Here is a 139,988-nt window from a genome sequence, read left to right on the forward strand (position 1 = left end):
CCTGCAAGTGACATGTATTTTATCACAATAAAATGTTTAAAAAAGGTAGCTGATCTCCAGCCTGGGGCAGGCCTCGCTCAACCACTCCGCCCCACTGGCTGCCGTGACTCATTTTGGTTTTCTTGTAAATGAGAAAACACATCTCTGCGTCCTAAACGCAGCTAGTTTGCAATTGTTCACCACGTGGACTCCACGGGGAGGTGGATAATAGGAGGCATCCTTCCTGGGGAGACCGAGTCTCAGAACTCGCGCCTCCTGTGTGCACGAGCTGTTCTCCAGCCACCTCCGCGTTCACGTTCACTCACCAGCACCTGGGACCCAGCGTGCCTCTGGGGGGAGGCTCTGTGACCGGCCCTGAAGCAGGCGAGAGCAGGTGCTGGAGTTGCCATAGCAACCCCCATCTGGTCGGGATGCAGGAACCGGCTTCTGTCTCTAACTATGGTGATTTGGAAGAGCCTCCTCTCCACCCATTCAACAGATATGAAAAGCAGCATCCAGCGGGGACCCACTCAGATGCTTCCAGGACCCAGTGACCCAGCAGAAGGACGGAGTCAGCTCAGTGGATCCCTGGGGCACCCCATCTGTTCAGGCAGCCATAACTCAGGCCTGGCCTCGGGGTACTCTGCGGGAACATAAGGTCTTCACATTTGCCACATAGACACCAAAAAGAGTGGAGAGCTGGATTTTTATGTGAAAACTTTCCATTTTTAAACATCTAGAACCAATTCAAAATTTGAGGTGGGGCCTCCGGGCACAGCTCCACAGGTTGCACCCTGCAGTACTTCGGGACACCAGTTTCGTGTCAGTTGTCCTGCATGACGCTGTGCAGCTCACCTGTACCGTCCTGACTCCGTTCCTGCCTGGCTTTTGGCTGACTCTTTGGCCATCTGTGCTTTCTTTCTTTCTTTCTTTCTTTTTTTTTTTTTTTTTTTTTTTTTGTGCTGGAGATTGGACCCCAGGGCGCTCTATCCCTAACATCTCCAGCCCTTTTTATTTTGAGACGTGGTTTCATGACGTCCAGGGACAGCCCTGGACTCCTGTGCCAGCAGTCCTCCTGCCTCAGCCTCCGCCTCCTGGGTAGGGTGCCTCCACGCCCAGCAGAACAGGTGCACCTGACACCAGGTTCCCATCCCAGGTGAGCAACGGGACGTGCCTCCCTCTGGTTGCTGGGAGTTTGTTTAAAAAAGCACCTCGACACCTGAGTTCCTCACGACGGGAAAACAGGAGGAAACCCAGCAAACTCCCTCCCCCGACATCACGACGCCAGGAATCCACCGCACGTGCCCCTGTTGGCTCCTTTACACACGAGCGAAGCCCGACAGGCTCAAGCAGAGCCCCCACCCCCAGGCAGGACCCTCGCTGCCTCTGCAGCCTCCCAGGAGGCACAGCGGGCCTCCACTGTCTGTGCTCAGATGCACACGTTCAGCCACCTGCTCAGGGAGCCGCCTTCATGCTTCAGGTTTACAGAGGAATCACTGCCTCTCGCCTGAGTGCCCCACAGGTGGCTTGGTACCCTCGGGGTGACATCAGACGTGGGAACTGCTGGGGACGCACCAAGGAGCAAAGAAAGACACATAGTGTCTGCCCGAGTTACCATAAAGGGCCCCTCTCCTCCCTGCCCACCCCGCAGGGCAGCTCTCCTGGACCGTCCTTGGCGGGGCAGAAGGAACAGCTCCCTTCGGGCTCCTGACCCGACCTGCCCTGGGGAGAGCCTGCTCCAGCCCAGCCCTGGAGCCCAGCCGCCCCTCCACAGCCCTCCCAAGGTATCTCCAGACTCCTCAGAGACCATATGGGGGCCGGGGGTGGAGGAGCGGGGCAGGTGCACAGGACAGTGGCCACTCAGGGCGGGGCGGGGGCTGGTCACCCTCCAAGCCCAATTCCAGGATGAACTTTAACCTATTATGTCAGCAAAGACCCATTTCAAGGCCGTGCGGACCTGACCCGGCCCGAGCAGGCCCAGGGTCTGTGTGGCTGGGGGAGCTGGGTGGGGCCTGCTGGTCCCTGCAGGTGGGACCTCCAGGGAGACCCGCCCCAGCCTTTTGCTGGAGCTTCTGCCTCGGGCGAGGCCCAGCCCAGGGACGGGGCGAGATGGGAGCCTCTTTGCCAAAACCCGACCCATCTTGGACCCTCTTCTGGGGTGTCCTCAAGAGCCTGGAAGCTCCGGGGAGAGGCCGCTGCCTCCAGGGACCTCCTTGGGCCCCTCACGGTGGCAGGAAGGTGACACCACCCTGCAGGGGCGTAGGCAGGGGGGGGAGCCACTGGAGGGGCGAGGGGTGAGTTCCGGTCCGTGGCCACAGTGCACGGCCACAGCTGTGCCCCCGACATGTCAGATCATCCTGTGCCTGGCCCGGGGACAGGGCCTGACCTGGCACCGCAGGCCCCGCCCCCTCTGAGCCCTGGGGTGGCGCCTGCCGGCCTTCCCAGCTCTGGACGCTCCAGGGTCCCCCTCCACGCGGCTCTCCCTTTTCTCTCGTGGGTCTCCAGATCCCCTCTCATTCCTGCCGTGGGACTGAGGCCCAGCCCGCGTCCAGGATGAACTTTGACTTATTAGAGCAGCAAGATCCATTTCAAGGTCACAATGCAGGGGCCCTGGGGCCCCAGTCGGCAACTTTGCTGGGTGGGGATGATCTTCTAGAAGAAGCAGGTAGAACGGAGCTCTGAGCCACTTTTCAAAAGGCCACTCTGGGGTGGGGTCCCCTCCTGCCTTGAACCTGGGGACACAGGACCACTGTCCCAGGGGAGGGGGGAGTACAGTAGGGATGGGGCCACACAGCCTCCACCTGTCCTCTTGGCACACTCTGGGGGACCCTGGGCCATGTCAGAAGTCCCCAGCCCTCAGGCCCGAGCCAGAGGGGCCACAGGTGGGCTCTGACCCACAGCCCCTCCCCTCAGCCCGTGGACACCAGCTGGCTGCAGCCCCCAGCCCCAGAGGGGGCCTGGACGTGTGGGCGGGTGGTCTGCCCACCTCTCTCCCTGTCCCTCTCTCCCTGTCCCCAAACCAAGGGCAAAATCAACGCTTGCTGTGACACAGGGCGGTGTTTGGGGGGTGTTGTTCCACCCAGCAGGGGACAGCCAGGTCCCAGCTCAGCACCTGCCAAGTGACCAAGAGCAAAGAGCGCTGGGGGCTCTGCCCTCACACGGACCCAGGCTCCACGGGGCCAGAGACCCTACGCCGCAGGAGCAGGTGGGCAGCTCCAGGCACCCGTGAGAGGCACCGGGGACAAGACCAGGGGCACCCCTCTGGCTCTGAGGAGCCCCCGACCCCATCAGCAAGGCCCGTCAGCAAGGCCCATGCTGTAGCTTCCTGGACACGGGGTCCAGCGGCTGCAGACTGGCCACCCGGCGCTCACCTCTGCAAACCGTCCAGGGGCCAGTGTCCACCCCGCCACCACCCGGCCCCCCCAGGTGCCCAGCCCAGGTGGCCCCTACACAGGGAGGCTCTCCTGACCTCCGGCCCCAAGGACCAGCCTTCTCCAGAGGGGACTTCTCCATGGAGGGGACAGCGGCCTGCGGGGCTCGGCCTCCCTGAGGGCAGCCACTGTGTGCACTTGTGGCTGGCCGCCCTCCGGCCAGGGCGGACACGGAGCGGGTGTTCCAGAACCTCTGTGCGCCACCTCTGGTCCTGCCCACAGGAGGAGGCCGCTGGAGGCAGACCAGCCCCTCCTGCTCGGCCTGCCCGGACCCCAGCCCCCTCCACAACCCCCAAAGAGGTGGCAGAAGCAGGTGCCTGAGCCTGGGCCCTTGTCCCCTGGTGGGACAGAGGCCTCCCATGGGCTTCCGAATCCCCCAGGGACCCTCACCCACCGCCAGGGACACACCCAGTCCGTGCCCATGCCCTGGTCATTTGGCAGCACCCATTTCTATGCTTGTTGAGAATTAAATAAGCTGCTAAACTCGGACGTGTCCAGCCTCAGTAGATCCCTGGATGCCGATTAAATCCCGATGACAACGTCAGCTTCGGGTCCCCACATCCTTCACGGTACATTGTAGCTGCACACAGGGGGCAGCTGCCACATGTCCACCACGCACACGGGCAGCAGTTTGGCTGATATCACCCTGCGGTGCTCCCTCTCCCCCTCCTCCTCCCCCCAGCCCTTAGTCCCCCTCCTTCACTCCACTGACCTCCCCCCACCCCCACCTTCCTATTCCTTTTCCTCTCGAGCTTCCACAGACGAGAGGAAACATACGACTCTCGACCCTCTGAGTTTGTCTTATTTCACATGATGCTCTCGAGTTCCACCCATTTTCCTGCAAATGACTTAATTTCATTTTTCTTTATGGCTGGTGAGACTCCATTGTGTGTTTGTACCACGTTTTCGGTATCCGTTCGCCCACTGATGGCCGCCCACCCACTGACGGCCACCGGGGCTGGCTGCACAGCCTGGCTGTTGTGAGTGTGTAAGCACGGCTGTGCACGTGTCGCTATCCTACGCTGACTCCACTTCTTTGGGATAAAGGCCGAGGTCGCCCTGGTTTTCACCGTAAAGAGACGTGAGACAAATCGGAAAACGGAACTCTTTTTGAAAAACACAACGCATTTATTTCTGTAAACTGAGTGCCGGGGGCGTCTTCAAACCCCAGTCCAGTACAGTTTTCTTCCCCAAAACGAAAGGAGCAAGGAAAAAAGGAAAAGGAGCTACGGTATAAAATGTGCTCATGAAGAACCAAGCCAATCTCGTCTTTCCTCAAAGCAGAGCCATCCTGGATCTGCAGGGTGGACCTAGGACACCAACCGCCTTCCTGGAGGCGGGCGGGCGGCCGGGCGGGCCCTGGGCGGCACCCCAGCCAGGCTGCAGGGCAGGCTGTCCCGGGTCCCGTGCTGCACTCCCGGCCTCTCTCCCTGAGTCCTGGTCACTCTGGGAGCCCCGAAGAGCTCCCTCCCTGGACTCAGACCTTTCCCGTGCCGTGAAGGCATTTTAGTCAAAAGAGTGGGACCAGGTCGGGTCAGACCACCTGGCCAAGCCACCGCCAGGCAAGTTTTAAGGCAAATTCTATCACTTCTAGTTGGGTCCGAGCCAGACCTCAACTCCTCACCGTGGAGCAGCGCAGTCTCCGTGAGGCTCTGGATGGTGGTGGGATGGGGGCCAGCGCACGTCCCGGGAGGCCTGAGCCTGCGGATGGCGAAGGTGTGTGCTCGCGAAGGCTGCGGTCGGCCCAGGCACGGCGGCCAGCTGGGTGGCAAGCAGGAGCCACCAAGGCAAACCAAGACGGTGCCCGCCAGGGAGCGGGGGAGGGACACCAGGGAGGGGGCCACCGCGGGCACTCCTCAGGTCTGATGACCTGCGTGACCTTTCTCAAAATGGTCTTTCTTTAGAAGGAGAAAGAGGGGAGACAAGAAAAAGAGAATCGAAGACGGAATGATCCATGAGCTCCAAGAGGACACAGGGCGGGCGGGCGGGCGGGGGCTCGGCAGGCGGGGCGGCGGGCGGGGCCTCGCATCCTTCTCCTCTGCTGGCGGGCGGTGGGGGGTGAGGCCGCCGTCCCCTCCCCGGCAGCAGGCGGGTGGCTCTGGCAGGGGCGCGGCGGGCAGGGCTACTCGGCCTGGGCGTCGTAGTTGGCGCCCCCCGCCTTCTTCAGCTCGCCCTTGATGAAATCTTCCTCCAGCTCCTTCCGATCGCTGATCACAAACTCTTTTGCAAAATTCTGCAGAGACAGATGAAAACACAGAGCTCGGGTCAGGTGCCGAGCGGGAAGTTTGCCCCCAGGTGGCTCACGGGGGACCAGAGAGGGACGCTGAGGCAGAATCCTGCGCCGGAGGTCAGAGAAGGGTAAGTAGGGGTGCTGCGTCCCCCGGACCACGGAGCTGGGCCACACGGGGTGACTTCAGGCTCTGTCACTCCTGGCTGTGTCCCCCTGGGCAAGTCGCTGCAATCTGCGAGTGCCCTTCCTCATCTACACAGACCCAGCTGCTGAGGGGTGATGGGTGAGGCGGGCAAGGCGGGCGGCGCTGCCGACGGCCAGCACCAGGCTCCCCAAGAGAAGGAAGGGACGAAGAAGAGGAAAGGGGGCGTGCTGGTCTGTGGCTGCCGCCCCTCTCCTTGAGTCAGTGCCCACTCGGTGACAGCAGCATCATGTTGCCTCGTACCGGGCGGGGAAGAGGCAGCACGGCTGGCTCTCGAAAGCTGGCTTTGGCCCCTGTGAGTCACGGTGACACAGGGGCTGGTGGTCCCAGGCTGGATGTCCACCTGGGAGTGCCCTGGCCCTGCAGCCACACGCAGTTCCTTGAGGGCAGCGGCTTTGTTTGCATTCATTCAACAAACACAAGGCCAGGCCACAGGGCCTGGGGACAAAGGGTAAGTCACCCTGGCCCCTGGCCTGGCACATGTGAAGCACTCAGAGATGCTCCTGATGTGCACAGGTGAAGCCAGGATTCCATCCTACAGGTAACCCCGAGCCCTGCAGACACACAGCTTGTTCCATATGTGGATGCTAAGACTTCAGTGACCAAAGGAAACCTCAGGACACTGATCGAGGACTACAGAGAAAGCCACCAAAAACACAAGTAAGTCCACAGAAAATCACCAGATAAAACTGTTTGCAAGGAATGGAGGTAGTTAGGTGTGGTGGCCCTTGAGATTCGAGAGACTCAGGAGGCTGAGGCAGGAGGACTGCAAGTTCAAGAAGAGCGTCAGCCACTTAGCAAGGCCCTAACAGAATTAGTGAGACCCTGTCTCAAAATAAAGAAAGAAAGAACGTAAACAGTGGCCAGGAGCATTACTAGGCGCTGTGTGTGGCGGGCTGTGCGGAGGCCGAGGTCGACCCTCACCACCAATGCGATTCTCAAACCCCGACGCAACCCAGCAGAGGGGCCCTGGAGCCCTGTCCTGGAGAAGCGAAAGCGCACGGCCGCAGGAACACTCATACCCAGGCGTGCACAGCCCGGGAGTGGACAACCGGGTGCCTGCAGAAGATGCAAAACATGCCTGTCCACATGGAGGAGCGTCACTCGGCCACAGAATGGAACAAAGCCCAGCCCATCGCCAGGCAGCTGAGCCTAGAACACGCAGTGTCACCCAGTGACACACCAGGTGGGCGAGGTTCCCTTCACGTGCCCTGTCCAAAACAGGCAAGTCCACGGAGACAGAAAGCAGTTGGTGGTGACCAGGGGCTGGAGGTGGGGACAGGAAATGACAGAAATGTTCTAAAACTGGATGGAGCCGCACAACTCTGCGATTCTCTGAGTCACTGAATTACACAAAAGCACGTGCTGATTTGGTGATACGTAAATTAAGTGTTTTAAAGGGATGATCGATATGATCAATGCCATTTTAAAAAATATCCTTTGCAGGCTGGGGATGTGGCTCAAGCGGTAGCACGCTCGCCTGGCATGTGTGCGGCCCGGGTTCGATCCTCAGCACCACATACCAACAAAGATGTTGTGTCCGCCAATAACTAAAACATAAATATTAAAAATTCTCTCTCTCTCTCTCTCTCTCTCTCTCTCTCTCTCTCTCTCTCTCACTCTCTCTCTCCTCTCTCACTCTCTCTTTAAAAAAAAAAAACATATCCTTTGCAGGGATCAATATTGTTTCCATTTAAAGGCCGAAAACCAAGGCTGAAGGCTGCACCCCTTGCTGGGGTCACAGAGCCGGAGGGTCTGCTGGGTGCCGAGCGGCCAGCTCCTCTGGGTGGTGCAGGCAGCTGGGAACAGGACGGGGCGGCACGTTTCAAAACGGTTAATTTTATGATAAGTGAATCTCATGTCAATTAAAAAACGAAACACTGCTATCCCAAGAAGACCAGCCAGGAGAACCCCCAAGTTTTACAGCTTACAGACCAACTACGTGCCCAGCAGAGCCTCAGCGCCCACAGAGAGGGAGGGGCGGTCAGTGTGTGCCGACAGGTGCCAGCCACAACCCCACACCTCCGCCACCTGACCTCCCTGTTAGCCTTTTACGGTTTTAAGATAAGGGTCAGGGGCTGAGCCAAGACTCACCCTACCCACAGAACTTCCTGTACACCTTTTCCTCTCCCTCCCACCAAAAGGCTGCTACGTGTGCATCTGTGACCAGCAGGAGAGAAGGCAAGGGGGCCTGCGGGCCAGGAAGGACCCTGAGTCTCTTCCCCACCAGCCCGGCTCAGGGAGGGCAGCCACCCCCTCCAGCCACGGCCACGGAGGTTCAAAGTTCCCCTCCTGGAGACAGCCAGATATCTCCAGACTGGGAGCGCTGGGTGTTTGCGGCAGTTAACTATTAAGAGACTTAGATGAGGGAGGAAGAAGGTCTAAGAAACCTATAAAGTGAAACGGGCTTGGAGCTGTGCACGGCTTCCCCTGAAACCCCAGCGCAGGGAAACCAGGTCACGACCACAGTGAGCAGCAAACAGCAGCGGAGTCTAGAAGAACTGCATAACAATAAGTGTAAAGGAACAAAATTCCCTTTCAAAAAACACCAAGTCCCCAAACGACAACACGAAAAGCAACCCAGGCCCCGTAGCCAGAAAAACAGGTTTAAATATAAAAGATTAAAAAAAAAAAAAAACCAGGTTCCAAGTTACACAAGCAAAAGGGCGCAGGAAGCAACCCTGGGCTCTGAAAGTCCTGGGGCCACGCTGTCCTCTCCACAGAGAACAGAGGACGATTCGCCTGAGGAAGACACGTGTCTATTGCCACCGCCACAGAGGCAGAGCAGATCCCCCAGGGCCCAGACCAAGGGTCCCAGCGCCCCCTGCTCTGGGGTCTCCATTATCCTAGGGAAACACCAGAGCGAGGCCATGGGAGAGAGTCCAGCCAGGGACGGTGACGGTGACGGTCTGTAATCCCAGCAGCTTGGGAGGCTGAGGCAGGAGGACTGCAGGTTCAGGACCAGCCTGGTAATTTGGCAAGATGCTGTCTCAAAATAAAAAGGATTGGGGCTGGGGCTCGGAGGCTGAGTACCCCAGTTTCAGTCCCCAGTACAAAAAATATAAATAAATAGATAGAAAGACAGTGGGTGGCCTTGCTCTGCTGAGCGTTTTCTAAAGACCACGGCGGGCATTTAGACGCCTCTGAGGCAAGGGCTGTGTCCATCCAAGGTCCCAGGGAAGCAGAATTCTCTTGGGGAGTCCTGCAGCCCTGCCTCAGGGGAGGCCTGCCAACCCTGCTCACACCGGAGCCGGTCAGCACAGCAGCCCAGCTGGGCTGACGCATCTGGGCCTGCGCCCCTGTCACGGGGCAGGACCCAGGGCCCACTGCAGCCCATACTGGGTCCAGGGAAGGTGCCTGCAGCTGACCAGAGAGGGATCGCTTCCTCCACATCCCCCCGTCTCAACAGCAGCACAGACAGCAGGGCAGGAAGGTCCTGGAGGCCTCTTCTGTCCCCCTCCATGCACAGAAGGGGACCGGGGCTCCGCGTGGCACTCCCAGGGGGCTGGTGAACGGCCCCGTCCGCCTCCCCTCCTTCCCCCTGAGTCCACTCCCCTCCCGCACCCTCCAGCCGCCCCCCCCCCGTCTCTGTGAACTGCCCACCCCTTCCCACCCTTTGTACCCCAGAGTGACCTCAGCACCTTTCAACCAAGGTGTCTCCATCTTGATCCACCACCCTCAGGACTGGCTCCCACTGTCACCTAGTGCACGGTCCAGCCACACACAGGGACAAGCAGGCCAGAGGCCCCCTTGAGGAACAGCGTTTGGCTCCCCACACGGCCTAGGAGCCAGGCCCAGATGTGGCGCCCACTCTTCTTCCTCCCACGGGGCGCAGGCCTCTCCTGCCCAGGAGGCTCACGGCCCCGAGGTGGACAAGGCAGACTCAGTGCTTCCCGCTCAAGGGTGGCTCTGGACATTGTCCCCAATGTGCCTGATGGAGGCACCGACCTCAGAACCCCTCAGAACGGCCCTTCCCTCCACCTCCGCTCCCACCAGCCGCTCTGCCGCGCCTGGACGAGGACTCAGAGAGGGGTGGCCAGCGCCCGGGGAGTGGGCTGACCAGTGCGTTTCCAAAATGAAGCAGAAGCTGAGAGGCGACAGCGCAGGGCGGACAAGCCTCACGGAGACCAGAGGAGCCTGATAGAGACCAGAGGGGCCTCACGGAGACCAGAGGGGCCTCACGGAGACCAGAGGGGCCTCACGGAGACCAGAGGGGCCTGATGGAGACCAGAGGGGCCTCACGGAGACCAGAGGGGCCTCACGGAGACCAGAGGAGCCTGATAGAGACCAGAGGGGCCTGATGGAGACCAGAGGAGCCTCACGGAGACCAGAGGGGCCTCACGGAGACCAGAGGGGCCTCACGGAGACCAGAGGGGCCTGATAGAGACCAGAGGGGCCTGATGGAGACCAGAGGGGCCTGACGGAGACCAGAGGGGCCTGCAGGGAGCCTCGGGCCTGTGCCTTGGCCGGAAACCACAGAGGACGTGTCTGGCAACACGGCCACCTCTGGCCACGCTCACACCTGCTCACACATGGCCACTGTCCCCGGCACCCTCCACCTGCCACCAACAGCTGTGGGGCCAGAGGCAGGGGGCGAGAAGCAGAACGAGTCCTTATTCAGAAGGACGTGGGGGTCTAGAGCATCGAAGGCACACAGGGGACTTAAATGTCCTGGCGGCCACCACATTGAAAGACGTGGAAAAGAAACAGGGGGCACTGAGTTTAATGGCATTGTATCTGACCCGGTGCAGCCAAAATGTCCTCATTTCAACACGTGACCAATGGGTGACATCACCGATCCTGACAGCCAGGTGCAGGCAGGACAGAGGAGCGGGAGGCACAGCAGCGCGGGGAAGGGCCTCTCACCCCTGAGCGTGGAGCTGGCGGGACTGGGCAGGCAGGGGCTGGCGGGTGAGGGCCCCGGGGGCTGGGAGGGCAGCTCTTCACAAGAGAAATTAGAAATATGCAAATCCGCGGAGCCTCGCACCTGCGGTGTGTGCAGTTTCCCCTCAGTAAATGCTCGTTGGTCAACGGGAAGAGAGAGGGAGCCCAAGACACAGCAACTGCCCGGCAGGGGCCTGGGCACGAGGCCCAGGAGCCAGGCTGTTCTCTCCTCTGCCACCCACTGCCCCTCTCCTGCCCACAGCATGCCGCAGGGCGGCCCACAGGACCTGTCTGGCGCACTGCCTCTGTGGCCCGGGAGGACTGTCCTGGTTTGGCCCAGGAACCCTGTGACCCTCTCCTGCAGTTTCTAGTCTTTTTACCACAGGGACTTTTCCAGGGAGGAAGCCCCTCTGGCTAAGCATGACTCACCAGCTTAGGCCTCCATCAAAACGGTTCCGAAGCGCGGACTACCGCACCGGGGCAAGTTTGTCCCCACGGGGGACATGTATGTCCACACCTCAGAGTGACAAAACAGACCTGAGGCTCCTTTCCTGCGGAAGGAAGGTGACTCTGGCAGAGGACCGGGTTAGGCAGCAGGGCTCCGTGCCACGCCGAGCATCTATCTGCAAGACTGTTTGAAACACGGCACGAATATTTTCCTCTGCTGGGTTTTAAATCTTCCCTTTGTTCAAGGGCTCCCAAATGCTGGGTTCAAACCCAGCCTTAGTCCCAAAGTGTGCTGAGCTGGGGCTTTGGACCAATACAAACAGGGACAGCTGTCCCTGCAGCCTGGCCCTCCCCAGGGACTTGACCTTCCCAGTCCTCAGTCTCCTCGTCTGTAAATGGGGACAGTGATGCGCTTGCCCCCCAGGGCTGTGTGAGGGCCTGAGGAGTGTGCCCAGGACTGCGCACAGGACTGCGCACTGGTCAAGTGTGGAGAACACAGCAGGTGTCCATGAGGCCTGACGGAAACCAGGAGCAAGGGCTCGGTGCTCTGAAGGAAGCCTTCGGTGGCCGTGGGCCCCGTGTCCAGATGAAAGGGCCGGCCAGCCTTTCCCCAGGCCCCTGGACATGTGGACAAGTGTCCACCAGGGACACCAGGATCCGGGGGGCAGTGGGGGACTGAGGTGGGACCGTCAGCTCCGGGGTCAGAGCACTGCGCTGGAGCTAAGGCTGTGAGTGGCCGCACCCATCCCCCGCAGAGGAAGTGCAGGAAAGGACTCTCCCGCAGAGCGCGACGGGGCAGCAGGCACAGAGGCTGCCCACCGCTCACGCCTTCTCCCCCAGCGGGGAAGACGAATGACTGCCGAGGCCCTGGCATGCCCAAGAAAGGCCGTGGGTCCCTGGTGTCCACCTCCTGCCAGGGAAAGGCCGACCTCCCAGGAGCAGAGCCCAGAAAGTGCACAGTGTCCCAGCCCCCGGGCCCCACGCCACCCACTTCCCTCTTCTGCAGTGCCCTGGTGAGTGGCTGAGGCCTTTAGTCCCGACCAGCACGGTGGCATTCACTGAGAAAGAGCAGGTTCTTGAACAGCATGCGTCACCACAGATGAGGGGGAAACCGATCAGAATGGCACGGACCAGCACGGACAGATCTGGGGACAAAGGCACCCGCGTGGCCCTGATGGCTCAGAGGGACATGCCCCTGCTGCACTAGGGAGGGAGAAAAACAGAACAAGGTACAGGGTCACACTTTGAGGACACAGGGCAAGATCCAGCGAAGGGCGGCAGGCAGGCAGGTGTGACACCCCCTGAGCAGGGCACTCCTGGACCCAGCCCTCGGCTTTCCTGAAGCCAGATGTCCACAAAGGCTGGACTCCACCTGGCACGCGGACGGCAGAAGGGCCAGAAGCAGGCTCCACTCCCTCCTCCTGTGCCCACGGCGGGGAGCACAGATCAGACCTGCCACGTGACCCACAGGGTCCAGACCTGGCCTCAGGACCCTTCCTTTGGAGCTCCAAAGAGCCCCCCCCTGCTGCTCAGTTGATGACCCGGAGACTAAGTCCGGTTTGGTCTCCGACTCCTGCCCAGTACCGCTTCTTCTTCCTTGGCCACACCCACATCTGGGAATTTCTCCCAGATCACTGAACAGAATTTTTTAAAATGTCAACACAGATCCTCAAAGATGCTCACCGTCTGCCAGTGAATGCCAGGCTGTTTCCCATGTGAACACAACCTGAGCGGACAGGTGACCATCCTCGTACACACCAGGCACGTGCCACCCGAGTCTCACGGTCCCCGGGCAGAGTCACATCCCACTACTGAGACGGGAGACGGGGGCAGAGCATCGGCACCACCCAGGCCAAGGTCCTCACGGGGAGGAGCGACCCACCCTCACGGGGCCCTGGGTGGGTGCTGCGCTGCGTCCACTCACACGACCCGGGTGGCCACCAAGACCAGGCACTGAGCACGTGCGCAGCATCGGGTAAGGGAGGGACAGCCTCTGCCGTGACAAGGACGACCCGTGGCCGGGGCCCCACAGCAACGGGCAGAGACCCTGGGGGGTCCTTTAGTGCGTCCGTTTGTCTGAGCGTTTCTAAAACCCAGAGTCCCCCCAGTTCTGCAAAATACACACAGATATGAAGCCCAGAGTCCTGGGAGAGGAGCAGCACAGGAGGCCTGGAGGCCCGGGCTGTTCCGGAAGGGAGGTGCAGGGACAGCCGATGACCAGAGGGGGACCCAAGTGTGCGCCGGGAAGGGGACGAGGAAGAGGGGGGAAAGCCCCACGGAGGACTGAGGACCAAGGACGGAGGACGGAGGACGGAGGCTTTGCCATGGGGCACTGCACCTCACACTTGGGCTCTGCTCCCGTGCTCCTCAAGAGGTGTGCGCCGCTGGACGGTATCAGGAGGCCAGCTGCTGCTGTGTGACACGGCCAGCCCCACTTCAGGTGGGCATCCCGGGGGTTGCAGTGGGCAAGGGGCGGCCTGGCCGCAGCCCCCAGGCAGCACTCTGCTGTCTGAAGCCACGGGATGTGCGCTTGGGGTCCACCTGGGCCTCCCACTGTCCTCCCAACAAGCCCTGTTCCCCGCCGTCCAGCCGTCCTGGACACTCCCCTGGCCCCAGAGCTGGTCCTCTCCCAGCTCCCGTTTTTATCGGTGCCCTGGGGGGACTGCCAGCACCGAGCCCCCAGTGACAAGGCCAGCACCGGGCCCTCCGTTGGGGGCTGCCCGCGCTCCCTGCCTCCAGTCAGCCAGTTTGTGTGTGAAGACAACCTACGGGGCAAGGAGACACCCTGCCTGCACCCAGGCCCCAGGAGAGGCCCACAAAGGACTTTCCAGGGACCGGCCTGAGGGAGCACAACAGCCCGGGTGACAACAAACAGCTGAGCCCTGCGGGAGCAGAGAGCCCACGTCCCAGGAGCCGGCAGCCCTGGTGCAGTAGGAGCGGGCAGCCCTGGGGCCCTGCGCGGAGCAGCTGCCGGGGTGGCGGAGGGCCTGGGCACCCGCTGCCCTGCAGCTCGACCTCCGCTTCCCGAAACGAAAGCAGAGCCTCGGGAAACTCCAGCCAGAAAGAGCAACTCAGCAAAAAGAGGAGCCGCTGAGCTTCTCTGCTTCTGTGAGAGAGGCACGGAGAGGCCACGGGAGCAGACTCAGGGCGCTCAGATGCTGTGGGATAAAGCAGCCAGGGCTCCTGCCCCGGGGGTCACTGTCCAGTCAGGCACTTGATTAGAATCCCTGGAATCCTAACCACAATAGACACAGTCCAGGACGGTCAGTTCTGTACCAGTCAAGGTGGCGGAGGAGCAGGGCAAGAGTCAGGGTTTTAAGGGATGAATAGGAGTTCACCAGGCCCCAAAAATGGAGAGACTCTTGTCACAGCCACTCTCTTCCTTTAACCCCTCCACCAACTCCATGAAAATTCACATTCTCTGTTCCTAAGTGAGAACACAGAGAGGCCAGAGGTAGGATTACTCAAACAAGGGTCCTGAGGCCACAGGTCAGTCAATGGAGCTAAAATATCAAAAAGGTTAAACAGTGAGCCACCAAGTTCAATTTCCAGTTTTAAAATGTCTCACTTTTACAAAAGATCAAGAACTTGTCGGCCTGAAATCAGACGTCAAAGGTTTGTTCTACAGGACTTCTCAGAGCCTGGAACCTGCCTGTGAGACACAGTTCCTGCAGCGCACGCCCTTGGCCTTGGAAGGCTCTTCTTGGTGCAGGAGCGTGGTGGGGACTGGCGCTGAGATGACGCTGCTGGACTGTGCTGGGGCAAGGCGGTCTGGGTCCTGGCACTGGGACTGGAGTCCTTACTCCACCTCCTGGGCCTCGAGTTCCTCACCTGCGAGACGGGAAGACGGAGCCTGCCTTGTGCAGGACGAGCGACAAGTAGGCGGAAAGGCTCAGAGTGGAGGCCACAGGACGTGATAAGCCACTGTTGCTAATGTTATCGCCACGCTGGGACTCGGGAGGCCTGGAGGGGAGGCTGGGTCATCTGGCCACAGGTGAGTGGGAGGATCCTGGACAAAGCCCGTCCTGCGCAGGATCAGAAGCAGCAGAGCAGACCCTGGCCTGCAGCTCGCACCCCGGCCCCACGGCCCAGCCCTCCTGCTCTCCCTGCCGCCTGCACCCCTGGGGTGGGGGAAGCGGCCACCGTCCTCCGCAAGCCGACCTCACCCAGGGAGACTGGGCTCAGGAATGAGCATGTGTTCAAAATAAATAAAAGGCGCCCGTGCCAGGCCGGCTGGCCAGACAGGCACAGTCACCGCGAGCAGGCGGCTCAGCTCTCACGGCCCGGCAGGCAGCGGGCAGGCCCCACCAGTGGCCACTGCATGGTCCCAGGGTCTGGCAGCCCCAGAACAATGGGGCGGGAGTGTTGTCCTGGGCACCGCTGGGCCCTTGTTTGCAGCGGACGGCACTGGAAGCAGCCATGCATGCTGTCCAGCCAGCCGTTCCCAGGACTCGCGCCCAGCGTCCCTGGCCGGCCCAGCTCTCCCACAGACTCTGCTCCCGTGGCCTTGGGGAGCTGCCTGGCTGGTCCCGTCTTCCCGGCTGTAGGTGTGTCTCGGCCAGCGGCCCGGGCGGGACTCTGGAATTCTAATCCGGCCCCCGCTCTGCCGAGTGTCCAGTGTCGCCTGGGTCTGGGGAGGTCCCACCACTGCTCTGGGCCTTGGTTTCCCAGGTGCTGATGTCACTGTGTGGTGGCCACAGAGGGAGGAGGGCCTGCCTGGAGTCGGCACTGCTGGGTGGGGCAGGGCCAGGCCCTGCCTGTGTCACTGAGGCAAGACCCCGGGCAGTATGGGTGACAAATAGGACACCCAGCCCGGAGCTCAACACACGCAGCCACCTCTCCTGCGGGGACGGCCCCGGTGCAGAATCACCTCCTGCCCAGCCCCCTCCCTGTGGGGTCTGAACAGGAAAACCCAGAATAAGAGCTGCTGCTCCAGGTGTCCAGCCCCGTCCAGAGCGCTGACCCCCATCTGCCTGTTTAACCCCCACTGTGACCCCAAGAGGCAGCTACCATCTCACGCCTGCTTCCCACTAAGTGACTGAGGCTCAGAGAGGGCAAGCCACGTGTCCAAGGCCACACTGTAAGTGATGAGGCCCAAACATGAACCCAGGCCATCGGGCTTGAAGTTCTCCCCAGGGCCACTGCACCACACTGCCTCTCCGCCACCGCGAAGCCAGGTTCCGGTAGAGGGAAAGTGCCTCTGAAAACAGATCAGCACGTTGGAGAAAGAAAATCCTCGGAGTGATTCAGAGTAGACCGAGCACAGCAAGTCGACCCATGCGGCTCCTCCATTTACCAACGGGGACCTGAGGCGTGGGCAGGAGGGACAGCCACAGCCAGACAGGCCGTGGCCCAGAGACCTGCCCTCGCTCGACTCCAGCCACCCCACCAGGGCCCAGCTTCGCACGCAGCACAGCGGTGTGTCGTCAGGCTCGGCTGCAGTCACGGTGCGCCACCATCTTGCGCCACAGGGGAGAGACCCGCCCCAGACCCGGATCCATCCGGAAGGACCCTCAGAGAGCATCCGAGTCCCCGTGAAATTAGCAGAGGGGCGTGGGACACCAGCCAGTCCCGCACGAGTTTACTAAGTGTGGAAAGAACCGTTACAGCCACCCAGGGTCCCCGCGATGACTGGAGCTGAAGCCTGCCACAGCTCCTCCGGGAGACAGGGCCTGGCCCTGGTGCCCAGGGTGGCCTTGGACCTTCCACCCTCCTCCGGGCAGCTGGGTTCCAGGCACAGCCCCGGAGCCTCGCCTCAGATAACTGACATTTGAAAATGCGGAACTGAGACGTGCAGTGACGGCGGCCTCCTGGCTGCTCCGAGCCCTCACCCCTACCTGGGCCGTCACCCTGCCTCTCCTGCTGCCTGCATCCCTGGGAACAGCAGGATCACACGGGGATGCCTGTCACGAGCCCCTCTCCCCGCCCCACAGGCTGCACTGACTGGCGCTCCGGGAGGAGCCCCCATCCTGCCCTGGAAGGGCGGCCACCGCGGGATGGTTCTCTGCTAGGCCCAGCCTGCTGGCCAAACCCAGAGGACACCAGACCTAAGAGAGACAGGAAACACGGGGCTCCTGCCACACCCCCGCCGAGCCCTGCCCACCCACCACCCCCCCCCCCCGTCCTGGACCCAGGCAGCTCCCCTTTCTGCTTCCACTTCTTTGAGGTCACGAATACAAGAATGATCACTCCTGGCCCACGGGAAGGTCCCCACCAGAGACGCAAGCCCCGAGATCAACCTGGGTCGCTGGCCACTTCAACAAGGGACAGGAGCCTGGGTTCAGCGGAGGCTCCGCAGAGGCTCAAGGGGCACGGGGTTTCTTGGCTGGGGATGGAAAGGGCCGGGTCCTGCAGGGCCCAGGGCCAGTGCGAACCAGAAGGCTGATCAGTGAAACGACTGAGCAGTCCTCTGTCCCAGGCAGGGGGCCCCCGACAACCACAGTGGGCACAGGGACGCGCTCCAGAGTCCCTCCTGGGGCCGCGTTCTGATCCACCCACAGGAGGGAGACAGTGCTGTGTGTCCTAAAGCGCTGGTCAGAACTTTAGGTAGAAAAATAAGAATTGGAAACCACCCAGAGCCAAGAGAGGGGAGCCTCCAGTACCTCACAGCCCACTCGGGCAGTGGGTCAGCCGGCTACCAGAAAAACGTGGGTTACGAAGACCACGCAGCCACGTGACTGATGGGTTCTGTGACCTAAGAGAGGCTGCAGACTCGCGGTGACCTGCAGGCTGTCACAGCAGGGATGCAGGTGCACAGGGCAGGGGAGCTGGCGGGGAGAGCACAGTGCGCAACGGAGGCAACGGGAATGTGCTGCTGCTGCTTTCCTTTTTTTCTAAATCAGAGTTTTATTTTGGAAGAGCTCTACGTAGATGTACAGAAAAGTTGCAAACCACAGTATAGACTCACTGAAGGAGGAGAGGAGTCCTTGGCTCAGGTTTCGAGGGATCCTTCTGTGCCTGAGAGCCTCTGGGAAGCAGTGCTCTCGCCCCCCTGTCCATGCCTTGGGTCACCTTCTTGGAACCACCTCCCTTTCTCAGGCTGCCCCACACCCTCACTCCAAGGAGAGACCCTGGGGGCTGCAACAGCGTCGGTTTTCTTTAATGGACAGGATGAAACAGACCTAAGACCCAGAACCTGACAAAGAGAGCTCTCGGGGCTCGGGCACAGGCCAAGGGTGCACCACTATCAGGGACCGCCCCCGGTCTCCTGAGCCAGCCCAGTAACAGCACAGGCGGAGACTGCCAGGTCCGGCCCCGTCTGATCCAGGAACCCACCCGCACCCCCCGGCCCCAAGGAACCCAGGTCGGTTACCTGGACCACCTCCTTCACCAGCGTCTTGTCTGTGCCCGTCTTGGCGCGCTGCAGCCCGCTGACGTTCTCGCCGATCCACGTGATGAGGGCGAACTTGGACCTCTTGCTCAGGGTGTCCCCGGTGGTGAAGCGCACAAAGGCGAACAGCCGGACGTCATCTGCGCCAACGCAAAGAGAGCGGGTGCCGGGTTAGACGCCAGACAGGGCCGGGCATGGGCAAAGGGTTAGCCGCCAGATAGGGCCGGGCATGGGTGCCGGGTTAGACACCAGACAGGGCCAGGCATGGGTGCCGGGTTAGACGCCAGACATGGCCGGGTATGGGCACCGGGTTAGACGTCAGACAGGGCCGGGGCACGGGTGCCGGGTTAGCCGCCAGACAGGGCTGGGGCATGGGTGCCAGGTTAGACGTCAGACAGGGCCGGGTATGGGCGCAGGGTTAGACACCAGACAGGGCCGGGAGCAGCGGGGGAGCAGGAGCAGATGGAGGCCTGCAGCGGAGGCGGAGGCAGAGGGGACCTCACCACTGGCCTGGGCCACGCCCTCCTCTAACCCCACCACCCACTTCACACATCAGTGTGGGTTCATGGTGGGGAGGGAGGCGCACAGCGGTCACATGACACCCCCGCGGTCCCTCGGGCTGCAATCTCCACAGCCTCCTCAGGGTCAAGGTCAAATTATGGATCTGATTTGGGGAACAGAAATTCACCCGCACTTCTTCCCTCAACCTTTAAGGTCCCCGCTAGAACAGGGAAGACCCTGCGGAGTCAGGAAGCCAGCGGCACCGGCTGCAGTGGGGCCGCAGAGCCTCGGCCTGGGCCTGGGCCAGGCCTGGGTCCCCTGGAGACCAGCAGGCCCTGGCGGCTCCTGAGCTTCTCCGCTGGGTGTTACGCGGGTCACACACTGGTCCTTATTAGATGACCCGGGGGTGTCCCGGTGGACTGCATTAGGTCCTGACCCAATGAGCCACACTCCTCTCATTAGAGTCGCTCGGAAACCCCTTCCACCACCCACTAAGTCCCCCGTCCACTGCCAAAATGTCACTCCATGTTCTCGAGTGTTTGAAGAGGGCATGTGCGGGCACGTGTGTGTGTGTGTGTGTGTGTGTGTGGGCATCTCGGTGCCAGGGCCATCCTGTGTCCTGCAGCATCCCTGGCTCCACCCAAATGCCTGATGAGCCCTGGAGGCAGAAGCATCCCTGCTGGAGCCTCTGGACTAGACTTGCGCGTCCCTGAATCCGTGGGACCCTCGGGCTTCCCCCACAATGGGCTTCCCTGAGGAGCCGCACACCTCGCTCGGCTCAGTCCAGCGTACCGCAGCTGCCCACCTGCCCGGGGCCGAGATCCTCCCACAGCTCCTCACTAGAGGGTGCCGCGTGTGCACGGCTGCTGGTTGGGGTCAGCTGTCCTGGGTCAGCCACTTGAGGTGGCTGTAGGACTCCCAGGCCGCTGGTGCCTCCGCTGGTCCACGCCTCGGGCCAGAGGGGCTGCCATCTGTCTGCCATCACGCCGTTCTTCTTGGAGTCTTTGAGGGCCTTCCTGCCGAGTCCCACCCCAGTACACGAGTCACCTCCAAGACCCCAGCCAGCAGCCTCCGGGCAAAGGAGGACCCCCCTCACCGACTTGCTAACGCAAGGGACCGTAACCACCCCTCACGCGGGGACAGCCCCGTGGCTTACAGAACACCCTGACTCATCATCTCATGGGGCTGTCACCACACGCCCACGTCACCCTTGGACAGGTCACACCAGAGCCCGGGGGCCATGTGAGGTGTTAGAGGAAGCCCAGGGCCTGGACGTGCTGGGTCCCAAAGCCCCCCCTCGCCTCCCTCAGACCCTCCAGGTCTATCCTGGCAGCACCGGGCCTAGCCATCAACTGTCACCCTGTTCTTGGTGGAGAACCACGAGAGTCGCCCAGTGAAACCCGAGTCCCGGGGACCCAGCGCGGCCGAGGCATAAGACAGATGCAAGTCACAGCCCTGCCCCCAAGGGCACTGGGAACCTTCCAGAACCACAGGCTGATGTCATGTAAATGATGGCAGGGACCTGGCTTACCGCCTGACTGTGGGGGCTTATCTGACAATGGCCGGTGGACAAGGCTGCTGACGGGCACATTTTTGAGCAGCCATTGTCACACGGTGCTTGCCATCGCCACCGCTCAGCTCCACTGGGACAGGCGGCCGGGGCATCCCTGGGCCTGTCTCCCCCCACCCTGCAGGGGCTTCACCGCCCATCGGGACCATCCATCGGGACCGCCCAGGGCAGCCAGGGAAGAGCCACCACCCCTTGTCTTCTCTGAATAGACAGCAGCCTGGTCACTGCGCTGGGAAGGGGGTCACTGTCCAGCACCGGTGTGGACAGAGAAATGTGGGACGGCAGCCACAAAGCACAGCTGAACTTCCGTGTGCGTGTGTGCGCGTACACACGTGTGCACACGCGTGGACAGAACTGGTCGGGAGGCTCGGCCCTGGCTGTCTGTCGGTCCCCGAGGCCGAGTGATGAGCCACCAGCAGCCCTTCCCTGGGGCACTGGTCAAGTCTAAAACAGCGGCTCCCGAGGGGATCCACCAAAAATCCCATGGGAAAAAGTGAACTCGCAGGGGCACCCAGACCTACAGACTCAGAAACCGGGGATGGGGACTGGAAATCATGTGGGAACAAGCCCCCTGGGTGACCCCGATGCCACCAAAGCTGGAGAGCCCCTGGGTTAGAGAAGGAGGAAGGGGAGGATGGGAGGGGCCAGCGGTGAGAACCACCCTCCAGGGCTGGCGGGGGAGGAGCCAGGACCAGGGGACAAGGAGCTGCCCAGGGTGCAGCCCTCCACCACCCCTTCCCCTGGGGGGAGTGAGCGGGCAGGGGCTCCGGGTCAGCCTCTCAGCACCGTGGCCCAGGGAACAGCAGACACAGCGGCCCCTGAGCATGACACCTTTGAGGACCACGGGGCCACCCGCCCACTGACTCCCACACCCAAGACCCACAGGAGACAGAGCTGCTGAGCAGGGCTCCCCGCGTCCGGTGCCTCTCGCCCACCTCCCTGGCGGGAAGCCACCCTGCAGGGTTGGCAGGAAGGGCTCCGTAGGCATCTGGACCCTCGGCTGGTCTACGAAGCCTCAGCCGGGGCCAGCAAGGGGCTACCTTGGTGACACGGCTCCTGGGCCACCCCGACCCCACCAAGTTTACAGCACCCAGGACATGACAAGGGAAGGCCAGGAGGCAAAGGAGAGGAGGCCAGGCAGGACCCAGCTGAGCCCAGCAAGAAAAGGGGACAGGAGAAGGGGGAGGACCACCAAGGAGGGGGGGAGGGGGGTCAGGGTTCCTGGAACTCCAGAGCCAACTGCCAGGATGCGCTACACAAACCCCCCCAAGACAACCACCAAGCTCCCGAGGACCCCCAGCCCCCAAACTAGTTGTCGCGGGAGTGGTGAACTTCCGGCCAGTCCCACTCAGCACTTGCATCCAGTCCACCTGACCATGGGCGCTGTCTTCTTGCAAAAGAGATTCTAGTCTCTGCTGCTGTCCCCACAGCCAGTCCCATCAGAGGGACGCAATCCTGAGACTGAGAACCTGCCGTGCACAACTTTCTCAGGCTTTTGCAAATGCTTTGAGTGATTTTCCTCATTCCGCACAAAGCACACACCGGGCGGAAAATAATTCGAAATAAGCAAAAGCAGGGGTCCCACCGCCTGAGTACCCCACGAACTTTGGCATGAGTCTTTTGTTATCTTCTTAGCTACTCTTTTTGCGATGTCCCTTTCCCTGCTCTGCCCGGTTTGCGGTGGTGGACACCCAGTAGACACCTTACAAATTTTCTGGGGCCCACAGAAAGAAAAGAGAGAGTAGTTTCATAATTTCCACCCACCACTGAGCTTCAGAGCAAGACAAAGGAAAGAGGAAGGGCCCAGGAGGAAATTGCTCCAGAGCAGACAAGATTGCAGCCGGCTCCCGAGCTGACCTTGCTCTTGCAGCCTCTAAGAGTCTGCAAACAAGCTCAGGAAAGGGAACGGCACACGCACCACAAAGCCTGCCTCTGTCCACCCAGCTCTCCCCGCAGCGAGCAGGAAAGAAAATGGGAAGAATTCTGACTTCCTGCCACCAGGGCAAGGCGGCGGCTGGACAGTGGTCATGCAGTGGCCGGCTCCTGGACGGCTGCCCAGGGGGCTGTGGGGCAAGGGCACTGCCCTGCAAAGGAGAAGGGGAAGAGGCTCTCTCCCCTCCCCCCAGAGGAAGCAGGGCTGGGTGGGCACCGGTCCGGCTCCCCAGGGTGGACGCACATGAGCCAAAAGGCCTCCGATCGCCCCTCTCCCTGTTCAGTCCCTTAGTTTCCCCGATGGACAAAATCCAGAATGAAACAGAACACACCCTCCAAGTGTTGAGAGAATCTTGAGAAATGTAAAAAATAAAGAAAACCCACTGGTGAAGAGATAGAAGCTCTGTTTTCACCCAGCTCTGCTCCTTGCAGAGGTGAAGGGAGACTGTTCCCGCCCTCTGTCCTGCACGTGCATACGTGGTCACCCCTGGGCTGCGCCTTGGCGCCCTGTACCTGCAGCCCGCCACTGTGTCCTGCCACCCCAGCAGCAGCCTTGCCAGTGACCCCACTAACTGAGTTCTCATCACACGCCCGTGACCCAGCTTTGCAAGTCTGACAGAGAGCGCGAGGAGGGGGGTGCAGGAGAGCCAGAGGACAGGAAGGCAGGCCTCCAGCAAGGCCCGGGGGAGCCGGCTGATCTGGATACCCAGATTACACCGGAACTGCAGGCTTCCCCCGACAACCCAGGCTGGCTCGTAGAAGACGATTAGCTCTTACTGCCTAATATGGAAGTCAGCGTGTTCTACGGCTCCAGCTTCTCACTGAGGCGCACAGGGGCTCAAACCCCTCCCTGGGGACTCTGAGTACGACATCGAAACACCCACAGCGAGACGCTCAGGGCCACCCGCGCGGGCGTCGGGGTGACTGTGGGGGCGACTGTGGTCTAGTGTCAGCGAATCCTCTGACAAACACTTACTGACAATCTGTGACCCGGGGACTTTGCCTAATAAGACAAGCCTCACTCTCAGGAAGCAGAGGAGCAGGCCAAAAAACGCCATAAGGGAAGAGAGGCTACTGCTGGGACCGCGGTCACCGGGCACTGGGGGGACAGCCAAGACAGCAGGAAATCAGCTGCCTGGGCCCGGGGGTGGCTCTGAGGGCACGGGCCCGCAGGGCAAGGGCCAAGTGGCTCCTGTTGCTGCAGGTGGGCGTGGGGAGGATGGACAGAACCCAGGCCAGCCGGCTCCCGCAGGCAGGCTGGGGCGGCCCCACCAGCTCTGCCTCTCGTTCTGACCTGCCACGGGCCAGCGGGCACAGTCAGGTAGGTACAGGGCGTCCCAGAGGCTCCGAAGGACCCCCTGAGGACAGGGATCTCGCTCGCCGCACCTCCTGGGCTCCCAGACATGCCCACCCCGCACATGCTCAGTTAGCAATTCTGAGTCAACAGACAGCCCTCGCGCAGCGTCTCTGGCTTCTCTGGGGCTTTCCAGGCCCAGTTCCCGGCTCCGTTTCAGTTCAGTGGGAGGTGACATTTCATCAGAACCAAACCGTTCCCCTCCTGGAGGTTGTAAGGGTGACTTCCACCCCCAGGAGCAGGGGCAAACAGGCTGCAGAAATGGCCCAGTGTGGACAGAGCAAATGGCAGGCCTTCCCAGACTGCCCCTTAACAGAAGGCAGGCCAGGCTGGGCAGCACAACCAGCAGGAGCAGGGCCCACACGACGGTCCCTCAGGCACAGCCGCTCCCAGCCTGAAGAGCGTGAAGCCAGGAGCCCAGTGCACGTCCAGCTCCTCTCTCCGGCTGTGCAAAATGGCCCAGTGGCATCCCTCTCTGATGCCCAATTCTCTAGGCAAGGGCAGGCCTCTCCATCTCTGTCTCGGAGCCCCGCACGGTGGGGACAGAATATGCCAAGGGCTTTCCTCCCGTGGTGTCCACGACACACTGGCCCCGGAGCTGGCCGCCCCAGCACGCACATTCCCAGGTGACTCATCTGGCTCTTACGGTCCCCACATCCACTAACGCACACGGACGTCTGCACGGGAACCTCCACTCTCCTTGAGGTTCTGCGGTTCCGCAACGAGGTATCTATTCGCTCGGTGAGGCCCAGACGTCAACCCAGGGCGGAGCAGCAGCATCTGCGTCTCCATCCTCATCCTGGGGGGACACGCAAGGGCTGAAAGGCAACGCCAGTTGACAGAGTAAAGCCCTCGGGATGGGCCTGGGACACAGCATGCCTTGAAAGTGGTTAGACAGGAAGAGGAACAGGAGAAGGACAAGGAGACCAGCCACATGGAGGCCTCTGTGGTGGGGCCAGTGGAGGCAGCGTGAGGCAGACTGGGTGCAGAGAGGGACGTCTGCGGCCCGAGGCTGGTGAGTGGCCATGGGGAAGGCAGGTCTGAGAAGAGGCAGAGCTCCCCTGGGCATCAGCCACCAGGGGGTGTAGAACAAAGGCCAGAGGAAGAGGAGACCAGCCCCTCATCGAGGGCCACGCCCCACACTGGGCCCTGCTCCGAGTCATCTTCTGGCCCCTCAGTCACCTTCGCCTTATTTCCTTTACAGACGTGAAACTGAGGGGCCTTCCACACGCCATGAACCTCGCCCTCGCCGGGCCAGGACTCAGTGGGTTCTGGCACCTCCACAAGGTCACGCTCTGTGACGCACTCACCAATCCCGGCCTGGATGGAGCGCACGGTGTCCCTGGCTGTGGCCAGAGGGTCTCCTGTGCACACACTTGTTGGGAAATGCGTGGAGACGGCCCAGAGGGGGCGGCACCCCCGGGGTGGTGCAGGGCGGCCAGGCTTGGCCGAACCTAGAACAGACCGGGCAGCGCCCCAGGTCAGGCCATGAGAGCCCCGTGGTCGGCACAGGCCCCCCTCTGTCCCCTGCTGAGAGGACCCAGAGGGTCTGGGACTGCAGGGCCAACCAGGGGTCCCCCCAAGGCTGCCCAGCCTGAAGCCACGTTCCTTCCCCGCTCCCCAGAAGCCCCAGTGCCCGGCCTGCCCTGGGCAGCGGCTTCTTTTATTTGCCATTCAGGAATAATGAGCCCCGTTTTATGAGCAGGGTGCAATTACAGCCAGAAAAGGGGAGACCCTGACTTCCAGGTCAGCTCGGATGACAAGGGGCTCCCTGCAGGCCTGAGTGGGGCAGCCAGAAGTCAAGCCCAGGAGCGGCAGGGCGTCGAGCAGCAGCACTGCCCCAGGACCTCGCGGGTCTTCCGCTTCACCAAGGACCAGACACTGACACCAAAACACAAAAGTGAAAAAGTGCCGCCCTCACCCCACCAGGGGCGCAGGCACAGGCCTGTCCCTCGGGGTTCAAGGAGAGAGCCTCATGCTCTGGCTCGGCTCTCGTGGGCTGCGTCTGCAACAGCAGCGTCAGGAGCCCAGCTCTGTGCTGTCCAGAAAGCGCCTGCCCATCTCTGAGCTCAGTGTCCTCGTCTCCGAAACAGAGGCGACAGCAGGGCCTCCCACTGGCCTAGGTGTAGGTTGAATGAAACCGCGAGGAGACATGTGGGGCGGGCAAGTGACATCCATGTCCCCTGGAGCTGTGAACGTGACCTCACTCAGCAGAAGGCGCTTTGCGGATGTGGTTGAGTCAAGGATCTTGAGATGGGGAGACCGTCCTGGATTATCTGTGGGCCCAGGGTCATCACGAGGTCCTCAAGTGAGGAAGAGGGAGGCAGAGAGTCAGGACCTGGAGGTGGCATCGCGAGGACGGGCAGCCACTGGCCAGGCCAAGGCACACGGTGGCCTCTGGGAACTGGCAAAGTCCCTGAGCAGATCCTGCCCTGGGGCCTCCAGAGGAGCTGGCCAAGCCCAGACCAGAGAGATTCCTGGCCTCCAGAACCGCGAGGTGGTCACTCTGTGTCGTTTCAGGTCACTAGGCTTGGGGTCTGTGTCACAGCAGAGTAGGACCCCGATGCGAAGGCCTGGCTCCTGGCCCGGGGAGGCTGGCGGGGCCGCCCTGTGATCCCTGGCAGGTTAATTACTGGGGAGGAAGCCCACACGGCACACAAGGCCAAACAAGAACAAGTGCCCGGGGGAAGGGAGATGGCTGCACTCGGTGCGGAACTGAGAACGGGATCTGTGGCAGGTCGCTTTCAAGCTGCACCGATGACATGAAACTTTAAATGGCAAGATAAACCCCGGCTTTCAGAAGCAGGCCTCTGGGGCCCCGCTGCTGCCCAGCTGCAGAGCTGGACAGGGAGGCTAAACGCATAAAATTAAGCAGAAAGAAGAACAGCGAAACGGGCTCTCGGGGAGACCTGGGCCAGGCCCAAGGCAGCCACGTGGCCGGGTGGCAGCCAGGAGGCACACGCTGCAGTCACTGCACAGGAACAGGATGCCCGGCCTTCTGGCGCAACCCAGCTCTCAAACACTTCAGGGGACTGTCACTCCTTATCTCTTGTGCAGACTGCAGGGCTGTTCCAGGTGCAGAAGAACAAAACAGCCCAGGTTCCAGCCCAGAGAGCCCAGGCCCCCGGGCGCCAGCGTGCACCTGTGACCTGGGTGCTGCAGAGTGCTGCAAGTGGACCCCCCCTGACCCTGGGCCCCCGGGCACAGCCCTCCCCTGGCTTCAGAGCAGCTGGGCACACAAGGCCTGGGCCTCGGCGGGCTCTCTGCCCTGCTGTGGGCCCCGCAGACACACCTGGAGCCGTGCAGACCTGCAGCCCTGAGGGAGCCCCTGGGCCAGTGGGGGACACGAGTGGATGGCCGTGGTGCCATCCTCCTGTGGGTCCTCCCAGGCACACACACCCTACCCCACCCACCCCCAGTTGCCAACTTACACAGGGCCCTCCCTGCACCCTGCCTCCTGCTTTTGGGTTCACCTCCCAAATGCCCCACTGACACCCAAGTCCTGGCCTTGGATTCAGCTGTGGGGGCCCCCTACCTAAAGCCAATGCAGGTGAGAAGGGCAGGACAGGTGGGCAGAGGGTGGCCAGGGTTCGAGAAGAGCCTTGCTGCCAGAGCTGTCTACAGGGACCCTGAGGCACGAGGCTGGAAGACTAGCCCCAGGTCCCACAGCTCACCTGTAGTCCCACCGAGAGTGGACCTGGGCAGCACGGGTCTCTTCCCAAGACACAGACATAAGATGGCATGCCAGCCCTTGCTGGGAAAGCCCCTTGCCAGGCTACGGCCCCTGACTCAGGCCCCTCAAAGGGACAACAAACACATCCCTGGGGGAAGGAACCTGGGAGCTCGCTGACCAAGAGGTCAGGGACTCTCCACCAAGGGCACCCCGCCAGGAGGCCCAGGTTCCCCGCAGCACCTCCCCACGGAGGGAGGAACACGCACAGCAACGGCACATGCGGTCAACACCATGAAGGTACAGAGGGCTTCAGTGCAGTGGGGAGGGTGACACGGTGGCCACCTCTCACCCCAGTGGCCACCTGTCACCCCAGCAGCTGAGGCAGGAAGACCACAAGGTCCAGGGCCACCTGAGTAACTTAGCAAGACTCCAAAATTTCACCCAAAAAAAAAAAAAAAAAACCAACCTGTAACGAGCTGAGGATGTGGCTCAGAGGCGGCGCAGGGCCAGGTCCATGCCCAGCACTTGCGCACGCACAGAGATGAGGGCTTCTGAGCAGGGGACCTTCACCCTGGGCCTTGACGGGTGTCTAGAAGCCCTCGGGGAAAGCGAGGTGGAGGAAGCCCTCAGGCAGAGACGGGACCCCAGCAGAGGACAGGAGGGGGAGAGGAGGGCGGCTCAGAGCCGCAGGCCAGGTCTGGGTGCAAAGTCCGCCTTCTCCTAACTGCAGTCTCCAGCAAGGGCTTGGGCTCTCCAGGGACACGGGGTCCCCTCAGTGAGGTGGAGAGAACACCTGCTCCCCGTGTCCGGGCCTCGTTATTCCCTTACAGATGGGAACCCGATGAGCACAGGCGAGGCACCCACGCGGTGCCTGGATTTGGGCACCGTGGGGTCAGAGCTGTGTGTGCTGGGGACACACATGGGAGGGCCAGCTGGCCGGCGCCGGCACCCCGCGTCGTGTCTAAGCACTTGGACCCGAGGGGGTAAGCCACAGAATGCTTCTGGGGGCTGGGCACACACTGGCGTGAAGCTCTGAGAGCCGCCTCTGGCCTGGACTCCCGTTCACGGGCCAAGACGGGGCTGGGCAGCGGGGATGCTCAGGGCAGAAGTCCTGGAAGAGACACCGTGGTCCAGGGTGGAGCCCAGGAAACAGAGGCTGCAGACGTTCAGCCCAGGGAGGGGAAGGAGAACCGACAGGAGGAAGTGAGAGGAGAGGCAAGAAAAGAGAAGCGAGCAGACGCCACAGGGGCAGGGCGGGGGCGGCATCTCCTCAACAGACCACGGTCACCCACGGGGCCGGAGGGAGGGAAGTGGAAGAAAGACAAAGAGCCGCTGGACTTGGCCATGAGAAGATGGCCACAGCTGGGCACGGGGCGCCATGCTCCGGGGGGCCCCAGGGCACGGCAGGTAGAGAGGGGCGGGCAGGTGGAGGGGTGGCGGTGGGGCCTCTGCGGCACCTGTGAAGTCCACACAGCACCTTCCCACGACGCCTGAGAAGCTTCCAGAAGCCAAGACTCAATTCAGCTCATCTTTATGGGACTCCTTTTCTGGCAAGGAGCACTGTACTTATCAGAAGAGGGACACCTACCAGCCACGTCACGTCACAGGAGACGTGGCCACAAACACAGACCAGGAGCGGGCACAAAGCCCCCACAGTCTGTGACACAACAAGATGCGCAGCGGGGCTCAGGGCTTCCCGGAGACAGGTGAGTGGGGAAGAGGACAGAGACCAAATCCTGCCCCAGACCGCAAAGGCCAGGACCCAGCAGCCCTTCACGGCTCCACTGAATGATGATAATCCAACATCACTTCTGGACGAAGCAGGGGCTCAGTGAACATGTGCCGACAGACACCACGAAGGGCCTGCGCTCCACAATGTCCCAAGCACGGCCACAGACTCCCAGCGCCCTTAGGCCCTGAGCCAACTCCCTCCTCCCTTTTCACCTAAATTCCTGAAATCCACATGCTCAGAGGGAAAAAAATATTCAAGTGGGAGGCCACACAACAGAGATCGCCACCTGTATACGCGCTGTACTGCTGTGTGCGCAAAGTGTGTCCTTCACGTTCCTGGCCCTTCTAGGCTGTCCTCGGGGTCCACCCCACCACTCTGGGGCCTTCTCATCCAGATAGGGCTGACCCCACCTCCAAGGGACGTCACCCAGGCCTGTGCTCATATACATGGTGTCCCTCCTCCCAGGCCACAGAGAGCAGGGCATGGGGCTAGGGCACAGTGCAGGAGCAAGCCCTTCCCACGGCCATGCCAGGTGGCGGCTAGGCAGCCTCTCTCGACATGCCTCCTGCCCCAGGGGACTCACCCCTTGTCTGAGGTCTTCCGATCCAATTTGTGACTGTTCATCCCCAGATCCTCTTAAAATCTGTGCCTGACATTTCTGCTGTTTGACTCTTGACCACGCAGGGCCAGGGTGGAGGTGGCACGCCAAGGACAGCCCCTCAAGTACCTGAGGACAGTACTCACGTCTCCCGAGGCCTCCCTCCTCCAGCTAAAACACCCCCAGCTCCCTCCGCCAGTGCTCACACGAGGGGTCTCTAACTCCTTGCTCCTCCGGGATCCCCCCCTCTCTGAGTCTATGCCCAGCTGTCTCACCTGGAAACTATGGGCGGGGAATAACAGAGAACCCACCCGAGCTGGATGATTTAAAATAAAAATAATCATTGGCTGATGAAAGTGAACAGTCTACTTCAGGTAGAGTTCAGAAAGAGCTTCAGGTGTGGCTGAATCCAGGGGTGTCACCGTGTCATCTGGTCTCCGTCTGCAACCTTTGGCTCTGTGTGTCCCGAGTTGCCAGTTTCTCTATACAGATGGGCCCTGTGAGCTCCAAGCCTTCATTATGCTCACCAGTTTATATCCCAGAGAAAGATAAAGTCCCGTACAAAGTCCCAGGACCGAACACAATCCCCTTGCCTGGAATCAGTTGAGCCCGACCTTGAACTACAGCTAGCCGAGCTGTGGCTTGCTGATTGGTCAGGTCTAGGTCACATGCTCCCCCAGGAGAGGAGCAGCCTCAGCCCCCTGGAACGACTTTGGCTGAGCAGGATAGCTTTGACAAGAAGGAAGGCTCCCCCCTCCCCCACCAAAGGACAGGATGCTGCGTGAACAAAGCTCTCAATCCCTCCACCCCCACAAGGGATGCTCTGGGCTGAATGAACACTCCTGGCTGAACAGAGCATCTTGGGAACATCACCTGCACCCAGATATCACCCAGTCGCCACAGGACACCTGCCCAGATGGAGCTTCACTGATGACAAGACCCACGATGGATGCACCTTTTCCAGCTCACTGCAGCCCACCCACTGATGATGCCACGTTCACTCAAAGCCACATTTATGGAGCCTTTGAGCCAGGAGGAGCTCCACAAGCTTCCTCCGTATGACGTCACTTCTCCCTCTGACAGATGCCGAAACAGAATCAGGAGACCTGGCCAAGGTCACCCAGCACAGCCAAGCTACAGTTCCGGGAAGACACTCTGGCCCCATCACTGATGCTCTTCACCAACCAGCTCTAAAATCTACACCAAAAAACTGGACTCCTTCCCAGATGCCTGGCTTCTTTCCAAAACAAAACTGCTTGCAACAAAGGCTTCCGGGGCCCCTCATCAGAGGACTGGTTAAACAATGTTGCCCTGATCGGAGAACGTTTTGTAGCCATTGTAAAGGGCTCGGAGGAAGAGCACAGGAAGACAGGAGGGATCGGGAGTGAGGGTTAACAGGGGAGGGAAACTGGTCCAGACCCTAGGTCCATGATCCTGTTTTGTAACAGAAAATGCAGGTAGAAAAATATATCAAGACTATAGATAAAAATGGGACCCACGGTTCCGTCAGCTTCCTGAGGACAGGGTCTTCTGGGCTCCTGTCTATACCCTGGAGGCCTAGAGGGGTCCCCCTCCCAGCAGCCACCGATGCACACTGAATGGATCCTGGAGCAAGGGAACAAGCCCGCAAATACCTGAGAGGCAAAACCGTAGCTGGGCCGATCTTGGTGTTGTTCTCTTCTTTGTGTGCAGTCTTCACCCTGAGCATTCTACAGGGACATGCACTAGACAGTGCGGAGACAGAGCCCGAGCCGAGCCTCGCCACCAGGCATGACCTGGGAGCCCTTCCCAGGACAGTCTGACAGAGCCGACGTCCAGCCAGCCCAGCTCAGCCCACACCTGGCCCTGCCCTCACCCCCTGCCTGCTGACAGCAGGGACCCCCAGCCCCGCCCAGCACCTCCTCGCCTCCCTGCTTCTGGGTTCCGCTGACCCTGTGCTCTACTCCACATCACAGAAAGTCCACAAATACGATGACAACCACAGTAGGTGACACTTGTGGAGTGGACCTGCTGCCTCCATCCTCCTGCTGAACCCCAGTGCTGAAGGTAAACAAGTCACCTGTTCCAGGGTACCGGGTGCAGTGGAACCGCCCGCAAACTGCTCCCCCAGAGCCTGCACAGCCCCAGGCTGAGGGTCCAAGCTTGTCCACATGGGGCCAAAGGCCTATGGCATGCAGCCTCCTGTGCGCTGAGGGGGGCACCGGCCAAAACTCTCAGGATGGAAAGCACAACGCATCACAGAGTAAAACACTTCTAGGAAGCAGCAGTAAGGACAACTGACACAGGGCACAGGACAGTTACAAGTCCCCCTCAGGGTCCCCATTTCACTCACAAACCCTGAGGCACAGGGAAGGATGCACCTGCCCAAGGCCACACAGCAAGGGAGAGGCAGAGCCAACCTGGGTCGCCATTGGCCATAAAAAAGGCGTGGCCTCCACAAGGGGGCGGGGCTAAATCCATGGGCTGGGAGGGCAAAGGAGTTCCACCCAGAGGAGCCCCCCTGATCCAAGGCAGCCAGGCTGGGGTCCCGAGCCCAGGTGCAAGTGCACAGGGCGGGTGCCGCGCTGTGGGCAGGAGGTGCTGCTGGGGACGGGGCAGAAGGCTGGAGGGCAGAAGGGGGTCTCGGGGTCTAGGACCGAGTGAGCTGACGGGGATGTGCTGGGGGATGTGCTGTCGGGAGATTCACTCCAGCGATGGGGGGATGGGGTGGAGGAGCTGCAAGTCGAGGAAGGTCAAGGGTTCAGAGCTGCAGGAAAGAGGAAGAAGGGGGAGGGCCGGCCCAGGCGCCTGCTGGGGTTTGCCGCTCTTGCCTTTGAAGCCACCACCCACTGTCCCCTGGTTTGGGTGAGGCTGCTCCTCCCAGGGGTGGGCTTGTGATGCAAGTGGCCACTTGCTGTCCCAGGGAGTGGGTTGGGATGCCACGACCTCAGCCAGGCCAAGGACAGGCCCTCCGGAACCCTGAACTCAGGCAAGGGCTCGCTAATGCTCCACCACAATGGCTCTGCCCGAGGGGCGGAGGCTGGAGCAGCTGGTGGCCATCTGTGTCACCACTCGAGGAGAACCCACCCCAGTGGCCCCCAGGAAGGGGGACAAAGAAAGAGGACTGCAGGGATGGAGGAGGCAGGCTCACCGAGGCGGCTTGTGCCCGGCAGCTCCCAGCACTAAAGCTACAGCTGGGCGTCCTGCCGCGCTCCTCTGCCAGGCTCCTACTGCCCTGGCAAGGCTTCCAGTGGCTCCCGGGCACTGGGCTGGAGCACAGAGCTATGGCAGAGGAGGTGAGAGCACAGAAGGAGGGGCCAGGCCAGCCCTGGACCAGGGTCAAGGCGGCAGGGCAAAAGGCCCCTAGCCCTGCTACGGGAAGAAACGGGAGGGCGAGGGCAGGGCGCTGGCTTCCAAGGCCAAAAAAGAGCCTGAGAGCCCCCGCCCAGTTCAAGCAGGGAGAAGCCAGGTGCTGCTTCTGAGCCTCCAGCCACTGCACACTTGGGGAGAGATGTTGGGAAACAGGAGCCTGTGCCAGGAGGGACACTTCTTCTCAGGTCTGCCAGACACCTGGCAGGGATGTGGGGCTCCCCATGAATCACAAGGGAGCAAATGTGTCCTTCGTAAATCACAGTCTCTCAAGAGGTGAGAACCTCAGCCTCTTCCCTAGAGGCTAAGAGCATGGGTTCCAGAGCCAGCCCAGCTGGATTCAAGTCCAAACCCTGCCACTTTCTAGCTGTGTGATCTCAGTTCCTGCATCTGGAGAAGGAGAACTATGGTAGTACCGGCCACACAGAGCCGATCTGAGGCATAACCAAGATAAGGTAGTTAAGTGCAGTGGCTGGCATGTAGCAAGGGCCAGGGAGGTTACTAGCTGGAGTTCTAAGTCCACAGTCAGTGGGTCATGAGGATGTGGCAGGGGAAGGAACGTGCTTTTTCAAGAGGAACAAAAGTAGACAGGACAACCAGGACTTGCCTATGTTGTGTCCAACAGATGGCTGGGGAGTGAGCAGACTCCAGCTGAAGCAGATGAGCCTTCAGATCCTGCAGCCCATTCACAAGGATCAACAAGCAGCAGGAAAAGCATTTTTAGCTCCCAGACAGACACTCCCCACTCCCATCCCTGCAGAGTGTGAGCAGAGGGCTCAGTGGAAAGCCACAGGCAGCTGGAGGAAGGAAGTGTCCTTGACCACCAGAGTAAGCCGGGTGCCCAGCGGCCAGGAGCGGCTGCGGGGGACCCACGGGCAGGATGAGGTGCTTTCTTCCTCAATCACCTTCTCCCTCTCAGTGGAGAAAACAGTATCCTCAGAGGCAGAACTCCGATGGCAGAGGGGACGGTGGGTGTGCAGCTGGAGGAAAGCCAGTGGATTTAGGACGAGGCCAGCAAAACGCAGCCTCAGAGCGGGCAAGGCCAGAACAGTTGCTGACAGTGCACAGTGCAGAGGAGAAGGAGTTCGCCCTTAGTCCACTTTAGAAAGCATTCACCAAGGAGACAGGAGAGAGTCAAAAGCCTGCCTTGGTCCTGCTCCACCCTCTCTCCAAGGGAGTTGTAGCACTTTGTGCTTCGAATATTTTAAGCAAATTATTTATAAAAGCAATGAATGAATGTCTAGAGACAACGCTCAAGGAGAAATTTTAGAAAACAGTACATTTAGTTACACACACACACACACACACACACACACACACACTCTTAGTAAAGCCCTGTCCATAGTAGACACTTCATAAATACCCTTTGAATTGGAGTAAATGCAAAATATTTCAATTAGGAAAGCAGCTAAGGAAAGAAGAAGCCACATTTGGCACCATTTGCTACTTTCCTCTATTTCCCAACTGACCCTACAGTTTTGCAGAGGCACCATCCTGAGCATCTCACACACACTGACTCCATCTGGATGACAATCCCATGACAGATAAGGAAACCCAGGTCCCCAGAGGTCACGTACCCTGCCTAACCTACACAGCTAGGAAGTAGCGGCGGCTCTGGGATTCAAACCCACGCCCCGAGGTCCAGAGCTCATGCCCCAACCTCCAGGCCCTAACCAACCTCCAGGCTGGGCTGCCTTTGTCTGAAGCCTGTTTCCAACCTTAAGACCAATGACTGGGAGGGAATCACATCCCCCAGCTCCTTCAGGATCCTATTACCAGTGAGGCTGAGCCTCTCGCCTCTACTGAGGGGCTTATGGCAAGCCACACCACCTCTTCTTTGCTTTCCCGGTTCACACAGGGAGCACATGGCACCCACAAATCTTAAGTATACGATTTAATGATCGTTCACTTAAGTATACACCTGGGTAACCCCCTCCAGATCAAATTATAAGACATTTCCAGCTCCCAGCACCTCCTCCATGCCACTCCCTGCCCCATTCAGTAGCTCTGCACCCTAAAGGTAATGGCTATTTGGATTCTTCCCACTGTGGGTTAAATTTACCTCTTCTAGAATTTTACATAAATGGAAGCAAATAGGGTACATTCTTTCCTATGTGGCTTTATATTCTTCAAGTTAAGAAGCTCATACATAACCAGGACACATGGTTGTAGGAGAAAGGACAATGTAGCTTTTCTCTCTCCCGCATGAAACCCCAGGAAGGCTTCGTTTGGATCACTAACCCTACAAAGAGGATGGTGGGTTGGGTTGGACACTGGAGTTTGGAACTGTGTGAGCTGACCCTGGAAAACCAGTGAACCACAGGGGGCAAAGGAGCTGCTCCAGAGGAGAGGAGCTGCCTGGAGAGGGTGCTGCCGAGTCAGGATATCTAGCAGGTCACTCATACCACTGCGGGGTCCAAAGAGGGAGAGGCTTTATGAGGCTTTAGAAAGCTCAGATCCGGTGCCTCCAACAGATCCCCGGAGGCGCCCAGGACCCCCACCTGCTCCTCCCAGTTGGGCCTTGGCGGATCCTCCCCCAGGAACTGACAATCTCCCCAAAGATCGCGAATCGCTTCCCTACCTGTGCACTGTTGGATGAAGTGCTGGTACTCGGCTCCCTGCTCCCCGGGGACGATGGTTGAGCCTTCATATTTAAAAGTCACCCTTTGGGTTGGGAGAAGAAAAAAACACACACATCAGCGCTGGCGGTTGCAGGGTGCAGCGCTTCCAGCAGGCCAATCTAAGAGATGCTCTGGCCAAGGGGCCAGCGCTGGCTTTCCACGCTGTCCTGGAATAAGGATGCAGAAGACAGCAAGGGATGACCCTTAATCCGTCCCGTTTGGAAAACGGTTCGACGCACCAGGCCCCTCGAGAGCTCGGGGAGCGGGGCTTGGAGATCAATGAAAAGTTCCTCACCAGATGACTGCCGAGTTGTCGTCGCGCACCAGATTATACGCCGCCCGGCAAGCCTCCTTGTCGATCTTGGTGGCCATCGCAGCGGGGCTGCAACCGGAACACTGCCCGGAGCGACCGAGCGCGCCCCGGGCCCGCGGCAGGGATCGGAGCGAGGCGGGAACGCGCCGAGGGCGGGCTGGCGGGATGCAGCGGCGACGGCTACAGCAGCGCAGCGCCAGCGAGCTCCGAGCACTGAGGCGGCTCCGACTGCCTACCGAGAGCGCGCTGGCAGCGCAGGCCGCGGTCGCCCCGCCCCTCCCTCGCTATTGGCCCCTCGGGCGGCGGCTCGCCCCGCCCCTTGTCTCCATTGGTCTTACGGCCGAGGGGCGGGGCGCCTTCAGCCTTCAGCGGCCAATCCCAGCCACGGTGGGTGGCGCAACCCCGCGGCGGGGTGGAGCAGGGGCCTCTCGACGGCCGGTCCTCCCCCACCCGCTCTCCTCTGCCCTCCCGCGGCTCTTCCCCTCCCCTGCGCCACTCTCCTCCTTTCCTCCTTTCCTCCCAACCACTCCTCGAAGCTCCCTCTCCCTCGACTCCTTTTCCTCCCCATTTCCGACTCCCAACCTCTCGGCCTCCCTCACCCTTCTCTTCTCCCTCCTCCTGCCTTCTCTCTCCTCCTACTCCCTCCCCGGCTCTCCTCCACCCGTTTGCTCCCCCTCCCCTCCTTCCTCCCTTCCCTTCTCCCCCGCAGCCCCTCCTCGCTTGTTCTCCGCCTTCCTCTCCTAGCTCATCCCACCCTACGCCCCTCACCTCCCTCCTCCCCAGCCCTCTCCTCCCTCCCCCTCCTCTTCTTCCTCCTTCTCTCCCCTCCTTTCATCTCCCTCCTCCTCACCCCTCTACTACCTCCTCCCCCTCACTCCTCCCTCCCTCTCCCCACCCCCTGCCCCCAAGGCTGCAGGGCCTTAGAGCGCCCCCCCCCAACACCTCCAAGTGGATGACATAATGCCGCAAACCAGAGGAGACAGGCTGGCCGCTGCCCCCACCCCAGTGTTTGGTGCTGTGGATTCTGGGTGGGGAGGAATTGGAAAGAACTGAGCATTTTAAATAGGAGGGGGGAGAAAGTGGACTGCTTCCAAAATGCTGGTGGGATCACTGTTGACTTTGTCTTCTGGTCATTTGCATTCATGACTTACCTCCCCGTGGGATCAAGAGCTGACTCATCCTCTCTTGCTGTTCCTTCATCCAGCCCTTCCATGAAGTCCACTCACAGCCTGCAGGCAGGTAAAAGGCTGGACCTGGAGCCCAGGCTCTTGGACTGCTCTGGTGCTGCCACTTTCCCGCTCTGGCCACTGGGCCAGCTTGAGACCTCTGAGGACCTTCATGGAACAGGGAAAAGAGCAGACCACTGTCACTGGTGAGTCTTAGGGTTAGGTGGAGTGACACAGGGAGAATATATATTATCATTCATTTAAAAATCATTGTTACTAAGTAATTAAAATAAATCCCAAACAGAAACCCAGAAGGTTAGGGACAACATGCAAATTAATATTGGAATTGTTAGGACTGGAGGTGTAGCCCAGGAGTGGATCACCTGCCTACCCAACACCACCTACCCAACACAGAAGAGAGGGAGGGAGGGAGACAAAGCAGCAAAATGCTCACCACTATTGGTCTTTTATCATCTAGAGAGATCAACCTAAAGAAGGAAAATGAGCACCAGATGTGACCAGGCAGATCCAACAACTCTTGAAACACATGAAAAGATACTCAGCTTCATCCCTGATAAGAGAAATAAAAAGTCAGCAAGACTGAGATACCTGGAAGATAATTCTAGGGCTGGGGGTGCAGCTCAGTGGAGAGCACTTGCCTTCTGGGGATTTGGCTCCGTTGGTAGAGTGCTTGCCCCACATGCACAAGGCCCTGGATTCAATCCCCAGCACCAAAAAAAAAAAAAAAGTTCCAAGCCCTTGCCTTCCATGTGTGAGGCCCTGAACTCCAGCCCCAGTTATAAAAATAATAATCAATCGTACGAAGGCTGGCAAAAACCAGACTCTGGCTAGTCTCATTGGCAGGAGATGAAGACCCAGCCCTGGTGGACCCTGCTGGTAGGAGCCTGAGTTGACAAAACTCCACCCCCTCAAACCTCCTCCCGCGGAGGCCATTTGGCCATATCTGGTACATCTTTAAATCTCTATGGCCTTGGGGGGTCAGGCTACCCAGCCCTGGCTGGACACTGGGATCCCCAGGATGCTTTGGTCTCCCTCTCAGAGCTTCTGACGATGGGTGGTGGAACTTCTGAAAACCCCAAGGGTGATTCTCACACACACTTGAAGCACAGAGTCCTGCTACAGATACCTTTGGACGCATGTAAAATATATTCAAGGGCTGGAGTTGTGGCTCAGAGGTAGCGTGCTCAGCTAGCACGTCCGAAGCCCTGGATTTGATCCTCAGCACCGCATGAAAACAAATAAAATAAAAAAGTGTTTGTGTCTAACTACAACTAAAAAATAAATATTTTAAAAAATATATACTCAAGGTTTTGTATTGGTTCATTTCTAACAGCAGAAGGACAGGAATAGCCCAACTGCCCATCAGTGGTGGACGGGCGAGTGGATGGTGAGACTGGTGCAACACGAGGAGTACGCAGCTGTGAAAGAAAAACAAGGACCCTCTCCGTATGCCAATATGGAATGTTCCACAAGATCTGGCACATAAACCATGCCAGGTACAGAACAGCGTGTTCAGAACACTGCTGCTTTGGGGTAAAATGGAGCACGGGTAAATAGACATTCATACCTGTTGATATGTGCATTAAACCTTCTCAAAAAGCACTCAAGAGAACAATCACAATGGCACTTGCTGAGGAGGCAAAGCAAAAAGCCCACGGAGGGGGCGGAAATGTTACTATTTATCTTTTAATTTTATTTGGAACCTTGTGAATGCATTATCTATTAAGAATATTAAGTTGCCACCAAAAAGAAGGGGCTGGCATCATGAATTTGACACCCCCTGTATCTGGGCAGGTCAGCTTCCCTGGAAGAGCCCTGTGACCAGTGGACAACTGGGAAGCCTGCTCCTGCCCCACCGTCCCTTGTTCTTTCTACTCGTTGTTGTGGGCGCCCTCTACTGGACTCAAGATGTAAAAGCATCAATTTTTTGTTTGGGAGGAAGGGTCCTGGGGATGGAACCCAGGGGTGTTTTCCCACTGAGCTATATCCTCAGCCCTTTTTATTTTATTTTACTTTTTTAATTTTTGAGACAGGGTCTTGCTTAGGGCCTCACTAAGTTGTCAATGCTGGCCTCAAACTCGTGATCCTCCTGCCTCAGCCTCTCAAGTCTCGCAGAAGCATTGACTTTAAAGGGAACCCTGCTCTGGAGCACCTTGCTGTCCATTTGCCCAGCTAAGGCAGAAGAGAAAGAGAAGAGAGAGAGAAGGAGGGCGGGAGGGGACGAGAGAGGGAGGGAGGGAGGGAGGAAGTCAGGAAAGAACTGCACACTAGCAATAAATACTGTGGCTGCGCGTGGCGGCGCTTGCCTGTAACCCCAGCTACTCGGGAGGCTGAGGCAGGAGGAGGATCGCAAGTTCAAGTCCAGCCTCCACTTAGCAAGACCCTTTCAAAATTTAGAAAAGTTTTAAAGGTCTGGGGCAGAGCACTTCCCATATTCAACCCCTAGTACCTCAGAAAGAGAGAGAATTAATAGGCAGCACACTCATCTGTGGAGTCAGTCCTTCATTTCTGTGTTCCTGGCACTGGGCCTGTGATGGCCCAGGACACCTCACAGGCTCACCCGCCTGTAGGGACAGGCATGTAAGTAAATGAACCCGCCACACAGGCTCTAAGAAAGATTTTCCTGGAAAAAGTGGTCCTCTCTGTTCTGCCTTCCTCGTGGGTCAGTTCCTCTTCAGAGCAGCGTCCACACCCAAAGGGGGACCCTGATTCAGTTCCGTCTTGGCTGCTGTGCACAATAGCACCAAGCCTTCCAGTGGTTTACGAAAAGCAAAAGAGGTGGTCCTCTTAAAATGTGACCTACAAGAGCTGAGTGCAGGCAAAGTTGAGCCAGACAATTATTCCCCAACCTTCACGCAGCTTATGGTCTAATGTGTGCTTCAGTGTGGACAGAAAAGTCAATTCTAACCCAAGGAATAAAAAGTCCAAGGTGGAATTCAGGCACAGTTTAATCAAGGCTGTGGCTTGACAGTTCTGCATGCCTCTGTTTGCCCTCCTTAGTGGATCAGTTTCATCTTCAGCCATATTCTGCCCCTCTGCTTGGCACACCTTACCCCCAAATCTGTGTGGCTGACTTCCCCTTCTCAAATGTTAGCTCCTCAGAGTGGCCTTCCCCGGCACTCCGCTGTGGAAGAAGACCCCCTGTACTTCTCCACCAGCCCCTCTCTGCCACATAGTGTCTTGTCTTCCCGCACCCACTAACCACTACCTGAAATCGCCTCTTAGTACGCGTCTGCTCTGCACTTTGCCTATCCATTCCTGGAAGAACATCAGGTCCACGGGGACAGAGACAGTGTCCCTCTTGATCTCCACGGCTCCGTGAGCCACACAAGCCCCACACAGACCCAGTTCTCTGTTATGGAGCAGCTGGATGCAGCACGAGGAGGAAGAGTCAAGGAGGTGAACTTGGAAAAGCAGAGAGCAACAGGTGGAGCCCAAGGTAGATCCCCACATTTATGATCAGTTGGTCTTCAACAGAGAGGTGCCGAGACAGTGCAGTGGACGAGAATCGTCACAAATGTTGATAAGAAAAACGAATGTCACAAGGGAAGGAGGAGGGCGGACTCCCTCCCTCTCACCACAGACCAGTGAATCCAGACGGGTCACGGGCCCCGGCTCGGATGTGGGGGTGACTCTTCTGTGGACACACTGGCGTGAATCTTCCCCACGGTGGACTGAGAAAGGATTCAGATTCTACCCCCAAACTGAAGTGGCCAGAGAATCAGAGGCTCTGAGCTCCATCAGCGTTAAAAAGGTGTGTGATCCGAAGGGCACCGCAAGAAGGTCAAAAGGCCACTCAGACCGGGAACCGAGTGGGCAGATCCTGTGTCTGACCAGCGTCACTGTCCAGATCCACGCAGAGCCCCACCAGGAAGGCGCAGGCAACCTGTTTACAAACGGGAAGGGGCCTGGGTCCGATCCCCAGGAGAGAGAGGAAAGACAGAGAGGAAACAGACTGATGGTTTCTCAGCACAGTAAACCTCAGAGCCGCCCCGTGCCTCGTGAGTTCCCAGGCTTGTTCCCGAGAAAAGCAGAAACACATCCACTAAGGTCTCACGTGTAAATATTCATAGTGACACTGCTCATAAGAGTCCCCAGGGGAAGCTCCAGTGCCATCGGCTAAGAGCAGGTAGGCCAAACGGGACGCACCCACCCAGGGGAGTATTATGGGGCCACAAAGGAAAGACGTGCAGACGGGCTGCGGCCCGCCCGAGGAACTTGAAAACCTAAAGCCAGACACAGAGACCACGGTGTGCGCCTGTTGATCTGAACGCCCAAAACCACTGCCTGGAGAAGGTTCAGAGTGACTTGTGATGAGTGTGGAGCTTCCCCGGGTCCATGCGGACCTCCTGCGGTTAGAGGAGGTGCTGGTTGGTGACCTGGTGAACATGCTCTGGAAAACGAATGTTCAACCTAAAAAGAAAAAAATCAAGGCACGCTCCCGGGTGGGGGCCGGAACTCCTGGTGAGTGGGAGGGAGGCGAGGCGGAGAGTGAACAGGTGGCATTTGAGCCTGGAAGTGGCCCTGTCCAGCAGCCCTGCAGGTTGAGACCCAGGACAGAGACTGTGCCCAGGGACCGAGTTGGAGGCCAGGGTCTGCAGTGGGACCAGGCTGTGGGCACAGCTGAGAGGCTGCGGGGTGAGGGAGGGGGAGGGAGGAGGGAACCCAGGAGGGCCCTGCTTTGTCCGAACATGGTTTGCCCCCCTCAAGGCTGGTGCTGAAATGTGGCCCCCAGCATAATGGTGCCGGGTGGCCGCTGGGTCTCTAAGAGGTGATTAGGTCACTAAGAGGATTAAGGCCTTGCTGGCAAGAGGAGGCTCCTTCCCCTGGGACAGGATTAGTTCTCACCAGGGCGGCCACAATAAGGTAAGGCCGCCCCTAGTGTCCCGCCTCTTCCCGGCCAGCCCACTGCCCTCTGCTCGCCACCAGAAGCCCTGGCGGAAGCTGAGCAGGTGCTGGACTTCCTGGCCCCCAGCTCCGTTATGTGAACCTCTTTCCTTTGTAAACCGCCCAGTCTCAGGTATTTGTTGTTATAGCAACAGAAAGTGGACAAGCCGGAAAGCCATCAGCATTGGTCAAATGTGACCCAGACCTGCAATGGTAGGAGCGGAGGAGGAGGGGCTGGGGAGGGCCTGGGGGGTGAAAGATGGTGCCTACATGTGTGTGTGAGTGAGTGTGTGTGTGAGAGTGTGTGAGAGAGAGACAGACACAGAGATGGTGGTGAGGAACCCAGGCCCTGTGGATGCGAGGCACACTGTACCGCAGAGCTACACCCCAGCCCCCCAGGATTTTTAGACCTGCTGTGGAGCCAGGAAGGGAAGAGTGAGCAGGGACCGGGACGGCAGCTTGCAGGAGCCCCTCATGCCCTCCTCCTCGGAGCCCCCGTGGCCCCTGTGGACAAGGCACACCACCCGGCACGAAGAGCAGCCGCCTGTTCTACTCGCGTGGGTCACGCAGCAACCTTGTCATCGAGCAAGGCCTCGTCACTCTGCACAGCACTGCCACCAACGCTCGCATCGGCCCGGCAGCCTGCACCTGACCACACAGACCAGGGAGCTGAGGCAGGGGGCTGGACGCCTTGGAGATGCCATTGAGCCCAGCTGGCCCACCTCAGGGGTTTGGCCTGGCTCCTGGCTTTTCCTTGCAGCTACAAATTAAAAACAAAACAAAATCCCAGCTCAGCTATAAACAGAGATCGGATAAACATAACCTGAAACTCGCTTTCTCAGCCAGGTGGCTGTCACGGGAGCAGGTGTCCCTGCGGAGTGGGTATTTATAGAAACTCTGATGTGGAATCAGAGCCCACCTCCGAGGAGACTCCTTGAAAGACAAAGCTGTGGGCACTGGACCCGGGCGGGGAAGGGCTGCAGGACGGCGCTCCCTGGCACCTGACCCGGGACCCAGCTGCCAGGAGGGGCCGCACGGGCAGCGAGGTCCAGGGCCCGGCAGGCTCTCGCCCAGCCCTGGCTCGCTGTGCCTTCCTGAGCTTGTCCCCTGCTCTGAACGGCACGCCCACGGAGAGCGCGTTCAGGATCGCCTGTGGAGACCGCGTGGCAGTTACACAGGCAACTGGTATTTTAAAAGCCCAGACCCCCAACTCCGCACGTCTGCGCACAACCTGAGACCGCGCTGCTAGATGTGGCGCCCAGCGTGAGCTGCACACGGCAAAGCGAGCTACTGATAGGCCTTCGGGTGCACAGATGCAGAGCACTGGCCGCCCGGGTGGGAGGGTGAGGAGCAGAGCAGCTCGATGAAAGCTGCCCCCACATGGACCACAGCACAGAGATCAGCCACCAGCGCCCTGCTGGGAGGAAAGAGGAGGGGACACCACAGTCCAGGGCTGGGTCACCTGAGGAAGCTTGGGCACAGAGGTGTGGCGGATGGAGGTTGACTCCAGAAAAGGGTAGAGACCCGGCCTTTCCGTCCTCCTTCCCACCAGTCTCCACCAGGGGCTCCCATTGAGGGGAGCCCCGGAATGCAGCCTGCAGGGGCCAGGCCTTTCCCCCAGCCCCCTCCCCACCCACCCCCCACAATTCCGAGTAGGCACAGCAAGGGGAGGGACAGCTCTAGCAGGTTCCAGGGGACCGTCACCCAGAACAAGGGAATAAAGAGTATGTTCTTACCTGGAGAACGGGGAGCTCCACCGTCCAGAGGAAACCAGGAGGGGACAGGAAGCCCTGGGCCCAGCCACGCTCAGGACAGAGGCTTCAGGGGGACCTGAGTCAGGGGAACTTCTGCTCCACTCCAGAGGGAGCCGTCTTGCAGCAGCAGATGGTGATCCTACCAGGGCCTCCACAGATGGTGGCAGCTACTAGCCATGTGCTGGGCTCAGTACAAAGTTCTCCCAAGTGACCAGAGCATGGGCTCCACTGGGAGGCAGCAAGCTCTCCGCCTCAGCCAGGGGCTCGGCGGAGTCCATTCTTGACCTAGAGTCTGCTGCCATTCTGAACCAGCTTCTGCTTTGGTAGTGACAAAGAAGGTCCAGGAACACAAAGGGTTTTGTGTCACCCGTTGTACTTCTACCCTTAACAGGCTGCGAATTCCTCACAGGCAGAAACATGTTGGTGTATCTGCCTGAATTTAAGCAAATAATCTATGAAAATCTGGGTTTTTATTTTTTTTATCAAAACCAAATAAAAAGCAACAACAAACAATTCCCCCCCCCAAAAAAAAAGAAAAGCAAAAAACCAAAACCTATTGCAGAAGTCCTTTAAGCAGTAATTTTCTCTAGAACATTTTAAATATGATTTCAGACACGTACAATTTTCTCTGAAATGTTTATTATCTAGTAGAGAAGGGAAAGAAATCAATGCGGACGATATGCAAATAAAGAGCCACGCCCACCTGCCACCTTAGCTCCAGTGAACGACCCCAGGGCTTTAAGCGGCTTGTGACAGCAGCACACAGTAGATAAAGGAATATCCTCAATTGAAAGACACCCCCGCCCGGTTCATCCAATGACTATAATAAGGCTTAAGTCTGTGGCTGCATATGGCGACTCTGCTCCACAGGTTACCTGTTCCCTTTCCCTGATGTGCCCGAGGGTCCACTGAAACAGGCTTTCTAGCTTTCTTCTCCAAGAGATCACACCCACCACCCTCTGCCTCTCTTTTCCTGGGCTTTACAGTAGCTGGACAAGTGAAGGAAGCCGGAATCTTCCCAGGATTCTCGAGCCCCGCCTCGCACCCCGAATGCCCCTGTTCCCACCTAGTCCCCGGTTGGCGTGCCTGGGAAACATCTTTAAGCCCTCTCGTTCCCTCCGAGCCTCATAAAGACAACGTTCTCTCTTGGCAACCTCATGTTACACAATGTATGTGCCGTTAATTAAGTCAGTGAATGGCAGTGATAAGCCCAGTGGCCACAAATGGCACCGGGAGTAAACAAGTCTAGGTACACGTGCAGCTGTGTGCAGAAGAGGGCTCGGCTGGCTGGAGTCGCACACAAGACCCGACCCATCTGCTAACCTAGCCGACCAATGAAAGGGAGGTCCATTTAAAGGGCACTGAAGAAAGAGGTGCCTCAAGATTAAAACGCGCTTAGACAGAAGTCAGGGAGCTCCTTCAGGTATCCCCTGATTGCATCCAGTTGTCCGCTCACTCTCTCATTCAGCCACGTCATCATTAGACACAGTGCACACACGGGTTGATTGGCAGGGCCAGTATCATGTGCCCACTTTATGAATGGAGAGTCCAAGGCTCAGCCAGGTGTCCACTGGGAAGCGAGAGAGCCAGGCCTCAGCCCAGATCCCCGGACGGCAGACCCTACCTGCCCTCTACTGCGCAGCGCTCTGGGGTTGGGACTGGTGGCTCCTGGGGGGCAGGCTCTCCAGTGCAGGGCGGGGTGCAGAGCAGCAGCTGGCGGGCAGACGGGAGAAGGACAGACACATGGAGTGGAAGTCTGAGTGGGGGCACTGACAGCACAGAGGAGGCACATCAGGGGGACTCTGAAGGGAACTGAGATAAGGGCTAAGTTAGAGGGATGAGCTGGGAAGTCACCACTGACCACCCAACCCCCAGGGGCTAGCGAGGGTGGGAACCGGTAGACGCCAGGCCTGAGGAGGCAGGAGGCCACTGGAGCCTCATCAGGGTCTCCTCCCCAGGCCAGAGGGCACTCAGGCCCCTGAGCCTTCCTCTTGACCTCCGCCCCTGGCCGGGCTTCCGCCTGCTGGGGCAGCTTTATTTAGCAGAGGATCCTGGGAAGGCCACCTTGAGTCCCACCCTTGGCCTCGCCTCCTAGTAACTTCCCATCCAGGGAGCCCCCTCTGGGCCTGCGGCTATAAAGCCCCCTCTGGTCTGCTGCTTGGAGCTGAGCTCAGCCTCTCTGCTCTACTGCCTTGTCTTGAGTGAAGGGTCAGCTCTATTCTCTAACTAGAGAATGATTTCTGTGTTACAGGTCGGCCCAGCAGGAGCTGTGGCCAGGGAAGGACCTGCATGACCCGGCCCCTGGAGAACCTCAGCCCAAGGCAGGGAGAGGGGAATACAGTGGGCAATGCCACGCCCCCATCTGCTGATGGTGCCCCCATTGGCTGAAACCAACAGGCCCCACCTCCTGCAGTTTCCTCCCCCTGGCACTAGTCCTCGGATCATGGACCACTGGATGGATTAATCCAGTCACTTCCCCCAATTCCCCTGAACACTGCTGCACTGGGGACCCACCTTCGACACATGAGCCTTGGGGGGCACTCCAGATTCAGGATCTCATAGTGAGAATTATTTTTTACTTTAAAATGTGAAGAACTCATGGAGGTGGGGTGTCGCTGGGTTGCAGGGCGCCTGCTGAGCACGCACAGGCCCTGGGGTCAGTTTCTAACAGGAAGAAAGAAAAGAGAAAGAAATGAATCTGAGACTGACCCGGGAGGGTGTGCTTGGGCAGGGAGAGGGCATGGCAGGGCGGTACTGGTGCCAGCCTGCCAAGATGATCCGAAGGACAGGGAAGGGTCAGGGAGCCCATTCCCAGGCCAGGGCAGGCCAGCTCTCTCACTGTCCAGAAGGTGACATCTAGGCCAGAAGAGGGACGGCTCTCCAGGGATCCAGGTTCGAGGCAGTGCCTATGTGGTGGGACTGTGGTCTTCAGTCCGCTCCGGCGGTGGCTTGGTGAAGGGCACCAGACTCCGGGATGTGCCCTCTAGGGACCCACCCTCTGCACAGCCCAGAGGATGGCAGTGTGGGGTAACGCCCACAGGCCACGCTTGACCGGCGGAGGGGTGGGAGCCACTACCAGACGTGCCCCCTTCCGTTCAGGTGGGCATCTTCATTGGCAGAAGCTCTGGAAGGGCGCTGGGGAGGAAGCGCTCCCAGGGCCAGGGCCTCTGGACCTGGGGTGCTCAACCCTGTGAACTGTGGGCCTGAGGGCTTCTCCCCAGACCCACAGAAGTCGGCTCCAGGGCTGGACGTCCAGGCTAATTAACCCTGAGAGCGGCTGATTAACCCCCGACAGGTTCGCAGCTCGGTACCCCAACTCTCCCAGCCTGGCGTGGGGTGCTCTGAGGTGTAGGCCCCCCTGCCTCTCAGACTTGCCTGTGGGAGGAAGTGCTTCCGGCACTTTCCAAATTGACTTCTTGAACTTGAATCCCAGCCTCAGGATCCGCTTTGGGGGTAACACGGACTAAGGAAAGAAGGCTTGGTGGGGGCAGGGGTCACTGCAGGCCAAGACCACCGCGGTCAGCCACGGTCCTCCCGTTCACTTCCTTGCTCCCATAGAGCCTTGGACGTCAGGGTCCAAGCCCTAGGGTCTGAGATGGGGACCCCGCACCGTGGTGTATTCAGGGAGGACCCTCAGGGGACCCTGTAAGGAGAGGAGGGGACAGCAGGGCCGGGAGAGCCGCTGGGTCCAGCTCAGCCTCATCTCATCGCTGCAGCTTACGGGAAGGGGCTGGAAAGCGCTAGCAACCCTCGAGGCCCATAGCGTCACATGGAGGGTGAGGGTTGGGAGCTCGGAGCTTCACCTTCACCAAGGATTTCCTTGTGGAATTCAAAATGTCGCTGCTTCCACCACCCGACACCAGATACCCAGCCAGGGAAGGGATCTGCTCGCGGAGTCCTCGGTCTCCCCCACCCCCTCCCCGCTGTTCCCTGGGGCACCCCGCGTTCCAGCCAGCCCGGCTCTGCCTGAACTCCGAAGCCGTCCTCCTCCCGCCCCTGGACACGCCGTTCTGCCTACCCAGGTCTCCTCTCCTCCCTCCCCTGCCTGGCAGGCTCCCACTCATCCTTCCAGATGCCTCTCCCTCTAGTTGTGTGTCAGGAGCAAATATGCTTTATCCCGGGGCCAAGGCACTTGAAAAGAAAAAGTGCTTGGAATTTGCCGCACCCACGGAGTAGAAGTAAAACCTCTGGGGAGGCAGAAACGTGTGTGAAGCTGATGGCAGCTGTAAGCCTCTGTCAGGTGCCCCGCTCCCTCTAAGGGTGGCTCCACTGTGACCTTCCTTTCACGGAGAGGAAAGGGAGGCACAGAGAGGATATGTAAGTTACACAAAGTTGCACAGCTGATAAGTGACAGAAGCAAGAGTTGCACTCAGACTGTTCTTGCAGCGAGCATTGTCTCAGCGCACTGTGCTGAAGGATCGATGGAACCAAACAAGCAAAACCCAGTTGATTCAAGATGCAGAGAGGACACCTCTGCGCCAGTCCCTCCGTGGGGGTGGTCAGGGGCTAGGACAGGCAGTTCAAAGGGTCTGGCTGTGGGTGGCAGGGACCCTGGTCCAGGACGGACACCTCCCTGGGAAGCAGACTCCCAGGACCCTGTGTTCCTTCCTCCCTTGGGTTCCCACGCTGGAGGCCAGCCTCTGCCCCCTCTTTATCTGACTATATTGCAATCACGGGCTCAGAGTATGTCTCTCCCACTTCAGACCAGGGGCTGGGCTCCACTCAGACCTTTTGGGCCAAAGCTGTCTGCCCAGCCTAGAAACAACCTGTTTTTCCTGAATAAAAGAGGAGGACAGGACTCGCCAGGCAGCAGGAGCCCTGGTGAGAACCCGGCCAGAGTCCCCTTCGGAGGCAGCCAAGCCAGAAGCCACTTCCTGCAGGAGCAGCTGCTCAGCCGTGGCAGGTACTGAGCACGCTCTGGCAGGAGTCTAAGCTGCACCCCAGACAGGCTCTAAGGTCCTGCCTCTGGGATCATGCAGGACGCAGCTCGTCAGGGACAGGGGAGGTGAGGCTGAGAAGCGTGACGGAGCTCTGAGAGTACATGTCTGTCTGTCTGTCGGTGCTGCTGGCCCACGCTGCTGTGATCCGACCTTAGAACGCTATAGTGACTCTGAGCTCAGGGGGAGCGTGCAGTGGCCAATTAGCAATCTCCGCCAGGGTCCAGGATGAAAGTGGCAGCACGCATGTTAGGTGTTTTCCGTCTTCAGGAACAGGGCAGAGGAGCTGTCGCCATAGCAGCTGCTCCTTATTGAGCACTTGGAATGTGCCAGGCGTGGTGAATGCCTTTCTCGCTCCGTCTCACTCAGTCCCGGAAAGCACCCTCAGAGGTCGATGCTCTTATCCTTTCTCCTCGAGGACCGTGCTTTGAAATCCGTGTCGTTCAGTGTCATGACTTCTGAGAGGGGACAAGGCCGTGGCCAATGTTCATCTGCATTTGCTGATGAGCTGATTGAACTCCCATCTTGCAGATGAGGAGACTGAGGCCCACAGTGGTGGGTAGCTTGCTCGTGGCCACGTGGCTAGTTAGAGCTGCCCTAGGGCAGGGGCCCAGCGCCACGTTCTGTGCTGAGAAAAACGCTCTGCGTTCTCCACCACCCAACATGGCCCCGTGTGGCTGCCGAGGACACACGGCTCGTGCAGCTGAGAAACCGAATTATGACTTTATGTGAGTCTTGACTAAAATCAAAATTGAAGTAGCCTCGTGTGACTGTGGGGACCATTTCCCACAGCACAGTTCTTTCTGGAGATGGTGACCCTAGACTAATGCAAGACCCTGGAACAAAGAGGACGCATGGCCAGGGTTCCCACAGACTCACTGAATACTTTGGGACATTTATTTACCGATTGTCCTACCAAGGGTTCAACCCAGGAGTGCTCTTCCCCTGAGCTACCTCCCCAGCCCCTTGTGGTGTTCTTGGTTTTGTTTTTGTTTTTTTGAGGCAGGGTCTTGCTAGGTTGCCCAGGCTGGCCTCGAATGTGTGATCCTCCTGCCTCAGCCTCCAGAGTAGCTGGCATGACAGGCCACCTGGCCCTGCGGGACTGTTACATTACCGTACTGTGCAGGAGCAGCGGGGTGGGTGGGGGACCCCAGTGAATGAATCTGCAGCGGTTGCACTTGAGCTCTTTCCAAGGGCTCTGGGGAGCTCCCGTGCTTTTGTGCTAGTCCTCTTGTTTGAAGTCTGAAGAGATTTGAAGACTCCAGAGGAGGCAGGCTCCTGCGGGGCTGCCTGCTGAGCCTGGAGCCCGCCCAGCCCACAACCTCCAAACCCTAAGTCTCCCGGTCACCTCACTCCTCCAGTTGACAGAGGAATGAAGTGCGGGGCCCACGCTGTGGCTGCGGCACTGCCAGCAGGTGAAGGACCTGGGCAGTGATGGCCGGAAAGCCAAAGAACATCGTCTAAAGGGCAGTGCCCGGGGAGTGCCTCTGGAGCGTCGCGGAGCGGGCCCTGTTGGAAGTCCGGTCGTGTTAATTCGTTTAGCTCTTCTTTTTTTTTTTTTTTTTTTTTTTTTTAAGAGAGAGTGAGAGAGGGGGACAGAGAGAGAGAGAGAGAGAGAGAGAGAGAGAGAGAGAATTTTTTAACATTTATTTATTTTTTCTTAGTTCTCGGCAGACACAACATCTTTGTTGGTATGTGGTGCTGAGGATCGAACCCGGGCTGCACGCATGCTAGGCGAGCGCGCTACCGCTTGAGCCACATCCCCAGCCCCTAGCTCTTCTTTTTTAAGTATTTATTTTTCAGTTGTGGTTGGACACAATACCTTTATTTTGTTGATTTATTTTTATGGGGTGCTGAGGATCAAACCCTGGGCCTCGAATGTGCCAGGCGAGCACTCTTCCACTGAGCCACCTCCCAGCCCCTGAGGGAGGAGCAGGTGCTGCCCGGCTTGGAGGTGGGGAAACCAAGTCACCAAGAAGCCAGGTGGCGAGGAAGGCGAAGTTCAAACTGCAAGGGGCCAGGAGGCCAGGGCTCAGGTCACAGGCTGTAGGAAGGAGAAGGAGGCACGTGCCACCTCAGTGAGGTCTTTTGCTCTCATGAGATGAGGGGGCCACCCAAGGACTGGCCCAGACGCCACCGTGGCTCTGCCCATTTGCTGGTCCGGCCCTCGGGAGGCATCTGAGGTGGGGACCTCGGGTCTAACAGTTAGACTTACAGGAATGCGCGGGCCAGGAACTCTAGGTGTGGACGTGAGCTGGGTTGGCCTCAGGCCTGCTTCTTTGTGTCAGCTGCGATTTTTCTAGATTACTCAGCCTTGGGGAGGCAAGCTGGGCCAAGGACGAGCCTTTGGCTGGCAGGAAGTGGTGTTTAGAGTGCAGCTCCAGCCCCTGGGCTCAGCCTCCTCTTCCAGGAGCTAAGAGGACACAGAGGCCAGGTGGCGCAGAGCTGCGGCTCCAGGAGGTTAGCACGGGCTACCCTCGCAGCCCGCTCGTCTTGGGGAGCCTCACTGGGCTGAGAGGGGGCCCGAGAGGTACTGGTCTCCAGCCTCGGTTCAGTGACACTCTCTGCACCAGGTGTGGGCACGGCCCTGGGGGTCCTTCCAGTGTGCGTTAACTGTTCCCTGGACCAGGGTACCTGTACTAGTACTAGTCTTGGGTCTCAGCCTGGGTCCCTCGTACTAGTCTTGGGCAGTTCCCACCTCAGTGTCCTCATCTGGACGGTGGGGGTAAAGGCAGCCCTAAGCCACAGGGTCACCTGGAGGGTTGCAGCATCTTGCCTGGGGCTTATGCGCTAATCACCGTGACTTGGGCTCCCCTTGCCCACCTTCCCTCTCATTCTCCCTTCCTCATATCCAGCTGATAGGCTTCTGTGCCCCAGTCCTCTTCTGTGACTGTGTGTGTGTGTGCGTGCGCGCACATATGTGTTGCTGGAGATGGAACCCAGTACCCTGAACGTGCCAGGCTAACACTCTACCTCTGAGCTGCACCCCCAGTCCCACCAGATCACAGGTGCAGACCAGGGACCAGTGGGGGTGTCCAAGGAAGCAGAGCATCAAATGGAGAGCGAAACCCGCTGGAAAGGGAGGAAGAGGAGAGGAAGGGCTTTGTCCTGCCTCCTTATTTGTGCGTGGTGCAGGGACTGAACTCAGGGCCTTGCCTCCCACATGCTAGGTGACCAGTCTACTACCGAACTACAACATCAGTCCCTTTTTCTGCCCTTTGGGGCACATCTTCATCCTGCACTGCAAACTGTGGAACTAGCCCTGGTTCCATCTGAAGGTTCCTGCATCTCAGGAGTGACAGTAGGGAGCCACTGTCAGTGGGCACCCATGAGGACCCTCTGTTAGGGAAGGAGCATGGTTTACACCCTTGTAAATATATGCTCCTTCTGACCCAGCTCTTCCACTCCCCATTGGAGAGATGCAAAAGGAAGCATGTGTGAGGACGTTTCCCCCAGGGCTACTTAGAACAGTGGGACTAGGGGCTGGGGTTGTGGCTCAGTGGTAGAGCACTTGCCTAGCATGTGTGAGGCACTGGGTTCGATCCTCAGCACCACATAAAAATAAATAACTAAATGAAGTTTTTTTAAAAAAAAAAAGAACAGTGGGACTAGCGGGATGCCCAAGGAGGGAAGGTCAAGTGCGTACTCCATATTGAACGATTAGACTCAGCTGCTAGGACTATATCATAGAACATTATTGACATGAGAAAAACTCATATTTTCAAAGAGGGAACAGGCTATCAAAGAGCATGTACCACCTGATATTTTTATGATGCCTAGGGAATATGAATAGGGAAATGTTGGGCCCCTTGATCCTTAAGCACTGGCAGCTGTTCTCGGGTAGTGACGGGCTCCAAGCCCCCTGCATGGAGCACACATCGCTCTCCAGTGCCCAGGGGCGCTGTGGTGCAGAGGGCCAAGCCAGGCCTGCAGATGCTGGAGGTCAAAGCCCAGCTCTGCTCCACAGAAACTCTGTGACCCCGGGCATGGCATTGAACTTCTCCAGGCCTCAGCATCCCCATCTGTAAACAGGGAAAGGAAGGATCCCCCATCACAGGGTGGAGGAGACAAATGGGTTAAGAAGTGCAGGGGACTGAGAGCGACGCCTAGTGCACAGTAAGCTTCAGGTACCTACTGGTATCATTGTCACAGTGAAGAAGTTACCTAAGGGGCCAGGTGCAGTGGCACAAGCCTATAATACCAGCCATTTAGAAGGCTGAAGCAGGTGGGTTGCATGTTCAAGGCCAGCTTCAGCAGCTTAGTGAGGCCCTAAGTAACTCAGTGAGACCCTGTTTCAAAATTTAAAAATTTTTAAAACGGGCTAGGAATGCAGCTCAGTTGCTAAGCCCCACCCCCACCCCCCAGTTCGATCCATGGTACCAAAAAAAATTATGTCAGGGGAAAATATTGAGAGACAGTATTAAACTCTTTTCCTTTGGATAATGTAGACATGGGTAGGGGTTTTTTCTTATAGACTGTTCCATATTTTCTAAGTCACATGAAGCACACATTACTTTTTTAATTGGGGGGGAAATGTTACTGAAAGAAAAAAGGGAAGGGCTTTTTACTTATTGTTGGGGAAATGAAGGATGAAATCAGGTGCACAGAGTCACATGCTTTTCAGGCCAAGGTCATGTGTGGATTCCTGAGCTTGATCTCCTTGGTCTGTCTCTAACCTCCACCTGGGCTACATGTCTTCTCCTCATTAAGAACTCACACCTGCCAGGCACAGTGACACAGCCTGCAATCCTAGTGACTCAGTAGGCTGAGGCAGGAGAATCTAAGTTCAAGGCCAGCTTCAGCAACTTAGCCAGACCCTAAACAACTTAGCAAGACACTGTCCCAAATAAAAAAAAAAAATTAAAAGGACTGGAGATGTGGCTCCATGGTAGAGTGTCCCTGGGTTCAATCCCCAGTACCAAAACAAAAAACAAAACTCAACACTTGTAAGGTAAGGCCGATGTCAGTGCTGAGTTACAAGCTCTTAAGATACCTTCAGCTAATATATATAAATACACACACACACACACACACACACACACACACACGCATACATATATGGTCTTTAGCTAATCTTGATAGATTCCATAAAAAGAGGTTCACATATTTCTATTAATCAATTTATGCTTACATATATGTGTGAATACATATATAGGGCGGGGAGGGAGAGGCAGAGAGACTCTTCAGCTGTAAACAGATTAGGTCCCATTCATAGCACTGAGGCTAATCTGAGATTAGGTCCCATTCATAGCACTGAGGCTAATTGCTAAGTTACTTATTTGCCTCTCTTCCTGGAATCCTGGGAGTTTCTTCTTCATATTCCTGGCATTTCCATTTCTTTTGTTTTTGAGACAGGTCTCACAATGTTGTTCAGGTTGGCCTTGAACTCCTGCACTCAAGCAATCTTTCTGCCTCAGCCTCCACAGTGGCTGAGACCACAACCATGCACCACCACTCGGGATCAATTTTTGTTTCTAAACAAATGAATGATATTTAACAAAAATCCCAATCATCAAAAGTGAAGAAACAAAAAAGTCCCACAAATGCAAGTTTTTACAGAGAGGAGGGTATAACAGACAGTGAGCTGAACTGGGAACCAGAAGACCAGAGCAGACTGGCCCTGCTGTTACTGACCCGTTCACAGATGAGGATGCTGAGGCTCAGGAGGCAAAGCTCACTCAGAAGAGAGCCAGTGAGCTTGATTTAGGCCACCCCGTCCTTCCCCAACACTGGAGATGATGATGATGTGGCTACCTTGGCATGGAGGAGGCAGCCTCTGGGGAGAGGTGGTCTCTGTGAGCAGAGGCTCAGGTGCCCACTGCATCTGGAATAGCAGCGACAGAGGGAGGCCTTGCAGGGTTCCCTGGCCATGCTGGCTCCCCTCATCTGTTTGTTTCCGGCCACTTCAGTGGCTCCATCTGGCCATGTTTTATGCAACAATGGAAGAAGCTCTGAATCCTTCCAGAGAAGGCATGTATCAGAGAACAAGGAGGAATACTCGTTTTGTTTTGCTTTTATAATGGCCTTGAGACATATAATTCACATACCATAAAATTCACCCCTCTTATACAATTCAGTGGTTTTTAGGACAGTATGTCAGAATTGTGCAATTATGAATACTACCTAATTTCAGAACATTTTTATCACTCCCCCTAAAGAAATCCCTTATCCTGTTCACCCACAAAGAAGAGTGAAATTATGTCATTTGCAGGAAATGAATGAAACTAGAGAGCATTCTGTTAAGCCATCTTAACATAATAACAAAATAAGCCAAATTCAAGAGGGTCAAGGTTCATATATTTTTCCCTCATCTGTGGAAGCTAGAGAGAAAAAGGAAAAGTGGGGAGATCTCATGGAAATGGAAACGAGATCAGCAGAGATCCCAGAGGGAGAGAGGAGGGAAGGAAAAGGGAATGATATGGACCAAATTATATTGTTATCATTTGACGTGTGAATGTGTGACAACAAACCCCAACATTATGTACAGCTATAATGAACCAATTAAAAATATGGGGTAAGTCCCTTATTCTTTACAGCATTCCCCGCTAACCCCAACTCCCCACCCCTGGGAACCATGAATGTGCTCCCTGGCTTTAGGGGTGCCTGTTGTGGACACTTCACACAGGTGGGGTCATATGCTATGGGTCCTTTGGTGTGCGCTTCTTTCACTTAGTATATTGTCTTCAAGGCTCATCTAGGATGGAGCCTGAGAGAACAAGGACAATCGGCACCTGGATGATGATGGAATTCATTCCTTCAAATTTACTGAGGCCTGTGTGCCTGCCCCGAGGAGGCACCAGGAATAAAAACCTGTCGGGTTTCCAACAGGGATAGCGGGCTGGGGGGTGTGAGCTCAGTGGCAGAGCCATTGAGGCCTTGGGTCAATACTCAGCGCTGCAAAAATAACTAAACTAGTAAATAACAACGGACACTAGTAAGAAAGGCTAGAGTAAAGGAGAAGCTGGACGCAGGGAGAAAGAAAGAGAAGTGACTTTAAACACGGTGGTCAGCAAAGGACTCCCCACAGGTGGGTGCCTCGGACGTTCCCACTAGAAGGAGGCGAAGGTGCCCAGTGGTCATCGCGCTGCCCCTCGCCGGCACTCAAGTATGTCCCGCGAGGCCCAAGACCTGCAGGCCTCGTCCCCACCGTGCCCTGGCGCTTCCAGGCCGGTGGTCACACCGGAGGCATTCTTCGACGCGGAAGGTCCTGGTAGGCCCCGCGGGCGAGTGCGGGAGAGTGCGGGCGAAGCAGCTGTTGGGGGCAGCCAAGGAGCCCCAGCTCCCCCGGCCCCGCCCGGCGCAGGCCGCGCCCGCCCGCGAGGCCCCGCCCCCGAGAAGGCCCCGCCCCGAGTAGGCGCCGCCCCGGCGCACTCCCTCCCGCCGGCCGCGCAGGCTCAGTCCGCCCTCGCGCAGGCCCCGCCCCTGCGTCCCCCGCCCGCCGCCATTGGCTGCGCCGCCGCGCTCCCGCTCGCACTTCCTGGCGGAGCCATGGCCGCGCCGCGGGCCGGCCCGGGGTCTCCCGCGCCCGCGCCCCGCCGCGCCGCGCGCCCGCCGCCGCCCGCGCCCTAGCGCCGCCAGGTGGGCCTGCGCCCGCGGGCTGCCGCCCGTGCGCCGTGCGGGGCCGGAGGGCGGGCGTCCCGGCGCCGCTCTTGCGGGGCGCTGCGGGCGGGGCGCGGCGCGGGCAGGTGCCGCCGCCCCCAGGTGCGACAGGTACGGCCTGGGCGCCGACCGCGCGGCCGCAGGTGAGTGCCCGCGGCCCCCGCGCGTCGCGGCTCCACCTCCTCGCAGCCGGTCGGAACCTGCCCGGGCGGCGGTTGTGCGGCGGGTGCCGCCAGCGGGTGCCCGCTCCGAACGAGCGACAGAGGCGACCCCGAGGCCCCGCCGGCGACACCCGGACGGTGAGTGCTGCCCGGCGCCGCGCCATTCCGGCCGCGCTGTCTGCGGCGCTGCGCCTCCCCCGGGACCCGGCCGTCCCGGACGTGGACTCCGATCCCTGTTTACCGAAAAGACCTTTCACACGGAACGCGGTCTTCGCCCTGTGAGCGGACGGCCTTGACCCTTCGCCTGCTTCCCAAAAGCCCCCGAGACCGCCGACGTCCACGCTGGTAGAAACGGCCCCGAACCTCTTGCACGGAGACAAAAGGGAGCTTCCGGCGCCGGGAACTCTCTCTAGATATCTTGGCCTAGAAAAGAAAGCTGCCAGCTTTTGAGGGCAAAGCCGAGCCTTGCTTGGCTGCCTGCGGTCGGGGCCAGGGGATTGTTGGTGTAGAGAGGATCCTGTGTTTTCTGCTCTGTGACCTTGGGTGAGCCCCTCAGCCACCTGGGCACCGGTGTCTTAGATGTCACACAGGGCCAACGTGGCACGAAGTCAGGGGTATACAGGAGGCACTGTATGAATGCTGGTCTTCTTTCTTCTCTGGGCCTCTCAGCCTCGGAATATCAGGAAGACCGGGGGTGGGTACAGCCTGTCATGATCACAGATTCGCTGGCTGTGCAGAGATATAGTTGCCCCTTCCTTACCTGTCCCCCAGGAGCTGGACAGGATGGAATGTGCCTGAATTTATTTCTCCCATGGGAACAGGCAGCCCCCTCCTGTGTCCCCATTTATCTTAGAATAATGCTGACTTCTTGTCACATTGTTCTTTATTAGCAAAGACTGCTAAATAGGTAACAAAATTGATTCTTTTTACAGACTCAGCAGGAAAAAAATTCCTCCTTAAACCCTCAGCCCCACTATGTGACATGTTCCCACAAGGTTGACTTAGTTCTTCCTCCTTGTGCCCTCCCAATCCTCCAAGGTCCTCCTGAAACCTGGCTCTGGGCTGTCAGTGAGTTGTGTGGCATTTCAGCACTGGTAAAAACCTTAATGCTGTGGTGTACTTGCCCATGCTGAGTTTGACCATCAGGTTCAGGGAAGTTCACACACTTGCTCGAGTTTGTGTTCAAGATAGGGCAAAGGCCCCAGCCAAGGTTTCCTACCTTGGACTTTCTTTCCCCCATGTCCAAGCAGAATAACAGTGCTGGCCTCTCGGGGCTGTATGGGGACCAAGCAAGCAAAGAGACACAAAAGCCCAGAGAACAGTGTGTGTCTAGAATGTACTGTATACATGCTCATCATCACTGTGCCACATCCTCCACTTCGTCATAATGTTCAAAAGTGTGATCCTTGCTGGGGATACTGCTCAGTTGGTAGAGTGTTTGCCTCACATGCACAAGGCCCTCAGTTTGATCCCCAGCGCCACCAAAAAAAAAAAAAAAAAAAAAATTGTGATCCTTGAGAGGTTTGGGCCTTGTTCAGTATGCTCCCAAGAAGAGCCTAGATTTGAAGATGGATTGTCAGCTGTTAGCTGTGTGACCACATCTCAGTATTCTTATCTGCAAGATGTGACATTCACCTGATCAAGTATTGAAGGAGTTCAATATAAGGTAGCACATGGAAGTCCTGTGGCTTGTTTCCAGGGCCATAGTCTAGGCTCTGAAATGATAACTATTATCATTATAATCCTGATCTAAAAGCCCCTAGTTGAGACTGAAGTCTCAGGTGGGAGCTGGGAATGTACATAACTCAGTGGTTGAGTGCTTGTGTAAGTATGCATGAGGCCCTGAGTTCAATCCCCAGCACTGCAAAACAAAAAGAAGTGGGTATTAGCAGGAAGTGGGCTAATTGACATGTCAGATTTTAGATGCCAAAAGAACCCTGGTTAAATATTCTAAAGGCTGGGCTGGGGCTGTAACTCAGTGGTAAAGTGCTTGCCTAGCACATGTGAGGTCCTGGGTTCAATCCCCAACAACACATAAAAATAAATAAATAGAATAAAGGTATTGTGAAAAAAAATTCTTAAAAAAAAAAAAACTGTTCTAAACAATGCTGACAACCTGATTCTTTGGTCAGAGAGTCCTGTGTATTGCTCTGTTCTCTCCCACGTTCCTCCTTGGGACAGTTCTGCACTTGTTGTCCTTGGTATCTACAGCAGATCCTGCGATTAATGAATGACCTGGAGGAGCTCCCGGGAGGGCTTCAGGACCAGACTTCTAGAGTTCATGTGCATACTCAGAAATCCTGTTCTTGTTATAGGGCTGCGATCTCTCACAATGGAGGGAAGCCGGCAGACGCGAGTGTCTCGGCCCTACAAGATCAGCGAATCTTCAAAGGTCTGTGCCTGCAGATTGCCTAAGACGTGTGGTGTGCTGACTGACTCTCACTTGTTGTTGGTTTCAGCCATAAAAAGGTAGATAAGGCAAGGGCAGAGAGCACCGGAGCGCCAGACTGCTGAGGGTGCGAGGGCACGGTGTGCACACTGTGGCGTTGTCATCCTTCGCCAGGGTGGTGTCCTGGGGCATCCCTCCTGTGTCACACCCGGCTCGCTTATTTGAGTACTAATGCTAGGATGCAGATAGAATAGGATGGGAACTGTGGGGTCTCTGTCCCATTGTGGGGCTCAGCACCACCAGAGACAGGCACATGAAGAACCTGCCTGCTGGCTCTAGGGTGGGGCCTCACTGGGATCCTTATGTGGAGGTTCCAGGGCCTCTTTCCTGCCCTGGACTCTCAGGGACCTCAAGAGTGAGCTAGGGTGTGTTCCACAGGGCTAGGCTCACAGCCCCCTCAGGCTGGCTCCATCAGAATCAGCCTGAGGGAGAGTGGGGAGAGTCTGTAGAAGTGCCCTGCCTGGCCCCACCTGGGACCTGCTCAGTTAAGGTCTGAGGGCAGGACCTGGGGGCTGTGCTCACGGTCCAGTCCGTGAATAGAGCAGTCCCTGCCCCACAGCTGCTGTAGGTAAAGATGGAGGGTGCTCATTTGCAGCACAGTCCCCATTTGCACTTGTCTCCAGCTACAAACACTAATAATGCCCTCTTCTCTTTTGAAATTTCCCTTTTGGAGATTAAATTTTGTGGTTGCTTTAGCTTATGCATTGTGAGGGTGAAAACTGGTTCTTGGGGTGCAGAAAACTTACTTTTTGTATACAGAGCAAACCATGAGACCTCACTTGGGCAATAGACAGGGTGCGGGTGGTGGTGGAGCTCCTGGGGAGGGCTTTAGGACCAAACTTCTTAAAAGGCTTCTTAGTGGGAAAAAATGGAGAGATTCTGCATTGCCCAAGAGGTGGCGAGCAGCTCAAGGTTGAGGTGGTTCTGTAGAGGCACTGGAGGGAAGGCGCTGTGCAGAAGGGGTTGCTTCCCTGAGAGACGGTCTCCTGTGGCCACCTGAGTTTACTGAGAAAGCTCCTGTATGCCTGCTTTCTGTCCATGAGCACAGAGGGCCCGCTGCGCTCAAAGGGGCTTTGTTCCTGACCTTGGCTGCAGACACAGTGTTGCTTTCTAAGTTTGATAGCACTGGAAATGTGTGTCTTTTAAAGTCAGATTCAGAGTCTCTGAATGGAAGCTTTCAGGAACAGGACAGGAACCGCTTTTCTTTAGTTGATTGTATTTCTAAATTTTCTTATAAAAAATGAAAGTGGCCAAATCATACCTTGCATTTATGAACATTAATTTAATTCACGTAGCCAGCCCTGAGATGGGCAGATAGCCTGTGTCCAAACCCTTCCTGCCATGGTGCTCAGCTCAGCTGCTTCCCAAGTTCTCAGCTTGTGGTTTCTCCTGCTCTGAACTTGACTGAAGTCCCAGTGGGCCACTCTCGTGTGTCTGGGGCATCCACTCAGCCTCAAACCTGCGAGCCTGGCAGCCAATAGCTGGTGCAGGTCATTCATGCTTGGCATGGACTCTGCCTATGTGTGACTCCACTATTCACTTAGCCACCCTGTGAGGGGACAGTGTACAGTGAAGCAGACCTTCACCCTCACACCTGCTGCATCCTCTAGATCATTGGCCCAACCACCTGGTCTCTTCCATCATCTGACCTCAAGTGCAGTGATGCACCAAGAGGGGTAAAGACCAGTACAGCAAGGAGAGTTAGAACTTCTAAATTACCGAAATGCCAGAATTCTGCTCTTTGAAACTAGGGACGTGTGTGTGTGTGTGTGTGTGTGTGTGTGTAAAGTCATCTGTGCAGCTGAAATGCTAGGCACAGGCTAACCCATGCACCTCTCCCCTGCACCACCACTCCGCTGCGGCAGATGGTCCCCTTGCAGCTGTGCCTGCCCCCCAGGCTGTATCCCTGTCGCACCACAGCTGGCTTGTGTGTGCCCATCTGAGTGCTAGGTCCCACCCCCTCACCACTTGAGAGCTGTGGGCTGGGCGCCCCCTGCGCCCCTTACTTGCTTCTCTTGGATGCCAAGGCTTTGCCTCACTCAGTCACCTGCTATTGTAGTGCTTCCTAATTTCCTTCCTGCCATCTATAAGGGCCCCAGGCCAGTGTCTGTGGGAGCCCAGACATTCCTGCTTAATTAGAAGCCAAAACTAGGCCAGCTTGCCTCTCTCTGTAAGCAGCCAGATAAACAGCCACCCCTGAGCCCTCCGTAGAGGAGCAGAGAGCCTGGCCCTCTGGGCTGCGGGGAGGGAGCCTCAGGTCGTGTCTCTGCGCACCCTCAGCAGGTTGTGAGGACACTCTCTGCTCTGGGACGTCAACAGGGTGATTGATGCTGCACTTGGCCAGACGCAGAATGACCACAGGAAACCATGGCTTCTAATTACAGCAGCAGTAAGAGCAGACTTGAAAGGGAAGAAAAGGAAACGCACCATTGCTGGACACGTTGAGATGGGCCTCGCGTGTGCCAAGCACGCAGCACCAGCACCTTGCAGACCCGCAGTCTGGTGCCCTCCTCTGTACAGCTGCGTGCTCCCCTTCTCAGGATCACTACTAGCCAGTTCTTTCCTTAGTCCCCCTTGAGTAGATCAGCTACTGTATGATATTTTTTTTGATGGCCTGTTTCTCCCTACATTGAATTTTTCTTGCCCTTTGTGTGTGTGTGGTGAGTAAATAAAGCAGTGTGTGTACAGTATCCCTAAAATAAGGTGGGTCAGTCCTGCAAGGTCTCAGAATCTGGTCTAGATTTGACGGATGGTTGTGTCCTCAAGAGCCTGTGGCGGGCGCTTGGCATTCTCATGTCTGCCAGCTTGAATTGATCAAACCGATCGATTGGGATCATTCATGTTAAATGGATTACTTCCAGGATAGTGTGGTAATTAAAGCTGATGAAGTCAGGTCCAGGTTCAAGTCTCAGTGCCACTGCTCAGTCCCTGTGGGATCTGGGCAGGTTTTGTGGTATCCACCTCCCTCACCTGGAAAAGGGGGGTTGTAGGGTGGTTTGTGATGCTCAGAGGAGAGGACGTCTGGTGCATAACACAGCAGAGCACATCCTGAGCCCCAGGGAAAGACGGATCCGCGCCTGCATGCTAGTAGTCCTTTAACCTGGAGTGGGGTGTGGACTACACTTCCCAGGAGGACCCCAGAGCACCTAGTGGTGGGCAGGAGGCCAGCCACCTCCCTGGGTGGAAGCGTGAAAGTGGGAGCCACGCTCTGGCATGACCGTGTGCCAGACACCGTGTGTGAAGTGGGAAGCTGTCGGTCAGCAGATTACCATAACCTCGGTAGGAGTTGACAGCCTCATGGTGGGCACTGCTCAGGCATTGCTGGGTCAGCACTTTGCCCTCTTCTATCTCCCTTCCTCCCCAAACCTGGGTGATAACACCCTGGTCCTCATTGCCAGACCAGAAGGTGGAGCCTCAAGTTCCCCGGCTTAACCCAAGAACCCAGTGAGCAGCAGAGCTAGGTTCAAACCAGTTCCCAGCTGACTTCAGGGCTTTGTGCACAGCTGCCCTCTAATATGGCAGCACCTTCCCGTCCTTTGTCATGACCTGGAAGCAGGGAAGGGAGAGAGAGAAGGAAGGGAACAGAAAGGAGCTTCTAGCACTCTATTTAAAAAGAAGGAAGAATGCCGGGCACAGTGGCACACGCCTGTAATCCCAGTGGCTCGGGAGGCTGAGCCAGGAGGATGGCGAGTTGAAAGCCGGCCTCGGCAACTACTTGGCACTGAGCACCTCAGTGAGACCCTGTCTCTAAATAAAATACAAAATAGGGCTGGGGAGGTGGCTCAGTGGTTGAGGGCCCCTGGGCTCAATTTTCAGTACAAAGAAAAAAGAAGAAAATGGGGGAGAGAAAGCCAGAAAGTTTTTAGAAATTATAAAAAATAGGAGAAAGGATGGACAGACACACAGAGGCCCTCTGTGGTCCCTCATTCCTCTCCCTCTGGGGCAGGTCGCAACTGCTGGGTGGGTTGAGCCACCCCCTGACCGGCCCTCCTCCACAGGTGTACCGCTGGGCCGACCACTCCTCCACGGTGCTGCAGCGGCTGAACGAGCAGCGGCTCCGCGGCCTCTTCTGTGACGTGGTCCTGGTGGCGGATGAGCAGCGCGTGCCAGCCCACCGTAACCTGCTGGCCGTGTGCAGCGACTACTTCAACTCCATGTTCACGCTGGGCATGCGGGAGGCCTTCCAGAAGGAGGTGGAGCTGATCGGCGCCTCCTACATCGGGCTCAAGGCCGTGGTGGACTTCCTGTACAGCGGGGAGCTGGCGCTGGACGGCGGCAACATCGACTACATCCTGGAGACGGCACACCTGCTGCAGATCTGGACAGTGGTGGACTTCTGCTGCGAGTACCTGGAGCAGGAGGTGAGCGAGGACAACTACCTGTACCTGCAGGAGCTGGCCTCCATCTACAGCCTCAAGCGGCTGGACGCCTTCATCGATGGCTTCATCCTGAGCCACTTCGGCACACTGTCCTTCACGCCCGACTTCCTGCAGAACGTCTCCATGCAGAAGCTGTGTGTGTACCTGAGCAGCAGCCAGGTGCAGCGGGAGTGCGAGCACGACCTGCTGCAGGCGGCCCTGCAGTGGCTGACGCAGCAGCCCGAGCGCGAGGCACACGCCTACCGGGTGCTGGAGAACATCCACTTCCCGCTCATCCCCAAGAACGACCTGCTGCACCGCGTCAAGCCGGCCGTGTGCTCGCTGCTGCCCCGCGAGGCCGACTGCGAGGGCTTCATCGAGGAGGCCGTGCACTACCACAACAGCCTGGCCGCCCAGCCCGTCCTGCAGACCAAGCGCACAGCCCTGCGCACGGACGAGGAGCGCCTCCTGTTTGTGGGCGGTGAGGTCTCTGAGCGGTGTCTGGAGCTCAGCGATGACACCTGCTACCTGGACGCCAAGAGCGAGCAGTGGGTCAAGGAAACGCCCCTGCCGGCCCGGCGGAGCCACCACTGCGTCGCCGTGCTGGGGGGCTTCATCTTCATCGCGGGCGGCAGCTTCTCGAGAGACAACGGAGGGGACGCAGCCTCCAACCTCCTTTATAGGTATGACCCCCGCTGTAAACAGTGGATCAAGGTGAGATTAAAGCCAGATTATTTCTTTTCTCTTGAGGCCTCTTTTCTTTGCCCTAACCTAGTCTTGACTTCCTTTCTCTCCGGGCCTTGGCCACAGTCCTGCTCCTGAACGAGGTGTGACAATAAAGAGATGAGCTATGGCTCCCACCCTTCCCACCCGTGCCCCCTGGGGAGAACGAGGGCTGTCCGGGGACTCTCTGCCCCGTGCCACATCCCATGTCAAGCTGCATGAGGCCCCAGCCCCATGCAGCAGTTGAGTGCCTGGGTTGTGACCAGGGCAAGCGAAGAACCAAATTTTCAATTTTACTTAGTTCTAACCAATTTACGTTTAAGTGTAAATGGCCACATGAGGCACCTCACTACCAGCTGCTGCTTCCGACACGCTCCCTGAGTCTCAGCCTCCACCAGGCTCCTCTTTCGGAAACATTTGGGAGCAGCTTTAAGGAGTCCACAAAGCCCATACCTGGCCCTTTGGCAGGTATCAAGGCAGGATCAGGGAGGAGTGTGAACCCAGGTGCACACCTGAGATTGCGCTCCCACCTGGCCACAGTGTGGCTGGGATTCCAGGCCCGTTCCTCCCCCTCTCCCAATCCCACATTTCCCCTCTGGAAGTGCATGTGGCCTTCCAGGCAAGGGGGTGTGGCCTGCATTGATTGGCATGCATCTGGCTCAGGTGGTCCGGGATGTGCCTTTTCTTGACCATTGCCCATTAAAATCTTTGTCCATCTTTATACTCACACCTCTGTATTACTTCTTAACTCTGTGTCTTTCTGAGCTTTAACACTCAGAATGGATTCAAGATATCCTTTTGATTTTATTCTCAAAAGTCTTAAAACCAAGCCAGGTGTGGCAGAGCGTGCCTATAGTCCCAGCCATGAGGGAGGCTGAGGCAGGGGGATGGCAAGTTTGAGGCTGCCCAGGCAACTTGGATTCTATCTAAAAGTAAACATTTTTTAAAAGACATAGTTCAGTAGAACATTTGTTTAGCATGTGCTAAGCCGTGGGTTCAGTCTCCAGTATCCGGGAAAAAAAAAATCTGGGCTGGGAATATAGCTCAGTTGGTAGAGTGCTTGCCTCCCATGCTCAATGCCCTGGGCTCAGTTCCCAGCACCACACACACAAAAATCTGAAACCCAGGGCGAAGCCATACCACTGGAGGGAGGCTGCAGCTTTGGAAGCAGCTCAGAGACTGTAACAGCGGCGGGGGTGTCTCGTCTGCAGGACCACATTCAGTCCCGTGTTCTGCGAAATTGCTTAAAAAAAAAAAAACAGGAAAGGTCAGGTCTTCCACTTTTCGATGTCCTGTCAAGTGCTACTTTCTTCCTTTAACATGGACGGCAAGCAGCATTAGTGTTTTAAAGACTCCTGATGGAGAGTGCCGGGGGCAGGCGATTTCTCGTGTCAGAAACCCGCTCACCAGACTACCTGCTCTGCTCCTCTGAGTCCCAGTCCACGAGGTCGACCACGTGGCCAGACAGGTTTGGGAAACCGAGGGTCCCCTTCCTGAGGTTCTCAGTGTCTTGAGATCCAGGGGCTCTGAAAGTCTCACCAAAAGACCTCTTCTTGCCCCCCGGCTCACTGGCCACATCACACCTCCTGGGCTGAGCACTCCGTAGACATAGTTGGAGAGCACAGTGCTAGATAATGACACTGACCGGCATTGAGGCAAGGGAAGGTACAGGTGTGTCGCTTCCACAGGTGGCCTCCATGAACCAGCGGCGCGTGGACTTCTACCTTGCCTCCATCGGGGACATGCTGTTGGCTGTTGGTGGCCGGAATGAGAATGGAGCTCTCTCTTCGGTGGAGACCTACAGCCCCAAGACTGACTCTTGGTCCTACGTGGCCGGCTTGCCAAGGTGACTGGGTCCTGAGGCCTCCTCTTCCAGCGTGACTTCAGGGAGAACAACGTTTAGTCTGCTCACTTTGGGGGTATTCTGGCCTCCAATTCTGGGGGAAATCTGGCTTATGGGGAGCAGTGGGTAGCCACCAGGGGTCCAGGGTGCGGGAACCTGGCTCTAGTTCTGGATTGTCAGTGAGCGTCCTCTGCGCTGCCTAGATAAGCGTCACCCTTTCCAGGTCCATGTGGTGCCTGACCCCGGGAGTCTTGAGTCACCGGCGGGGGATTTACTGGGAGGCCCCACTGAGCTCTGAGGGCGGGGCCTTCGCCCTCTCGGTCTTGTCCTCCTCACTGCAGCAGAGGGGGCCGGCGGTGAACCCTGCCCAATGGGGTGGGGGGCGGAGATTCTGCTGGTGATCCTTCAGGCGCACCCAGTGGGCAGGAGCTGTCCAGGTGAGCAGCCCAGGCACCTCGGGGACCTTGTCCCGAGGGTTAGCAAGGGTGTGGGCAAGTGTAGCTGGCGCCAGGAGTCATGCCAGGCGCGAGTCCCAACCCTTCCACTCGTAGACGGCCTCTTGCACCTGGAGGATCCTGAGGCCAGCACAGTAATGGCGGGCACTGCTGACCGATAGTAAGTGGCTGGCCCCTGCAGCTGTCACAGTGGCCAGGACTGCTCTTCCTAACTCAGGGCCAGGTGCTGCATGTGACTTGTCACCTTCTCTGGGTGACAGGACAGGACAGGCCAGCCTACCCTGGGCCATCCCCAAGCTGAGGTACTTCACCAACCCATTTCCAGGTGGAGAAGTGGAGCCTAGAATGTGTTCAGTCTGTTGTCCCCACAGTCCCGGCCAGCCAGCACCGGCTGTGCACTGGACACTGCGAGGACCATTATTCCTAAGCACTGCAGCCCAGGGCTGAGCAGTCCATGACGCGGCAGTGCCAGTGTGTCCCCGGCTGGCCCCACCGACTCATCTCTCGTGTGTCCTTGTTGGTAGGATGGGGCCTCTTGAGCCCCAGCCCACCTCAGCGTAGGACCCTGCTGGCCACTCTGCCACCCTGGGCCCATGCTGTGAGCTCCGCCGGCACTCTCTGCCTGTCAGGCTCCTGCCATCACCCTATCTGGAGTCTCACCGTCCTGTCCTCTGGCTGTTTATTTTGGTGGCCGCACTGGGGCTTCATTGTTTTGTGGTCTGGTCTGTTGGGTCCTTTTCTCAGTAAAGCAGCACCTAGGAGGGTGTGCTGGTGCCTGTTCCCTGTGCGTCCTTCCACCCTACGACTCCTGATGGGCAGAGGCCCCGGGGCGCCCGCAGCCGAGGCCATTGTGCAGCAAGCTGGCGCAGCACTGAGCACCGTCTCTGCTCCGTCTTGCAGGTTCACCTACGGCCACGCAGGCACCATCTACAAGGACTTTGTGTACATCTCAGGGGGCCACGACTACCAGATCGGCCCCTACCGCAAAAACCTGCTGTGCTACGACCGCCGCACGGATGTATGGGAGGAGCGGCGGCCCATGACCACGGCGCGCGGCTGGCACAGCATGTGCAGCCTGGGGGACAGCATCTACTCCATCGGGGGCAGCGACGACAACGTCGAGTCCATGGAGCGCTTTGATGTGCTGGGTGTGGAGGCCTACAGCCCGCAGTGCAACCAGTGGACCCGCGTGGCGCCCCTGCTGCACGCCAACAGCGAGTCGGGGGTGGCCGTGTGGGAGGGCCGCATCTACATCCTGGGCGGCTACAGCTGGGAGAACACGGCCTTCTCCAAGACCGTGCAGGTCTACGACCGCGACGCCAACCAGTGGAGCCGCGGCCCCGACCTGCCCAAGGCCATCGCCGGCGTGTCGGCCTGCGTCTGCGCCCTGAAGCCGCAGCTGGAGGACAGGAAGAAGAAGGGCAAGGGCAAGCGGCAGTAGGGCAGCGCCAGCGCTGCCGCTCGCTCCTGGCCCTGTGGCCGGAGCAGTAGGCAGTGGCCACCCCTTAGCCCTCTGGAAACGTTACGTGCTCTTGGCAGCTTTTTTACTTTTATGATTCTTGGTATTTCTATGGTATCATAACCAATTAAACATGGTATATCACTTGACGCATTATCTTGCCTGAGTAATTAACCTGGGCCCAGGCAGAGACCATCCCTTGGATCTGTGCAGGCCTTCTTCCCAGGGAGTCCCCACGAGTCCCCTTGACCTTCGCCCGGGAGCACCAGCACACAGAATACACAGAAACGTGGAGAGACGCGGGCCTTACAGGGGTATTTCAGACCACCTAGTCTAAGCAAACCTGGCCCGTCTTTTAAAAATACAGATTCCAGGGCCTTCCTCAGAATTATCAGCTCCAAAACTACCAGGACCATTGTAACCGGCCTTTGAATTGTGAGCATTGGCCATGGCCAGCAGTCGCTGGCCAGGTCAAGCATGTGTGCGTCATTGAGAACGCAGGCCCACCAGGCCAGTGATTGGCCAAGGGTACCACTGTGCCCTGAGAGTCAGGCGGGGGTGGGGACTTCCTGCTGCAGACCTTTTCTTCTGGGCTTCTGTCACAGCTTTTCCTGGCTGGCGACCTCTGCATTCTAGAAAGTCACAGGTGACCAAGAAAGAAAGGGGAAATGTGTCATCCTGTGATTTGTGGCTTTTCACCCTTACGTCCCTAACATTACTGTAGGAAAATCTACATTTCTCAGGAAGAAGAGTGAACTTTGTAGGACCTGCAGTTGTTTGCAATGGCTGTAGCTTTTGAGGAGCCGTTGGGAGCAGAACACACAAACTCGTGGGTTCCCGGGGTGGTTGAGTGCCCCCCTCAGCTCAGGTGACATGGTGCTGGCCCTGGTTGCCTGCCACTGTGTGGCTTTGCCTGCCGGGCAGGTCCTTTAGCAGATCTCCATCTGTGCCCGCGAACCTTAGCCGGCAGGTGAGATGGGAGGGCCTCTGTCTGTGAGAGCTGTTGGTGCCCTTGGCTTCTCCTAGATGGCTTCTCCTAGATGGCTTCTCCTAGATGTGGTTTCTAGAACAGTCTCGGAGGTGTGCCCTCAGAGCTGTCAGACTGCAGCCCAGCCGGCATGTGACACAAAGCGCCACTCGAGGCCAGGAGTGCGATGGTTTTGACCCTGAGCCAGGAAGGCCAGGATCTGAGACCGGGATGCAGAAGCTCACTGTTGACACTGATGCGGGAGCGGAGCGTCTCGGTGCACTTCCGTTTTCACCCCTTGCTCTCCCCCAGGGTTTCCTGTAGTTCCCATCGCCCTGTTCCTGTTGTGGTCCAGGAGGGGGACATGAACCTGGGAAGCCAAACCAGTGCTGTCGCTGCCTCGCTGCTGGTAGCACGCAGGCCGCAGAGCGAGCTAGGTACTCGTGGAAGTCCTGCAGCTGTAGGGAGGTCCTGCCAGGAACCCCGCACACCAGCAGGCTGCGCTCTGGAGCTTGGTACTGCAGTGTGCTAAAGGCCCTGAGAAGTCCCTCATTAACCACTAACCTGTGACTGAGACTCGCCTCTGCCTCTCAGGAAGGGTTTCATTGCCCAGACTCCTCCCTCCCCGCTCAGCCCAGGTCATGAACAAAGAGGAGGCGGCTCTAGAGAATGGAGTCAGTCTGGGGACAGCGTGCTGGAAGTTCTGAGTGGTTTGGACAGCAGATGGCTTTGACCTTGGGGAGGGGAGAGCCACTAGGGTCAGCCTAAGCCAGCTGTTAAGTTTTTGATGCTAGGGTAAGGTGACATGCTGGCCCTGGCTTTCTTGTGCCCCATGCTTACATACCATGTCCTGCACTTTGCATCTGTGCCGTCCCTCTTGATGTGGTTGATGTCGTTTGTCATTTTCATGGAGTGGATGATGACGTTACTGATGCCAAGAGCATTCCACAGGTGGAGGACTGACAGGTAAATGTTGTCCTGGGTTGACTACAGAGTTGGCGGCAGCTACCCTGTGCTGGGCTTTTGTGCTCGACAGAAAAGGCTCAGGGCCAGGTTTTTGTCCCCTGTTTTTTTAAGTTGGGGGACAGAGCTTGGAACTATGTGTAAGCAGGTGGCCTTTTAACCTGCAGTGGGGATAGCGTGGTCTCAAACCAATCTTGAGATGAGTGACATGCACAGCTGCCCTTCTGTGGTCACTGTGCAGGCGTCAGGCTGTGTGGAGCTTTGAGAACATCTGGACTTTGTTTTTATCTTGATCTTTCCAAATAATCGTAGTAGGCTCTTATTCAATGGGTCTTGATCTTCCTCATTTTAAACAGTCGGGGTTTTAACTGTGTGAGAGTTGTATTTGGTCCTAACCCTGTTTGCTTAAGACACGTGTTGCGACCACAGAGGACAGTGAAGAGCTGGAGGACACTGGTGTTCACAGTGGTCGCTCCGTTGCTGACAGTGCAGATTGCAGGCGCCCTGTCGCCCCTAGTCCCAGCTAATCGGGAGGCTGACGCAGGAAGTTTGCAGAAGGTACCTAGAGTAGAAGCTCAACTCTTACTTACTGGCCTCAGCCCGCGATGTTCACCTTCTGCCATCTTAGTAAGTCTGCAGGCAGGTCCCCGCGGCCTCCATCAGGAAGAACCTCAGGTGTGTATTTGTATTCTGAGTGCCCTCTACCTCCCCTTAATGGTAAGGCAACCTCAGGAGTCTTAGCAGGGACTCCAGACGCTCTAGGGGTGTTCACTTTGGGGGTGGGAGGCAACCTGCTCTGTTTTTGGTACGTCAGCTGTTTCCAAGCATCTGACCCCTAAGCAAGCAGGGCCTGTCAGTGTGTGCATTAGTACTGGAAGTGAACGTGCCCTCTGCCCTGGTGACCCCCATGGAGCCACCGCCCTCGTTCTTTACCCGGGTCCCCATCATGTCGGCTGGGCTGACCACAGTCCAAGCAGTAGCCCATGGGCTCTTGGACTCAGAGCTTTGGGCCTGGACCTGCAAGGGAAGCTGCAGCCGTGGTCCAGACCTCCTGGTGTCTCTGTGGGTTCTGAGCATCTGCGTCCAGGAAGAACCTCTGGACATAAGGCACTTCCGCCCACATCAGTGGCTCCCAGCCCTAGCCTCTCCAAGCCAGCTGGTTTTAGAGTTCTCGAACTGTTTTGATACTTTTCCATTTTCCATTGCTAAACCATTTTGTAGATGCCTGCCAGGGTTGTTCGTCGTGTCCCCACCTGCAGCCCCTTGATTTGTCTGCACAACAGTAGCCAGGACTTGCCTCGTGAGGCTTCCTCTAACACCTTTCCGTCTCCACGTGGCCTCCAAGTAGGACTGTCCTAAGTCCCAGCTGAGCCAGAGGGCACCCATCTTCCCAAAGACACCTGACTCCCTCCCAAGGTTCTGTCTCTTCTGGAGCTCCTACCTCAGTGGTGTCAGAGGGACCCCACGGCTGGTCACCTTTCTCACCATCAGACGTGTGGCTGGGGTCCTGGTCCATCCCATTCACCTCTAATGACAGCTGAGCACAGTGGTCACACCTGTAATCCCAGCCACTCAGCGACTTGGAAGGAGGAGGCAGGATTGCAAGTTCAAAGCCAGCCTCAACGACTTAGCCAGGCCCTACGCCACGCAGTGAGACCCTGTCTCAAAATAAAAGATAAAAGGTCTGGGGGTGTGGCTCAGTGGTTAAACACCCCTGGGTTCAGTCCCTGGTACCCCTATAAATAAAGGATTAAAGACGTCGTGACAGTGACACTCATTATACATGTCCTCGACTCCTCACATCATTTCTTGGTTTTTGGTTTTATACTTTGTTAGACTTTGGTGGCTTCTGGGGGTTGGAAGACTCAGGACATTGTCCCCTGGTTGCCTTAGCTAGAAGGATTGAAAAAGAGCACTAATTTTGGTGGTGGAGGGACAGAGGGGTGAGTGGAGTCTGTCAGTTTTCTTTGAGAACAGAAACGGCCCTGGAAGGGGCTGGACGCCATCTTGCAGGTGCAGCTGCAGGGAGGAGGGGCAGGGTCCCCGGGCAGGTGGAGGTGAGGAGTCACACGCCAGTCCCCTTCCCGATTAAGTGGTCCGTTGGGTACGTGATCGTGGGGTTTCCTCGTGTGTTGCTTTTGTACTTGTGATTTTATGACATTCGAAGTTTTCCTGTCTTACCTCTTTTTAACTGATTTTTTCGGTTGCTTCCTTTTTCTTTGTTGATAATTCCATACAGAGATTTCAATTCTTGAAACACATTAAAATGATCTGCCTGCCAGGTGCGGTGGATTTTGTGGTCACATTCCCAGGCTTGTGTGGTTCTTCAGTGGCCTTTTTTCCTGTTTTCTCTGCACATATGAGAAGGAACCCCTGTGCCATCAGCGAGGAGTGTGACTTGGAGAGGAGCCCGGCTTCCCGTCAGGGCCGGGAGCTGGGCTCTTCCGTCGGCCTGCTTTACTGAGCCTCCGATTGCTGTGTTCACCCGGGAGTTTCATTCAGGCCTCTGACTGCAGCACTGCGTCCGTCCCCGTGACCTGCAGTGACACCGTTTGCTTCATTGTGTGAGTTGGGGTGATTTGATTAGAAAAGAAGCCTAGACACCAGGGAAGGAGCCTGTGACAAGCACTGGGTTATTTTTAGAGGCTGCCGTTTCCTCTGGGGCCTGAGAGGAGGCTGGCTCTCCGCCCGCAGAGAAGCCCCTTCCTGTGTGGTCACTGGCCCTTCAGCACCGGGATGAGGAAGGGAGGCTCCTGCACACCCGTCACCTGCCAAACCTGGTCCAGGAGCTGCCCAGACAGGCCTTGTGGCCAGCCAGTGGCCAGCCCAGGCCCCGGCCCCGCGCTCCTCCCTTCCCCCTCTGCCCCAGGCTCCAGATGAAAGTTCAGGCAACTCCAAAGCTCAGGGTAATGACCTTGCCCAGGCTGGGGTTGCTAGCCACCAGGCAGTGGTCACCTTGGAGTGGACTCCAGTCAGATATTTGGCGGAGCTGGGGACACAGGAGGAGGAGCAGCTGAGGAGAAGGTGCTTCATCTCCTGCTGAGTCATGGCTCCCTTCCCAGCTGTCCCCTGGAGCCCCGTAACCCTTCCCCTGCTAAGCAGTCTGGGCGTCACCTGGACACCATGGACACCCAAGCTGCTTCTCCTCTGCCCTCCCCTCTGCTCCTGCTGCTCTGCCCCTCCCTCTCCCCACCTCTGGTCTCCACAAGAGCTGGCCTCACCCAGACTTCTCGATGGCAGCCTGAGGCTCCCAGAGCAGAGGTCCCAAGTGTGGTTAGTGGAGGCCACCTGGCTTTTCCAGCCTAGCCTGAGAAGTCGGGGACTGTCCCTGTATTCCACTCCCCAGGCCATCGCAAGGCTCCTCAGGCACAGGGAGGAAGCACAGATGGCACCTCTTGGCTGGAGGGAGAGCCAGGGACTTGGCAGATCCGCCTGCAGACCCCAGCAGAGGCCCGTCCCGGGGCCACTGCCCTGGGCAGCAAGGGCTGGCTGTGGGCCCTGCTAGTGTACCTGCCGGCCTCTGCCCTGGGGAGGGCGGCCCTGCGGCTTGACCCACATCCACTTCCCGGCTCTCCCAGCCCTGGGAGTGCCTAAGAGGCAGTGTGTGACCATCTCGTGGCTAGAATCAGGGGCCAGGGCCCTGTGCGGGGACTCTGGGGGCACCTACTGCAAGGCGCAAGCCAGACAGAAACCCAGGTCTGCCCACCCAGACAGGCTCTCACGCCCTGAAACAGCCACCATCTAAATCACTGCTGGGGCTCAGTCTTGGGTCCCCAGAGCCTCCACTGGACACCGGGAAGTGAACAGAGAAGCCCTGACTTTCAGCCCATCATCAGCAAGACTGCTGTCACTTAAGCCACAGGCAGTAGCAAGTAGCCATGGTTACGGGACAGGGGGTCCCCAGCCATTTCTTTAGAGCTTTTCATGGACACGTGGGCACCACCTGTGGTGGGCTGCGGCCAGCCCATTGTCTCAAGGACTGCCCACGTTTCAAATTGAGACCAACTCCACCCACCCCCTCCGTGGGGCCTGGGGGCAAGCGCTGTCTGGACACCCAGGACACCTGCCCGGGTTTGTGGTCCAGCGGGCAGAGAGGTACAGGCCTGCAGGACAGTGCCACGGTGGAGCACGCAGGCCTGTGAATCCTAGCCCAGCAGAGCTCCATCAGCTTTGCCCCAGGACACGCATAGAGCAGCCACAAGCCCTGGGAGAGGTGGAGGAGGGACCACAGGTGACAAGGCTGGAGAGCTTCCCCTGCTGCTCAGAGATGACCCTCAGGCCCCTGCAGTCTCTCTGTGGTGGCCACAGTGGTGGGACCAGGGACTTCTGTGACGAAGTCCTTCAGCAATGTGAAGCTAGCCGCCCCTAGATGTGGAAAAGGGCTAAAAGCCAAACCCACTGGGTCACGCCTCCTGGGAGCCAGCTGAGCTCGCTCCCTAGTGTCGCTCTCCTCCTGGTCTGCTCTGGGGGCAAGGCAGGCCTCTGGGACTGGACACCAGACTCTCCTCAGGGCTGTCTCAGAGTAGACCGAGTGTTCTCACCTGTTCCCGTAGACGGGGAGCAAAAGCCTGCTGTGCTTGGGATGGGTGTCCCCCGAAGCCTGGGTGTTGAGGCTTGGCCCCAGGGTGCTGCTGTTGGGAGGTGGGGGAGCCTGTGAGAGGCACGGCCTGTTGGGAGGGCTCAGGTAATGGGAGTGGGCCCTGGAAGAGGAGTGTCTCCTACTTTTCTCTTTCGCACCCCATCATGAGGCAAGTGGGACTCTTCCACCGCACCTTCCTCACCACAGGCCTAAATGGGACTAGTCAGTCATGGACTGATACTTCCAGAGCTGAGCCAAAGTAAACCTTTCCTCTTTTTAAGTTTATTTACCTCAGGGATTTGTTACAGTAACAGAAGGATGACTAACACAAGGCTGCTATGTTCTTTCAAAAAATTAACAGTGGGGGCTGGGGATGTGGCTCAAGTGGTAGCGCGCTCGTCTGGCATGCGTGCAGCCCAGGTTCGATCCTCAGCACCACATACAAACAAAGATGTTGTGTCTGCCAAAAACTGAAAAAAAAAAAAAATATATTAAAAAAATTCTCTCTCTCTCTCTCTCTCTCTCTCTCTCTCTCTCTCTCTCTCTCTCTCTCTCTCTCTCTCTCTCACTCTCTCTTTAAAAAAAAAAATTATGGGGCTGGGGATGTGGCTCAGGCGGTAGCGCGCTCGCCTGGCATGCGTGTGGCCCGGGTTCGATCCCCAGCACCACATACCAACAAAGATGTTGTGTCCGCCGAGAACTAAAAAATAAATATTAAAATTTCTCTCTCTCTCTCTCTCCCCTCTCTCACTCTCTCTTTAAAAAAAAAAAATTAACAGTGAAATTTATTGTTTGTGTGTGAGTGTGTGTCCTGGGTGTCCATGAATTTTAACAAAAAGCCACTCACTACTAACACGAAAGCCCATGGACGAATAGATGGCTGGCCAAGCCTGGTCCCTCCCCGCAGTGGCTGCTGTTTTAGATGGGAGGTGTCCCCCAAAAGCTCACGTGTGAGACAACGCACCAAGGTTGGAGGGGAAAAGGCTGTGTTCTGAGACCTGAATCCACGGGTAGGAATGGACTGGGTGCTGACTGTAGGGGGTAGGGTGTGGCTGGAGAAGGAGGTCACTTGGGCTCTGCCTTTGGGGTGTATGTGTTTTGTTGTTGTTGTTGTTTTTTAGAGAGAGAGAGAGAATTTTTAATATTTATTTTTTAGTTTTCGGTGGACACAACATTTTTGTTTGTATGTGGTACTGAGGATCGAACCCGGGCCCACGCTCTGCTACCACTTGAGCCACATCCCCAGCCTGGGGTGTATGTTTTGAGGGGCCCAGCAGAGCTCTCACTCTTCCTGGGGCCAGGCCTGAGCAGCTGCCTTTGCCACGCCCTTCCTCCATGGTCTTCTGCCTCGCCCTGGGCCCAGAGTTAGGGAGTCAGCCATCACAGACCAAAACTCAGAACCCAAGAGCCAAGATGAGTCTCTCTCCTCTGTGCTGCTCTCCTCGGGCCTTCTGGTCACTGGGAAACAGTGGACTGTCACTCAGCCTCCAGGAGGAAGGAGCTCTGGCCCGCGCTGCAACCAGGTGAGGCTCCAACCCAGGGCACTGAGCGGAGGAGCCAGGGAGAATCTGTTTACAGGAAGTGCCCAGGGTAAGCAGATCCCTAGGGACAGGAAGAGAGCAGTGACCACAGGGATGGAGAGGCACGGGAGGGGAGGGGGAACAATGATGGAAGGGCACAGGTGCCCCTGTGGGGACGCTTGAGCGTTTCTGTGGCTCTGGAGAGTCTTTCAGTCATGCACTTGCAAAGGAAGTTGGTGTGTGACTTATATCTCAATAAAACGGCTGCAGTATTAAGACAGGATTTCACCCCACTCTCCTGGTCTGTGGCTCTCAAGAGCTGCAAGTTGTGCACCAGGATTCAAACCTCCCTAATTGGAACCTAGAACTGGTGCTGAAATGGGGAGCCTGGAGGGTGTCTTCCTCTGAGACCTGGTGAGTGCAGAGCTCAGGCATCCTCCAGAGGGGGCTCTGGAGCTGCGGGCCTGGTGCCGGGACCAGCTGCAGCACTGTCACCAGGAACTTGCTAGCAGGCACCCTCAGGCCTGCCCGCCCTCGAAATCATGGCCCAAGGTTGGCCACACCTCTTCAGGGACACACACCTGTGGCACCCCTGCCTGAGGGCAGCCCCAGGAAGCGCTGGCGTAACCAGCCCTCTGAATAGGCCTCCAGCGTCCATCTGCTGTCCCCGTGGCCCAGGCTCTGTCCCAGAGACCCAGCTTTACAGCATGCTGGGGTCGCGCTTCACCCCAGGCCCTGGGCCTCACGTCTTCCTAAGTTGCTAAGACGGCGTCCTGGGTGCAGCTCTCCATAGACGCCAACACTGGGCCTTCCTGTTCCAAGCTGAACCCCGAGACCTGGCCCCTGCAGCGCTGTCACTCACTGGCGTCACCACAGCCCCCCTTGGTGTCTCCGGCCTTTACAACGGGCTGATCCCGTCTGTGTCATGGTCGGAGAGCGGGGAGTCGGGGGTGGCTAGGTGGCAGGCCCCTGAGCAAGACACGTGTCTCTGTGCGCCTGAGACAGATGGAGACGAGTGTTCCTCGGAGTGACCTGTGGAGCCCTTGCCCACTGGGCCGCTGCCCAAAGGCAGAGTCTGTGCTCACAGAATGTTTGGGGAACTCTGGAGGCAGAGCCCCCCTTGGAGAAGGGGCACACAGTCACACACGCAGCCTCTGAAAGTCCAGTGGATGACACCGATGGCCCACGCTGGCTGTCCCTGGTCCCTCCTGCTGTCTCTCTCTGTGACAGAGATAGTGCGTGCTCCCAGCACTCTGGAACATGGGAAGCCAGGAGATCCTGATGCCCCCTCAACTCCTCTGCTCCAAGACGCAGTGACTGTCCTGTCCTGGAGATATGCAAGGGGACGGCTGGCTGACTGCTGGGGTGTGCTCCCCTGGAGGACGGGGGTTTCATAGGTCCACCAGGTGTCAAGTCTGGCTTTTGATTTTGCAGGTCTAGAATCTTGATTTGGTCCATGCAGCTGTGATGGCTGATGATATGTGTCAGCTTGGCTGGGCCATAGCAGCCAGCTAAATGGTCAGATAATTTTCTAAATATTTCTGAGAAAGTGCTTTAGATGTGATTAAATTTAAATTGGTGGACTTGGAGGAGATCGGCCTCCATGCTGTGAGTGGGGTCTCATCCAATCAGTTGAAGGCCTTATGAAAACAGAGACTCACCTCCCTTGGTAAGGGAATTCTGTGAGCAGGCAGGCTTTGGACTTAAACTGCAACATTAGCTCTTCCCTAGGTCTCCAGTCAGCCGACCTACCCTGCAGATGTTGGGCATGCCAGCAGCTTCCTAACCCTGGGAGCCAATTACTTCAATCAATGTACCTCTCTCCATATGTCTACTTCTGTGTTAGTTTTTGGTCACTGTGACAAAACACCTGAGATAAACAACTTATAAGAAGAAAAGGTTTGCATGAACAAGGCCCTGGGTTCAATCTCCAGCACCCAAAAAGAAAGAAAATTGGAAGGAAGAAAGGAAGGGTTGGCTTTTTGGCTCGAAGTTTGGTAGGTTTCCGTTTGTGGTCAGTTGTCCTATGGCCTTCGGCCTGAATGACACAGGACATCTCAGTGGGAGCACATGCAGAGGAGCACTGTTCACCTCACATAATTGGGAGGGGAAGAAAATAGAAGAGGGGAGCTCGGGGTTCCCATATCCCCTTCTAAGACATGCCCCATGACCTTTCTCCCTTCCACTAGGCCCCACCTCCCTAGCCTGTAGTGCCACAGGCTGGGGACAGTGTCTTCAATGTGTGGGCTTTGGGGAATATTCAAGATCCAAATTGTAGGGCTGGGGTGTGGCTCAGCATGTGAGGCCCCGGGCGGGCTCAATCTCCAGCAGAAAAGGAAAACCAAAACTATATTCCCGTCTGCGTCTGCCAGGTGTGACGGCACACAGCTCAGGAGGCTGAGACAGGAGGTTTGAAAGTTCAAGGCCAGCCTCAGCAACTTAATGAGATCCTAAGCAACTTAGTGAGACCCTGTCTCAAAATTGAAAATCAAGGGCTCAGGATGTGGCTCACGGGTAACGCACCCCTGGGCTCAAGCCCTAGAACAAAAGAAAGAAAAACTATATCCACATCCTTCTGGTTTGGCTTCTCTGGAGGCCCCAACTGCTGCAGTGTCCACAGGAGAACCAGCTTGGGAACCACGCCACGCAAGCTGGACCATGGAAGATGGCAGCAAGGGCACGTCCCACAAAAGACAGGGCCGTGCCCTCTGCACCCAGCTGTCCATTTTGTGAAGAAAAAGAAGTGGGCCAAGGTCCAAGGGCAGCAGTCCCCTGAGCCATGCTTCAGTTCCCCTCTGTCAACCACAACCTGAAAATCCCAAATGAAAGATTCTAGAAAAAAGTGAGTTGTAAGTCTTACATGATGTTGTTTGTGAGTCCTGGCTACATTTATTACCGTGTACTGTTCCAAGGTGTTGTCAGTGATTGGTGTGGACCTCCCACTGAGCCGCATCCACCCAGCAGGCTTTATCAGAGGCAGGGATGCACAGGAAGGGGCGCACGCACGCGGGGCTTGGTGTGGCAGAGGTCTTGGCCGCCTGCTGTGGGTTTGGAACGTGCCCCACCGGTGCAAGGGCACACGCGGGCAATGGCAGATGGCTTGACTGGCTGGTCAGACCTGGAAGGGGAAGTTAGACTGGGGCCAGGACTGGAGAGGAGGCCCGAGGACAGGCTGGGAGTGTGAAGGCCTGGTGCCCCACGGGGACATTCACTGCATACCATCCCCCACGCCAGAGGCGCCCAGTACTCTACAAACAGGTCCCCAGCTGCCGCCCCCTGCAACACCACAGATGGAAGCCCCCGGCCCCACCGTCCCCTCACGGCCTTCCTCGTGCAGATCTCCCCACGCCCCGCTCCTCCTGGGTGTATGTCTCTGGCGACTCTGTACTGTGGCTGCTGGGAGGATGGAGAAGACCTGGACCTAAACACGTCCACTGGCATGCCCAAGAGGACAGGTCAGGAACAACGTGTGCCCAGACACGCAGGGCAGGACTCGGCAGGACCGCCTACGACTGGGCTGCTTAGGAGTTACGGTGCCTGCCTGGTGTGCGCTGGCCCTGGTCGGTGCCCTGCACTGCACCACACTGTGTGTGTCCTGTGTGTGCGGTGTGGCTGTGTTGTTTGTGGTGTGGTGTGTGTGTGTGGTGTGTGCCGGGCCCTATCTTGGGCATTTCCCATGCATCATGGACTAGAAGAGAATCTCACTGCTATGTTGAGTGCCACGAGAGACCTGGAGCTTTCCTCCGCAGAGCCAGCAGCTCTGGACGTCGGCCGCCTTGCCTCCCGCCTTCTGCCTTGAGCGAGTTTTGCTTTTATATTTAGAGAGAATTAAGGCAAGCTGGATTTCTAGGTAGGATGAGCCCTGGTCTCCTGCGCCTGACCTCCCTCCAGCTTGTCAGAGATGGTAGCCATAACTGGGGTAGCCAATGACAGGTGGCAGGGTGCTCCCCTGCCCTCCCAGAGGCCACCCCCACCTCAGAACCTGTCCAGGAAGTTCAGTTCAACTTTACTGCGAAACCAGTGGCTCAGGGGCTCACAGCAGCTGCATCTTATATGCAAATCAGTTTATTTACTCACAGTGGAGCACAGCATAGCAATAACGTGCCGAATGGCAATTATGCTTTTTATTTTTTAAAACTTCCATTAAAATAAAGCATCTTAAATTGGAAAGAAACAATCCACGTCACAAGCCTGTTACTCAAAGAATGTGTGTCTGTTTGGTGGCCCCAGCGCTATCACTGTAAGCCCTGCCCTGACTAAACCCTCAGCCGCCCCAGGCACAGTGACATGCCACGCGTCTGACGTCTCCACCCGCATTCCTCACCGCCAAGCAGGGCTCCCTGGAGTCACGGGATTGCACAGGAGAAGACTTGGAAAATTAAGGTGCTGGTAGAGGGGCAGAGCTACAACCCCGCGAGGCGCCTCCAACCCAGAGCGGGGCTGCTGCACCCGACCCCGCGGCTGTGCGGTCCGCGAGGCCCACTGAGGTGGAGCAGGGCAAGGTCCACTCAGCGTGCCCCCAAGAGCAGCCCTTCCTGGGCCTGACGCTGCTCGGTGTCTTCCTCCGCCATCAGGCCAAGGGCAACGGAGCTGGGGCTCTCTGCAGAGTCCAGCACCTCCTCAGCCAGAAATGTGCCATCGGGGTGGCAGGTCCCCTCAGTGTCTTCCCATTCTCCTCCCTGTGACCCTGCTGCTCTGAAGCATCTGATGCAGGTGGCTTATTTGGGACAGCTCTGACTTCTCCAGCTTCATGCCTGCCTGTGCCGCGGAGTTCACAGAGCACCTCCAGGCTGGGACTCGGGCCCCCAGGCCGCAGTCTGGCTGGGCACAGAGTCACGAGCCACCACACACCTTGTAGACTCAAACAGCAATTTTTAATTCCCGAACTCACACCGGCCCTCTACACACACATTCTGGGGAAATCCAAGTTCTGGCGCAAAATTCACGTACTCCACCAGGCTTTGAATCCCAAATACTTTCTGAATCCCACAGAACTTAAGGGAACTCAAGGATCTGGCGTGCCTGAGGCAGCAGGATACGCCCTATTCCAGGCAGGGTCCACCTTAAACCTGGAACCGCCCTAAACCCAAGGAGCGCATACTCCCTAAAACCTGATCCGCCCTAAACCCGGATCCACCCTGGTCCTTGAGCAGGGTCACCTTACTCAAGCATGTCCAAGGCAAGTCCATTTCCACGAGTCCTAACTCTAAGCAACATGGGGTACGCTGGCAAGGAAATTTCGATGCGTCATTCCTACTTGGCAATGGCTCTCAGCACCCCCACCCTGGGAGGGTCAGCTGGTGTGGGCTTCTTGGGAGTCTTGGGCCCTCTCCATGTTCCTGTTTACACTAGTATGGCGGATGTCACAATGTCCTTCTATCCAGAAACCAACTGTGAGAATATCCTCCCCACAGCCTCCATCACAGACCACAGACGAGGACAGCGAGGCTGGCCAGAGTGGACTTGCTCACGGGTCCCTTCTGCTAGGTCGGGGGCTAGGAACAAGTTCAGACCCCTGGACTTCAAGGTCCATGCCATAGACGCCCATCACATCCGCGTCCACCACCAGCTTAGAGGAAATCAAGCCACCATCACAGGCTGGTTTGCTGGGGTCATGGATTAGTTTCTCTTCAAAATTTCATGATTTTTCTTACACTTTCTTTGGAGTAGAAAAGGAAGTGTTTTTGTGGGATAACAGAAGTAGAAGGAACGCTTCCCCCAGGGGCATCTGTCTGACAGAAAAGAAAATCCCATGCAAGGTAGAAATTGAAGGAAAATAGACATTTTTTATGCATGGGAAAAGGGTTTGGAGGGGTGACGGGACCAAGAGAAATGAGAGCTCTCAAGAGCAGCAGCACCATTTCAGCTCATTAACAACACAAACATGTGGCCCTGAGTGGTGGCTTTTCATGACTTAAGTTGCTGTCACATCCTTCATCTGGTTCATCTCAGTCTCCCCACATGGGGTGGGCAAGGTAACCTGGCTCCCTCATTACACAGAAGATGGAGTCACAAAAATTAGAGTGTCTCCAACGTCTTCCACTGAGTTGGGGGCTGAATTGAGAATGGTGGATGGGGCTGAGATTGTGGCTCAGCAGTAGTGCACTTGCCTAGCATGTGTGAGACACTGGGTTCTATTCTCAGCACTACATAAAAATAAATAAAATAAAAGTCCATCAACAACTAAAAAAAATTTTTTTTTTAATTTTTTTTTTTTACACCTGAAATCCCAGTGGCTCAGGAGGCTGAGGCAAGAGGATCACAAGCCAAGGCCAGCCTCAGCAACTTAGTCCCTGTCTTAAAAACCTGGGAGCCAGGTGCATTGGCACAGGCCTGTAATCCCAGTTGCTCACGAGGCTGAGGCAGAAGGATCTCGAGTTCAAAAGCAGCCTCAGCAAAAGCGAGGAGCTAGGCAACTCAGTGAGACCCTAAAAAATATGGAATAGGGCTGGGATGTGGATCAGAGGTCAAGTGCCCCTGAGTTCAATCCCTGGGGCAAAAAAAAAAAAGGAATCCAGACCAATGTGACATCTTGAATTTTTCTGGACTTCCTCTGCAGTCGTTCCCCCTGGTGGCTGGCTTCCTGTAAGGTGGGGGTGCCTGACCGGGGTCAGCTGCCTGGGGAGGGGCAAGACTGGGAGGTGAGCACCGTGTGCAGAGAGGAGCTGTGCGATATGCACAGTGTACCAGAAGGACTTCAGCTGTGTGCATTCTGCCACGGAGAGAGAGAGATCAGAGAGAGAGACAGCGAAACGACCAGGCCACCTGGTCCAGCTAAGGCACCATCAAGGAGTGAGCATGAGGCTGGCCCGAACCCGGGCTCCCTGCCCATCCCCACTTCCTCCCGGGCAGGCTGCTCTGCGGATGCCCATGTTTAACACGTCCCAGCAGGGAAGCCATCATTTAGGACACACACGTGTAGACACCCTGAAACCTGATTTTGTGATTGTGGGTGTGTCCAATTGGGGTTCAGGTCCTCTGTGTCCTGAACAGAGAATTGAGCAAGACACACACAAGCAGCAGGCCCAGTACAGGGGTGTTGGAGGTGAGGGCGAAGGCGGAAGCCGCACTCTGCGGGGGAGAGTGGGGTGGGCTGAGCCAGAGAGGCTCCAGGCCCACGTCTGGAGGTCACGTCTCACCTGCAGCTCTGAGGGGCGGTCCCTTCCATGTGGACCGGACCTTACCCCATTTGCTCCCATCAGGACACTTGATCAGAATATTGTCCAAATTTCCCCCATTAGCTACTTTACAACACCTACCCCCATTGGTCAGTTCAAAATGTTGAACCTGTGGTGGGAGTTGTCGTGGTGATAAGTCCTCAGTCGCCGGAGTTGTCCTGGTAATGGGACAGGACAGGAATGACTTGTCTCCCCGTCTTGTTCTCCACCATCTTGCCTCCACCATCTTGGTGTCCCTGAACTCCTACCTAACAATTTGGCTCTGCAAGAAGAACCATCTGTGTTGGTTTTGTTAAGTGACACAGGGACAGAGCCAAACAAGAAGCCACCAGATGAGGGACACAGAGATTGGAGCAATGATTCTATAAGCCAGGGGACACCAAGAATTGCTGGTGACACTAGAAGCGGGGAGAGAGGCAGGGAACAGTCTCCCTCTGCTCTGGTTTCACTGTGCCCCCCAGATTTCATACAAGAACCCTAATCCCCAAATTCATGTTAATGGCATCAGGAGGTCGGCCCTTGGGAGGTGGTTAGGATTAGATGATGTCATGAGGGTGGGGTCCTTGATGGCATTAGTGCCTTATAAGAAGAGGAAGAGAGACCTCAGCTGGTTTGCTATGTGGCCAGGTGGACCCTCTGCAGTGTCCCGGTGTAGTAAGGGGGCCTCTGCTGATCTGAGACTGTGGCCTTGGACGTCCAGCCTCCAGGAGGACAAGCTAAATAAACCTCTATTCTCATAGGTTATCTGGTCTCATGTTTTTGTTATGACAACAAAAAATGGGCTGAGACCCTCTCAGAGCTTACAGAGGGGGCATGGCCCTGCCATTGCCTGGATTTTGGACCTCCAGCCTCCGGGATTGTGAGAAAATGAATCTTTGTTGCTCTAAGGCATCTAATGTGAGGTTATTTGTTACAGCAGCTGGAGGGGGACTGATGAGCTGGTGGCTGGGTGTTTCCTGGATGCCTGGGACTGGGGATGGCCTTGCTGAGACTCCTTGGAAGCCTCCTGCTGCTGGACCCTCCCAGTTCATCTCTTCTCCCTCAGGCCTGTCCCCTCTGGCCTCTCCAGGCTCCTGCTTCTCTCCCACATAACTGGAATTCCGCCCTTATCAAGATGTTGCCATATTTGCCTCATTCACTCCTTTTCTCTTTCTGTTTTGTCCTCAAATATTTTAAAGCAAATCCCACATGTGATGCCATTTCATCCTCTAGGTTTCCAGAGCCCGTGTGTTCTAAACAACAGCGTCATCGCAGGGTGGCTTCCTGGTCACAGCTCCTTGTGGTCCTCAAGCCTGGGCCTGGCACTCCTCAGGGTGTCCCCAAAACATCTTTTTATGGTACTTGGTTTGACTCAGTTTTTAAATAAGATATAAACTCTGCATTTGGCAAATGCATGTTTTATTCTGGATCTGCATCAGGTATGAGCAGCACGGTTCAGACAAGTCTTCCTTCAGATTCCCAGCCCTGCAGTGCGGACACCAGGAGTAGCTGCCCCGTTGAAGTTTTTTTTTTTTTTTAACATATGTTTTTTAGTTGTAGATGGACACAATATCTTTATTTTACTTAATTTATTTTTATGTGGTGTTGAGGATCGAACCCAGTGCCTCACGCATGCGAGGTAAGTGCTCTACCAAAGAGCTCCAGCTCCAGCCTCGCATTGAGTTTTGGGGGAATTAAATGAGGTCATCTGTTCATTCATTCAACACATATTTTTTGAGCGGCTTCGAGTGCCTGGTCTAGGTGTTGCAGAAATTTGGGGAACAAGACCACGCGGCAAGTCCCTGAAGCTTGGGTCCAGGTGGAGGGGGGCTCACGTCCAGCACGCACAGCACAGATGAAGCCAGAGACTCATCAGTGCGGAGAAGCAAAGCAGGATGAAGGGAGGGAAGGCAGAGGAACAGCCACTGTGGCGAGGGCTCCTGGAGTCCTTTTTGAGCAAGCAAAGGGCTGAGAACCTGGCTTTGCAAGCCTGGGCTCGTGTGATTCTCCTGTCACGGACAAAGTAGCAAGGACCACAGCTTGCACCCCACCCCCAGCTCACGCATGTCATGATTTTATGACATCCTGAACTGGTCATTTGGAAAAAACTGACTCACTCCGTTATGCATATCTTCCAAATGTTCAAACTTTCCATTATTCGTTATTTTTTAAATCACATTTGTTACTATCACACCAATCGCATCAGAAAATCTTTACTTCTTGGGAAGCCATCTAGCTCATGTGGGGGACATGGGTTTCTGATTTTTGTTTGAAAGCTTGAATTTGGTCTTTGGCAACAAATGTCAAGTCACTGAGTCCCTCCTGTGATGACATCACCTTTCTTTCTAATGTTTCTGCTAATAATGATGATAATTTCACCTTTTTTTTTTTTCCAGTACTGGAGATGGAACCCAAGGCTTTGTGTATGCTGGGCAAGCCCTCTACCTCTGAGCTACATCCCCACCTTTTAAAAATGATTTTGAGACATGCTCTCACTAAGCTGCACAGGCAGACCTTGAACATTTGATCCTCTTGCCCCAGCCTCCTGAGTTACGGAGGTGAGGTAGGTGCCACTGGGCCCTGGCAGTTTCCACCATTTATGTCAGACATCTTGCTACGCAACTTACATGTTACCTTGGTACTATACTTATTGTCACTACATCCCTGGGAGGTATCATTTCTCCGAATTTTACAGATGAGGAAATTGAGGTCCAGAGAGGTTAGGAACCTGCCCAGGGTCACACAACTAGGACACACCTCTGTATTATCAGAATTCCAGAGAAATATTTCCCAGGTGGGAAAATTGAAATACTCTGATCCCTGGGGTCAACAACCAACTGCTGGGTGACAGACCAGTTTCCCCTGGTATAAACGGGAAAGACAATCCCCGTGACCCTCTGGAAAATACCCACTCACCAGACCCAACTCGAAGTGATCTCTTTGGGGAAGCCTCCTGCTCTCCCAGGGGACAATAATGAAAACGCCATGACCAGTGCTCAACAGAAGGTAGAAAGGTCATGCCCTGTGTGGGGGGTCCTCTCTCATTTCCTCCTGGCCTGAGCCTAAGAGGCAGCGGAATTATCCTGCATTTGTTGCTGCTGTAACAAATGATCACACTAAAGGCTTGCTTTACAGTTCTTCAGGTTAGAAGACTCACTGGGCTAGATAGAGGCGCAGGCAGTGAGCCCTGTGCTCCTTCTGCAGACTCTGGAGGGACGTTTCTTGCCCTTCCCAGCTTTCAGAGGCACCTGCACTCCTTGGTTCCCTTCCTCTCCCACCTCAGAGTCAGCCTCAGCAGCCTCTGGAACCCCTCCCTCTCTCCAGCTGCTTCTGCGGCACCTCGGTGGTGTCTTCTGACCCCCTTTCTCCTGCTTCCCTGTAAGAACCTGGATAATCCAGGGTGTGCTCTCATCTCAAGGTTCTGAATGTACCATGGAAGGCCTCGAAGTCCCAGGCTCCCAAGGTTGGGATGTGGATATCTTTAGGGTGTCTCGAGGGTCTTATTCTGCCTACCACATCTCATCAGGCAAGACCTTCTCAGAAAGGTTAGGCAGCTTGCCATAGTTCACACAGCCAGTGGGAATCCTGAAGTTCCTCCACTGACCCTACACTCATGGCAAGTACCTGGGCCAACAGGGTTTTCCCATTTATCTCCTTGTTTTAAAGCCACGTGTTAACATCTCTGTGAATTATTTGAAAGTGAAGACTGAGACTCACTTATTAAAATTGTATTTTTTGCTCAAGCAACATTATGATAAAAATCACACAATTATATGCCTACTGTAAACACCAGTAGGCTTTCTTAGTCCGCACGGGAGCGCTCTCCATGTGCAGGAAAGTTTCATGTGGTGTCTTCCCCATCGTTTTGTTATCAAAATTTTCAAACACAGAAAAGTTGAAATATAGCATAACTCAGTTTTGACAATTATTAACATTTGCCACATTTTCTGTCTCTATGCATCTGGATGATACAGATTTTTTTTTTTTTTTTTGGTACCAAGGATTGAACCCATGGGTGCCTAATCATTAAACCACATCCCCAACCCCCTTTAAATTTTTATTACTTAATTTTTTAATTTTGAGGGCCTCACTAAGTTGCTGAGGCTGGCTTTGAACTCGAAGTCTCCTGTCTCAGCCTCCCAAACCACTGAGATTATAGCTGTGTGCCACGGGCCTCCTCCCTCTCTTGATGTTGATCCATTAAAAAAAAGTTTGCAGGCTTTAATATTCACCCCTAACTTCTTCGGGAAGCATCTTCTAACAATGAGGATATTCTCTCCATGATGTACAGTATCATTTTTACACTCTGAAAATCACCAATAATTCACTAATCATCTATACGCAATTCATGTTCAAAGTTCTCCAATTGGCAGAAAATATATAGTGAAACAAGCTTAAAAAACAAGCTTCATTTCCGAACAGCCCTTCCCTTCCCCTCTGGCATCCCCTTCCCGGCCCGCTGCTACAGGAACGTGGGCTGGGTCTTGCTGGCATCTGCAGACACGGGCTGACAGGAAACCTGCCTCGCGGTGACGCACGACAGCCCTGTCTTCCCGCTGGGCTCTCGGACGTCGTGAGCAAGGCGCTGATCCGTCCGCACCACGGGAGAGGACACCAGGGCTGAGGCAAGCCCAGCGCCTGGTCCGGGTCACACCGCCCCGGCTGCGGCCGGCCGCGGGGCGCCTGCTCCCCAGGGCGAGGAGCCCGGGGGCGCGGCCACCGCCACGCGCTGGACTCAGGCCCAGCGCTGCAGCGCGCTCCAACGAGAGGGAATAAATGGGAGGAAAGGGGTGTCCACGAGCCAGGGGGCGGCAGGCACCTGCGGCGACCACTCCGAGGCCCCGCCGGAAGGCGGGGAGGCGCGAGCTCCCGGGGCCCGGCAGGCGACCCCCGACCCAGGCCGCCGGGTCTTCGCCCCCCCGTCTCCACGCGACCCTAGGCGGCCGGGCCCGGGTCCAGGCTAGGGCGGGCGATGGGCGGTGCGGGCGGTGGGCTCCGCGGGTGGAGCGCAGAGAGCGGGACACGCCCCCCGGGGGCGCGCAGGCGCCCCGCGCCCCGCCCCGCCCCGCCCCGCCCCCGGCGCGGCAGTGCGCAGGCGCGACGGCCGCTGCGAGCGTGGACGTGCGGCGAGAAGATGGCGGCGGCGGGGGACGCGGCGTGAGGCGCCGGAGCAGCGCCGAGTCCCATTGAAACGGGCCGCCATGGCCCTTCGGAACCCACAGGTAGCTTGGTTGCGCCCCCGGCCGGAAGGCCGTGTCCCGGGCAGTTGGGGGGACAGCCCTGCGGCGGGCGGGCGCGGTGGGAGCGGCGCGGGCACGCTGCCGGCCTAGGCCCCGCGCCGCGCCCCTCTGTGCCCGGCCGCCCCCGGGCCGCGGGACTGGCGCCGGGCGCGGGCGCCGCGGGCCGGCGGGCCGGGCGGGGAGGGCCTCCGCGTGCTTGCGGGCCGCGGTCGAGCCGGCACGAAGCGCCTGCCCGTGGCGGGGGCCGCCTGTGCGCGCCGGTCGCCGCGCCCCTGGCCCCCCGCGCCCCGAGCCCGCATCCAGCCTCCAGCGGCACCGCCACGCGGGCTGCGCCTGCTCCGGCTTCCAGACCCGAGCCGCTGCGCAGCATCCGGAGGTTCTGCTGCAAAGAAGCCGACTCAAGTCGCGGGGACCGCCTTTGCACTTGCCTCTGGCTGACATCTTTTGCACAGATGCACCCCAGCCAGGCTGACACTAACGCACCCTGTCAGAGCCGAAGCTCCAGCTCTGGGGCCGTTGAGTGTAATCCGGAGCGGGGAGAGTCAAAAGGACCTTGCTGTTGGGGAGATGTGCGTGCATGAGTCGTTCTCTCTCTTCCCCACTCTATTTCTCTCCCTTCCCCCAAATTGCAGTTATTCAGGCTAAAAGTCAGCTTGGGTCGTTACTTGTCAGGCTTGCCTTAGGCCCCTGATTTGTTGACGTCTAATCCTTAGAAATTGTTGCACATTTTACGTCATCTCGGTGTGCTTTTAAAATGAAATTTGGGAAATAAAGTAGCTATTTGGAGAACTGGCGGCGAGTAAAATCATAACTCTTAAGCAATTGATTGGTTTTTGTAGTCTCTGGGCAGATGAAGACCTGATTAGACCTCTTTTAAACAATGGTTTTAATAACTTCTGATTGATGCATATTGTGGGATTAAAAACTCAAAAATCTACTTTTAAAATAGGTACTGTAGAAAACTGGGATTTTAAATTTGTGTTAGTTACCTTAGTTTGCATCAGAATGTCCCCCGTTTAACTTATGCACACTTTTACATTTACTTTTGTAAGTGCTTAGTGTAGTTTCTTGCACCAGAAAGCTGCTTAATAGTTGAATAATTTTACAAATTGTGTTATTCAAATAGTTTCTTAAGAATTTGATTTTTGCCTTTTGCTCAGCTTAACTACTGATTGAATAGCTTATTATTAAGATTAGTATGAACAGGTATAATACTTATGAACTGATGTTCAGGCATAATTCACTTTAATAAGCACCAATCACAATGCAAAATTGAAATCTAAGTTAAGAGTGATAAAATGTAAGCCTAATTGTATTTTCATTTGTGTTCCTTGTCTCAGTATTTGAGTTTTTATATGACCATATTGTCTGTACACATCTTTAACACATTGGATTGGCAAATATTAGCTAAATATGAATATTAGCAACATTTTGTATTTATTCTTTCAAACCGTGACTTAAATTCTTTGAATGTCTTTCACGGAAAAGGGAGCAAAAGCAGTAGTTTGATTTTGCACAATTTTATTTTTGAAATAATAGTAATAGAAATAATATTAGAATCATATATGATAGGACTTAATTATTGGATCCTGCTTGAGTTGTTCTGAACATTTGAAGAAGTTTGTTTTATTTGGTCACCTGCTATCTTCAAGGTCTTTCAGTCTTAAATGTTGTTAATTCATTAATTCAGGAATATTGGTTGCTTTCCATGTGTTAAGTGCCTTTATATGCAGACTACTTATTTACTGTTGGAAATAACATCCAGAAGTTAAAGGTTAAGGTCCCATTTGAAAATTGACTTGTTAGGTTAGAATTTAAACTTTTCATATAGATTATAGCCTTCTTCCATAGTATTGTAAAGAATTGGTTGAACCTTGTTCCCTAGATTGAAGTACAGTGGTGAGAAACTCATAAGCATTTCAGATGCCAGTATCTTTCATCATTTTAACAAATACAAGTGATGAACTTTGACATTTGAAATGTAAGTACATTTCTAATTTGTATTTGTTGTCTCAAGTGAACTGATGAAATGATTTAATTATTTTAAAGCTACTTGTTCTGTCTTGTGTTTGAAAAAATTGTTGTGGCCATCAAAGTAATGTATAGTGAAGTCTTCACAATAAAGCTTCCTCACCCAGTTTGGGTATCGCTTCAGTTTCTGTCCTTCACATAGGAAAGCTTAAGAAGAAAAGGATTCCAAAGTTTGATGTTATTTAATGCCAGACCTAAGTGGCATGTTTACTTTTTGCTGTGCTTAGAGTATTCAAATAATGGAGAAACATTGTATCATCTCCACACAAATTAGTTACATAAGGTTATTTTTGTTCTTTTTTTTTTTTTTTTTAGTACATATTTTAATAGATCAGAGTTTTCAAGTGGCACATTAAAGATGGTACTCAGGACACTTGTCTTTGATACCACAGCAAAGAATGAAAAATAATAGGAAGAGCCTGCTTTCAAATTTGAAATCAGGCCGTTATTGCTGCTTACTGCCACACATGCAAGAATCACTGTCACACAAAACAGACAAATCTGTTTGCAGTGGAATGTGCTGGCTTTGGGCCATTGGATTACTGTTATTTGTCACTTAGTGCCACTTCAGCAGTGTAGAAGTCCATTTCTAAAGACTTGCATGTGCTTGGACTGCAGTTTTCCTGTCTGTTGAAGTGATCTCCCAAAAGGTTTTTCTATTACTGTTTCTGTTAGTCCAGGCTGGATTAAGGACTAGTGTTAAGAACATAGAGGGAACTTGTAGAGTATGTTCATAGTATTTGTTTCAACCACCAGAAAATGTATAGTTTATGTAGACTTTCATGACCTAGTTATTTTCTGACTTATTAGAAAAATCTCCTTGACTGTGATCCATTTTCATTGAAGACCTGGAAAACCAGAAGCTACCTCTCCATTAGGCCTTGCCTTAGTACCTTTCCTGGCCCAGTTGCTCCTTCCTGGGAAAGGGGCAGGTGAGGTGTTTCGATAGGAGTGTGGGTTAGGACTGGGAGAGAAGGGTAATGTCCAGGAGGATTCAAGCCTGTGTTCCTGGAGTTTTCCCCCTTAAAGGCAGCACCTGCACAAGAATGGTGGCTGTTCTTAAGACCCTCAGGCCCCTACCTTCTGGGCTTGTGTCTGCAGCCTTATTGATTGTCATTCTTCAGATCAATTCTTCATTTATTTTTCTAATATCAGCTCAAGGGCCATGAAGTCCACATTCCATGATTCAAGAGTCCCACAATCAATGCATTAAATGAAAGAATCTCCTCATAGGAAGGCAGTTGTTGTGCTTGTGCCTGTGGTCTCTGGTTTTAATATCTGGCTGCCTCAGTGCACACCTCTTTCTCTCTCCTCTGATAGTGGTAGTGTTTGGTATTCTCTTTGTCCTTATGAAGAAATTCCCCTTTTCATCTCTGTATTGATACATTGGTACATGTTGGTGTTTTTTTTTTTTTTTTCTGGCAAAGGTTTAAAAAGTATCAAAAAACTTATTGACAGCTCTAAACTTACACTCTCCCTGGAGCTATTGTGGAAAAAAAATAGATCTGTGTAAATGTTAATTGAATACTGTTAGATGTATTAGGTATGCCCTGCTGTAAGATACTGAATGCTGCCCCCCCCCAATGGCATTAAAACTGCACAAAATGCAGGTTAGGAATGTAGCTTAGTGGTAGAGGGCTTGGGTAGGGTGCTGAGCCCTGGGTTCAACCGCCAAAACAGAAAAAGGAAAACAAAACTGTATAAAATAGAGTGTCACATTCTAGACCTGATATTGTGGGTGCCTTGGATAGGGTGAGAATGGAGCTGCCCTGTAAGTAGCTTATCCCACTAGGTCCTCAGAGGAGGTTTGCTGGCTGGGTGAGATGCGGTAAGGGCAGCTTTGCAACCACCAAAATAGAAATTTTCCATTGTGAGTGCATGTCAGAAATACTCATTTTTGTTTTAAAATGCGTGGAATAGGTTAGGGGATGTAGCTTAGTGGTAGAGTGCTTGCTTGGTATGTGTGAGGCTTTGGGTTCAATCCCTGCACTGAAAATCAAAACATAGAATAAAGCCAAATTTTGGTCTAAATTACATTTTGCAAGCACAGACCTTGTCAAGTAGAACTAAGAGCATTTAATGTATAATTCTATGCAGAAAGTTATGCTTTACCTCAGGAGTTGACAATCTGCATTGTTTAATTCTCACATAAACATGATAATGTCCTTTGCCATGGATATAAGCAATGTTTTTTAATTTTATTACATTTGTTTAAATTTAGCCAGGACCATTAACTTGTGAATTTATTGGTTATTTAAATAACTGCAAGAGCTTTCTAGCATCCCTTTCCCATCTCATTTCTCCTATGTTAGACATTTTGTAACTGAAAAGAAAAGTGAAGCAGTGTCTCTGGTGAGACATATATCATTATATCATTAAAAACATACTCTTTCTGTTCTTTGAGAAGGTATCAACCTTTCCCCTTTTGCAAGGTCAGGCTGAAGCTTTGGGGTAAATAGTAAGAGTTTGGAAATAAAAGTTTAATTCTGGACTTTTTGGAGATTCCCACCGGTGTTGTAAAAAAACTTTTCCTTGTATGTGTGTGTATATGTATGTTTGTGTGTGTGTGTGTATGTGAGAGTGTGTGTATATAAAATACCTTTTTTTTTTTAAACTCGGGACCTTGCACATGCTAGGAAAGCCCTCTACCACTGAGCCTAACCCCCCAGCCCATCTCTTAAGATTGTGTGTGTGTGTGTGTGTGTGTGTGTGTGTGTGTGTGTATTTTTTTTTTTTTTGTACCAGGGATTAAAACCCAGGGGCACTTAACCACTGAGCCACATCCCCAGCCCTTTTTTGTATTTTATTTAGAGACAGATCTCACTGAGTTACTTAGAGCCTTGCTAAGTTGCCGAGGCTGGCTTTGAAGTTGTCCTGCTTGATATATTTAAAAAAAATTTTTTTAAGGACTTTTTTTCAAAGCAGAATTGAGAAGAAGATGAAGAAATTTTTAATATAGTGCTTCTCGGGGCTGGGGATGTGGCTCAAGCGGTAGCGCGCTCGCCTGGCATGCATGCGGCCCGGGTTCGATCCTCAGCACCACATACCAACAAAGATGTTGTGTCCGCCGAGAACTAAAAAAAATAAATACTAAAAATTCTCTCTCTCTCCTCTCTCCTCTATCTCACTCTCTCTTTAAAAAAAAAAATATATATATATATATATATGGCTTCTCTTGATATTTTAGGTAATAATTTTCTTTGGATGGTTGTCAAGACCATATATATTTATTTAAGACCTGAAATAGTTCTTTTAGGTAGATCTGATCTTTGGACAGGAAGAACATATTTAAAGTAAGACACCAAAGTTTGCAGTATCAGCATTTGAAGAATGCCGCACAGTATGAACTGTCTAGTTTAAAGCAATCCTTATAGCAACTCTATTTGTATTATTATCACCATTTACAGATGAGTGAAGACCTAAAGGTTGTGACTGGAGGTCACATGGGGCTGATAAGTGAATTATCAGGTACTTAGAAGCAGGTCTTTGGACTTCAGTATCCAGTGTTTTTTTCTACTTTGCCAATTGCTTATCTGAAAGAGACTGTAAAGAGCGCTGTATTTCACATTGTGACTTCCCCCATAGGAGTTCCTTAATGAAAATGTGTAGAATGAAGAAGCAAATGCTTAAGTGTTTAAAAGTTTAATATGTTACTAATTTTGTGTAGAGTATATTATGATAAAAGTCCTTACTGCTTTTATTTTTAATTACAAAATAAAGATATGTTATTTTTAAACCACGCCAACAATACAGAGCATTAAAGTGAAAAATATAAGTCATCCTCCTGTCTGCTCATTAGCCCCCAGCTTGATGTTTCTCTTCTGTGCTTTTCTCTGATGGGGCATTTGTGGTTGTTATTGTGTTGTTCCATGTTCCATGATGCCATCTATTCTACCCAGATAGTCACTGAACTGAACTTTTTGAAGCAGACATTGTTTTCATAATTACTGAAGGCACCTGCCCGAGTGAGGTTTTTCTTGTTTACCTGATTTCACCAGGGAAGCAGATATTCTGGAGGTTAAAGTGGCTTTTCAAGATCCAATGTACAGAGGATTATGGAAATTTCTGAGGAATAAAAATGTTGTCCAAACAACTTAAGTTTTTTTCTTGGTAGACATTCAGCCCCTTAATTTTAGCTGCCATGCTCTGGGTTTTTATTTAAAAAGAGGTGATTCTCATTCAGATTCTTGTAGGCCCATTGCCTTTGCACAATGGAGTACCCAGAGTACCATCCTTTCTTTGAATGGAGAGATTGGCGGGTCACCTGTCTGTGAATAGAAGAGAAGTAGGTAATTCACCTGAGTTTTTCTTCACTGTCTCTAGAGTCATCTTTTCTCCTCACTTTGTGGAGTTACAGTACTGCAACAGAGGGGAAAAAAGAGAGAGCGAGAGAGAGAAACTCTTCCCAACTCAGGTCTCTGTCTCCACAGACAACCACACTGAACTGTTTCTAATTGATAAAGTAGAAAATTAGGTCTTCCAGGGGTAGCATCCTGTTTTGTCTGGAATTAATTTGTAGGCTGTTAGACACTTCTATTCAGAACCACATAAAGAGAACTTTATATCTTTTATGATTGTTCTGTTCAAGATTTTTGGTGACTGGACATCATGAGTGTAGTGTCAAAAAGGTAGCTCCCTTAGACTTCAGAAGCTCACAGAGCATTGGGGAGAGAAACAGGCTAATTGTGCTAATCCATTTTTAGATTAGTAGTTCTTGTAACTACTACCCTGTTCATATAGATATGTGAACAGTGTCACATATCAAGAACATGCACTTATTGGTTGCTTTGTTCAACCATTGAATAGTAGTGAGACTGGGCCAGGTGGCTCATGCTTAGCTACTTGGGAGGCTAGAGCAGAAGGATCACAATTTTGAGGCTACCCTGGGCAACTTTAGTGAGTCTTTCAAAATTAAAAAATAAAAAAGGTTGGGGCTGTAGATCAGAAGTAGAATGCTCCTGGGCTCGATCCCCAGTACAAAGAAAAAAAATAATTACTCGGTAGTTCTCATACACCAGGCATTGAGGCTTTACCAGTGAGCAAAACCAGTCCTCATCTCTCACATGGAGTTTATGGTCCAGTGAGGAGGTTGCTAATCAGGTAATTACAGCAACACATGTATCATACCAACCTCAAAAAGGTGTCCCAAAGGGCGGGACTGTGGCTCAACAGTAGCGCTTGCCTTGCATGTGTGAGGCATTGGGTTCAGTTCTCAACACCACGTATGAATAAATAAAATAAAGATCTATCAACAACTTAGGGGAAAAATATTTTTAAAAAATATGTCCCAAAGAAAGGGAACAAATTCTGTTGGCATAGCTCAGGAAAGTTGAGGAGGGTTTTCAGGGAAATTGAGGTTTACAGCAGAGACAGTATGACACCGTGTATGGTGGCCCTGTGCCTGGAGGGAGGTTGGAATGCTTCAGAGAGCTCAGCCTGTGTGTCTCAGTAAAGAGCTGGCAGGTCCATGATTGTAACCACTATTAGACATTACTGTCGTTATCCTGAAGAAAATGTGGAAGAGGAGATGAAACATTTGGCCATGGAATTTCATAATCAGGTTGCAGTTTGGAATCACACTCTGCCTTATACAGAAGGCTGTCATGGGGTCTCAGTGGCCATAAGGAGATCAGTTAGAAGGGTTCTTGAACTTTAAAAAAAATTTTTTTTTAGTAGTAGATGGACACAATACCTTTATTATTAATTAACTTTTTAATGGGGTGCTGAGGATCGAACCCAGGGCCTCACATGTGTTAGGCAAGGCTCTACCACTGAGCCACAGCCCAGCCCAGCCCAGGTTCTTGGACTTTTGACTACGGGTGCAGTGGAGGTGGAGTGGCATGGTCCAGGAGAAGGTCAAGGTAAGGTGGATTGCAAAAGCAAGAGAGTGTGACTGTCAGGAAGCTGGGAGATGTCTCTTCTAGCAGGGTGACATTTGAACTAGAGTTTTCAGGCAGGAAGCAGGGGACAAGGGCATGGGGGGAAGAATATTCAGAGGAACAGTCTCAAAGCCTGTGGCATCTCTGGGAAACAAAGACCAATTTGTGGCTAAAATGATGCATAGGATGAAGTGGTGATATGGGTGTGGAGAGGAGAGGTGAGGACTAAGTGTTCCCTTGGAGCAGGTGGGTGTCTAGAAAACCACAGGTCTGAGGTGGCAGCAAGGGTCCTGGCATGGTCTTCCTCTTGCTAGGTGGGACAACTGCGGGGGTCTGAGGGATCCTTCATGAGTGTCTAGGGCTGGGTTCCTCGGCTCTCCAGATCTGGGAATCTACTCTGCAAGCATTTTAACTACCATAACTTTGACAGGGAAGTAGGACATTTCTTTTGGGGACTTCTGAGGCAGACTGATGCCAGGTGAGTAGCCCTTGAATGTCCTTAATGATAATGGGAAGAATAGTTAGGGAAGGTGACTTAAGCATAGCATTCCCTTTATTTTTGAGGGGGTAGGGACACCTTTAAAAACATTTCTTTCCTGATTATATTTCTACAAATAAAGTATTAAGAAAGGTGTCACGCATAATATCCTATGATTCTTCTGAGATTATTTCTGTTAAGATCTTTAAATGTTACTTTTAATACTTTTGGAAGCAAATTAAAAAACTTTGAAATAATTGCATGTAATTTGTGATCCTTGGGCACCCTCTGCTGACAGAATTGCCCTCCGGGTAACCTGAGTGCTGATCCCTGTGAACCAGCCCCTAGACCAGTGTCGAACCCCTGCCCAGGTGGCCCTATCCCGGCGCTGTCCCAGACCCCAGTATGGGTGTATGTACAGCTTTTTTCATTTCACCTGTGAATAGGAGTAAGTAAATCATACTTTGGACAAATATTTTGCTGTCTCAGACTAGGTTGTGTGTGAACAACAGCAAAAATCCCAGCTTGTCCTACTCTGAGAGTGGTATTATCCAATTTCAGCACTGAGAGGAATTAAGCAAGCAGAACCAGTCAGAGAAACCCAGAACTTTGCCCCTTTGATGATTCATCATGTTGGGTCTTCACAGTGAGATTTCTGTTTTGTTTGAAGTTCCTTAAGTGACTGATGATTTCTTTTCAATAAACATTTATCTAGCATCTGCTTGCTGCCTGGGCCTGTGTTGGGGGTTAGGGTTAGATGCAAAAGCACATTTGTTTTTCTTCAGTGTAAGTACAGATGTGTCCCCAAAGCTATAGAGGTGCTCTCACTGGGGCCTCCACCCCTGCCTTGAAGTAGTGCCCTGGCCCCTGTCCTGCTCATCTCAGCTACCTTCCAGTTCTTGCTGAATCCTGGTTCCACGGACGTTCTCGTTGCTGGTCAAGGAATTGTCGGCTAAGAACATTATTTCTTTTTAATTTTTAATTTTTTATTTTTAATCATACATGACAGTAGAATGCATTTTGACATATTATACATACATGGAGTATAACTTCCCATTCTTTTTTTTTTTTTTTTTTAAAGAGAGAGTGAGAGGGGGACAGAGAGAGAGAGAATTTTAACATTTATTTTTTCTTAGTTCTCGGCGGACACAACATCTTTGTTGGTATGTGGTGCTGCTGAGGATTGAACCCAGGCCGCACGCATGCCAGGCGAGCGCGCTACCGCTTGAGCCACATCCCCAGCCCTAACTTCCCATTCTTGTGGTTATACATGATGTTGAGCTACCTTGGTCAGGTATTCATATGTGAACACAGGAAAGTGATGTCCAGTTCATTCCATTGTCTTTCCTATTGCCATCCCTTCCCTTCATTCCCCTTTGAGGGCGTTCTAGTCTCTATAGTCTTTTCAAGTAATTGCTCTTGGTACTACTTTGCTTCCTATCTTTGCTCTTTGTGCCAGGAACATAAACTTCCGTTTTCATCTGTGACTAGAGTTCTAGTCAGTGAGGAAGAGCTGACCTTTTTTTTAAAAAAAAAAAAAAAAGAAGAAGAAGAAAAGAAAAAGAAAACTCTTGAAAAAGCAGTTTCCAGTTTGGACTGGAAGTTCAGTGCATGTGACTTGACACACTTTGGCATCATCCTGGCATGACTCCTTTTCCACCTATTTGCCAGAGCTGTGTTTGGAAAGAGTAGGCCTCCCATCCCACAATAGACAAACTGCTTTCTTCTTTTTAAGGTGAACAGAAAGTAAAGTACGGGGCTGGGGATTGGCTCAAGCGGTATCGCGCTCGCCTGGCATGCGTGCGGCCTGGGTTCGATCCTCAGCACCACATACAAACAAAGATGTTGTGTCCGCCGAAAACTAAAAAATAAATATTAAGGAAAAAAAAAAAAAAGAAAGTAAAGTACATTGCTGTTCTTTTTCTTTGCAGTGGCTTTTTATCTAATGGAAACAGACTTGAGTTGTATTAATTAGTTGATCACTTCTTACGAAAATGGAAACGCATCTCATGTATTTTGTGTGTAAAGCCATCTTTGTGGGCCCTGTGGACTTCAATCCTCTCAGGGCTGCCTTTCCTCTGGGAGGCAGGTCACCTACAGAGGCCTGTGTGACCCCCTTGCTGAGTGTGTGGAAGGGCAGTCTTGCCTGGTGGAGGTGATGTTGTATGCCAGGTGAGCCACTACCAAGCAAAGGGAGCATTCGCCTGCCTGACAGATCTGGGCAGGGGTCAGGGAAGCATTCTGGAATCTGGTGTGATCTGGCTCCTGTGTGCTCCCACTGCCCAGCAACTTGGACACTCAAGTTGTTTGCCCAGACCGAGCAACTGGACAGGGACCAGTGGAAGGAAAAACAAAGAGGACGGTGTATGGGTTTGTCTTGTGGTTCTAGTTTTAGGAGTGAAGATGAGTGTAGCTTGCACAACTACAAGAGACACAACGGCCCTCTGGGGAAGTCCTTCGTAATGATGAGAGCTGATTAACCCAGTGTCCCAGATGTAAAACACCTATAAAAACTTAAATCAGGTAACCAGTATACCATTTATGGTAACTTGGAAATAATTTTTATGTTCACAGAATTGGAAACTTGGGACTTAATGGATTAAAAAAGTTGGCTGCCTTCTGAAGTGTTCAGATTGATGGTCATTTCACTGAGAATGTAGGAGTGGTCCTTAAGCCCCCTTTAGGGTTTTAAGTGCTACTCTTGTGCAGTGTCTTGAATCCAACTAGCTGACATGTGTATTACATATAAGTTTTTTTGTGAAATTCTTCCCTTGTTTCTCAGCAAGTGTAGCCCTGAGATCTGAAGTGGTACTAATATAAATACAGCATCAGGAGCTCCTCCCTTCCAGTTAGTGTGACACGGCCCTGAACTTTGCTGACCTGGTCAGAGCAAATGAGGCCCATGAGAGGCTGTTTTTCCCAGTCAGAGGCCTGGTTGTGTTGGTGGTGGTTCTCTTTATTTCCACACCTTGTCCTTGGACAGCCCCGCTGATGGCTTCACTCCTGTTCCCAGGAGTCTGCTCCCATGCCATCTCCTCAGGGAGGCCCGTTGGTGGCACCTTGGAAGCCCCGGCCTCCTGCCTGCTGTCTTGCCCTGCTTTCCTTCCCCAGCACTTGGTGCCCGTCTGGTACACTGCGGTTCTGTATCCTAGTGGAGCTTGTAGTTTTCTGTCTCCCCAGAAGGCAAGTTGAAGGAGGGCAGGGATTGTGTCCCTTTATTCAGTGTTATGTGCCCAGGGGCTAGAACATGACAAGTGCTCATTGAACATCTATGACTGACTGATTTCTGTGGTGCTGGAGATCAAATGCGCCTCACACATGCTAGGCAAATATGCCCCCGAGCCACCTCCCAGCTGTTGGCAGATATTTATGTATAAATTAATTAATGAAAGCTATGTCACAGTGGGTGATTTGGAAGTGCAGAGTCCAGTGGAAAAGAGCTTAGATAACCAGCTATTCCAAGCCAGAGTAGGAAATGCTGTCACAGGAGAGTTATGGGGGACACCATCACTAAGGTTTTTGGGAAGAGAGTTCACAAACGTGAGCCTCTGGAATTGAATTCTGCAGTGTGAGGAGTTGGCCAGGCCAGTGGGGCCCAAGAGAAGGCCCTGCACAGTGGCATGGGATGTAGGGTGCAGGCGAGTCTGGGAAGGCGTCTGGGCTGCTTTTCACCCGGAAGGTTCTGCATGGGCTCTTCCTGGACCAGTCAGGATCCCTATTGAGAAAGCACTGTGGTGGCCACATGCATTTCAGAGGCCACAGGTGAGCCTAGAGGCAGGCACTCTTACAGAGATGCTTTTGAGGAGCAAGGGATGGCTGCGTGAGGGCAGAGTAGGTCAGGTTGCCAGTGGCCATGGCAGGGTGGGCAGCTTCCTTCCCTGAGTGCTGGCGCTGCCTTTCCTGTTGTGAAGCAGTGGGCTGTGCGCCATGCGCCGTTTACTGGAGTGTCTTCCTCCACTTCTCGCACTGTGAATATTTTTCCGTTAGACTGTTTTCCTCCAGTATTCTCTTTCTTCCTTCCTTCTTTCTTTCTTTCTTGTTTATTTTAATATTTATTTTTTAGGTGTAGATGGACAAAACACAATGCCTTTATTTTTATGTGGTGCTGAGGATCGAACCCGGGTCCCGCCTGTGCAAGGCAAGCGTTCTACCGCTGAGCCACAATCCCAGCCCTTTCTTTCTTTCTTCATTAGTGCTGGGTTGGAACTCAGAGCCTTGTCCACTCTAGGCAAGCACTCTGTCACTCAGCCACATCCCCAGTCCTTCAGTATTTTTTTGGTGGGAGGGGTACTAGGGATCGAAATCAGGGACACTTAACCACTGAGCCACATCCCCAGCCCTATTTGTATTTTATTTTGAGACAGGGTCTCACTGAGTTGCTTAGTGCCTCACTTTTGCTGAGACTGGCTTTGAACTTGTGAACCTCTCGAGCGGATGGGATTACAGGTGTGCACCACTGTGCCCGGCGCATTTTTAATTCTTAACTGTACCAAGCATAATGCTACCTTACTGCATCTTACAGTCCCTTGAATTTTGCTGTGGTTTAATTGTTCATGTGTCTGTGCCTTGTGGGCAGCACAGATTCTGATCCTGGCCTTTGCATTGTTCGAAGGATCTAGGGCAGAATTGGTTTTCTCTGAACCTCAGGTCTTTTTCTTCATCATTCAGTCAGTAGATCTTTATTAGATTCTAAGTCTTGTGCTTAAGGCCTTGTACGAGATCCAGAACTGGAAGACATGGGATCACAGAGGTAGATCATGGTTAGCACAAGATGTGAACAGTGCTTTTATAAAAGAGCTCAGGAATGCGTGCTGAGGAGTTAGTGCCTGTGTTGAGTTTGAAGGGCAAGTGGGAGTTCATTAGAGCTGTGGAGGAGGCAAGAGCTGCCTGTGTGAGGTGCGAAGGCAATGAGTGGGTGAATGTAGACTAACTGGGTCTCAGGTGCCCAGGGAGATGAGGCTGGATGGAAGGCAGGACAGCTGTTGCCCCAGGCTAGTTAAGACTCTGTGTACACTCTGCCCCCAGGAGAACCATGTGTTCTGGTTTACACCCATTGTCCTAGTGTAGCTAGTAGTGATCCTTTCACTCTGAAATGTACCTTTGGTTTGGATGATAAATGGTCACCCAACTTAAAATCAGAGTTGGAGGTATTGGGCAGAATCAGCAGGGAGCATTTAAAATGCTGGAATGAGGCCAGGACACTACCCCAATTCACTGACCCCAGAGTTGCTCAGGTGTGGCCTGTGGACGTTCTGATTACAGTATAGCCTGGGTTCAGGATTGAGAGCTGTTGTTTGGCCTTTGTCCTCTGGGTTTACCACCCACCTCAACCTCCCAGGTGAGCACCTCTGGGACTTGGTGAGCTGCTTGGATGAGAATCCCTCTCTTCAAGGTGTTCAAATCCAGAGTACCACATATTTGCCCTCAGGGAGACTTTTTGAAGTCTCAAGTTACATTTTTCTACCAAAAGATTTTAAATCTTAACAGTGAACTTAAATATATAATTAAAGAATGGAGTGCAAACTATTATAATTTCAGCTAGTACACTGTATCTGCATAATTAAAACCTTGGGAGGGCTTTTTTTTTAACAGCTTGTGAGGTGAGAGTTGAGTTGAAGTCACTAATGGACTTCTTGCTTGGGAGCTGGGCTAGTCTCCGCTCTCAGAACCCTTTTTCTCGGAACCTTTTATGCTCAGCAGATGGTAACTTTGCAGCTTTGTATTTCTTTGACCTGCCTGTCTTATGAAACTGGCTTCTCATTAACAACTGAAGCAACTCATTAAAAGGCAAATTCTATGTGGACTTCTTTCCAAAATTGAAAGGAGAAACAGGTCGAGGACCCACCTTCTAGTGGCCCTTGTCATTGGGCAAATGAGATTGTCCAAAGCTAGCATATTAGAAGAGTTTGGGGTCACACCTTTTTCTTCACAGACTTCCTCTAAAATGAAGCTCTGGGTTAGTTAGTGGTGTGCCTTCTTTCCTGGCAGGCGGCCTTCAGTAGCCAAGCTTTTATTGGTTTGGTTCCAACATGTTTCATTTAGTGAAAAACCCTGTAGCACAGATGGCGCTTACAAGTTTCTGCCTGTGTAGCACTTTGTTTAGTGAAACAAGATAGTTTTGCTTCAGTGTTTTTGGCAGTAGTTGTCTGTGTGTGTAGGAGGAATTGAGGACATGGTTGGAGAGTTTTGGTGTAGGAAAGCCTGAGCAGCCAGGAAGAATCTCAGGTGACCAGGTGATGCTGGGACAGAGGCTTAGGAAAGGTGCCGGGCTGCTGCCTGAAATAACAGAATGAAAACGCATGCAGCGCATTTTAGATGGCTGCTGGCCTGCGGGTCTGTGGACCAAGGGATGTGAAATCTTACAGTTCTGGTGAGTGAGTGCTTATGTAGCTCTTGAGAATTCTGTCTTATAAGTGAAAAGCCTGCCCTGTGCTTCAGGAGCCGTTTTCCTAGTTATGACAGCTGCCTCAGCCATCTTTCCTGTTCAGCAGTTTTTAAAGAGAATCAACCTTACTGAAGAATAATTTGATATAATAAATGTACCCATTTTCACACCACCACAGCCAAGATCAAGAATATTTCCATTGCCTAAAACTGTTCCTTCCTGCCTCCTTGCTGTGAGTCCCCACCCCTGTCCAGGCAGCTAGTGAGCTTATTATTATTAGCATGGGCCCCAGCAAAGACAGAACTATTTCTGCTACAGTTTCTTTTTAGTTGGTCTTCTGCATCTTTTCCATTTCTGTTTCTTCTTAAGACTGGCGCTAAGGGTGGTTATAGTGGATATGAAACTTGAGGGATCTTAAACTTCCACTGGGGCTCTCTCCCAGGTAGTATTTACTGATTGACTTCCTAGTGTATCATCTGCTGTCTGTGATGGAGATTCTGCATGCCAAATTCTTACGTAATGAGGGCTCTATATTTTCCTGCTGTTTAGTGCTAACAAAACAGTTAAAATTTAACTGCCACTGTGCAATTTAGCTCTATTGTAGACAGGACAGGAAAATTGTTAAAAAGCAGATTTTTGTTAAGTGAATCCTACTTGGAAACAAATTTTAATTCAGTGTCTTCATGAAAGAACTGAGAGAATATGTAGCCAAGTACATATTTTGAGAATGTTATGTCAGGTGAGAGGACTACTCTGTGTGTGTGTGTGTGTGTGTGTGTGTTGCTTTGTTTTGGTACTAGGGATTTAACCCGGGGGCGTTTAACCACTGAATTACATCTACAGCCCTTTCTATTTTTTATTTTTAGACAGTGTCACCCTAAATTGCTGAGGGCCTTGCTAAGTTGCTGAGGCTGGCTTTGAACTTGTAAACTTGTAATCCTCTTGCCTCAGCCTCCTGAGTCACGGGGATTACAGGCATGCACTACGACATCCTGCTATGAGAGGACTACTTTGTGATAGGACTTTAGTGGTCAAAATAAAATGCACAAACAAATGAAACTAGCCACCAAATGGCTGTACTTTGAGTCCTAAGAAGGAGAGTTGCTGTCTCTGAGAGTGGCTTTGTAACATGCGTTGTCTGCTTTGTTCCCTTCTTTTCAGGACTCTGTGTCCTAGGGAAAAGTAAAGCAAAATTCAGTGGCAGCCAGGCAGCTGCAGTGCATTCAGTGGAGGAACAGGACTTTCTCTGCCTTCCTGTCCTTTGTCTGTTTTTGCATCTGTCACACTCACTGCAAATGGAGGTTCACTTGCCCTGTAACAAAACTGTCAGTGTCTTGAGCCCTTGTTACTCTCACAATCCCACACAGGTCAGTGTGGATAGTTGCTGCTCAGTAAATATTGTTAGTGAAGTTGCTGCTTTGCATTGACTGTCTTCAGACATCCGCAGAACCAACCACATCACTTTCCAAAGTTGAAAGCACCATGTGATTGTTCATAGATTTCAGTCAGCATCCATCCTGCACTGTTGTGATCAATAATTTTTCCTTTTGAAGCAAACATTGACTGCTTTTTTTTCTGCTTTGAGATATTCACATGCCCGCTGTTCACTCATTTAAGTCAGTGTGCCTTTTAGTGGCTTTCAGTATATTCTCAAGTTACGCAATATCACCACAGTCAATTTTAGATTATTTCATTACCCCACAAGAAGCCTCCGATCTGTTGTGCTTATTGCTCGTTGCCCCTATCCCGTAGCTTTGTACGAAGTCAGCTTGGATTGGATTTGTCTGTTCTGGACACTTAAAATGAATGGAGACTTAGAATTTGTGACCTTTAGTTAATCTGGTTTCTTTCTCTCAGCTTTATGTTTTCAGGGTTCATCAGGTCATCACATGTATTAGCCTGATGACATTTCCAAACCCATGTTCCTTAATCCTTGTCAAATCTAGGGGATTCTTGTAGAACTGCAAGGTCGTGAAGTCCAGCATTTTATAGGTGAAATCCAGGTTTTCATCACTCAGAAAAGTTGTTTCTCCTTAATGTTTACTTACTCGAATAAGGAAATGAGGGAGGAGAAGCCCCATTTCTGTTTCTCCTGTGTTGGTGTGACTTGGTCATGCTGGTGGACCCTGCCTGGCTTAGCTTTGCATCTGTAAATGGGAGACTGTTCTGGAGCCTTTGTGATGGTTGTCCAGCTTGGAAACTGTTAAGAATGGTGTCAGTGGGCTGGCTGGGGATGTGGCTTGAGCTGTAGCATGCTCGCCTGGCATCCGTGCGGCCCGGGTTTGATCCTCAGCACCAAATACAAAGATGTTGTGTCTGCCGAAAACTAAAAAAAAAAAAAAACACAATGGTGCCAATACAAGAAATTACGATTATCTCCTGGAAAGCCTGATCTATTGCCATTGTCCTTTTTGAAGGCAAAGAATATTAATTTAGGGGCAGCCTACCTATACTTGCTTTTGAATTGCTAGAGAGGTGAAGCATTTGGAAGTTTAAGAACTCAGAATGCTGTGCTCTGGCGCCCCCTAGTGTAGGGCTCTCCAGTCACCCTCAGTTTTTGTCCTCAAAGTGGTTTCCTGTGGCTCCCTTTAGTCTGGGTAGAAAAGCTATAGGTGTGCAGGTGGTGATAAACCTGTTTCCTTCTCCCCGTCTTTTGGGCTGAGGTTGAGGAATTTATTTCTGAGCCTAATGTCTTTGTTTTTCCATTGGCACAGACACTGGTGTATCCAGCTTTGCCCAACCCCTTCCCAGGGCCCTCTAATAGCTGAGGTAGCCCCTAGTTTACTCCAAAGACAAAACCAAGAGTGACCAAGCCAGGGGGCCTGTGTTTCAGTGAGGTCCCATCCCATCTGTGTCTCCTTCCCATCTGTGTTGTGGGCTTGCCCTCTCTTTCCTGAAATATTTATTTTTTTCATGTCCTCTCTAGAAGGGGCAGAAAATAAATGCATGTGAATAATATAAATTTTGAAAGTCCAGGGTGGGGTGGACACACATGGTCCTTCCGCAAAAGACAAATGTGGATGGCTGATGCCTCACTGCACAGTCAACTGGACTCTGGACACCACAGCACATGGAAGAGGAATGCTTAGTAAGTCTCTCTCTCTCTCTCCCTCTCTTTAATGTATTTTTTAAGATATTGATGGATCTTTATTTTATTAATTTATTTATATGCAGTGCTGAGAATAGAACCCAGCGCCTCCACATGCTAGGCAAGCGCTGTACCACTGAGCCACAGCCCCGGCCCTTCACAAGCTGCATTCTTGTTCTGCTTTTTGACTCTGATGTACTGTCAACTTTGGTGGGGGTCCTCAAGACTGAGGCAGCTTCCCAGCATTTACCTTACAGCCTTGGTGGAGCGGTTGGAAGGTCAGAATTAGGGACAGCAGTGCAGACGTTCTGTAGCACGTGTGGCTTACCAGGGCCTTCAGGTACTGCTTTGTTTTGTCCTTATAGCAACCCTTTGTGTGTCCTAGGTCCTGCACTGGATTTTGGAAACAAAGGAAAGAATGGACTTGTTCCTACTTTTTAGTCTCACTTGCTAAATTAATTGTAATTAATTCATGTGACCAGTGGCATTTCCTTCCTCACTAGAGTATGAATCCTGTGAAGTCAGGCACATCTTTATTTATCCAAAGATTCATAGATCTTTCCCTTTATTTAACAGACTTTAAATTTATTAATCCTCCACAGAAAGGAAAACATTCCCATTCAGATAAGGAGAGGAGTAAATATGTTTTTCAGCTTTAGATTTTTCTCTTTAAAGCTTATTATTTGGAAATAATTTCAACTTTACAAAAGTTGCCAGAAGAAAAATTGTACAAAGAGGGCTCAGATTCTCCTTTACCCAATCCACTTACGACTTAACTCCATTTGTTGAATTATTTTGGATGCTTGAATTCCCCCTCAGAGACACACAGGGTATCCAGACCACAGACTCAGAATCAGACACACTTAATCAGACACAACTTTTTCAGAACTCATTTATTCCTGAATGCCTGAGTGACTTTCCTAAGGAGAGATTTTTCTCCCACGTCACCACAGGCTGCGACTCCCATCATGTAAGCTCACACGGATTCAGGGTGGGCTTCCATGCTGTGGTCCAGATCCTTGTCCCTCATGGTGCCTACCTGTGACTCTGGATCCAGCCGGGGGCAGGTGTTGCATTTGGTTTTTGTTCCTCTTTAGCTTTCTGTGATCTGAAACATGTGTGATCTTTTTGAATTGCACAGTCCCCACCCTTTGCCTTCAGTAACATTCTGCATTTTGCCAAACCTAAAAGAATCTTTATTTTTGAGAGGTGGTGCTAGGGATCAAACCCAGGGCCTCTTGAATGCTGGATAATCAATGTACTGCCGAATCACATTCTCCCAGCCCTAAAAATAATGTTTTTTCCCCCAGTGCTGGGCATCAATCCCTGTGTTTGAATTTCTTTGTAAACTCTTAGGTGTCACAAAACATGCTTCAGCCTTGAGTCAGATATCATTTTAGTTAAATAGTTGCCATTAAGATGGCAAGGCTGTGTAATTTATATCCACTGGATGGAATTTGCTCTTCAATAAATATTTGGCCTCTTTTATAGTTCCTTTGGAAGGGTTGTTAAGGATTGAGCCCAAGAGTACTCTACCTCTGAGCTTCATCTCCATTCTCCACTTTGTTAAATTTTGAGACAGAGTCTTGCTAAGTTGCCTAGGCTGGCCTTGAACTTGCACTCCTCCTGCCTCAGCCTTGGGAATTGCTGGGATGACATTATGCCCCCATTTAGATCTTTTTTTAAAAGACTTGAGGTTACATATGAACTCAGTAAAGTGTGTTGAGAAGTGTAATGTAAATCAATACTTCACGTTCATTTTCAGTTTTCTAAAAGAAAACCTGCCCAAAGAAAATACCTAACAATCCTATAGGACATTCCAGATCTTATCTCTATATGTCTTTTCCACATTCTGAATTAAAATAGATCCTTTGGTATCACTGGTAAGAGAAGATACAATGGATGATTTTTAGTGTAGCATGCTCTTAGTGAATCTTAAGTTTTAACTTCATACTTGTAATATCTTAGCAGTTCATTGGTTACTACTCTTGTACCTTTTGGATTCATTTTCTGGAATTTATAAGGAGCACTCCCCCTTCCAAAAAATGGGTATGTTATTTTTCCTTCTTTCTTTTCCTCTTCTGCCCTCCACCTTCCCTGCCCAACCTGGGGTTGAGCCCAGGGCCTCATGCCTGCTAAACACAGTGCTCCACCCCTCACCAGAGAATGTTAGTTTTCTTTTGCACTTGAGTAATAATCTGACAATAGGGTGGAATTCTTTGAAAAAAAAAATACTGTGGAATTCTAGGAACAAAGTAACTTCTTGAACTTTCCAAATATTTTGTCCCATTGCTTTATAGCTTTGCTGTTCTGCTGTAAAAACCTGTTGAGTTTTAAATTTAGCTCTTTACATTTAGTAGGCTAGTTTCCACACTTTCTAATAGCTTCCCCAATTCCTTTTCACCATTCCATTGCTTGGGATGTGCCTGAGTGAAATTTAAATTTTCCCCCTTGTTGCTGAAGGTAAGAAGATCTGAGATCACCCCTAAATCATTTTGAGACTGTAACTTTTCACTATTACTGTTAACACATAGTGTTGTTGTGGGCTTGTTGCAAGTATGTGGAAACATTTATTTGCTGGGGGCTGACTAAGAGACCTCCCTCAAGGGCCGGTCCTTTCCTGTGCAGGGCAAACTACCAGCAGAGGTGAAAATTGGTTACCATTTTTCTGCATTTATTTTAGTAATGAGTATTATCCGTTTATCTAATATTTAGTTACAGGTTATTTATTTACTTATTTATTTATTACCAGGGATTAAACAAAGGGATGCTTAACCACAGAGCCACATCCTCAACCCTTTTTTATTTTTTTTGAGACAGGGTCTCACTAAGTTGCCTGGGACCTCTCTGCGTTGCTGAGGCTGGTCTCCAACTTTTATGATCCTTCTGCCTTAGCGTCATTGCTGGCATTACAGTTGTGCACCACTGCACGTGGCTAGTTACAGGTTATTTTTGAGGCATACATATATAAATTTTAAATTTTCCTATAAGTTAATAGATTTTAAGCTGTGCAGAGCAGAGCAGAGGACTGTTCCTCCCGCCCCCCACATTTAGTAGTTTTCAAGAAAAGATCATGGAATTGCTGTGGAAATCACTCAACGATGGTTCTTGTCAGTGACTGACTTCTTGCAACTCCAGGAAGCATACACTGGTGGGCACTGGCTGGCGCTCATCTGTGCTTTTGCCATGTGTTTTTCCAAAAATCTGTGAAATCAAGTCTCATAGCTAGATGCTGCATTTATCTGCTGTATGTGTCTGTGCATCATGTTGAAGTGCATTTTTAAAATAAAGAAATTACATACTTAGAGATCATTAATCAGGATCATTAACACTTGTCTGTTTTGTATTTACCTCTCTTCCCTCTTGAAACTCATTTTCAGCTTTTTGCTATGTTAGGGAAAATTGAAATGGAGGTGGTGACATGAGTCAGCAGAAAAGTGAATGGAGGTACAAAGGCAAACCGGAAATACTGGTGAATCAGAAATCTCTCCCATCAGCAGGACTACGCTTGCTGTACACAGTTGACATGTTTCACAAGAAACTTTGTCAATTTTAGAGTAGTGTTCTTTGACAGTTTATGGAAAAGTTTAAGATTTTTCTTTTTAGTAGTTGGTAAATAGTACACATAGAAAAATTTCAGTTTGCAGTCCTCAGTTTAAGTTGTAAAAGGATTTTGGGGATTCTGGCCCAAATATTGCATAGGATTGCTACCATCCACATCTTTTTGGGAGAATATAAATGATTTATATTTTTTATGTGATGGCTGATTCTATCTCTTTTTTTTCCCCCAGTATATTTTTGGAGATTTTAGTCCTGATGAATTCAATCAGTTCTTTGTGACTCCTCGCTCTTCAGTTGAGGTAAGATAAAGCTGTTTTAGTGAATAAATGTAAATCAATACAATTAATGGTTATATTTGCTTCTTGATTTTTAATTTGTTTTTGAATGAAGAATTCCAGTCTACAGAAAAGTACAGACTAATATGAGAAATGCCTGAACCCACCAGCTAGATTTGATGAATATTAACATTTTTCTGTATTTGCCTTATATTTTCAAAACATGAAAAAACTATTACAGATGCAGTTTGGAGCCTGTTGCCTCCATCTCATTCCCCTCCGTGCCCTGGAAGAGCTCTGTGGCAGGTGCCCCGAGCAGTTCCTGACTATGTTGTTCACCTAGGCTTCATGCACATCTATTGTCTCCAGGGAGTGAATTGTAGTGTTCTGTGAGCTTCAAAATGGCGTGTGAATGATATATTGTGTTCATCCTTTGTAGTTGATTTTAAGCTACTATTGTATGCTTCAGCTTATCTGTGCTTATACATTTATTCTTGTTCTTTGATTTTAATTCCTCAGTACCATGGCTCTAGTGCAATAGTTTATTTACATGTCCTCCTGAGGACCATTTTGGTCTTAGGTTCAGCTGTTAAAAACATAGACATAGCTTGTCCTGTCTCCTTGAGTCCCTCTGTATGCATTCTCCGGAATGTGGGGTGGGTGGCCCAGATTTGTACCCCTGGGGGAAATGCGCTTTTGTAGTCTTTCTGGTGATTGGTCACTGGTTTGCTGTCCGAGAGGTTTTCAGTCTGCATTCCCTTCAGCCAGCCTGCAGGTTTTCTTCTTCACTTTTTTTTTTTTTTTTTGGGGGGGGGTGGGTGGGTATTGGGGATTAAACTCAGTCAGGGACACTTGAGCCACACTCCCAACTCTCTTTTGTTCAGGATTACAGGCAGTGCCACCACACCTGGCTTTTCTTCACATTTAAAAAAAAAATCAATGTAAATTCTCAGTATTGGCATATTTTGAATTCTAATCAATGGATTCTCTTAAAAAAAATTTTTTTTTTAGGGGCTCTGACTCTGCCTTGCCTACTGCAGTTGTGCTCTCAGCACCATTTGCCGAGAGCACCTTTATTTTATGTGGATTGAACACCAGTGCCTCACACATGCTAGGCAGGTTCCACTGAGCCACAACCCCAGCCCAGATTCTCATTGTTTTAATTCACATTTCCAAGATTACAGATAATTGATGCTAACTCATTATTGTCACACGTCCCTTGACTCTGTAGATTTTCTCTTCTTGAGTTACTTTGTCTTTATATCTTACCTGTATTTTCAAATCATGTGGCTTATTTTGTTCTTTTGATTTGCAGGATAAATAATCTTTGGTCTTACATGTTACAGGTACCTCTTCCTAGCATGAGGCTTTTAATCATGTGCCATACACTTTTTGGGGTGTTTTGTTGGGAAAGGGGAGTATGTATTTTAACTTTAAAGTCAAATGTGTTGATTTTGTTTTCATGTTTTCTGGATTTATAATTAAAAAAAAAAAAACCACAATCTTTTTTTTTTTTTAAAGAGAGAGTGATAGAGGAGAGAGAGAGAATTTTTAATATTTATTTTTAGTTTTCGGCGTACACAACATCTTTGTTGGTATGTGGTGGTGAGGATCGAACCCGGGCCGCAGGCATGCCAGGCGAGCGCGCTACCGCTTGAGCCACATCCCCAGCCCCAAAACAACACAATCTTGAAGAAAAACTTCTTTCCCTCCCCAGAGGGATGAAGACATTTTTGTCTAGGGTTTTTAAACTTTTTATTTCTACACTTGAGTGTGTAATACAGTCCTGACTTGTGTATTTGTGTGGCAGCAGGACTCTGACTTCCCTTGCCCACCGCAGTTGGGAGCGAGAGCACGAGAGCAGGCCCTCAGGTGTTGATGGCCCTGTCTGTGTGGTTCCGCGTGCCCTGTCTGAAGTCTTCGGGTTGTCTCAGGCTTCTGGTAGAGTGGGAACCCCAACCTAATTCACAGGTGTTTGACTGCCCTGCACCCTTAATTCTTTGTTATGGCATGTTTGTGATCTGCATGCCAGATCCCATGGAGAATCTTACCAAATTTTCAGTTGAATTTTATTAAAATTATGGATTAATTTATAAAATAATTAATAGCTTTATGATGATGAGTTTCCTGAAAATGACATTGTTGTATTTTAATCATCCAGGCATTCATTCATTCCTTTTTTTTAATATTTATTTTTTAGTTGTAGTTGGACACAATACCTTTATTTATTTATTTTTATGTGGTGCTGAGGGTTGAACCCAGGGCCCCTGCACATGCTAGGCAAGGGCTCTACCGCTGAGCCCCAGCCCATTCATCCTTTTTTTAAAAAATATTTTTAACTGTAGATGGACACAATACCTTTAATTAATTAATTTATTTTTATGTGATGCTGAGGATCAAACCCAATGGTAGAGACAAGCACTCTACCACTGAGCCACAACCCTCATCAATTCATTTTTTTTGTATTACGGAATAAAACCAGGTCCCAAGCATACTAGGCAAGTGCTCTCCCAATGAGTGAAATCCCCAGCTCTAGTCCTCTTTTAAAATGTCTGCTGTCTGTGATTAATGATATCTGTTTTAGTTTAAGAATAACATGTCTTTGTCATCTTTTCAGATTTATATTTTAGATATGAAGCTGTTGAAAATGGGATTGAAAGGGAGAGAAGTATATAAGAAGTCAAATCTTTAACTTTTTCCCCCTGAATATTTAGTTTTTAATTATAGGTGGACACAATAAATATCTTTATATTTTTTTTTATGTGGTGCTGAGGATCGAACTTAGTGTCTCACGCATATTAGGCAAGCACTCTACCTCTGAGTCACAACCCCAGCCCAAATCTTTAACTTTTAATGAAGTTTAACTAGCCTCTTAGATCCTTCACTGATAAGTACACACAAGCGTGTTTGCATGTACATTAAATATTCATGCATGGAGTTCTTTCATTGGATAAAATGGGTAGGGAGAACTAACTGGTTTGAGTAGGGTCCTGAAGTCCAGGGCTGGGGTCTGTCAGGGGCACTTCCATTTAACCTTGGCAGGTCTTTCACTCCTCTTCACCTTGGCTGCTTAAATTCTAAGAAATGTTTTTTAGAGTTGTGGAGGTAAGACTAAAAAAGAATATATTGAAAACATTGTATTTAGGTTGTATAGATGTAAGAAAGTTTTATGCTTGTTTTCTTCTGTTTCACTTTAGGAAAAAGAAAATAAAGTTTATGTCAGATTTCATTTTGGAAATTGAATACATTCAATTCAAAGTCATTCCCATCTCTTGTGATCATTGATATCATTATGTTAAGGAAACTGAAGTCTGAGCCAGGAAAAAGTGAAAGTTATTTTACATTGCCTGAGGCAGTAAGATGTATCTGTGTGTTTTAGAATTTTGTAGAACAAGCTCTGAAATTTAGTGTTTTCCAATAAAAAACATTTAATTAGGAAAAATGTAATCAGGTTTCATATTCCCTAAGTGTTAGTGTTGAGTTGTAACTTTATAGACTCTGTTAATGATCCATTTAAAATAATTTGTCTTTGAATCATAGGAAGACCTGGCAGCGCTTGCCAAGAACTCTGCAACTTAACTTCTCTTTGTGATGAAGTATTTTAAAAATGATAAAGCCCAACTTCTGTTCCCCCTGGCTCCCCCATTTAAACAAGCTAGGCTGTCTTGGGCACTTCCTTTATCTCCTCATGCTTCCTTTTTTTTCCTTTCCTTGTGTTTTTAATTTGATAAAATAGAGAATGCCCATTTACTTTACAGAAATGTTTTAAAATTCACTAACGTCTAGTCTGATACCCGACATGTAGCATGTATTGTGACGTAGGCATGGTGCAGAGGTTCAGGTCAGGCCACTCCTTGCATTTGCAGAAGCAATGGCTGTTTCTCATCAAAATCAGGTTTGCTCTAGAAATCTCAGTGTTTCTGCATTTATTTGGACTTTTTCTTCTTCCTCCTCTTCTTCCTCTTCCTCCTCCTCCTCTTCCTCCTCCTCCTCCTCCTCTTCTTCCTCCTCCTCCTCTTTTTTTTTTGAGCATGCATTAAAGTTTTGAGGGAGTGTGACAAATGCTGTTTATTCACCAAAGGGCCAAATTAATTAGACTAATTAACATAATCGGATTCCGTTATTCTCAATATTATAATTATTACATTTCAAGAACCTGCTTTATAAAGACATATAATTACGAAGTAGTGACTGTTTGAGGGGTTTGTGAGGACTGAGTACTGGCCCCTCACTTCCTGCACAACTCTTTGATCTCTATCTTACAGTAAAATAATTGCACTTCATTCATGCACCTTTTCTATCACAGGGCTGCAGCACAAATTAGAATCTGGCCCTAATTGTCATACGTGTTTTTTTAACTGTTAGGAAGTTGATGACGTGCATTTCTTTGCATGAGGCCCAGAACTGAAAAGCCCCAAATTAAGAAATGTAGATTGCTGTAATGTGACAGCATTCCACACTCCCCAAGCCACACTCCTCTCAGTGAGAGCTCTGTTGTCTATGGTTTGCTTGTAGGAAAGCTTGCCCCTGGTTAAGACAGGGTGGCCATTAGTTTAATGGATGTGGGTAATGCTAAATATTATTTTAATTCTTTAAAGATAACTGGTAACTTTCTAGGACTCTGCTCTAGTTTATAAACCAAGGTGATTTAAAAATTTCCCCAGTGGGGAAAATGCCTTCAACTCATTTAATAAGCACATTTCCACCCCTTCATAATCATGTTGTTAGTGCTTGAAATAGGGAGGAAATGCTTGTTTTTCTTATAGCCATATAGACTCTGTGTTGGAGGCAACATACACTTTGGCTACCACTGAACAAGCCCACAGTAGCCTAGTGCAGCTATAGGTGCGTGCGTGCGTGCGTGTGTGTGTGTTGGGGGGGAGGTTGTGATGCACAGTTAAGACTGATCTGGGGGCTGGGGATGTGGCTCAAGCGGTAGCGCGCTCGTCTGGCATGCGTGCGGCCCAGGTTCGATCCTCAGCACCACATACCAACAAAGATGTTGTGTCCGCCGAGAACTAAAAAAAATAAATATTAAAAATTCTCTATCTCTCTCTCTCTCCTCTCTCTCTCCTCTCTCTCTCTCTTTAAAAAAAAAAAAAATGATCTGAATTTGGTCTCCTTATGGGACTTCATGGGAGGAGTCCTGCCTCTCAAGGGTCCTTCCAGTGGGGAGCAAAACATGGCCACCTCAGGAGGAGACTGAAGCATCACCTTTGCCCAGGATGCCTGTCCAGGACTGGAGCAGTATTTTCAGACTTACGTTGATTTGATATTAAATCTGAAATAACTAGATTTTGGCTTTTTGTACTGTTCAGTTTGCATTTGCATTTTATGTCTGCTATGATTTTTAAAATTTTGTATTTTTAAAAAATTGTATTAGTTATTGATGGACCTTTATTTGTTTGTTTGTTTGTTTATATGTGCTACTGAGAATCGAACCAGCACCTCACACATGCTAGGCAAGTGCTCTACCACTGAGCCACAACCCTAGCCCAAATTTTGTATTCTTATAAGTAGCTGTACAAATAAAAAGAGTGAACTTTGAACTACTCTTCCAGTTTTATTTTAATGTGTATTTATTGTATCAAGTTATCTTTTTATCCAGTTAACAGAGACTAAGGAGTATCTTTTGTGTGGTTGAGATTTGTGGAATGAAAGGTGCCATGTGCCCAAAGGAGGGGAAACTATTTTAGATATTGTGGAATTCATCCAGGATCGTAATCCCCACATTACCGAATCAAAGCAAATGCTAAAATACAGAACTTTGTTCTGATACATGAGATCGTGATATCCTTTGGGCATCGATGCACCTGAGCTGGATGGTGGTCTGTGATTGGACCCTCTATACCGATTCCTAGAGGTGCATTTATTGACTTCCCTGGGACGCTCAGCCCTGGCTGTTGCTTTGTACTCCATGGAAACAGACCCCCCTTCCTGAAAGCAGCAGGAAGACATGTCCAGCATATCCTGAGCACTCGGACAGCATTGCCTTGTGTTGCTGTGCCATCCTGTCAGGGAGTGCTTCTGATGTCCGTGGGTAGTCTTCCCAGCTCACTGCCTCTGAGGGCTGAAGATTATTTTTTCAGTCTTTCCTCCCCCATGAAGAACAAAGTATAGGTGTAAAGAGAACTTTCTTCTGATATATGGGATTATGACATCCTTTGGGCTTCTTGATGAGATTTTTGTGCAGTAATTCAAAATAGTATAGATAGATCTCCATCTCCAGGGGACACTATGTGTCATTGGCAGTGGCAGAAGGAGCAGATGTTAGGATGAGAGTTTGCACACTGCTTCTTGTGACTGAAGCAGGGCAGAGTCATGCTTCATGGTATCCTTGACAGCTCTGTGCCCACTGCTTTGGACAGACGCATGCCTCTATTCTGACTGTGGTCCACCTGAAGTGTGGCATGTGGACTGGTCTCTGCTCTACAGGGGCCAGGTGCAGTGTCCATGTCAGCACTTGTCTGTGTGCTGAGTATGGTGCCTCCTGACCAGGGGACTGTACAGCTGCAGGTCCTGAGGTGTTGGCTTCCCTTCTAGTCAACTCTTTTTTTCCCCTTGATTTCCTGTTTGTCATTATTTTTAGGGGCAAGAGCTTAGGGGTAGGTGTGAGGAGTTATCCATTCTGATTGCCAAATTGTCTGGCTAAGAGTTCATCAGCCACTCAGGCAGCAGCTCCACAACAGCAGTGGGTGAGAGCTGCCAGGGAGCTCCCACCCCAGTGGGCCGCAGCCCCATCTGGACTTGCAGGCCATTGTGCTGCATGGATGTGTGAGCAGACTTGGAGAAGGGTTGCACAGAGTCATGGTGTTTTGGTTTCTGTTTGCTTCCAGGTAGCAGATATTTGTTCTTTCTTACCTAATTCCTTCTCCTAAATTTTCTTTTTCCACACATGTCATTTGAAGCATTCCCAGCTCTTGGACCAACATGGACTAGCTAGGAAGAAGTACTGGAGAGGTTCACAGTATGATCCTGCTTTGTACATGGAAGTCTGATTGTGTCATTTGCTTTCTCTCAAACAAGAAACATGCTGTCTAGCCATCGATTCATTTATGCATGGGGCACTGTGTTTAAAAGGGAGCCATGGTCTCAGGCCCGTCTTTCTGGTGGGCTATTGTTCTCTGCTCTCTGACAATAGACCTGGTCCTAACCTCTGCTGCTATGCTGTGGTGGTCATAAAAAAAGTGCAGATGGTCAGGAAGAGTCATCTTCACTAGTGGACAGCAGAGGGTCTGTGGTCTCTGTGGTCAGCCACCAACAGCCCAAGAAAAGCAGTCTGTGTCAGAAGCATATATTGTAGCCAATTTCCATGTCTGTTAGAGTTCATTTAAAAATTTGGCCTCATTTTTGGATGTTTCATAATGACAAATATTTGAAAGCATTTTTATAGTGTTTTTTTTCCTTTAAGGGAATAAAAGCTGGTTTTAGATTTTAGAGACTCACTATGTATGTTATTCTATTAAAAGTAATGTCAAGAGAAGTTGCATGGATAAAGGGTTTTAATGAAATGTTGCCTTAATGTGCAGTAGAAAGTATTGGGTTTTAACTTTCTGTTGAATTAAAATTTGTTTTCTGATTCCTTGTGCAGCTCCCTCCGTACAGCGGAACAGCTCTGTGTGGAACACAGGCTGCAGATGAACTGCCTGATGGTAAGCTGGTTCTCTCCTATTTCCCGACTCGGTTCTGTCCAGGTGTCCTTGGTGGGCTACCTGCAAACATTGCTGTCCTCTGGTTCATGCTTTTTGAATCAACATTTCTTTGTAGTGTTAAGTTGTTGAACCACAGTGTAATTCATCAGTGAGCTGCTCTGACTGGCAAACTGGCTCTAAGGGGTGTGTTGGACCTCAGAGTCCAAGACTCGGGATTCAGCCTAGGGAATGGTTGTTTAGTTTTTTCTTAAGTGTTCTCAGTGCCACACGTGTGCCATTCTTTATAGCCTCACGCTTAGGTTTCAAGAGAGTTTCCTCGTTTTGCTGCTGGGGGAGCAGCAGGCCCAGGGATGGGTGGTCTTGGGGGCTAGTTTTTGGACATTTAAGGGCCATCTGGAACTGTTGTTCTTTGCCCCAGTCTGTGGCTGCCCTCTTGGGAATTCAGGGAAAGGCTTCATTTCTTGGTGTGCCCTTCTTTTGGACTTGGTCACAGGCCCTGGGCTGATGGCCAGGGATGGCACTTATTGAGATGCAACCATTTCCTTTTGTTTCAGCACCAGTGTTGAAATGCTAGAAGGCTCTGCAATCAGCACAGGCTGCCTGCCGTCTCAGGCTGAAACCTGTCTAGATCATTTTCAGTTCGCACTAAAGGCCCTTGCTGGCCTCTGAGAAGCTGAAAGAATATTATTTCTTGGAGAGCCAGGAGTTTCGATTCCCTTTTTAGTTAGTGTGGTGTAAGACTTGTGAAAAAAGATTTACCAAGTTAACCTTTTATTCAACATGGTAACATTGAAAGTGATTGTATCTAAAGTTATCCATTTTATAGGAAACAGTAATGTAGGAGACTATAGGGGAAAGTGCAGATTTAGTATTAGCTGAGGATGATTAATAAAACAGATGAAGTTCTGGGGACCCAAAAGCCTGCTGCAGCCTCTAGGCCACTTTTCCATCTGACTGCACGTGCTCGGGGCGGGGTCCTTCCTCCTGTGCCTCTGCCGAGCACGCAGAGAGCATATGCTGCTGCATGTTCTGTGCTTACAGATGCCCTGTTCTCCCTCCTGTGCTTTCTTCCTGGTCCCACACCCTCTCATCCACTCCCCCTTTAGGCTTTTGTACTTCTTGGCTCTCCTCCTCCATTCTCTGCTCCCTTAATCCTTCTTTTATTCTACTGGAAACACAGCTGGAATATTGCCACCTGCCTGCGTGCTAGGCCCCTGTCTCTGAAGCCTCTTTGCTCTGTGTTTCCATTACTTTGGTTACTCTTCATGGGCCTGCCCCCCTGATGGGTCTTCCTCCCTTTCAGCATGCCCAGCTGTGGGTGGCAGGGACACATTAATTTCTGAATGCCTGTCAGCTGCACAGTGTATATCCAGAAGCCTGAAGCCCTCAGTGTGTTTGTTGGCTGAATGATTTAAGATGCTTTCTGCTGCTGCCTCCCACCACAGCCTGCTGCAGCAGACCACCTGCAGGCACTTCCTCGTAGCATCACTTTTTATAGCTCTGCCTTTTTAGACAGTTTCTAGAGCTCTTCATAGCCTCGCCTCAACCCCCACCCCATTTAGTTGTCCTCTAGGCTCCACGGACCTCTCTGTAGCTCTTATTGAAATGACCTGGTCCTGTGCCTAGCAGCAGTCACAGCTTCACCTCACTCTCTGCATCCTCCTCCTCAGTTGGCTTGTCTGTCTCCTTAGTAAGTGTGAACTTCCTGCATGGGGACCTGGCCTTGCTCACCTCTGGCCTTCCACCCCCTACCTTGCACCTCGGGCCACTGTACTGCATGTACTGTGCACCCTTTGAGAATTGCTGCCCTGGGATGCTGTCATTTCATCTGAGCTGCTTCTGGTTCCTTCAGCAAATCTGCCTGCAGCACCTGAGTGTAGCCTTCCTGTCTTCCCATGTTGAAAACCATGCCCGCAGGCCTCCTCCACTCTCTCCCGACACACTGGGCTCTGCCTGAGCTTTCCACTTGTGTCCACTGTTAGCATCCTTGGGAAGAGGAACAGTCCTGGCTATGATTTTCGCCTTCCAGTGATGCCAGCCAAACAGTACTGGGTGGACGTCTTGGTGGTAGGGGTGGCACATTGTAGCAACTGTGTCCACGCTACTTCCCCCCAGCTCATGTAACGCTCTGAGATTGAGAGTCGAGGTGGGGAAGGCAGTGCTCTGCTGGAAACAGCCTTACCTGAGCAGCATGCTGAGTCCATGAGGTTTTACAGCACGCACCAGCATCTCGGGGTTCCCTGGGTGGGTGTCCTTCACCCAGGCACATTCACTTCCGTCCACATAGCTTTGCAGCCTCACACATCATGAGTAGGTGATGCTGGAAGCAGAATGGACAGTCAGCCCCTAGACAGAATAACCATTCTCTTTTAAATGAAGGAAACAAAAAATGAATACCCAGGGATCAGAGGACACAGGCTGTCCTATTGGTAGCTTTAAGTGTAGACTTGCTGATAGGTGTAATCATGATCAGTGTTCTTCCCCAAGAACTTTCTGTTTTTGTGGGCAGGATTGCACCCCTTGCCCGCCCCAGTTATGATACTAAAACAAATGGAAGACTCAGCTCAGTCGGCCATTAGGCACCTGACTTCTTCCCTCCCATTGACTAGCACATCATTGGCTTCTATTGGTCTGTATTTTTCTTTTTGGTGCTGGGGATTGAAATCAGGGGCACTCAACCACTGAGCCACATCCCAGCCGGTTTTTATTTTTTATTTTGAGACAGGGTCTCATTAAGTTGCTTAGGGCCTCACTAAGTTGCTGAGGCTGGCTTTGAACTTGTGATTCTCCTGCCTCAGCCTCCAAAGCTGCTGGAATTACAGGTGTACACCACTTGCCTAACTGGTCTGTTTTTTATTCCTAAAAAAAGACTTTGGAGCCAAAGTAAAACATAGTCAGTTTTCTCTAGTAGGACACCATTCTTGGTGCAGTGTGATAACTTTTCTTGAAATATGTTCCCTGAAAAAACATTGGCCCCTTATGCTAGACTCAATGACATCTTCACTCTTGCATTAAAAATGAATTATAAGTCATATGTCCTTTTCTTAGCTTCAAACTTAAAACCTTTTAGTCAAATAGAGAGTAACATTGATGCTTGAAGTCTGTTGAAAGACACAATTCTCATATTCAACCTAATTTGAGAGAAATGAGCTATGAAGATATGTACAGCTTGTCATTAATGAATATGTAGATTATGGCTAACAGGGAGGAAGTATAAAAAAGTTCCAAGGAGATATTTAGAAGTCCAGATTTATCTGTTGGAGTGTTTGGAAGTGTCTTTGCCACTCCTGGAGCTGATGGAGTGTGAATTCATTCGGTGGGCACTACATCCACCTCAGGAGGCCATTTCCATGTTTCCATTGAGGTGCCCTGGAGGAGGCCCAGAGACAGTGTCTGCTTCTGGACGGGATTCTTTGTGTACCTCCTGTCTCTGAGTTCTTGAGTCACACTAATTAGAGAAGCTGACATGACAATGTTTTGGTTGCCATGTCCTCCCCAACCCCCCCCCAAAGTAAGTTGTCCAAAGTACATATTCCTATAAGCATAAAGTAAGGTATAAGCAAGTTTCCTTTGAGGTTTGGTTGTTGTTTTGTGGTGCTGGGAATTGAACCCAGGCACGCGCTGTCCACTGATCCGCCTCCCAGCCGAGGTATGTACAAAACCAAAACATTTTGTTTTAATTTAAAAATTTTTTTAAATGTTAAAATTAAAAAAAAATTTAATTATTGGTAGATCTTTATTTGTTTATTTTTGGGAGGGCACTGGGGGTTGAACTCAGGGGCTCTCAACCACTGAGCCACATCCACAGCCCTGTTTTGAATTTTATTTAGAAACAAGGTCTCACTGAGTTGCTTAGCACCTTACTGTTGCTAAGGCTGGCTTTGAACTTGTGATCTTCCCGCCTCAGCCTCCTGAGCCACTAGGATTACAGGCATGTGTCACCACGCCCATCTGGACCTTTATTTTATTCATTTATTTATATGCAATGTTGAGAATGGAACCCAGTGCCTTACATGTGAGGCAAGCACTCCACCACTGAGCCACAACCCCAGCCCAAGACAAAATATTTTTTAAAAAATGTTTATTTTTTTAGTTGTAGTTGGACACAATACCTTTATTTCACTCATTTATTCTTATGTGATGCTGAGATTTGAACCCAGGGTCTTGCACATGCAAGGCGAGTGCTCTACCACTGAGCCACAATCCCAGCCCGACAAAACATTTTTTTTAACCACAAATTTATTTTAACTTTTGTCTTCTAAAATTCTTTTTTAGTTACCCAAAAGATTGAAGAACAGCATAGGTTTTTATTTTTCATATCCCCATTGAATATAATTTTATAGATGTTATTTATTTTCAGCAAATTATTTATTGAACCTAGAAATTATACACAGAGAAACACACACACACATACACACACAAACACACACGTTCATTTATTTATTTATTTATTTTTTGGGGGCCGGTACCAAGGATTGAACTCAGGGGCACTTGACCCCTGAGCCATCCCCACCCTATTTTGTATTTTATTAGAGACAGGGACTCACTGAGTTGCTAAGCGCCTCAACATTGTTGAGGCTGGCTTTGAACTCCCGATCCTCCTATCTCAGCCTCCCAAGATGCTGGGATTACAGGCATGCACCAACACGCCTGGCTAGAAATAAAATATATTATAGATTTGTTAAATTAGGAAAACAATTTGAGGTTTCAGTTTTCAAAAATAAAATGAGTCATTATTGGCACTTTCATAGTTTATAGAGCCATGGTTTTAACTAAGTGGCTATTTACTAATCAGTTTCTCTCCAAACAGGACAAGAATATCAGAGAATTGAGTTTGGTGTTAATGAAGTAATTGAACCCAATGACACTTTGCCGAGAACCCCCAGCTACAGTATTTCAAGCACATTGAATCCTCAGGCCCCTGAATTTATCCTTGGTTGTACAACTTCCAGAAAGACCCCCGATGGCATCGATAAAGAGGTGAACTACAGCACTGTTGACTGCCAGTGCCCAGTCTCTGCCCTCACTTTGCATAGCAGTTCTAATGTGGAGGCAGAAGTTTTGGAAAATGATGGTGTCTCTGGTGGTCTTGGACAAAGAGAGCGTAAAAAAAAGAAAAAACGGCCTCCTGGGTATTACAGTTACTTGAAAGATGGGGGCGAGGAGAGTGTTTCCACAGCAGCCCTGGTCAACGGCCACGCCGCTTCAGCAGGCCCCACCAGCGTGGGTGCTGAGGACACAGGGTTTCTGGGTGATGTGCTCCCACCTGTTACGCCGAGGACTTGTGGCAGCCCTCAGAACTCCATGGACTTCATCAGTGACACTGTGCCTGACGGTCCTTTCCCTGGAGCACTGGATGGAGATGCCAGGACTGCGGGGCAGCCTAAGGGCTGCCATGGGACTGATTTTGAGCAGCCCTGCCTCCCTGCAGGTAGCCTGCTAAGGACAGCTGTGGCTCCGCCCTACTCTGGTACTGATACTACTGAAAACCTTGGAGTTGCAAATGGACAAATACTTGAATCCTCCCGTGAGGGCACAGCTGCCAACGGGGTGGAGCTGCATACTGTGGAAAGCATAGACTTGGACCCAGTGAAGCCCGAGAGCGTGTCACCTCCTGCTGACAGCACGGTCTCTGCGCCCGGCACCATTCCCATTAGCCAGCCTGCCAAGTCCTGGGCCAGCCTCTTCCACGATTCTAAGCCCTCTTCCTCCTCACCTGTGGCCTATGTGGAAACCAAGTGTTCTCCTCCTACCCCATCTCCCCTGGTCTCTGAAAAGCAGGTTGAAGTCAAAGAAGGGCTTGTTCCAGTTTCAGAGGATCCTGTAGCCATAAAGATTGCAGGTACAGTTAAACAGGTGCAGGGTGAGTGAAGATGGGCGCACATCTCGTGGACTGGGGGGAGCAGTGGAAGACAGTGGGGCTTGCTTTCGCACTCTGGTGACAGCCGCAGTAGATGATGTGGATGGGGGGAGTTTGAAAGAGTGCCTGTGTCTTAAACAAACATTGTCTGATAGTAAACCACACAGGAACACCAAGCGGGGAGGGGTGCCGGACCTTCACGTTAAGTGAAAAACAGTTCTTGTCTGTCATAAGTCCTTCCTCTGGTTACAGATCCTTGTTCCATTTCTTGCCTTTTAAGTTGTAGACGGACACAATACCTTTTTTTTAATTTGTTTTTATGTGGTGCAGGGGATCAAACCCAGTGCCTCATGCATACTAGGCAAGCGCTCTACCACTGAGCCACAATCCCAGCCCAGTTTTTTCTTTTTTTAGTGACTACTTTGGTTGAGTAGGTGGATTTTATCCAGAGTTTTAGCATACCTAAGCCAGCTATTGACAAGAAAAGAAAAATTGAGTCCAGCCCAAAATTAACATTTTATTTCTACTCACAGTAAAAATGTAAAGTAGCCAGGCATGGTGTCAAATGCCAGCTACTTGGGATGCTGAGGTTGAGGAGGATCACAAGTTCTAGATCGGTTTTAGCAACTCAGGCCCTGTCTCAAAATAAAATATAAAAAGGGCTGGAGATATAGTGCATCGGTGAAGCACCCTTGGGCTCAATCCCTAGTACCATAAAGTGAACAGTGCAATTCACAGGTTGGGTTTAAGGGGAAGGTAGGAGTCAGAGCTTCCAAGGAGCTGTGTGGTTTTTTTGTGCCTCAGCAGTACAGGCTGCTGCTTTAGGTGTGGGTCTGTCAAGGTTGGCAGCCAGCTTTTCAGGCCGTTGCCCCACTAGCCAAGTTGTAGGCAGACTCGTTTAGACTTGTGTGCTTCTGCTTTAGCACTCTGACAGCATTCAGTGCCAGAGTGTATAGTGAGCCAAGACAGACACGCCAGATTCCACCACAAGAGAGCACTGTCTCGGATGGCAGTAGGATGACAGCAAGTGATTACTGTCTTTCTTGCTTTATTTTTAAAGAGTATTTTATTTCTTCCACTATTATTTTGAATCATCTTGCTTTTCTGGAGGTTCCTTAAAATGAAAAAAAAATCTATAGATTAACCATCATTATTTTGGGTAGTTTATTTAATACATTCAATATATTTCTTTTAGAATCTATTCATTGCAAGGGCCTGCTGTCACAGTCAGGATAAGGCATTGTAAGCCTTTGCATAGATTAATAAGTCAAAAAAGTTTTTTTCAAACCTACAACAAAAATGTACATCAGAATGTTTTTAAAACCGTGCATTGTAAGTTCAGGGTCTTAAAAGCATTGTAATTATACTTTTATTCCTGTAAGTTACTTCACAAAGGAGCACCTTCCCTCTCTGAAAATGTTCTCATTCTCTATTTAAAATAAGAAAGAGAAGTTCCATTCAACAAAGCAGTCTGCTCAGTCATGTGCCTTAAAAGTGCTTCAGTACATATTTGCTCCATTCTGTGTATGTTGGAGTCTGATGGCAAACCAGCTTTGCCAAAGACTGCAGGTAGAGGCCTGCCAGTTTCTCAGGTGGTGGCAGAGAGCTTGCTGGGCACAGTTCAGGTTGTCATTTTTCAGTAGGCATCATGTCTTCTTCCCCAGTAGATTTATTTTCTCCTTTTTTTTTTTTCCACGTAAGCAGCAAAGAGGTGTTCATTGCGAGCTAGCTCAGTCCTCCACGTGCACACAGCAACTGGTGACACTGAGAGGCCAGTAGATTTTTTTTCTAATGTTATTGTTTTGTTTTTGTTTGGGGGTACCAGGGATTGAAACTTGGGATGTGGCACCTGACTTCTGAGCCACATCCCCAGCCCTATTTTGTATTTTTTAGAGACAGGGTCTGACTGCGTTTCTTGGTTCCTCGATTTTGCTGAGGCTGTTTTTGAACTCAGGATCCTCCTGCCTTAGCCTCCCTAGCTGCTGGGATGACAGATGTGTGCTACCGTGCCTAGTCCTTAATATTATTTTGATAAGGCTAGTTACGAAGATGTACTCACTCATTCTGTGAGCAGAAGTACAGTTCCTTTTAAACTGTCCCTTTCTTTGGCTCTTGTTGTTGTCAGCATTGCCTTCTGTGAAATAACTCAGTGACAATGCTCACTCTTGGGGAATGGAGGGCTGAGGTAAAGTGGGACTGTTGGAAATTTTTATACCTTTACCATTTTCTCCTGCTTATGGATTTACTTTATCAGAATGATAAATAGGTCAGATTATAGTCCATCTACAACTAAAAAAATACACACACACACACACACACACACACACACACACACAAAGTCAGATTCACTACCAAAGATTTCCTTTAATGGGCATATTTTTCAGTGTAGGCTTACTTATTTTAAGTAGCATTTAGTTGAATGAAATGCTCATCTAACTAAATGAGAATATGACTTGTATTAGAATCTAGCTGGTTCTACTGAGTTTTTTTAATGTTTATCATAAAATTCTATTATATTTATTAAATGAATTAATTTTTATAAATTAATTTATTACATTATTAATTAAAGTTAATCATAATACCTTGGGAAAGAGAGAGAATGAAACAGTACAGATACCCCATCTATTCTTTTTTGAATTATTTCAGTAATCACTGTTTTTGATCCCAGATTATTTCTGATGTCCACTTTTCTGGATTATCTCCTCTATCATTAATTAAATCTGCTTAGTGATTCCAGCTGATTTTTGTATAACCAGAAGTCAGATACAGATCAGGAAGGCAAATCCATTGTACAGGAAAATAAGCATCATAGGAGACACAGTGGTGCTGGGGATGGGACCCACGTCTCCAGCTCACTGGGCAGGTGCTCTGCCCTGAGCTCCACATGCACCCATTTGAGGCATTTTGAAGTAAAACACAGCCCTTTGATTACCCAGAGACCATTTACCCACTTGAATGGTTTGACTTTTATCATCTTTTCTGTGTAACTTTGCAACATTTTGCTCCACTGGCTGTTTAAGAGGAGGAGATGTCCGGGAGAAGCAGGTTAACTCAACACTGGATGCCACTTTCTGAGTCTAGCGAAGTGTGCGTCTGAACAGAACAGGGGAAGGAGTTTGTCTCGGGGCTGGTTTATGTTGCTCTAAGAGCGTCGTCATTTTCCATTAGGAATAACTGAGCCAGGGGGCAACCAAAGGAACTTGAAAATCTGGGTAGCTTGTGTTTGACAGTGGCTGTGACTCAGGCTGTGTTCAGAAAGCATTGTGACAGGGGTACACCAGGGGAGGGTGGTCTTTGCTACTGCCTCCTCCATTGCTTTCTCAGAGTAACTGCACACAGGAGCTCGCAGCTAAGCACCTGCTTCAAAGACAGTAACTTTCTTCTGGGCTCTACCAGGGACACAAGTCATATTCCAAAGTAAACTATGATTAAAAACTTCTACAGTACAAATAGAGCTATTTTGGTTTGGGTGTTTAAAAATCACGCATCAGTGTAGTTTGTTTAAAGGCTGGGCAATGAGAGAGATGAGTCTGTATTCTCTAATCAGATTCCAGTGAAAGAGAATCAGGTAAAATGAGGTTAACTCTAAAAATATGCTGCTAAAGTCTGGGGCTTGCAGTGTTGCTGATCAGGCTGTTTCTGCATGGTGTTGCATGGTGGTTTTATGCCTAAAAGTTGTTGCTGAAGAGCAGCAGTCATTCCCAGTTGGATCTGCTCAGAAGGGTTGATTTCCATGTTCACGTGTGCATGAAGTATAAGTGAAAATATGTCCTAAGACTGTTTTGTTTTGATGGTTTATAAATCATATTACATACCTTCCCCTTCTGTGGGAAATGATCTCAAATACTTTGCACCCTTCTGAAAACTCTGAAGTAGTTAAAAGCTATGCCCCTGTTGGCAGGATGTCACCCTATGGGTGAGAGGCAGCCACTGGCTGACTCCATGTGTGTGTGTCCTTGCTTATCTGTAACGTGTCTGTCTCGTGTACAAGTGACCTGAAACCCTTGACTTGGAGTTGATCTGTGGCCAATGGGTAGTGGGACATTTTGGTCACTTTGTTGTTCTCCACCTGATTAGATGACCAAAATACCTGTGTCCTTCCAAAGTGATGGTGATGAGGAGAAGAAAAGCACTGTAAGAATGTTCTGGAGAGTTACAAAGGTTAGAGAATAGCAGGTCAGCATCAGAATGTGGATTTAGGGGTCAGTTATTGACCTTGAGAACCAGTCTGCACCTTGGTTTTTCATGCATGTTAATTGGTAATGTGACCTCTAAATCCTAATTTTAGGGAAACAAACTTTGATGATATCAAGGTTTATAATGCTAGTATTGTCATTGAGTTCATAAATCATTTCAGGTGACTCATTTATAACAGCATGTGAGCTTTGTGTGTCTTGAGAAAACAGAAGGGATGCTAAGCAATTTGTTTTTTCTGAGTGTTGTCAAATTTCATAAAATAGTGAACTTTAACTCAGCCTTTTAATGAAGTAAACACAGGGGTTTCAACTTTGTATCTCTTATCATCTTTTGGCATTTCTTGCCAGTGGGTGAACATTGACCTGGGCTGCCCCACCAACCCTTACCAAAAGATGGATGGGGTATGGGAGTGTACCCCTGAAGTCAGCTCTGCAGGATTTCCATGGTCAATGGCTCCCGCGGTGGGAATTGAAGCAAGGCGGCTGGAAGGGGTCAGTCTGCTCTTGTGAGCCGATCTGGAGTTGTTGCCCTCAAGGGAGATGAAGCAGATCAAGCCATCAAACCAGCAGCCATGATTTTGGAACACAGGTCTGTTTTAAAGTTTAAACTCCAGAGACACTCCCTCCTTCTGCTTCCTGGCCATCCTCCTTTCTTTTGGTTCTTTTGACTCCCATAACTACAGTGCCTCTTGGTTTTAGTCTAGGAATAAAATAGCAAATGGAAATGATGGTGTTGCTAAAGGAGGCACTTAATTAACCAAAGAGTGCTGCTAGAAAGTTGAAAGTGGTGCTCACCTCGCTAGTCCCCAAGTCCCCATCTCGGCAGAACTTGGTTTGGTAACTGGGTGTTGGCTGGCAGAAACCAGGATTGCCTTTGCTCTGAGTTCTCTCACTGTGCCACAGAGGAGGAGCTCACCAGCCCCTCCATGATGTGTTGGTGTCACACACTTTATGGCTGTTGAAGTTACTTGGGGAAAAGGCATGATGTGCAGTTGCTACAAAACTGGAACTGCAGGATTTGGGGATATTTGGATCTTAAGAGAAAATCCTAGACAATAAGGTATTTAGTCTGAGATTTTTTAGAATATCATTCCTTTTTGAAATGGAACTTTATTAATATATATTCTCAACATGTTCAAAACCTATAAGTTTAGGGAATTTAGCTTAACTATTTCCTCTTGGAATGCTGAAATTATTTTCTCAAACCTGTGCATGAATTCCCTTTTCTTTGCACCTGTATTCTGCACCTCCATGCAGGTATTGTCTGTACATTTCCTTCCTCATGCCCTTTTAGTGCTTTGCACCTGCAGTTCATTGCAGGTGAGGAGTTAAGTGATCTGCTCTAGATTTAAAGTGAATGGAGCGGCAGAGCCTTCGTGGGAACCCAGGTCTTCTGGTTTGTGTCCCTGGGCTCTTGCCCAGAGCCTCTCATGGGCTTTCTTAACTGTGAGGTGAAGTGAGCTTTAAAGTCCTCAAGTCCTTTCTAGCAAGTTGGAGTGGAGTCGTGTGTTGACACCAGCAACCCAGATCTGCAGATGTTTAATCCACCTGTACTGTTGCCCCACGGGAACACACTGTGTGCCAGGCAGTCTGGGCCAGCAGGCAGTGATTTTCCTGCTTAGAGGGCAGCCCAAGGCGCAAGATGAGAAGGGGGGCCGGAGTGATCACCTACCCTGGGCGGGGAGGGCACAGGGAAGGCAGCCTCTTGCAACCAGTAGGAGTCGCAGTACCAAATTGGAGACTGGGGACCACAAAAGCCACTGGGTGCTGTTACCTTGGACAGGGAAGACCCTGTTGAGCAGTTAAGTGTGAGGTTTTGTTCTGGAGCAGTGTCCAGCTGCCACTAATTCAGGACAGATAGCTGTCTCTGTTGCTTGGAGAACCACGTGGACAGCCTTCTGGGCCTTCAGTGGGGACTGTTTTCAGGCACAACTTCTAGAGAATCACATTTTGAGGTCATTAGAAGATGCTAATAACAGGTTGACACCGTATTTTAGTTTATAAAAGATCTATCACTAGAGAAAAGGTATGGAGGAGTAAAAATAAGCATTAAGAAAATGTAGAATTCCAGTATCACGTTTTCCGTCTGTAAAGATTTGTTCTGCACTTAACATTGTACCAAGCTGGGCATGGATGGTGCTCGCCTTATAATTCCAGTGACTTGGGAGGCCGAGACTAGAGGGTTGCAAGTTTGAGGCCAGCTTCAGAAATTTGGTGAGACCCTAAACAACTTAGTGAAACCCTGTCTCAAAGTAAAAAATAAAAAGGGTTGAAGATGTAGCTCAGTGGTAAAGTGTTCCTGGGTTCAATTCTCAGTACCAAAAATGCAAAAACAAACAAACCATTGTATCAGAGGACTCATTGAAAGGATGTTAAAAACTTGAAAGAAGCTGTACCGAATGTGATTTTGGTTGTACAACATGTTTCAGTCTTTGCTCTTTTGATATTGCAGGTATGTGTCCTTGTGGAATGCTCTGTTGGTTGCAGTTCTTGAACAAACCACTAGGTGATGCTAAAAGACTTGAACTTGATACCATGGAAGAGAACCAGGGAAGGGGCAAACCATAAATTGGCATTGATTTGAGGGAAGGGTTGATATAGAAGCCAACAGGTTCTGTCTGACATGTATACGTGCTTCGCAAGTCAATGCTGGCAAGCAATCAGCTGCAGTTGGCTCTAGGGTCACAGCCTCCAGCATTCAGGTAGAGCGGGCCACAGCTCACTTGAGAACCTGAAAGCAGCCTGTTCCCAGGTGGCCTTAGTGCAGCCACTCCTCAACCTGCTGGCACCTCGCCTCCCTTTGGAGGCAGAGTTAGCATTGTCATTAGTGGGGTTTTCTTGTTTTGAGCTGAAACTCTTGAATTTAGAGTACTCGCGATCATTTGTAATCAGGTTTGACGTGGGAGGGAAGTTTCAGACAGATCTGGGTACCTCGTCTGGGTTGGTTCCTTCTGTTTCCCGTCAGTGTCTGCTGAATAAGAGCGAGTGTCTTCATGCCCGTCCCCACCTCTCTTACACCTTTGCCTCTCATGTCATCAGAAAAATAGAAGGCTCATCTCCCTCTCAAACACCAGTGTATGCCCCGTCCTCATTCCTTCCTGTGGTCCTGCGCCACTGCCCAGCCAGGCCTCCGCCGAGTGCTCCCACTGCTCTCCACTTTGGCCTGGGAGCCATTGCTTCTCTTGCATCAGAATGTACACTCCCCGCCCTGAACCCTAGGGGCTTGAGTGTGTGTTTGTGGGAGTATAGATAGGTGACTCCCTAGGCTGTGTGTGTAAAGCACTGCGGGTGGTGATGTTCCTTCTGTCCACCTCTAGGACTGAACTTGCTCTCTCCTTACCACACAAACAGAACACAACTTGCTTGTCCTGTTGTGTCCTCTTGGAGAACATAGGACCACCCCTCACCCCCAGTGACTGACTGCTGGTGTCTGTCTCTGTTCCTCTACAGCTTCCATGTGCAGCCGTCAGCTCCTGACTGGCCTCCCCAGTGCTTCTACAGTCTGTATACAGCACAAAGCATCATCCCCCAGCCCTGACCAGCTGAGCCTGCTGTAGGACTATAGCTGGGAGTCAAAGTTCCTTTTGTCACTGGACTATGAGCTGTCCTAGAACAGGGCTGCCACTCAGTCTTCTGGGCCAGGTGGGGCTCAGCCAGGGTCCGCTTAGTCATCAGCAAAAGGCAGGGTGTTTTTTAAGGAAGGCTCCTGTGGTAGGAAGACTGCTCACCTTGAGTCTTATGGTTACATAAACACTTATGCAATTGTTATTAGGTGTAGAAATACTATGCCAAAGATTTTGGGGTATGATGCTGCTTTAAGACATTGTGCCATTGCATTAGAGTATCGATGTGTGTCTGGAAACGCACAGGTTTGGGCAAAGCAATTATTGACTCATTGCTGTGCTGTGGCACACACTAGAAGTGCTTACCTCCTGTGGTAATTTGATGAAAACAGTGTAAAAATCTACTCTTAGGTACATCTGAAGCCGTGGGAAGAGTGTCTGAAACCTCAAAGTAAAAGGGATTTTTAAGTGGAGCACAGTGCATATTGGAGAGGAAGAAAGAGATTGGCTACTGAATCAGGTAGAGCCAGGTCTTACAGCTTGGTCCAGTTACATGACCATCTGTAAAGTGGGGATTATAAAAAGTGCCTCGAGGACAGTGTTGTTATGATGATTATAAATAATGCAGATAAAGCTCCCAGCATGGTGTCCCCCAGATGACAGGTACCATCTGTGCTGGGAGTCACCACATGTGGTCTTGGGGTTCAGTTCTGTAACTGACTGTCACCCTGTAGTAAGACAGGTAAGAAGAACTTTACAAGCTTAGTCTAATTGAAAAGACACTCTTGGGTTCTTTTGAACCTGCATGTTTTACTTTTATTGTGGGAGAGCTACTTGAAACTTTTTCCCTGTGCTTCCTCAGGTAGAGGAAAAGGGAAGGAGGAAATGAGATGTGTGTGTTGACATTTGAATTGTGCATTTGACTTATGCATAATTCTGGGACCTGCCAGTGCAGCTGTTTTTGAGCAATTTTTCTTTGTGTGTTGCCTTAAATAAATGCTAATGTCAATTTGTGTGCATTGAGTTTTCTTTCCTTTCATGCAATTAAAAGTAAAGGAGGCAGTGTCCTGTGGCCACAGATCATGGAATCCAGGCCATGGCCACACTACCTAGATCTTGTGAGGTCATAGGCAAGTTACTTAAATTTTCTTAGCGTTGGGCTAGGGATGTGGCTCAAGCGGTAGCGGTAGCGCGCTCACCTGGCATGCGTGCGGCCAGGGTTGGATCCCAGCACCACATACAAACAAAGATGTTGTGTCCGCCAAATACTAACAAATAAATATTTTAAAAAAATTTTTTTCTTAGCGTTATTAGTTTCTTTATAGTGAAAAAGGGATAGTGCTGGCACTCTGGGATCATTAAGGGTGAAGTCCATCCAGTCAGCATGTGTGAGTTGAAAAGAGCATGCTGACTTAAAAGGTGTCCATAAATTGCAGCCGTTGCTGTTACAGGAGTTGTAATGGGACATGGAGAGACCTTGTCTTGTTTCAAAGCATTTTTTGTGGCTTATTGTTTAAAGATATTGTTTCTTAAGACTGAAAAAGCATGGCATCAGGGTGAATCTGAGGCTCAGAAGCTTGCTTATAAATGGAATAAGGAATTGCAGTATGCACAGCAGTCATGCAGGTGGGCCTGTGATGAAGAATACAGTGTAGGTGGCAGAGCATGGTTCTTGTGACAGGAGCGCCCTGGCTCTCCAAGCCGCCACCAGGCACCTCGGTGCAGTGTGCATGGCACTAGGTGCTGGGCTTCAGAGACGGAGATTTGGATTCCACACCTAAATGCTTTGTATCTAGTGTCCAAGGGACCTTGTTATTCATGAGGCATGCCTGGCTGTCAGCATTGAAGGGAAAAAAAAAAAAAAGCCTGTAGCTTCTAAATCTTCCTCTGATGCTGATATAGTATATTTAATTTTTTTTCTGTTTCTCATTTTAAAAAGGTATTTCTTGCGCTTCCTGGTTACATTCCCATGAGTACTGGGGGGAATATTGAGACTAGTTTTAATCATTAAATACTATACTTGATGTATAAATTCCAACAATATGAGTTTCCTTCAGGTATGTGTTCTGTTGAAGGGATTTTCAACACTTCCATGGACTAGAGCATAAGAATAGATCTAAATGTTATTCACTAGGTGTCATTAATTTCTTAAATGTGCTTCTCGCTCTTTCAGAGTTACTGGAGAATGTAACCCTGATACATAAACCAGTGTCATTGCAACCCCGTGGGCTGATCAATAAAGGAAACTGGTGCTACATTAATGCTGTATCCTTCTTGGACACTGTCCCCAGGTGGACTTCCTGCAGTGGTCTCTTCTTAAAGTGCATTTACTTAATGCAGCTTCCATGAAAACCAAATTTTGAATCTGAAAACTTGGTTCATTGCTAGTCTGCCTACCTTGCTTTCAGGGTTATTCCTGACTCTAGCTTCTCCACTGCTGCCAACAAGAGAATTTGTTGACCTGTGAATGACAGAGTCAGGCAAGTGTTAATCTCATGTAATGGTCCCAAGTAGTAGGCAGAGTGACTACTTAGAACTGCAAATTTTGTTCTAACTGACCTGATGGTCTTGGTTGAATCAGGTTTCTGAATGTGAACCTGACTGCATGGTAGGTCACTCTGTAAGATCACAAGACAGTTGTCCTCAGTATTATTTGGTCTGTGCCTTTTTGTGTTGACCTATCTAAGTAGCTCAATATCCTCGGTTTATTTTTATATGCTCTCGTGTTTAATGTGCTTTTAGGAAATTTGCCGGTTCATTTCCTTTACGTTTCCTTACTGCCAATGTTTAGACTCTGCAGGCGTTGGTCGCTTGCCCTCCGATGTATCACCTGATGAAGTTCCTTCCTCTGTACTCAAAAGTGCAAAGGCCTTGTACGTCAACGCCTATGATAGACAGCTTGTAAGTAAGGTGTTGGAAAATACAGTTAAGGGGTGGAGTTCCCCCCCTTCCATTGTTAGAATTTGAATAGTCGAGCAGAGTTCTTGATTTCCTACAAATGAGTCCTGTAGTTATGTTTTTTTAAATCTGCTTATGAATGGAACATTATGTTTTCTTAAGATTTAGTAGAAAACATTTTTGTTTTACCAGTTTAAAATATCACTTAAAATTTATAAAACATGTATATAGAAAAGATGAAGAAGAGATTTGTTATCATCATTACCATTGATTACCTAAGGCCTGCTATATTTATCCTAATTAATATTATACTAAAATTTATCCTAATACTCCTTAGCCATCAAGGCTCTTTAGAATGTCTTTTTTTATATTTATATTTTTAGTTGTTAATGGATATTTTATTTATTTACTGTATGTGGGGCTGAGAATCAAACCCAGTGCCTCACATGTGCTAGGCAAGTGCTCTACCACTGAGCCTCAACCTCGGACCATAAGTATGTCTTTTGCAAAAAATGTATCGCTTCACTTTCTCCTTTCTCCACATTTAGTGTTCGGCTGATGAATGAATTCACTAACATGCCAGTACCTCCAAAGCCCCGGCAAGGTGAGTAGAGGCCAGGACTTCTGAGACACTGCCTGTTGGGAGCGTTTGATAAATTCAGTCTTGCTGAGAAGAAGATTTCTTTGTAAATGCAGGTGGCCACATCTGTGCTGTTCTTAACCTCTGGCCAGTGGGGAGGTGGGGAGTTTTGATGGTTTGGATTTGTGATGTCCTTTCGGTTTTGAAACTTGGTGTCCTGTTTCTATTGCAGCTCTTGGGGATAAAGTCGTGAGGGACATTCGCCCTGGAGCTGCCTTTGAGCCCACGTACATTTATAGACTCCTGACGGTGATCAAGTCGAGCCTGTCTGAAAAGGTCTGGGGCCTGTAGATCTGATGCCCAGTGCTGCCTTTGCTGCCCTTGCTGCCCTTGTCTCAGCTGCCCTTGCACCCCATTGCTGTCATGTGGTGGTATCAGGGCTAGGTCTGCATTGTGGTGGAATCAGCTGTGTGTAACATTGAGAGAGTGACCACCACCCATGTCAGGAGGCCTTCACTGTGTACTGAGTGCTGTTCCCAGTACTGACTGCATTGGCTTTCTGTGAGTTAAGCAGCGTTATCATCTCCTTGTTAGCAGCTGACAGAGCTAAAGCCACTGTCCATGGTCAAACAGCTGTGCATGGCTGAGCTGGGCTCTCAAGACAGCTGGCTTAGCCACTGCACTGACTGCCTTCTGGGTAGAGTAGAGTGTATTGGGCCTGGATGGTGGCAGTGTACAGGAGAGTGTCAGGCTTCAGCAGCTGTCGAGGTCCCTCACTTTTTTACCTTAAAAAAAAAAAAAAAGGATTTTTTTGTTTGGTTTTGCAGTGCTAGGAATTTAACCAAGGGCCTCATTTATGCTGGGTGCTCCACCACTGAGGTATAAACCTAAAATTTTTATTGTGTGTTTTACAAAGAGGCCTTATCAATGGCGCTGACAGCTGTTGAGAGTGAATCAGGGGTACCCTTAGCACAGTTAACTGGAACACTTCTTCCCTGACCAAGTTTGTGGTGGTGAGTCAGTATGTGTGTGGTTGAGATGATGCTTAGGAAAACTTGTGCACAGATGAGAAAATGCTGTCCAAACTGAATCAAGTCAAATTGAAGTTGCATTGCTTTGGAGAAGGGTGAGTGTCCAGGGCAGGGTAGTGGAAACCACCGGAGGCAGCGCAGAATTTAAGCTTTTAAAATACCCCCAATACAGGACTGGGGTTGTGGCTCAGAGGTAGAGCACTCGCCTGGCATGCTTGAGGCACTGGGTTCTATCCTCAGCACCACATAAAAAATAAAATAAAGATATTTTGAAAAAAATACCCGCAATACAGCTTTTGTTATTGGCTTGCATTTCTGTTTCCCCATGATGAAAATGTACATAATGTTTGTAGGGGATGGAGAAATGCAATAAAGCATACCCACTGCCCTAAAAGAGCTCACCGTCCAGGGTGGGAGTCAGATTCCTAACAAAGTAAACAGGTAAATACAGAGAGGGGATGGTGTACAGCTGCTGTGGAAGCAGGGGAGGGGTAGCTTAGGTGGAGGCAGAGGTAGAGGGGGTTACTCAGGGAGGGTTTTCTGAGCTGAATCTCTTTAGGATTGTGCTTAGAAGTATTGGTAATGAACAGAAACATGATTTTGAAATTTCATTAATACTGAATATGTCAAGGTCGCCAAGGCCACCCTTGCTCAGGTTTGCTGACTTGCTGGCAGGACTCAGACTCAGAAGCTGGTATGCTTGTGTTTATGCTTTATTCGCCATCGAAGGCTTCTAAGCAAGGTCAGGAAAGGAAAAGGACACAGGTCTGGAGGGATTCCCCAGCTTCTTGCCCAGAACCTTTACACAGCATGTTTTTAATTCCTCTGCCATCAAACTGTAATGATACATGGGACTGTAGTCTCCCAGGGACGCATGCTGGGGTCAGAAGGGAAACAGCTGCTCAGCATAAACCATGTTACTTGCACAGAAGTTTCTCGGGACTTGGGATAGTGGGGATCTTTCTGAAACTGAAGTTCCCAGACATCATCCAGGGGCCAGCCTGGCAAACAGGCCTCTCCAGGGAGCATAGCTAGCCATTTGTGCTGCTGACCCGTGGGCGGTGCCCATTTTGCCCTTTGTTGAACACACCAGAGTGTGCTGGCACAGCAGTGCTGCCTGGGTCTTGTGGTCTGTTTGGAGAGAGTGAGCAAACCCAAGTACAGTCTTCCCAGAGACTTGATGCAGAAGAGCTTGCAGACCCATGGGCTCGGCAGCGGGAACCAATCCTGATAAATCACAGAATACACAAAGCCGGCATTGGATTGTAAAACTAAGGTGTGACCACATTATATGCCTCACCCATAAGTGTCTTGCTGATGTGTGTATCTGCATACAATAGCCAACTCACTCTCTGAGTCAGTACCAGTTTTTGCGTATGATTGGAGTCCTTTCTCAGAGTTAGTTGCTCATCAAAAAGAAACAGATGCATAGGCTGTCTGGAGTAAGTGATAACCCCCTGTGCTCAGCCAGTGATGTGGCCCTAGACATCTTATTTTTGATCTTACATTTCATTTAAGCAAAAATGCAACTTTAAAATAACCTCTTTTTACTATAAGATGATAAGATGATCTACTGTAAAAAAATACAGAAAAACATAAATAAGAACATAAAAATTCCTATTCGTTCTAGAGATAAGTATTTAATCTGTTTTCCTTCCATCCTGCTCCATGGGATCTCAGCTACGCAAAGAAAAACTCATATCAATTTTTGAAACTCCTTTATATTTAATCTTGAAATTGTCAGCAGAGGCATAGTTTGAATATACAGGTCTTTGGACACTGTAGGCCTGAACAGCAGCCACCTGAGGGTGATGTGCTCCTGCTTCCCTTCCAGGGTCGACAGGAAGATGCCGAGGAATACTTGGGCTTCATTCTGAATGGCCTCCATGAGGAAATGCTGAGCCTCAAGAAGCTTCTCTCACCAAATGATGAAAGTAGGTCATGGTCTTTCTCCTACTAAATGTGTGAGGATATTTTCCTAAGAATGTTTTAAAATATTTTTTAGTTGTTAATAGACCTTTATTTAGTTCACTTATTTATATGCAGTGCTGACAGTCAAACCCAGTGTCTCATGAGGCAAGTGTTTCACTACTGAGTCACAAGCCCAACCTGATTTTTTTTTTTTTTTTTTTTAAACTGTGCTGGGAATTGAACCAGGGCCCCATGCATGCTAGGCAAACACTCTACCTCTGAGCTACCTGCCCAGCCCCAGGATGCATTTTTAAACAAATTATGCATACTCCAGGGTTAAGCTGCCTCGCCCCTCCTAACAGCCATGGACCTTCCAAAAATCACTTTTTTTCTCATTAAGATAGCTAGTTAAGCTTGGTGTGGTGGTACACGCCTGTAATCCCAGCAACTCAGGGGGCTGAGGCAGGAGGATCACGTGTTCAAAGCCAGCCTCAGCAATAGCAAGGCACTAAGCAACTCAGTGAGACCCTGTCTCTAAATAAAATACGAAATAGGGCTGGAGATGTGGCTCAGTGGTCAAGTGCCCCTTAGTTCAATCCCTGGTACCCGTTCCCCCAAAAGATAACTAGTTATTTTATGTTGTCTTTTATATACCATTGATAATTATATTTAGATAAATTAAAATTTAGCTCAAACCTCTGCTATTGTTCTATACTTTTTTTTGTTTTTAAGATTTTTTTTTTAAGTTAGACATAATATCTTTTTGTTTTTGTGTGGTGCTGAAGGATCAACCCAGTGCCCACATGTGCAAGGCAAGCACTCTGTTGCTGAGCTATAACCCCAGTCCCCTGTCCTAGACTTTTTTTTTTAATGTATTTTTAGTTTTAGATGGACACAATACCTCAATTTTGTTTATTTAGGTTTTTTAATGTGGTGCTGGGGATTAAACTTAGTGCTTCACACATGCTAGGCAAGGGCTTTACCACTGAGGCACAACCCCAGCCCCTGTCCTATACTTTCAATTAGGAAAATGATCAAGAATGCAGAAAATCAGAAAGAGTAGCTTGATAAGTAGCTGCACAACTGCTGGAGTCTGCAGTCATTAATATATTATTGTTTACCTTTCTCGGCTTGCACACACTGTTTACATTTTTCCTGAATGATTCAAAGTCAAGGGGCAAATAATAGTTTAATTCGCTCCTCAGTGCTGAAGCACTCAATCCCAGGATAAGAGTCTTTCCTACATATCCACAGCCCTTACTCTCATGAAAAACCAATGGCGATTACAAATTCTATCTGCTTTCCAGCATGCCTGCAGATTTCTCCAATTGTCCCAAGAACCTCTTTCACAGTAGTTAATGCAGTCCACAACATGGTAAAATCCATGAAGCTGCACGTGTTGCGTTTGGCTATTGTGACTCTTGAGGTAGACACACCCTGATTTTATTTTTAAAACTACAATTGGCAGGTCTGTTCAGGTGCTTCACATAGAACCTTTCTTTATTTCTGGTGCTATAACCCGTAGCCTAAGCAAACCCTCTCCTTTCCAGAACTCACAGTCTCCAATGGGCCCAGAAGCCACTTGGCAGATGAGGAGGAGCAGGAGGAGCGAGGCGGAGGAAGCGAGGATGAATGGGAGCAAGTGGGCCCCAGGAACAAGTCTTCTGTCACCCGCCAGGCGGATTTTGTTCAGACTCCAATCACTGGCATTTTTGGTGGACACATCAGGTTTATGCTTTTCTGGAAAAATTTAGTGTTTGTCTATATCAGGGTTTCATCGATTTGCTAACAGGGAGGTGTGAGAACTGTCCTGGCGCATTTTGTAATCCGTGGTTTGCTTTTATACTTCCTGCCTGCTCTTTGCTTGTCCTTCTGAGTGCCTCCCTGTCAGCCTCCAGTGCTGTCCTCCTGTTTACTGGGCCCTTCTGTAAGGCACTGTCCCCAGAGGGCCGGCCTGTCTATCAATCAGGTGTAGCTGCTCACTACCACATAGTAAGAGAAGAGCAAACTGACTGAGCTGTTTGTTTCATTAAGAGAAATTCATGTACCTTATTGGAGGTGCTTTACCTACTTATTTATTTATTATTTGATGTAAAAATATATTTGTTATAAAATATGGATAGTAAAATGATTACCATAGACATGTAAGTTAACATATCCCTTGTCTTACATAGTTCATCCTTTGTTGTCGTGGCAAGAACAACTGCAGTCCACTTG

At 52.0% G+C, this 139,988-nt stretch overlaps 3 protein-coding genes and 2 long non-coding RNA genes across 9 annotated transcripts in view; 2 read left to right on the forward strand and 3 right to left on the reverse strand.

Annotated features, from left to right (window-relative positions):
- Nucleotides 1-4,517: 4,517 nt before the first annotated feature.
- Nucleotides 4,518-36,406, reverse strand: Cotl1 (coactosin like F-actin binding protein 1). Of its 2 annotated transcripts, XM_013362920.4 has the most exons (4): nt 36,128-36,395; nt 35,793-35,875; nt 18,486-18,643; nt 4,518-5,643 (listed from the first exon to the last, which is right to left on the reverse strand). In XM_013362920.4, exons 1-4 carry the CDS (start codon nt 36,202-36,204, stop codon nt 5,533-5,535), a joined length of 429 nt encoding a protein of 142 aa, XP_013218374.4. In that variant the 5' UTR covers nt 36,205-36,395; the 3' UTR covers nt 4,518-5,532. The 2 variants fall into 2 exon arrangements, with proteins under 2 accessions (XP_013218374.4, XP_077888884.1); XM_078032758.1 differs by lacking the exon at nt 18,486-18,643 and having other exon boundaries at nt 36,128-36,406.
- A 647-nt stretch (nt 36,407-37,053) lies between these two features.
- On the reverse strand, nt 37,054-47,941 carry LOC144370934 (uncharacterized). 2 transcript variants are annotated; one of them, XR_013431061.1, is made up of 7 exons: nt 46,813-47,941; nt 46,488-46,637; nt 43,956-45,785; nt 38,900-43,636; nt 38,459-38,750; nt 37,766-37,882; nt 37,054-37,479 (listed from the first exon to the last, which is right to left on the reverse strand). It is a non-coding gene; the product is annotated as an uncharacterized LOC144370934 (long non-coding RNA). The 2 variants fall into 2 exon arrangements; XR_013431060.1 differs by having other exon boundaries at nt 38,459-42,979; nt 46,813-47,938.
- A 2,601-nt stretch (nt 47,942-50,542) lies between these two features.
- On the reverse strand, nt 50,543-53,264 carry LOC144370935 (uncharacterized). The gene is made up of 2 exons (XR_013431062.1): nt 51,126-53,264; nt 50,543-50,954 (listed from the first exon to the last, which is right to left on the reverse strand). It is a non-coding gene; the product is annotated as an uncharacterized LOC144370935 (long non-coding RNA).
- A 3,263-nt stretch (nt 53,265-56,527) lies between these two features.
- On the forward strand, nt 56,528-68,106 carry Klhl36 (kelch like family member 36). Of its 2 annotated transcripts, none has more exons than XM_078032760.1 (5): nt 56,528-56,652; nt 58,986-59,062; nt 63,118-64,191; nt 65,889-66,046; nt 67,399-68,106. In XM_078032760.1, exons 2-5 carry the CDS (start codon nt 59,003-59,005, stop codon nt 67,937-67,939), a joined length of 1,833 nt encoding a protein of 610 aa, XP_077888886.1. In that variant the 5' UTR covers nt 56,528-56,652; nt 58,986-59,002; the 3' UTR covers nt 67,940-68,106. The 2 variants fall into 2 exon arrangements, with proteins under 2 accessions (XP_077888886.1, XP_021589052.1); XM_021733377.2 differs by having other exon boundaries at nt 56,556-56,808.
- A 20,101-nt stretch (nt 68,107-88,207) lies between these two features.
- The window catches only part of Usp10 (ubiquitin specific peptidase 10), a 63,788-nt gene continuing 12,007 nt past the window's right edge, over nt 88,208-139,988 (forward strand). Inside the window, exons 1-10 of one of the 2 annotated variants that reach the window (XM_078032762.1) lie at nt 88,208-88,365; nt 110,036-110,104; nt 117,672-117,732; nt 122,543-123,574; nt 133,525-133,616; nt 134,143-134,252; nt 134,798-134,853; nt 135,062-135,165; nt 137,695-137,794; nt 139,322-139,499. In XM_078032762.1, the coding sequence (XP_077888888.1) occupies nt 88,345-88,365; nt 110,036-110,104; nt 117,672-117,732; nt 122,543-123,574; nt 133,525-133,616; nt 134,143-134,252; nt 134,798-134,853; nt 135,062-135,165; nt 137,695-137,794; nt 139,322-139,499 (1,823 nt within the window). In that variant the 5' untranslated portion in view covers nt 88,208-88,344. The remainder of the gene's footprint in view (nt 88,366-110,035; nt 110,105-117,671; nt 117,733-122,542; nt 123,575-133,524; nt 133,617-134,142; nt 134,253-134,797; nt 134,854-135,061; nt 135,166-137,694; nt 137,795-139,321; nt 139,500-139,988) is intronic. The other variant, XM_078032761.1, reaches the window with a different exon arrangement.

This window comes from Ictidomys tridecemlineatus, chromosome 15, assembly GCF_052094955.1.
Source record: "Ictidomys tridecemlineatus isolate mIctTri1 chromosome 15, mIctTri1.hap1, whole genome shotgun sequence".
In the NCBI taxonomy this organism is placed as follows: domain Eukaryota; kingdom Metazoa; phylum Chordata; class Mammalia; order Rodentia; family Sciuridae; genus Ictidomys; species Ictidomys tridecemlineatus.

Bases quoted from the DNA above. Each gene is read 5' to 3' on its own strand.
- Cotl1 (XM_078032758.1), bottom strand. From the start codon at position 36,204: ATGGCCACCAAGATCGACAAGGAGGCTTGCCGGGCGGCGTATAATCTG. The intron at 35,876-36,127 runs GTGAGGAACTTT...CCCAACCCAAAG, and splicing joins GACAACTCGGCAGTCATCTG to GGTGACTTTTAAATATGAAG. The intron at 5,644-35,792 runs GTAGGGAAGCGA...CTGTCTCTGCAG, and splicing joins CTTCATCCAACAGTGCACAG to AATTTTGCAAAAGAGTTTGT.
- Klhl36 (XM_078032760.1), top strand. From the start codon at position 59,003: ATGGAGGGAAGCCGGCAGACGCGAGTGTCTCGGCCCTACAAGATCAGC. The intron at 64,192-65,888 runs GTGAGATTAAAG...TCGCTTCCACAG, and splicing joins GCTGTAAACAGTGGATCAAG to GTGGCCTCCATGAACCAGCG. The intron at 66,047-67,398 runs GTGACTGGGTCC...TCCGTCTTGCAG, and splicing joins TACGTGGCCGGCTTGCCAAG to GTTCACCTACGGCCACGCAG.